General features: G+C 42.0%; 1 protein-coding gene across 1 annotated transcript; it reads left to right on the forward strand.

Moving 5' to 3' along the window:
- Positions 1-5,702: 5,702 nt before the first annotated feature.
- On the forward strand, positions 5,703-107,010 carry LOC148442166 (uncharacterized; the record flags this gene model as incomplete). Its single annotated transcript, XM_088464130.1, has 9 exons — positions 5,703-5,831; positions 20,661-20,753; positions 36,066-36,161; positions 38,988-39,083; positions 41,236-41,331; positions 95,424-95,525; positions 100,746-100,851; positions 105,246-105,362; positions 105,585-107,010. Coding segments are annotated over 9 exons (902 nt in total), but the record flags the coding sequence as incomplete, so codon positions are not given.
- Positions 107,011-108,107: the final 1,097 nt, after the last annotated feature.

The following is a 108,107-nucleotide window of genomic DNA, read 5'->3' on the forward strand; positions in this document are numbered from 1 at the left end:
CTTCTCTGTTCCCAGACTAATGCTACATGAATATGGCAGTATATATAGTACATCCGCACCACCGGCTGCAGTGTAATAATTCTGCCCTCTCTGTTCCCAGGCTAATGCTACATGTACATGGCATTATATAGTACATCTGCACCACCGGCTGCAGTGTAATAATTTTTCCATCTCTGTTCCCAGACTAATGCTACATGTACATGGCAGTATATATAGTACATCCGCACCACCGGCTGCAGTGTAATAATTCTGCCCTCTCTGTTCCCAGACTAATGCTACATGTACATGGCAGTATATATAGTACATCCGCACCACCGGCTGCAGTGTAATAATTCTGCCTCTCTGTTCCCAGACTAATGCTACATGTACAGTACATGGCAGTATATATAGTACATCCGCACCACCGGGTGCAGTGTAATAATTCTGCCCTCTCTGTTCCCAGACTAATGCTACATGTACATGGCAGTATATATAGTACATCCGCACCACCGGCTGCAGTGTAATAATTCTGCCCTCTCTGTTCCCAGACTAATGCTACATGTACTTGGCAGTATATATAGTACATCCGCACCACCGGCTGCAGTGTAATAATTCTGCCCTCTCTGTTCCCAGACTAATGCTACATGTACATGGCAGTATATATAGTACATCCGCACCACCGGCTGCAGTGTAATAATTCTGCCCTCTCTGTTCCCAGACTAATGCTACATGTACATGGCAGTATATATAGTACATCCGCACCACCGGCTGCAGTGTAATAATTTTTCCATCTCTGTTCCCAGACTAATGCTACATGTACATGGCAGTATATATAGTACATCCGCACCACCGGCTGCAGTGTAATAATTCTGCCCTCTCTGTTCCCAGACTAATGCTACATGTACATGGCAGTATATAGTACATCCGCACCACCGGCTGCAGTGTAATAATTCTGCCTTCTCTGTTCCCAGACTAATGCTACATGAATATGGCAGTATATATAGTACATCCGCACCACCGGCTGCAGTGTAATAATTCTGCCCTCTCTGTTCCCAGACTAATGCTACATGTACATGGCAGTATATATAGTACATCCGCACCACCGGCTGCAGTGTAATAATTTTTCCATCTCTGTTCCCAGACTAATGCTACATGTACATGGCAGTATATATAGTACATCCGCACCACCGGCTGCAGTGTAATAATTCTGCCCTCTCTGTTCCCAGACTAATGCTACATGTACATGGCAGTATATAGTACATCCGCACCACCGGCTGCAGTGTAATAATTCTGCCTTCTCTGTTCCCAGACTAATGCTACATGAATATGGCAGTATATATAGTACATCCGCACCACCGGCTGCAGTGTAATAATTCTGCCCTCTCTGTTCCCAGGCTAATGCTACATGTACATGGCATTATATAGTACATCTGCACCACCGGCTGCAGTGTAATAATTTTTCCATCTCTGTTCCCAGACTAATGCTACATGTACATGGCAGTATATATAGTACATCCGCACCACCGGCTGCAGTGTAATAATTCTGCCCTCTCTGTTCCCAGACTAATGCTACATGTACATGGCAGTATATATAGTACATCCGCACCACCGGCTGCAGTGTAATAATTCTGCCTCTCTGTTCCCAGACTAATGCTACATGTACAGTACATGGCAGTATATATAGTACATCCGCACCACCGGGTGCAGTGTAATAATTCTGCCCTCTCTGTTCCCAGACTAATGCTACATGTACATGGCAGTATATATAGTACATCCGCACCACCGGCTGCAGTGTAATAATTCTGCCCTCTCTGTTCCCAGACTAATGCTACATGTACTTGGCAGTATATATAGTACATCCGCACCACCGGCTGCAGTGTAATAATTCTGCCCTCTCTGTTCCCAGACTAATGCTACATGTACATGGCAGTATATATAGTACATCCGCACCACCGGCTGCAGTGTAATAATTCTGCCCTCTCTGTTCCCAGACTAATGCTACATGTACATGGCAGTATATATAGTACATCCGCACCACCGGCTGCAGTGTAATAATTTTTCCATCTCTGTTCCCAGACTAATGCTACATGTACATGGCAGTATATATAGTACATCCGCACCACCGGCTGCAGTGTAATAATTCTGCCCTCTCTGTTCCCAGACTAATGCTACATGTACATGGCAGTATATAGTACATCCGCACCACCGGCTGCAGTGTAATAATTCTGCCTTCTCTGTTCCCAGACTAATGCTACATGAATATGGCAGTATATATAGTACATCCGCACCACCGGCTGCAGTGTAATAATTCTGCCCTCTCTGTTCCCAGACTAATGCTACATGTACATGGCAGTATATATAGTACATCCGCACCACCGGCTGCAGTGTAATAATTTTTCCATCTCTGTTCCCAGACTAATGCTACATGTACATGGCAGTATATATAGTACATCCGCACCACCGGCTGCAGTGTAATAATTCTGCCCTCTCTGTTCCCAGACTAATGCTACATGTACATGGCAGTATATAGTACATCCGCACCACCGGCTGCAGTGTAATAATTCTGCCTTCTCTGTTCCCAGACTAATGCTACATGAATATGGCAGTATATATAGTACATCCGCACCACCGGCTGCAGTGTAATAATTCTGCCCTCTCTGTTCCCAGGCTAATGCTACATGTACATGGCATTATATAGTACATCTGCACCACCGGCTGCAGTGTAATAATTTTTCCATCTCTGTTCCCAGACTAATGCTACATGTACATGGCAGTATATATAGTACATCCGCACCACCGGCTGCAGTGTAATAATTCTGCCCTCTCTGTTCCCAGACTAATGCTACATGTACATGGCAGTATATATAGTACATCCGCACCACCGGCTGCAGTGTAATAATTCTGCCTCTCTGTTCCCAGACTAATGCTACATGTACAGTACATGGCAGTATATATAGTACATCCGCACCACCGGGTGCAGTGTAATAATTCTGCCCTCTCTGTTCCCAGACTAATGCTACATGTACATGGCAGTATATATAGTACATCCGCACCACCGGCTGCAGTGTAATAATTCTGCCCTCTCTGTTCCCAGACTAATGCTACATGTACTTGGCAGTATATATAGTACATCCGCACCACCGGCTGCAGTGTAATAATTCTGCCCTCTCTGTTCCCAGACTAATGCTACATGTACATGGCAGTATATATAGTACATCCGCACCACCGGCTGCAGTGTAATAATTCTGCCCTCTCTGTTCCCAGACTAATGCTACATGTACATGGCAGTATATATAGTACATCCGCACCACCGGCTGCAGTGTAATAATTTTTCCATCTCTGTTCCCAGACTAATGCTACATGTACATGGCAGTATATATAGTACATCCGCACCACCGGCTGCAGTGTAATAATTCTGCCCTCTCTGTTCCCAGACTAATGCTACATGTACATGGCAGTATATAGTACATCCGCACCACCGGCTGCAGTGTAATAATTCTGCCTTCTCTGTTCCCAGACTAATGCTACATGAATATGGCAGTATATATAGTACATCCGCACCACCGGCTGCAGTGTAATAATTCTGCCCTCTCTGTTCCCAGACTAATGCTACATGTACATGGCAGTATATATAGTACATCCGCACCACCGGCTGCAGTGTAATAATTTTTCCATCTCTGTTCCCAGACTAATGCTACATGTACATGGCAGTATATATAGTACATCCGCACCACCGGCTGCAGTGTAATAATTCTGCCCTCTCTGTTCCCAGACTAATGCTACATGTACATGGCAGTATATAGTACATCCGCACCACCGGCTGCAGTGTAATAATTCTGCCTTCTCTGTTCCCAGACTAATGCTACATGAATATGGCAGTATATATAGTACATCCGCACCACCGGCTGCAGTGTAATAATTCTGCCCTCTCTGTTCCCAGGCTAATGCTACATGTACATGGCATTATATAGTACATCTGCACCACCGGCTGCAGTGTAATAATTTTTCCATCTCTGTTCCCAGACTAATGCTACATGTACATGGCAGTATATATAGTACATCCGCACCACCGGCTGCAGTGTAATAATTCTGCCCTCTCTGTTCCCAGACTAATGCTACATGTACATGGCAGTATATATAGTACATCCGCACCACCGGCTGCAGTGTAATAATTCTGCCTCTCTGTTCCCAGACTAATGCTACATGTACAGTACATGGCAGTATATATAGTACATCCGCACCACCGGGTGCTGTGTAAAAATTCTGCCTTCTCTGTTCCCAGACTAATGCTACATGTACATGGCAGTATATATAGTACATCCGCACCACCGGCTGCAGTGTAATAATTCTGCCCTCTCTGTTCCCAGGCTAATGCTACATGTACTTGGCAGTATATATAGTACATCCGCACCACCGGCTGCAGTGTAATAATTCTGCCCTCTCTGTTCCCAGACTAATGCTACATGTACATGGCAGTATATATAGTACATCCGCACCACCGGCTGCAGTGTAATAATTCTGCCCTCTCTGTTCCCAGACTAATGCTACATGTACATGGCAGTATATATAGTACATCCGCACCACCGGCTGCAGTGTAATAATTTTTCCATCTCTGTTCCCAGACTAATGCTACATGTACATGGCAGTATATATAGTACATCCGCACCACCGGCTGCAGTGTAATAATTCTGCCCTCTCTGTTCCCAGACTAATGCTACATGTACATGGCAGTATATAGTACATCCGCACCACCGGCTGCAGTGTAATAATTCTGCCTTCTCTGTTCCCAGACTAATGCTACATGAATATGGCAGTATATATAGTACATCCGCACCACCGGCTGCAGTGTAATAATTCTGCCCTCTCTGTTCCCAGACTAATGCTACATGTACATGGCAGTATATATAGTACATCCGCACCACCGGCTGCAGTGTAATAATTTTTCCATCTCTGTTCCCAGACTAATGCTACATGTACATGGCAGTATATATAGTACATCCGCACCACCGGCTGCAGTGTAATAATTCTGCCCTCTCTGTTCCCAGACTAATGCTACATGTACATGGCAGTATATAGTACATCCGCACCACCGGCTGCAGTGTAATAATTCTGCCTTCTCTGTTCCCAGACTAATGCTACATGAATATGGCAGTATATATAGTACATCCGCACCACCGGCTGCAGTGTAATAATTCTGCCCTCTCTGTTCCCAGGCTAATGCTACATGTACATGGCATTATATAGTACATCTGCACCACCGGCTGCAGTGTAATAATTTTTCCATCTCTGTTCCCAGACTAATGCTACATGTACATGGCAGTATATATAGTACATCCGCACCACCGGCTGCAGTGTAATAATTCTGCCCTCTCTGTTCCCAGACTAATGCTACATGTACATGGCAGTATATATAGTACATCCGCACCACCGGCTGCAGTGTAATAATTCTGCCCTCTATGTTCCCAGACTAATGCTACATGTACATGGCAGTATATATAGTACATCCGCACCACCGGGTGCTGTGTAAAAATTCTGCCTTCTCTGTTCCCAGACTAATGATACATGTACATGGCAGTATATATAGTACATCCGCACCACCGGCTGCAGTGTAATAATTCTGCCCTCTATGTTCCCAGACTAATGCTACATGTACATGGCAGTATATATAGTACATCCGCACCACCGGCTGCAGTGTAATAATTCTGCCCTCTCTCTGCTCTTAGATCTGGATGAATGTGCAGACTTCACCCGCGGAGGATGTGAGCAGCTCTGTGATAATTATTCGGGGATTTATAACTGCAGCTGCCATAAAGGCTTCATCGTCTGCTCCGATGACCCCACCAGGTGCCAAGGTGAGCAGGAGAGACTATGCAGTCGCCAGGCCCTGGGTGGGATTGTCCCATGGGCAGCTGTAGACTAAGGAAAAAACTAATCGATATATCCAACCAATTCGAAAAAAATCTTTGAGAGAGATAAAGTAAAGAAGTTGCTCATAGCAACCATTAGCTGCTGACTGTCATTTTTCTTGCAGAGCCTGTAATATTATATTTAACTTCTCCATATACCGGAGCAACACTGAATAATAACTGCATCCGTGTTTCCTGTACAAAGCCGTCATTGGTTCCTTAGTGCGTCAGATAAGCGAATCCGTTTTCTTCTTGTTGTTTTTTCTAACCATGAGACAGTAAAATCTGATTGGAGTTATTATTGCTCAACGTCATTATCAGTCAACAAATGTATTTATTTATTTATTAACAGTTTCTTATATAGCGCAGCATATTCCGTTGCGCTTTACAATTGGAAACATTTATAGAACAAAACAGGGTAATAACAGACAGATATATAGGTAGGAGGGCCCTGCTCGTAAGCTTACAATCTATAGGGAAATAGGCATTGATACACAAGGATAGGTGCTATATATGATACACAGGGATAGGTGCTATATATATTGCAATTTGGTCCGGCCAGACTGGAGAGTTTCTTGGTTGGCTGCATGATCCAGTCACACAGGAATGTCCGACAAATGTCAGGAGGATGTGAGAGAAAGACGATGTGTGAGGTTATGTGTGGACTGTGAGAGGGGATGTAATAAGACGTGGAAGCTATGAAGGTTATGTGTGGACTGTGAGAGGGGATGTAATAAGACATGGAAGCTATAAGGGTTATGTGTGGACTGTGAGAGGGGATGTAATAAGACGTGGAAGCTATGAGGGTTATGTGTGGAGTGTGAGAGGGGATGTAATAAGACATGGAATCTATGAGGGTTATGTGTGGAGTGTGAGAGGGGATGTAATAAGACATGGAATCTATGAGGGTTATGTGTGGAGTGTGAGAGGGGATGTAATAAGACATGGAAGCTATGAGGGTTATGTGTGGAGTGTGAGAGGGGATGTAATAAGACATGGAAGCTATGAGGGTTATGTGTGGACTGTGAGAGGGGATGTAATAAGACATGGAAGCTATGAAGGTTATGTGTGGACTGTGAGAGGGGATGTAATTAGACATGGAAGCTATGAGGGTTATGTGTGGACTGTGAGAGGGGATGTAATAAGACGTGGAAGCTATGAAGGTTATGTGTGGACTGTGAGAGGGGATGTAATAAGACGTGGAAGCTATGAAGGTTATGTGTGGACTGTGAGAGGGGGATGTAATAAGACATGGAAGCTATAAGGGTTATGTGTGGACTGTGAGAGGGGATGTAATAAGACGTGGAAGCTATGAAGGTTATGTGTGGACTGTGAGAGGGGATGTAATAAGACATGGAAGCTATGAGGGTTATGTGTGGACTGTGAGAGGGGATGTAATAAGACGTGGAAGCTATGAAGGTTATGTGTGGACTGTGAGAGGGGATGTAATAAGACATGGAAGCTATGAGGGTTATGTGTGGACTGTGAGAGGGGATGTAATAAGACATGGAAGCTATGAAGGTTATGTGTGGACTGTGAGAGGGGATGTAATTAGACATGGAAGCTATGAGGGTTATGTGTGGACTGTGAGAGGGGATGTAATAAGACGTGGAAGCTATGAAGGTTATGTGTGGACTGTGAGAGGGGATGTAATAAGACGTGGAAGCTATGAAGGTTATGTGTGGACTGTGAGAGGGGGATGTAATAAGACATGGAAGCTATAAGGGTTATGTGTGGACTGTGAGAGGGGATGTAATAAGACGTGGAAGCTATGAAGGTTATGTGTGGACTGTGAGAGGGGATGTAATAAGACATGGAAGCTATGAGGGTTATGTGTGGACTGTGAGAGGGGATGTAATAAGACGTGGAAGCTATGAAGGTTATGTGTGGACTGTGAGAGGGGATGTAATAAGACATGGAAGCTATGAGGGTTATGTGTGGACTGTGAGAGGGGATGTAATAAGACATGGAAGCTATGAGGGTTATGTGTGGAGTGTGAGAGGGGATGTAATAAGACATGGAAGCTATGAAGGTTATGTGTGGACTGTGAGAGGGGATGTAATAAGACATGGAAGCTATGAAGGTTATGTGTGGACTGTGAGAGGGGATGTAATAAGACATGGAAGCTATGAGGGTTATGTGTGGACCGTGAGAGGGGATGTAATAAGACATGGAAGCTATGAGGGTTATGTGTGGACTGTGAGAGGGGATGTAATAAGACATGGAAGCTATGAGGGTTATGTGTGGACTGTGAGAGGGGATGTAATAAGACATGGAAGCTATGAGGGTTATGTGTGGAGTGTGAGAGGGGATGTAATAAGACATGGAAGCTATGAAGGTTATGTGTGGACTGTGAGAGGGGATGTAATAAGACATGGAAGCTATGAAGGTTATGTGTGGACTGTGAGAGGGGATGTAATAAGACATGGAAGCTATGAAGGTTATGTGTGGACTGTGAGAGGGGATGTAATTAGACATGGAAGCTATGAGGGTTATGTGTGGACTGTGAGAGGGGATGTAATAAGACGTGGAAGCTATGAAGGTTATGTGTGGACTGTGAGAGGGGGATGTAATAAGACATGGAAGCTATGAAGGTTATGTGTGGACTGTGAGAGGGGATGTAATTAGACATGGAAGCTATGAGGGTTATGTGTGGACTGTGAGAGGGGATGTAATAAGACGTGGAAGCTATGAAGGTTATGTGTGGACTGTGAGAGGGGATGTAATAAGACGTGGAAGCTATGAAGGTTATGTGTGGACTGTGAGAGGGGGATGTAATAAGACATGGAAGCTATAAGGGTTATGTGTGGACTGTGAGAGGGGATGTAATAAGACGTGGAAGCTATGAAGGTTATGTGTGGACTGTGAGAGGGGATGTAATAAGACATGGAAGCTATGAGGGTTATGTGTGGACTGTGAGAGGGGATGTAATAAGACGTGGAAGCTATGAAGGTTATGTGTGGACTGTGAGAGGGGATGTAATAAGACATGGAAGCTATGAAGGTTATGTGTGGACTGTGAGAGGGGATGTAATTAGACATGGAAGCTATGAAGGTTATGTGTGGACTGTGAGAGGGGATGTAATAAGACGTGGAAGCTATGAGGGTTATGTGTGGACTGTGAGAGGGGATGTAATAAGACGTGGAAGCTATGAAGGTTATGTGTGGACTGTGAGAGGGGATGTAATAAGACATGGAAGCTATGAAGGTTATGTGTGGACTGTGAGAGGGGATGTAATTAGACATGGAAGCTATGAGGGTTATGTGTGGACTGTGAGAGGGGATGTAATAAGACGTGGAAGCTATGAAGGTTATGTGTGGACTGTGAGAGGGGGATGTAATAAGACATGGAAGCTATAAGGGTTATGTGTGGACTGTGAGAGGGGATGTAATAAGACGTGGAAGCTATGAGGGTTATGTGTGGACTGTGAGAGGGGATGTAATAAGACGTGGAAGCTATGAGGGTTATGTGTGGACTGTGAGAGGGGATGTAATTAGACATGGAAGCTATGAGGGTTATGTGTGGACTGTGAGAGGGGATGTAATAAGACGTGGAAGCTATGAAGGTTATGTGTGGACTGTGAGAGGGGATGTAATAAGACGTGGAAGCTATGAGGGTTATGTGTGGACTGTGAGAGGGGATGTAATAAGACGTGGAAGCTATGAAGGTTATGTGTGGACTGTGAGAGGGGGATGTAATAAGACATGGAAGCTATAAGGGTTATGTGTGGACTGTGAGAGGGGATGTAATTAGACATGGAAGCTATGAGGGTTATGTGTGGACTGTGAGAGGGGATGTAATAAGACGTGGAAGCTATGAAGGTTATGTGTGGACTGTGAGAGGGGATGTAATAAGACGTGGAAGCTATGAGGGTTATGTGTGGACTGTGAGAGGGGATGTAATAAGACGTGGAAGCTATGAAGGTTATGTGTGGACTGTGAGAGGGGATGTAATAAGACATGGAAGCTATGAGGGTTATGTGTGGACTGTGAGAGGGGATGTAATAAGACGTGGAAGCTATGAAGGTTATGTGTGGACTGTGAGAGGGGATGTAATAAGACATGGAAGCTATGAAGGTTATGTGTGGACTGTGAGAGGGGATGTAATTAGACATGGAAGCTATGAGGGTTATGTGTGGACTGTGAGAGGGGATGTAATAAGACGTGGAAGCTATGAAGGTTATGTGTGGACTGTGAGAGGGGATGTAATAAGACGTGGAAGCTATGAGGGTTATGTGTGGACTGTGAGAGGGGATGTAATAAGACGTGGAAGCTATGAAGGTTATGTGTGGACTGTGAGAGGGGGATGTAATAAGACATGGAAGCTATAAGGGTTATGTGTGGACTGTGAGAGGGGATGTAATAAGACGTGGAAGCTATGAGGGTTATGTGTGGACTGTGAGAGGGGATGTAATAAGACGTGGAAGCTATGAGGGTTATGTGTGGACTGTGAGAGGGGATGTAATAAGACGTGGAAGCTATGAGGGTTATGTGTGGACTGTGAGAGGGGATGTAATAAGACGTGGAAGCTATGAGGGTTATGTGTGGACTGTGAGAGGGGATGTAATAAGACGTGGAAGCTATGAAGGTTATGTGTGGACTGTGAGAGGGGATGTAATAAGACATGGAAGCTATGAAGGTTATGTGTGGACTGTGAGAGGGGATGTAATTAGACATGGAAGCTATGAGGGTTATGTGTGGACTGTGAGAGGGGATGTAATAAGACGTGGAAGCTATGAAGGTTATGTGTGGACTGTGAGAGGGGATGTAATAAGACGTGGAAGCTATGAGGGTTATGTGTGGACTGTGAGAGGGGATGTAATAAGACGTGGAAGCTATGAAGGTTATGTGTGGACTGTGAGAGGGGGATGTAATAAGACATGGAAGCTATAAGGGTTATGTGTGGACTGTGAGAGGGGATGTAATAAGACGTGGAAGCTATGAGGGTTATGTGTGGACTGTGAGAGGGGATGTAATAAGACGTGGAAGCTATGAGGGTTATGTGTGGACTGTGAGAGGGGATGTAATAAGACGTGGAAGCTATGAGGGTTATGTGTGGACTGTGAGAGGGGATGTAATAAGACGTGGAAGCTATGAGGGTTATGTGTGGACTGTGAGAGGGGATGTAATAAGACGTGGAAGCTATGAGGGTTATGTGTGGACCGTGAGAGGGGATGTAATAAGACGTGGAAGCTATGAGGGTTATGTGTGGACTGTGAGAGGGGATGTAATAAGACGTGGAAGCTATGAAGGTTATGTGTGGACTGTGAGAGGGGATGTAATAAGACGTGGAAGCTATGAGGGTTATGTGTGGACTGTGAGAGGGGATGTAATAAGACGTGGAAGCTATGAAGGTTATGTGTGGACTGTGAGAGGGGGATGTAATAAGACATGGAAGCTATAAGGGTTATGTGTGGACTGTGAGAGGGGATGTAATAAGACGTGGAAGCTATGAAGGTTATGTGTGGACTGTGAGAGGGGATGTAATAAGACATGGAAGCTATGAGGGTTATGTGTGGACTGTGAGAGGGGATGTAATAAGACGTGGAAGCTATGAAGGTTATGTGTGGACTGTGAGAGGGGATGTAATAAGACATGGAAGCTATGAAGGTTATGTGTGGACTGTGAGAGGGGATGTAATTAGACATGGAAGCTATGAAGGTTATGTGTGGACTGTGAGAGGGGATGTAATAAGACGTGGAAGCTATGAGGGTTATGTGTGGACTGTGAGAGGGGATGTAATAAGACGTGGAAGCTATGAAGGTTATGTGTGGACTGTGAGAGGGGATGTAATAAGACATGGAAGCTATGAAGGTTATGTGTGGACTGTGAGAGGGGATGTAATTAGACATGGAAGCTATGAGGGTTATGTGTGGACTGTGAGAGGGGATGTAATAAGACGTGGAAGCTATGAAGGTTATGTGTGGACTGTGAGAGGGGGATGTAATAAGACATGGAAGCTATAAGGGTTATGTGTGGACTGTGAGAGGGGATGTAATAAGACGTGGAAGCTATGAGGGTTATGTGTGGACTGAGAGAGGGGATGTAATAAGACGTGGAAGCTATGAGGGTTATGTGTGGACTGTGAGAGGGGATGTAATTAGACATGGAAGCTATGAGGGTTATGTGTGGACTGTGAGAGGGGATGTAATAAGACGTGGAAGCTATGAAGGTTATGTGTGGACTGTGAGAGGGGATGTAATAAGACGTGGAAGCTATGAGGGTTATGTGTGGACTGTGAGAGGGGATGTAATAAGACGTGGAAGCTATGAAGGTTATGTGTGGACTGTGAGAGGGGGATGTAATAAGACATGGAAGCTATAAGGGTTATGTGTGGACTGTGAGAGGGGATGTAATTAGACATGGAAGCTATGAGGGTTATGTGTGGACTGTGAGAGGGGATGTAATAAGACGTGGAAGCTATGAAGGTTATGTGTGGACTGTGAGAGGGGATGTAATAAGACGTGGAAGCTATGAGGGTTATGTGTGGACTGTGAGAGGGGATGTAATAAGACGTGGAAGCTATGAAGGTTATGTGTGGACTGTGAGAGGGGATGTAATAAGACATGGAAGCTATGAGGGTTATGTGTGGACTGTGAGAGGGGATGTAATAAGACGTGGAAGCTATGAAGGTTATGTGTGGACTGTGAGAGGGGATGTAATAAGACATGGAAGCTATGAAGGTTATGTGTGGACTGTGAGAGGGGATGTAATTAGACATGGAAGCTATGAGGGTTATGTGTGGACTGTGAGAGGGGATGTAATAAGACGTGGAAGCTATGAAGGTTATGTGTGGACTGTGAGAGGGGGATGTAATAAGACATGGAAGCTATGAAGGTTATGTGTGGACTGTGAGAGGGGATGTAATCAGACACGGAAGCTATGAGGGTTATGTGTGGACTGTGAGAGGGGATGTAATAAGACATGGAAGCTATGAAGGTTATGTGTGGACTGTGAGAGGGGATGTAATCAGACACGGAAGCTATGAGGGTTATGTGTGGACTGTGAGAGGGGATGTAATAAGACATGGAAGCTATGAAGGTTATGTGTGGACCGTGAGAGGGGATGTAATAAGACATGGAAGCTATGAGGGTTATGTGTGGACCGTGAGAGGGGATGTAATAAGACATGGAAGCTATGAGGGTTATGTGTGGACCGTGAGAGGGGATGTAATAAGACATGGAAGCTATGAGGGTTATGTGTGGACTGTGAGAGGGGATGTAATAAGACGTGGAAGCTATGAGGGTTATGTGTGGACTGTGAGAGGGGATGTAATAAGACGTGGAAGCTATGAGGGTTATGTGTGGACCGTGAGAGGGGATGTAATAATACATGGAAGCTATGAGGGTTATGTGTGGACCGTGAGAGGGGATGTAATAAGACATGGAAGCTATGAGGGTTATGTGTGGACCGTGAGAGGGGATGTAATAAGACATGGAAGCTATGAGGGTTATGTGTGGACCGTGAGAGGGGATGTAATAAGACATGGAAGCTATGAGGGTTATGTGTGGACTGTGAGAGGGGATGTAATAAGACATGGAAGCTATGAGGGTTATGTGTGGACCGTGAGAGGGGATGTAATAAGACATGGAAGCTATGAGGGTTATGTGTGGACCGTGAGAGGGGATGTAATAAGACGTGGAAGCTATGAAGGTTATGTGTGGACTGTGAGAGGGGATGTAATAAGACATGGAAGCTATGAGGGTTATGTGTGGACCGTGAGAGGGGATGTAATAAGACATGGAAGCTATGAGGGTTATGTGTGGACGGTGAGAGGGGATGTAATAAGACATGGAAGCTATAAGAGTTATGTGTGGACCGTGAGAGGGGATGTAATAAGACATGGAAGCTATAAGGGTTATGTGAGGACCGTGAGAGGGGATGTAATAAGACATGGAAGCTATAAGGGTTATGTGTGGACTGTGAGAGGGGATGTAATAAGACGTGGAAGCTATGAGGGTTATGTGTGGACCGTGAGAGGGGATGTAATTAGACATGGAAGCTATGAGGGTTATGTGTGGACCGTGAGAGGGGATGTAATAAGACATGGAAGCTATGAGGGTTATGTGTGGACCGTGAGAGGGGATGTAATAAGACATGGAAGCTATGAGGGTTATGTGTGGACCGTGAGAGGGGATGTAATAAGACATGGAAGCTATGAGGGTTATGTGTGGACTGTGAGAGGGGATGTAATAAGACGTGGAAGCTATGAGGGTTATGTGTGGACTGTGAGAGGGGATGTAATAAGACGTGGAAGCTATGAGGGTTATGTGTGGACCGTGAGAGGGGATGTAATAATACATGGAAGCTATGAGGGTTATGTGTGGACCGTGAGAGGGGATGTAATAAGACATGGAAGCTATGAGGGTTATGTGTGGACCGTGAGAGGGGATGTAATAAGACATGGAAGCTATGAGGGTTATGTGTGGACCGTGAGAGGGGATGTAATAAGACATGGAAGCTATGAGGGTTATGTGTGGACTGTGAGAGGGGATGTAATAAGACATGGAAGCTATGAGGGTTATGTGTGGACCGTGAGAGGGGATGTAATAAGACATGGAAGCTATGAGGGTTATGTGTGGACCGTGAGAGGGGATGTAATAAGACGTGGAAGCTATGAAGGTTATGTGTGGACTGTGAGAGGGGATGTAATAAGACATGGAAGCTATGAGGGTTATGTGTGGACCGTGAGAGGGGATGTAATAAGACATGGAAGCTATGAGGGTTATGTGTGGACGGTGAGAGGGGATGTAATAAGACATGGAAGCTATAAGAGTTATGTGTGGACCGTGAGAGGGGATGTAATAAGACATGGAAGCTATAAGGGTTATGTGAGGACCGTGAGAGGGGATGTAATAAGACATGGAAGCTATAAGGGTTATGTGTGGACTGTGAGAGGGGATGTAATAAGACGTGGAAGCTATGAGGGTTATGTGTGGACCGTGAGAGGGGATGTAATAATACATGGAAGCTATGAGGGTTATGTGTGGACCGTGAGAGGGGATGTAATAAGACATGGAAGCTATGAGGGTTATGTGTGGACCGTGAGAGGGGATGTAATAAGACATGGAAGCTATGAGGGTTATGTGTGGACCGTGAGAGGGGATGTAATAAGACATGGAAGCTATGAGGGTTATGTGTGGACTGTGAGAGGGGATGTAATAAGACATGGAAGCTATGAGGGTTATGTGTGGACCGTGAGAGGGGATGTAATAAGACATGGAAGCTATGAGGGTTATGTGTGGACCGTGAGAGGGGATGTAATAAGACATGGAAGCTATGAGGGTTATGTGTGGACGGTGAGAGGGGATGTAATAAGACATGGAAGCTATAAGAGTTATGTGTGGACCGTGAGAGGGGATGTAATAAGACATGGAAGCTATAAGGGTTATGTGAGGACCGTGAGAGGGGATGTAATAAGACATGGAAGCTATAAGGGTTATGTGTGGACTGTGAGAGGGGATGTAATAAGACGTGGAAGCTATGAGGGTTATGTGTGGACCGTGAGAGGGGATGTAATAATACATGGAAGCTATGAGGGTTATGTGTGGACCGTGAGAGGGGATGTAATAAGACATGGAAGCTATAAGAGTTATGTGTGGACCGTGAGAGGGGATGTAATAAGACGTGGAAGCTATGAGGGTTATGTGTGGACTGTGAGAGGGGATGTAATAAGACGTGGAAGCTATGAGGGTTATGTGTGGACTGTGAGAGGGGATGTAATAAGACATGGAAGCTATGAGGGTTATGTGTGGACTGTGAGAGGGGATGTAATAAGACATGGAAGCTATGAGGGTTATGTGTGGAGTGTGAGAGGGGATGTAATTAGACATGGAAGTTATGAGGGTTATGTGTGGACTGTGAGAGGGGATGTAATAAGACGTGGAAGCTATGAGGGTTATGTGTGGACTGTGAGAGGGGATGTAATAAGACGTGGAAGCTATGAAGGTTATGTGTGGACTGTGAGAGGGGATGTAATAAGACATGGAAGCTATGAAGGTTATGTGTGGACTGTGAGAGGGGATGTAATTAGACATGGAAGCTATGAGGGTTATGTGTGGACTGTGAGAGGGGATGTAATAAGACGTGGAAGCTATGAGGGTTATGTGTGGACTGTGAGAGGGGATGTAATAAGACGTGGAAGCTATGAAGGTTATGTGTGGACTGTGAGAGGGGATGTAATAAGACATGGAAGCTATGAAGGTTATGTGTGGACTGTGAGAGGGGATGTAATTAGACATGGAAGCTATGAGGGTTATGTGTGGACTGTGAGAGGGGATGTAATAAGACGTGGAAGCTATGAAGGTTATGTGTGGACTGTGAGAGGGGGATGTAATAAGACATGGAAGCTATAAGGGTTATGTGTGGACTGTGAGAGGGGATGTAATAAGACGTGGAAGCTATGAGGGTTATGTGTGGACTGAGAGAGGGGATGTAATAAGACGTGGAAGCTATGAGGGTTATGTGTGGACTGTGAGAGGGGATGTAATTAGACATGGAAGCTATGAGGGTTATGTGTGGACTGTGAGAGGGGATGTAATAAGACGTGGAAGCTATGAAGGTTATGTGTGGACTGTGAGAGGGGATGTAATAAGACGTGGAAGCTATGAGGGTTATGTGTGGACTGTGAGAGGGGATGTAATAAGACGTGGAAGCTATGAAGGTTATGTGTGGACTGTGAGAGGGGGATGTAATAAGACATGGAAGCTATAAGGGTTATGTGTGGACTGTGAGAGGGGATGTAATTAGACATGGAAGCTATGAGGGTTATGTGTGGACTGTGAGAGGGGATGTAATAAGACGTGGAAGCTATGAAGGTTATGTGTGGACTGTGAGAGGGGATGTAATAAGACGTGGAAGCTATGAGGGTTATGTGTGGACTGTGAGAGGGGATGTAATAAGACGTGGAAGCTATGAAGGTTATGTGTGGACTGTGAGAGGGGATGTAATAAGACATGGAAGCTATGAGGGTTATGTGTGGACTGTGAGAGGGGATGTAATAAGACGTGGAAGCTATGAAGGTTATGTGTGGACTGTGAGAGGGGATGTAATAAGACATGGAAGCTATGAAGGTTATGTGTGGACTGTGAGAGGGGATGTAATTAGACATGGAAGCTATGAGGGTTATGTGTGGACTGTGAGAGGGGATGTAATAAGACGTGGAAGCTATGAAGGTTATGTGTGGACTGTGAGAGGGGGATGTAATAAGACATGGAAGCTATGAAGGTTATGTGTGGACTGTGAGAGGGGATGTAATCAGACACGGAAGCTATGAGGGTTATGTGTGGACTGTGAGAGGGGATGTAATAAGACATGGAAGCTATGAAGGTTATGTGTGGACTGTGAGAGGGGATGTAATCAGACACGGAAGCTATGAGGGTTATGTGTGGACTGTGAGAGGGGATGTAATAAGACATGGAAGCTATGAAGGTTATGTGTGGACCGTGAGAGGGGATGTAATAAGACATGGAAGCTATGAGGGTTATGTGTGGACCGTGAGAGGGGATGTAATAAGACATGGAAGCTATGAGGGTTATGTGTGGACCGTGAGAGGGGATGTAATAAGACATGGAAGCTATGAGGGTTATGTGTGGACTGTGAGAGGGGATGTAATAAGACGTGGAAGCTATGAGGGTTATGTGTGGACTGTGAGAGGGGATGTAATAAGACGTGGAAGCTATGAGGGTTATGTGTGGACCGTGAGAGGGGATGTAATAATACATGGAAGCTATGAGGGTTATGTGTGGACCGTGAGAGGGGATGTAATAAGACATGGAAGCTATGAGGGTTATGTGTGGACCGTGAGAGGGGATGTAATAAGACATGGAAGCTATGAGGGTTATGTGTGGACCGTGAGAGGGGATGTAATAAGACATGGAAGCTATGAGGGTTATGTGTGGACTGTGAGAGGGGATGTAATAAGACATGGAAGCTATGAGGGTTATGTGTGGACCGTGAGAGGGGATGTAATAAGACATGGAAGCTATGAGGGTTATGTGTGGACCGTGAGAGGGGATGTAATAAGACGTGGAAGCTATGAAGGTTATGTGTGGACTGTGAGAGGGGATGTAATAAGACATGGAAGCTATGAGGGTTATGTGTGGACCGTGAGAGGGGATGTAATAAGACATGGAAGCTATGAGGGTTATGTGTGGACGGTGAGAGGGGATGTAATAAGACATGGAAGCTATAAGAGTTATGTGTGGACCGTGAGAGGGGATGTAATAAGACATGGAAGCTATAAGGGTTATGTGAGGACCGTGAGAGGGGATGTAATAAGACATGGAAGCTATAAGGGTTATGTGTGGACTGTGAGAGGGGATGTAATAAGACGTGGAAGCTATGAGGGTTATGTGTGGACCGTGAGAGGGGATGTAATTAGACATGGAAGCTATGAGGGTTATGTGTGGACCGTGAGAGGGGATGTAATAAGACATGGAAGCTATGAGGGTTATGTGTGGACCGTGAGAGGGGATGTAATAAGACATGGAAGCTATGAGGGTTATGTGTGGACCGTGAGAGGGGATGTAATAAGACATGGAAGCTATGAGGGTTATGTGTGGACTGTGAGAGGGGATGTAATAAGACGTGGAAGCTATGAGGGTTATGTGTGGACTGTGAGAGGGGATGTAATAAGACGTGGAAGCTATGAGGGTTATGTGTGGACCGTGAGAGGGGATGTAATAATACATGGAAGCTATGAGGGTTATGTGTGGACCGTGAGAGGGGATGTAATAAGACATGGAAGCTATGAGGGTTATGTGTGGACCGTGAGAGGGGATGTAATAAGACATGGAAGCTATGAGGGTTATGTGTGGACCGTGAGAGGGGATGTAATAAGACATGGAAGCTATGAGGGTTATGTGTGGACTGTGAGAGGGGATGTAATAAGACATGGAAGCTATGAGGGTTATGTGTGGACCGTGAGAGGGGATGTAATAAGACATGGAAGCTATGAGGGTTATGTGTGGACCGTGAGAGGGGATGTAATAAGACGTGGAAGCTATGAAGGTTATGTGTGGACTGTGAGAGGGGATGTAATAAGACATGGAAGCTATGAGGGTTATGTGTGGACCGTGAGAGGGGATGTAATAAGACATGGAAGCTATGAGGGTTATGTGTGGACGGTGAGAGGGGATGTAATAAGACATGGAAGCTATAAGAGTTATGTGTGGACCGTGAGAGGGGATGTAATAAGACATGGAAGCTATAAGGGTTATGTGAGGACCGTGAGAGGGGATGTAATAAGACATGGAAGCTATAAGGGTTATGTGTGGACTGTGAGAGGGGATGTAATAAGACGTGGAAGCTATGAGGGTTATGTGTGGACCGTGAGAGGGGATGTAATAATACATGGAAGCTATGAGGGTTATGTGTGGACCGTGAGAGGGGATGTAATAAGACATGGAAGCTATGAGGGTTATGTGTGGACCGTGAGAGGGGATGTAATAAGACATGGAAGCTATGAGGGTTATGTGTGGACCGTGAGAGGGGATGTAATAAGACATGGAAGCTATGAGGGTTATGTGTGGACTGTGAGAGGGGATGTAATAAGACATGGAAGCTATGAGGGTTATGTGTGGACCGTGAGAGGGGATGTAATAAGACATGGAAGCTATGAGGGTTATGTGTGGACCGTGAGAGGGGATGTAATAAGACATGGAAGCTATGAGGGTTATGTGTGGACGGTGAGAGGGGATGTAATAAGACATGGAAGCTATAAGAGTTATGTGTGGACCGTGAGAGGGGATGTAATAAGACATGGAAGCTATAAGGGTTATGTGAGGACCGTGAGAGGGGATGTAATAAGACATGGAAGCTATAAGGGTTATGTGTGGACTGTGAGAGGGGATGTAATAAGACGTGGAAGCTATGAGGGTTATGTGTGGACCGTGAGAGGGGATGTAATAATACATGGAAGCTATGAGGGTTATGTGTGGACCGTGAGAGGGGATGTAATAAGACATGGAAGCTATAAGAGTTATGTGTGGACCGTGAGAGGGGATGTAATAAGACGTGGAAGCTATGAGGGTTATGTGTGGACTGTGAGAGGGGATGTAATAAGACGTGGAAGCTATGAGGGTTATGTGTGGACTGTGAGAGGGGATGTAATAAGACATGGAAGCTATGAGGGTTATGTGTGGACTGTGAGAGGGGATGTAATAAGACATGGAAGCTATGAGGGTTATGTGTGGAGTGTGAGAGGGGATGTAATTAGACATGGAAGTTATGAGGGTTATGTGTGGACTGTGAGAGGGGATGTAATAAGACGTGGAAGCTATGAGGGTTATGTGTGGACTGTGAGAGGGGATGTGATATGACACGGAAGCTATGAGGGTTATGTGTGGAGTGTGAGAGGGGATGTAATAAGACATGGAATCTATGAGGGTTATGTGTGGACTGTGAGAGGGGATGTAATTAGACATGGAAGTTATGAGGGTTATGTGTGGACTGTGAGAGGGGATGTAATAAGACATGGAAGCTATGAGGGTTATGTGTGGACTGTGAGAGGGGATGTGATATGACACGGAAGCTATGAGGGTTATGTGTGGAGTGTGAGAGGGGATGTAATAAGACATGGAATCTATGAGGGTTATGTGTGGACTGTGAGAGGGGATGTAATAAGACATGGAATTTATAAGGGTTATGTGTGGAGTGTGAGAGGGGATGTAATAAGACATGAGGGTTATATTTTCAAATCTGTTTCTGTTCTTCCCAATATTTTCAATGCGTTTCAGTCTTTACAGGTACAGTATTTATCCTTCTTATTTTTTAGCGGTGTGTAACCCCCCTTGCCAAAACTATGGAGTCTGTGTGGCCCCTGACACATGTAGCTGCCCTGCAGGTTATCCGGGGCCCGGCTGCTCAGGTAAGGGCTGGTGTTATCACGTTTGCTATATCTATAGGTACAAACAGATAAAGACCAGTAAGGGTTATGCACAAAGCAGAAAATGTTACTTTGTCTCGTTGGCGAGGAATGTGGGGGTGTAACATTTGGACCTCTCTTATTACAAAGTACATTGGGAAGTTCCTTTCTGAATGTGGGTTAATCACAATAAAATGACTGAATGAAAAATGTAATTTCCTGTTGTGCCAGATATTGGAATGAACTTCTATGGGGAGGGAGGATGCTCGCGTAGTGGAATGTCGGTGTCCCTAGTGTAACAGGTGGTCCCTGCACAGGTATAACATGGGGCTTACTGTCTCCATGGAGCGCTGGCTGGTATTACTGTGTGTTATTCTTTGGTTAGATTTCTACTTAAAACACATCCCCCACTGCCACACGGTACTGGCTGATATAATACACAAATACACATCCCCCACATGGCACGGTACTGGCTGATATAATACACATCCCCCCCATGGTACGGTACTGGCTGATATAATACACATCCACCCCACGGTACAGTACTGGCTGATATAATACACATCCCCACATGGTACGGTACTGGCTGATATAATACACATCCCCCCCATGGTACGGTACTGGCTGATATAATACACATCCACCACATGGTACGGTACTGGCTGATATAATACACATCCCCCACACGTTACGGTACTTGCTGATATAATACACATCCCCCACAAGTTACAGTACGGGCTGATATAATACACATCCCCCACATGGTACGGTACTGGCTGATATAATACACATCCCCCACATGGTACGGTCCTGGCTGATATAATACACATCCCCCACATGGTACAGTACTGGCTGATATAATACACATCCCTCACACGGTACGGTACTTGCTGTTATAATACACATCCCCCACATGGTACAGTACGGGCTGATATAATACACATCCCCCACATGGTACGGTACTGGCTGATATAATACACATCCCCCACATGGTACAGTACGGGCTGATATAATACACATCCCCCACATGGTACGGTACTGGCTGATATAATACACATCCCCCACATGGTACGGTACTGGCTGATATAATACACATCCCCCACATGGTACGGTACTGGCTGATATAATACACATCCCCCACACGGTACGGTACTGGCTGATATAATACACATCCCCCACACGGTACGGTACTTGCTGATATAATACACATCCCCCACACGGTACGGTACTTGCTGATATAATAGACATCCCCCACATGGTACGGTACTGGCTGATATAATACACATCCCCCACACGGTACGGTACGGGCTGATATAATACACATCCCCCACATGGTACGGTACGGGCTGATATAATACACATCCCCCACATGGTACGGTACTGGCTGATATAATACACATCCCCCACATGGTACGGTACTGGCTGATATAATACACATCCCCCACATGGTACGGTACTGGCTGATATAATACACATCCCCCACACGGTACGGTACTGGCTGATATAATTCACATCCCTCACACGGTACGGTACTGGCTGATATAATACACATCCCCCCCATGGTACGGTACTGGCTGATATAATACACATCCCCCACACGGTACGGTACTTGCTGATATAATAGACATCCCCCACATGGTACGGTACTGGCTGATATAATACACATCCCCCACACGTTACGGTACTTGCTGATATAATACACATCCCCCACATGGTACGGTACTGGCTGATATAATACACATCCCCCACATGGTACGGTCCTGGCTGATATAATACACATCCCCCACATGGTACGGTACTGGCTAATATAATTCACATCCCCCACACGGTACGGTACTTGCTGATATAATACACATCCCCCACATGGTACGGTACTGGCTGATATAATACACATCCCCCACACATTACGGTACTTGCTGATATAATACACATCCCCCACAAGTTACAGTACGGGCTGATATAATACACATCCCCCACATGGTACGGTACTGGCTGATATAATACACATCCCCCACATGGTATGGTCCTGGCTGATATAATACACATCCCCCACATGGTACAGTACTGGCTGATATAATACACATCCCTCACACGGTACGGTACTTGCTGTTATAATACACATCCCCCACATGGTACAGTACGGGCTGATATAATACACATCCCCCACATGGTACGGTACTGGCTGATATAATACACATCCCCCACATGGTACAGTACGGGCTGATATAATACACATCCCCCACATGGTACGGTACTGGCTGATATAATACACATCCCCCACATGGTACGGTACTGGCTGATATAATACACATCCCCCACATGGTACGGTACTGGCTGATATAATACACATCCCCCACACGGTACGGTACTGGCTGATATAATTCACATCCCCCACACGGTACGGTACTGGCTGATATAATACACATCCCCCCCATGGTACGGTACTGGCTGATATAATACACATCCCCCACACGGTACGGTACTTGCTGATATAATAGACATCCCCCACATGGTACGGTACTGGCTGATATAATACACATCCCCCACACGTTACGGTACTTGCTGATATAATACACATCCCCCACATGGTACGGTACTGGCTGATATAATACACATCCCCCACATGGTACGGTCCTGGCTGATATAATACACATCCCCCACATGGTACGGTACTGGCTGATATAATTCACATCCCCCACACGGTACGGTACTTGCTGATATAATACACATCCCCCACATGGTACGGTACTGGCTGATATAATACACATCCCCCACACGTTACGGTACTTGCTGATATAATACACATCCCCCACAAGTTACAGTACGGGCTGATATAATACACATCCCCCACACGGTACGGTACTTGCTGATATAATAGACATCCCCCACATGGTACGGTACTGGCTGATATAATACTCATCAACTGAATAGTATCAGGACTCAGAACCAATTAGCAATTAGTGAGATCCGTGTCTCACCGCAGTGAGGAAACTAACCAAAATTCTGCGCTGTCAGCCCCTGCATATCCGTGACATTAGGAGAGGGACGGGCGGTGACATTTCTGCTTTACTCACTTACTGCATATTGTATTCACTGAGATATTATCACCATTTTCATTATAAATGTTATAGTTGTTGCAGTTTTATTAGATTATGGACAGGGAGGGTCTATAATCTAATAATTAACTTTTTCTTAAATGTTCTATTGGTGAGAAGGTGTCTGGCGTGGTTGGGTCTGATATCTGGTCCATGGAACCGCGATGGGAACTAGTCTGGGTTCCGGTCATAGTGACTGAATAGAGGGTGCAGAAAGGTTAATGGCCAATGTAGGTAAAACTTCAGCGTGATTACTAAGTAAGAAACCGCATGAAACGCAGAGAGAGGATAGCAAAAGCGTAATGGGGTTACTGGAATGGGATCATGTTATGTAGAGATGCAGGAGGTAGATAGATGATAGATAGATAGATAGATAGATGATAGATAGATAGATATGAGCTAGATAGATTAGATAGATATGAGATAGATATGAGATAGATAGATAGATAGATAGATATGAGGTAGATAGATAGATAGATAGATAGAGAGATAGATATGAGATAGATAGAAAGATAGAGAGATAGATATGAGATAGATAGATAGATAGAAGATAGATAGATTAAATAGATAGATATGAGATAGATAGATAGAGAGATAGATAGATATGAGATAGATAGATAGATAGATAGATATGAGATAGATAGATAGATATGAGATAGATAGATAGAGAGATAGATATGAGATAGATAGATAGATAGATAGAAGATAGATAGATTAAATAGATAGATATGAGATAGATAGATAGATAGAGAGATAGATAGATATGAGATAGATAGATAGAGAGATAGATAGATATGAGATAGATAGATAGAAGATAGATAGATAGATAGATATTAGATAGATAGATATGAGATAAACAAAAAAAAACAACACACAGGACTTGCGCTGCTAGGAATGATTGAGTTGATTACTATTTAATATGCATCATAGTCTATAAGTGCACTTAATAGTACAATATATAAAACAATAAAAATATATAAAAGACAGAAAAATTGTTAAGATGAAATATAATGTGCTAAACCAAAGATATATCTTCAATCTTCAAATAAAAAACCCTTTTGGGACATATATTAAGCAAAGTGTCATGATACAGTCGATATGGATTTGTGAACCAACGTGTTTATAGGATAGTCCGTGGTTATATAACAATGTATCTCTTTGGAGAATAGTATCAGCCCACAGCCGAAAACAATCAGTCTCTCTGTATCAAACCAGCCGTGTATCTCCTTTAGGGGGCGATTCAATTGTTTTTTTTGGGCGTGATAATTAATGAGCACTCATTAATTATCGCTCTCTTCGCCGCCTAAAAGACGAGGTTTAGCCATCTAAACCTATCTTAATTCCGGGTTAGGGCGCACTATCTGCAGTTAGCGCGCCCTAACCAGAGTGTTTTAGACACATTTCTGCTCACGCACTCCTGAGTACGTGCAGAAATGCCAGCGCCGATGGCTATTGCGCCCCAACAGAGCAACAATTGAATTGCTCTGTCGGGCATCTAAAACAACAAGCCGCCGGCTAAACATTTTAATTCCTCCCAGTTCCTCCCAGTGATGTAAGAATGTCTGTTTGTAGCTTAGGTGAGTTCCCTATGTAGGCAGGAGACTCAATTTACACACTGAGCAAGTTGCATCAACCGGTATGTAAAAAACTCAGTTTTGTGGTCAAGTCCCGGAGTCCTGGTATTGGCCGTTAATCACCACTGTTCACTACGGCCAAGGTTGGTCCACGCTGAATATAACACGTGTGTAGCCAATGGGACATCCAAATAAACATGCACAGGTGGAAATCTGATCCGTCCGAGCGTCCTCGCAACTGTGTGGAATCCGGGGCTACACTTGCGGCTGTGTTAGATTCTATAATAGCTATCCGGAGTAACCAGATTCTCAGCCTGAGAAAAGAGCAGATGGATGTGAGCCCTTTGTGTAGAACCAGAGGCTCCGCTGATATCTGTAGTCAATGTGAAATACAGCGGGAGTTAGCGGGAGCATCCGGGTTCTCCAGGAGAGATAGAGGTCAAATTGTGGAAAGCCCTTAACGCGTTTTGTCACGCACACGTGACTTTCTCAAAAGGTGTGGCTTCAGACCTCGGATGTGCCTTATATGTGACTTCCAGTCAGTGCCGACAAGTGTAAAATTAATCAAGCAACAAAAGTTGTTTCTTTAAAGAGACATAGACCATAGTTATTGATGTCAAACAATAATTCCACGGTTCACATTCAAAACACAATATTACAATAAAAAAAATCAAATATCTAACTATTATAGTAAGAAATAAAAAATAATAAAATATGGAAATAATAATATGATAAAATAAAATAAAAACTTTACAATTGTTACAAAGACCACTAATATGATCATAACTATAAAGGTTCTATTAGAGTCAGATTAAAGCTTCTAATAAAAGATTGACCATTGAGATAATATTCAATTAATACTTTAAGGTATCAACACAATATCTCCAACAATGCTTAGAGCAATTAAATACACATAGCCTAGTCCCACTAAGAGATTGGAATTATGTGCCAATTTAGGGATAAGAATATGAGAACCTTATAATATACAGGACATATATGGAAAGATAATAGTGAAGTATCAAATATTTAATATATTCAGAGAAACTAATCTGTATTCTTAAATAAAGGCAAATCTACAAAGAGACCCCTCATAAAGCCAAATATCATAGATATATAAGGATCTAGTATAATCGATACATAACTCCAAGCATAGGGAGAAGAGAGGCAATCATAGAACTATTTAATGAGTCCAATGAATTCCATAAAATGATCTCATAGAAGGAGACATAAGAACAAATCCACAATTAATTCAGGGATCAAATTCTATACATTCATTCAGTCCCTGGGGAACGAGGGTCCTAAGTTTATGTATCCAGAAATTTTCCCTAATACATCATTTTTAAATCTATCACCTCCCCGGAGAGTGGGGTTAATCCGTTCTATTCCTACCAGAGATAGTCCATGTGGATTTTCCCATGTGATTCCACAAAGTGTCTAGAGAGACCGTGTGTACAGAAACCCCTTATAATGTTCATTCTGTGTTCAAGGAATCTTACTTTTAAAGAACATGAGGTTCTACCTACATACATTAATGTACACTTGCAAATCAACACCTATATAACATATGTGGACTTATAGTTGATATGTGACTGTATCTCAAACGATTCATCACTTTCAGATGTATTGAAGAAATGTATATTATTCATGATAAAGGAGCAAGTAATACAACTTGTGGACCCGGATTTATAACATCCCTTTACTTTACTTGGTAACCAGGATATATGCGAGGTTAAGGGAGGTATTGTAGGCTTCCTTTTGTCTGTAAACAGGCTCTGTGTCAGTCAGTCTTTAAGATTATCTGATTTTTTAAACACAACTAACGGTTTATCTGAAATACAAGTACTCAGTGTTTTATCGGTTTGGAGGATACTATGATTCCTCGTTATGATGTTCTTAATTTTGCTGGACGCGACGTTGTATTTAGAAATAAAAATGGGCTGATCTAAACTAAAAGTAGTCTTCTTATTCTTATAAGTTAATAGATCATCTCTATTTAGATTCCTAGTTTATTTTATTGCTGTTTCTAAAAGATGTTCAGGATAACCTTTGGATCTAAAGCTATCAGCCAACTCTCTTCCCTGCTCTTCAAAGGAATCATTATTGGTGCAATTTCTACGGATACGTCTTAATTGACCCTGAGGTATGTTGTTAATACATGGCTTATAATGTGAACTATCAAAATGTAGAACATTTAAATTATCTTCTTCTTTCCTGAAGGTTTTAGAGATGATGGTGTCATTTTCTATAAGCAAAAAAAATCTAAAAAAGAAATGCTTTCCTGATGCACACAGGTAGTGAATTTCAAATTAAAATCATTACTATTTAGTGTGTTGGTGAATGATGAACAAAAATCAGGTGTATCTCCATCAAAAATAAAAAAACAAACCATCTATATATCGGCCGTATAGGACGAGATCTGCACCCAAGTTCCTGCCCCAAATGTGCGCGTCCTCGAACGTGCCCATATATATGTTGGCGAAACTTGGCGCGAACCTTGTCCCCATCGCCGTTCCAAGTGTCTGTAAATAATAAACGTGCTCAAAAATGAAATAATTGTGTGTTAATATAAACGTGATAGAATCCAAAATAAATTTACGCAGTCCCTCCGTCATCCCATCAGAACTCACCAGGCGGTTGCTCACTGCCTCAATACCTTTACAATGTGGAATATTTGAACAGAGTGCTTGTACGTCACTTGTGATAAAGAAGTATGATTTTTTTCCACTTAATCTTAGAAATTAGATTAAAAAAAGTGATGGTGTCCTTGATATGTGACCGTTGGGAGGCTGCGTAAGGTTGTGAAAAATAATCTACAAAATGTGATAAATTTGCGTGAAGGACCCAACACCAGAAATAATAGGATGTCCAGAAGATGTACTGAGTGATTTATGAATTTTAGGGAGCTGGTAATAAGTGGGAGTGATTGGGTGTTTAGGAACTAAATAGTGAAATTCATCAAAAGTGATTACACCATCGTCTGTAACCTTCTCTACTAAACTTTTGAATTTTAAAGCATACTCCCTTATTGGATAGTGGGATCATTCAATTGTCTCATAGCTTCTGCGACATACTCATCAGTATCCTGTATCACAATACCCCCTCCCTTGTCAGCAGGTTTAATGACAAGGGAGGGGTGAAGTGCCGGCCTCTTGAGTGCCTGTCTTTCACTCTGGGAAAAAATTGTTTCTTATATTTAAAACATTTTTGTTCCTGTTTGCAAAGGGAATTGAACTCGACTAAAGTTTTCTTGTAGAAAATATTAATCTGGTTACTTCTATAGTTTGATAGAAAAAAATTAGATTTCATCTTAAACTTATTTCTGTCATCCCCAGACCTGTCCACATCATAAAGTCTGACATCACTTTCTGTGAGAGGTCCTTCTAGCTGTAGGGACTCTAGAATGTCCAGAGTTTCTATGTCTGTATCATCCAAAATTATACTATTTCCTACTAGACCTTTGTTCTTCATTTTCTTTGTAGCAAAATATATTTTCCTTGTAAAGGCTTCTTATATACCTATTGAGTTCTACAAATAGATGGAATAAATCAGGAGGTTGTGTAGGGGCAAATTTAAGGCCTTTCTCTAGTAGACTAATATCATGTTGGCTAAGTTGTTTGGAAGATAAGTTATATATATTCTTCCCTTTTATGTCCTGATATCTTTTCTTTATCTGTACCCCAATGCCTCCTCTACAACCTCTGGGCTTTGTTCTCTTCTTTGTTTTGGGGTTTCTACTCTCAGAATGTCCTAGTGGTTCCTTTGCGGTAGATGTGGATGGTTGGTTCTCAGCGATCTTTCCTCTAAAAAAAAGAGGTCTGTCTGTGTGTATTCAAATAATTAGGCTGACCTCCCTGAATGGGTATTTTTGGTCTAATATCCTGTTGTAACATTGATCTTTTATTTGGGTCCTCATTATATCTTATATGTGTTGTTTCTGTCTTTCTCGGCGATAATCTATCAGTTGACGTTCTAGATCTACTCATATCATCCCTATTGTATAAATCTTTTCTATATTTAGGGGGAGACCTATCACTTCTAACTAACCATTACATCACCTCGCATATATCCTGGTTACCAAGTAAAGTAAAGGGGTGTTATAAATCCGGGTCCACAAGTTGTATTACTTGCTCCTTTATCAAGAATAATATACATTTGTTCAATACATCTGGAAGTGATGAATCGTTTGAGATACAGTCACATATCAACTATAAGTCCACATATGTTATATAGGTGTTGATTTGCAAGTGTAAATTAATGTATGTAGGTAGAACCTCATGTTCTTTAAAAGTAAGATTCCTTGAACACAGAATGAACATTATAAGGGGTTTCTGTACACACGGTCTCTCTAGACACTTTGTGGAATCACATGGGAAAATCCACATGGACTATCTCTGGTAGGAATAGAACGGATTAACCCCACTCTCCGGGGAGGTGATAGATTTAAAAGTTATGTATTAGGGAAAATTTCTGGATACATAAACTTAGGACCCTCGTTCCCGAGGGACTGAATGAATGTATAGAATTTGATCCCTGAATTAATTGTGGATTTGTTCTTATGTCTCCTTCTATGAGATCATTTTATGGAATTCATTGGACTCATTAAATAGTTCTATGATTGCCTCTCTTCTCCCTATGCTTTGAGTTATGTATCGATTATACTATATCCTTATATATCTATGATATTTGGCTTTATGAGGGGTCTCTTTGTAGATTTGCCTTTATTTAAGAATACAGATTAGTTTCTCTGAATATATCAAATATTTGATACTTCACTATTATCTTTCCATATATGTCCTGTATATTATAAGGTTCTCATATTCTTATCCCTAAATTGGCACATAATTCCAATCTCTTAGTGGGACTAGGCTATGTGTATTTAATTGCTCTAAGCATTGTTGGAGATATTGTGTTGATACCTTAAAGTATTACTTGAATATTATCTCAATGGTCAATCTTTTATTAGAAGCTTTAATCTGACTCTAATAGAACCTTTATAGTTATGATCATATTAGTGGTCTTTGTAACAATTGTAAAGTTTTTATTTTATTTTATCATATTATTATTTCCATATTTTATTATTTTTTATTTCTTACTATAATAGTTAGATATTTGATTTTTTTTATTGTAATATTGTGTTTTGAATGTGAACCGTGGAATTATTGTTTGACATCAATAACTATGGTCTATGTCTCTTTAAAGAAACAACTTTTGTTGCTTGATTAATTTTACACTTGTCGGCACTGACTGGAAGTCACATATAAGGCACATCCGAGGTCTGAAGCCACACCTTTTGAGAAAGTCACGTGTGCGTGACAAAACGCGTTAAGGGCTTTCCACAATTTGACCTCTATCTCTCCTGGAGAACCCGGATGCTCCTGCTAACTCCCGCTGTATTTCACATTGACTACAGATATCAGCGGAGCCTCTGGTTCTACACAAAGGGCTCACATCCATCTGCTCTTTTCTCAGGCTGAGAATCTGGTTACTCCGGATAGCTATTATAGAATCTAACACAGCCGCAAGTGTAGCCCCGGATTCCACACAGTTGCGAGGACGCTCGGACGGATCAGATTTCCACCTGTGCATGTTTATTTGGATGTCCCATTGGCTACACACGTGTTATATTCAGCGTGGACCAACCTTGGCCGTAGTGAACAGTGGTGATTAACGGCCAATACCAGGACTCCGGGACTTGACCACAAAACTGAGTTTTTTACATACCGGTTGATGCAACTTGCTAACGGGACTGCTCAGTGTGTAAATTGAGTCTCCTGCCTACATAGGGAACTCACCTAAGCTACAAACAGACATTCTTACATCACTGGGGGGAATTAAAATGTTTAGCCGGCGGCTTGTTTTTTTAGATGCCCGACAGAGCAATTCAATTGTTGCTCTGTTGGGGCGCAATAGCCATCGGCGCTGGCATTTCTGCACGGACTCAGGAGTGCGTGAGCAGAAATGTGTCTAAAACACTCTGGTTAGGGCGCGCTAACTGCAGATAGTGCGCCCTAACCCGGAATTAAGATAGGTTTAGATGGCTAAACCTCGTCTTTTAAGCGGCGAAGAGAGCGATAATTAATGAGCGCTCATTAATTATCACGCCCAAAAAAAACAATTGAATCGCCCCCTAAAGGAGATACACGGCTGGTTTGATACAGAGAGACTGATTGTTTTCAGCTGTGGGCTGATACTATTCTCCAAAGAGATACATTGTTATATAACCACGGACTATCCTATAAACACGTTGGTTCACATATCCATATCGACTGTATCATGACACTTCGCTTAATATATGTCCCAAAAGGGTTTTTTATTTGAAGATTGAAGATATATCTTTGGTTTAGCACATTATATTTCATCTTAACAATTTTTCTGTCTTTTATATATTTTTATTGTATTATATATTGTACTATTAAGTGCACTTATAGACTATGATGCATATTAAATAGTGATCAACTCAATCATTCCTAGCAGCGCAAGTCCTGTGTGTTGTTTTTTTCCGGTTTATTTCTTTATGGAACCCCCACAGTAGGTTCTTTTTGGGCTTGCAGCACAAGGAATATACTGTATAGTCTGTGTAAATCCATTGCAATCTATTTGGAATTTTTGAAAGCGCCTTAAGTTTTAGTGTTAATTTAGATATGAGATAGATAGACAGACAGACAGACAGACAGATAGACAGACAGATAGATAGATATGAGATTGATAGATATGAGATAGATAGATAGATAGATATGAGATTGATAGATATGAGATAGATATGAGATAGAAAAATGTCAGATAGACAGACAGATAGATAGATAGATAGATATGAGATTGATAGATATGAGATAGATATGAGATAGAAAAATGTCAGATAGATAGATAGATACATATTTATATGAGATAGATAGATAGATGGATATTAGATATATATGAGATAGATAGATATGAGACAGATATGAGATAGATAGATAGATATGAGATAGATATGAGATAGATTTGAGATAGCTATATATGAGATAGATAGATATATAGATATGAAATAGATATTAGATAGATAGATATGAGATAGATATATAGATATGAGATAGATAGATATGGGATAGATAGATAGATAGATAGATATGAGATAGATAGATATATATGGGATAGATAGATATATAGATATGAGATAGATAGATATGGGATAGATAGATAGATATGGGATAGATATATATATATGGGATAGATAGATATGAGATAGATATGAGATAGATAGAAACATATGGGATAGATATGGGATAGATAGATATGAGATAGATAGATTGATAGATATGGGATAGATATGAGATGATAGATAGATATCTGATTATGTTATGTAGAGATGCAGGAGATAGATATGAGAGATAGATAGATAGATATCTGATTATGTTATGTAGAGATGCAGGAGATAGATAGATAGATATGAGATAGATAGATATAGATATGGGATAGATAGATATGAGATAGATAGATTTGAGAAAGATAGATATCTGATCATGTTATGTAGAGAAGCAGGAGATAGATAGATATAAGATAGATAGATATGAGATAGATAGAGAGATAGATAGATATGAAATAGATAGATATGAGATAGATAGATATAAGATAGATAGATATGAGATAGATAGATAGATAGATAGATATGGGATAGATAGATAGATAGATAGATAGATATGAGATGATAGATAGATAGATAGATAGATAGATATCTGATTATGTTATGTAGAGATGCAGGAGATAGATAGATAGATATGAGATAGAAAGATAGATTTGAGATAGATAGATATTAGATAGATAGATAGATATGATATAGATAGATATCTGATCATGTTATATAGAGAAGCAGGAGATAGATAGATATGAGATAGATAGATAGATATCTGATTATGTTATGTAAAGATGCAGGAGATAGATAGATAGATAAATAGATATGAGATAGATAGATATCTGATCATGTTATATAGAGAAGCAGGAGATAAATATATGATAGATAGATATGAGATAGATAGATAGATATCTGATCATATTAAAGATTATTATGACAGAGAAGCAGGAGACAGATAAGATAGATAGATAGATAGATACAGTAGATAGATAGATAATGTTATGTAGAGAAGCAGGAGATAGATACGAGATACATAGATACAGAAGATAGATAGATAATGTTATGTAGAGAAGCAGTAGATAGATAGATAGATAGATAGATAATGTTATGTAGAGAATCAGGAGATAGATACTGTAGATAGATAGATAGATACAGAAGATAGATAATGTTATGTAGAGAAGCAGGATATAGATACTGTAGATAGATAGATAATGTTATGTAGAGAATCAGGAGATAGATACTGTAGATAGATAGATAGATAGATAGATACAGAAGATAGATAATGTTATGTAGAGAAGCAGGAGATAGATACTGTAGATAGATATCTGATCATATTATATAGAGAAGCAGGAGACAGATACGATAGATACAGTAGATAGATAGATAATGTTATGTAGAGAATCAGGAGATAGATAGATAGATAGATAGATAGATAGATAGATACAGTAGATGGATAGATAATGTTATGTAGAGAATCAGGAGATAGATACTGTAGATAGATAGATACAGTAGATAGATACAGTAGATGGATAGATAATGTTATGTAGAGAATCAGGAGATAGATACTGTAGATAGATAGATACAGTAGATAGATAGATAGTGTTATGTAGAGAAGCAGGAGATAGATAGATAGATAGATATCTGATCATATTATATAGAGAAGCAGGAGACAGATACGATAGATAGATAGATACAGTAGATGGATAGATAATGTTATGTAGAGAAGCAGGAGATAGATACTGTAGATAGATAGATATCTGATCATATTATATAGAGAAGCAGGAGACAGATACGATAGATAGATAGATAGATAGATAGATACAGTAGATGGATAGATAATGTTATGTAGAGAAGCAGGAGATAGATACTGTAGATAGGTAGATATCTGATCATATTATATAGAGAAGCAGGAGACAGATACGATAGATAGATAGATAGATAGATAGATAGATAGATAGATAGATAGATACAGTAGATAGATAGATAATGTTATGTAGAGAATCAGGAGATAGATACTGTAGATAGATATCTGATCATATTATATAGAGAAGCAGGAGACAGATACGATAGATAGATAGATAGATAGATAGATAGATAGATAGATAGATACAGTAGATGGATAGATAATGTTATGTAGAGAAGCAGGAGATAGATACTGTAGATAGATAGATAGATATCTGATCATATTATATAGAGAAGCAGGAGACAGATACGATAGATAGATAGATAGATAGATAGATAGATAGATAGATAGATAGATACAGTAGATAGATAGATAATGTTATGTAGAGAATCAGGAGATAGATACTGTAGATAGATACAGTAGATAGATAATGTTATGTAGAGAAGCAGGAGATAGATACTGTAGATAGATAGATACAGTAGATAGATAATGTTATGTAGAGAATCAGGAGATAGATACTGTAGATAGATAGATACAGTAGATAGATAGATAATGTTATGTAGAGAATCAGGAGATAGATACTGTAGATAGATACAGTAGATGGATAGATAATGTTATGTAGAGAAGCAGGAGATAGATACGATAGATAGATAGATAGATAGATAGATAGATAGATAGATAGATAGATAGATACAGTAGATGGATAGATAATGTTATGTAGAGAAGCAGGAGATAGATACTGTAGATAGATATCTGATCATATTATATAGAGAAGCAGGAGACAGATACGATAGATAGATAGATAGATAGATAGATAGATAGATACAGTAGATGGATAGATAATGTTATGTAGAGAAGCAGGAGATAGATACTGTAGATAGATACAGTAGATGGATAGATAATGTTATGTAGAGAAGCAGGAGATAGATACTGTAGATAGATAGATATCTGATCATATTATATAGAGAAGCAGGAGATAGATAGATAGATAGATAGATAGATAGATATCTGATCATATTATATAGAGAAGCAGGAGACAGATACGATAGATAGATAGATAGATACAGTAGATAGATAGATAATGTTATGTAGAGAAGCAGGAGATAGATACGATAGATAGATAGATAGATAGATACAGTAGATAGATAATGTTATGTAGAGAAGCAGGAGATAGATAGATAGATAGATACAGTAGATAGATAGATAATGTTATATAGAGAAGCAGGAGATAGATAGATAGATACAGTAGATAGATAATGTTATGTAGAGAAGCAGGAGATAGATAGATAGATAGATAGATAGATAGATAGATAGATAGATAGATAGATAGATAGATACAGTAGATGGATAGATAATGTTATGTAGAGAAGCAGGAGATAGATACTGTGTAATCAGAAAGGGGGATATGTATGAAGCAGCGTGAGTGGAGAGTTGGACCATAGCAACCAATCAGCTTCTACCTGTCATTTTATAGATTGTACCTGATAAATACTAGATCAAAGCTGATCGGTTGCTATGGGCAATTTCTCCCCTCTTTTCACTGCTTGATATATTAACCCTAAAGTCTTCTAGTATTGATTATATGTCATAGAGTCCAAGGTGGTTACTCCCAGCTAACACTGTTTCCCTTCTCAGCCATGTGCTCCCCGCCTTGTGCTCATGGAGGGAGCTGCATACGATACAACCTCTGTGCGTGCCTCACCGGCTGGACGGGACCTGGCTGCCAGACAGGTACTGAGGGCTGTTCATCCATCTACAGCAGAGAATCTATCATAGGTGCCCAGGGCCAGCCTCCTTCCCTGTACCCATCTACCAGTGATATATTCTGATAGATGGCTGCACACTGTACCAGAGTCATTGCCCTCTCCTGTACATGCACCAAGCTTCACACTATAAGATGCCTCTTACGAGAACTAGTATAGAGGGACCTGCTGCACGGTGAGGATGAGGGGACTGGTATAGAGGATCCTGCTGCACAGTGAGGATAAGGGGACTGGTATAGAGGGTCATGCTGCACGGTGAGGATGAGGGGACTGGTATAGAGGGGCATGCTGCACAATGAGAATGAGGGGACTGGTATAGAGGGTCATGCTGCACGGTGAGGATGAGTGGACTGGTATAGAGGGTCCTGCTGCACGGTGAGGATGAGGGGACTGGTATAGAGGGGCCTGCTGCACGGTGAGGATGAGGGGACTGGTATAGAGGGTCATGCTGCACGGTGAGGATGAGTGGACTGGTATAGAGGGTCTTGCTGCACGGTGAGGATGAGGGGACTGGTATAGAGGGTCATGCTGCACGGTGAGGATGAGGGGACTGGTATAGAGGGGCCTGCTGCACGGTGAGGATGAGTGGACATGTATAGAGGGTCCTGCTGCACGGGGAGGATGAGGGGACTGGTATAGAGGGGCCTGCTGCACGGTGAGGATGAGGGGACTGGTATAGAGGGTCCTGCTGCACGGTGAGGATGAGGGGACTGGTATAGAGGGGCATGCTGCACGGTGAGGATGAGGGGACTGGTATAGAGTGTCCTGCTGCACGGTGAGGATGAGGGGACTGGTATGGAGGGTCCTGCTGCACGGGGAGGATGAGGGGACTGGTATAGAGGGGCATGCTGCACGGTGAGGATGAGGGGACTGGTATAGAGGGTCCTGCTGCACGGTGAGGATGAGGGGACTGGTATAGAGGGGCCTGCTGCACGGTGAGGATGAGGGGACTGGTATAGAGGGGCCTGCTGCACGGTGAGGATGAGGGGACTGGTATAGAGGGGCATGCTGCACAGTGAGGATGAGTGGACTGGCATAGAGGGTCCTGCTGCACGGTGAGTATGAGGGGACTGGTATAGAGGGTCCTGCTGCACGGTGAGGATGAGGGGACTGGTATAGAGGGGCCTGCTGCACGGTGAGGATGAGGGGACTGGTATAGAGGGGCCTGCTGCACGGTGAGTATGAGGGGACTGGTATAGAGGGTCCTGCTGCACGGTGAGGATGAGGGGACTGGTATAGAGGAGCCTGCTGCACGGTTAGGATGAGGGGACTGGTATAGAGGGTCATGCTGCACGGTGAGGATGAGGGGACTGGTATAGAGGGTTATGCTGCACGGTGAGGATGAGGGGACTGGTATAGAGGGTCCTGCTGCACGGTGAGGATGAGGGGACTGGTATAGAGGGTCCTGCTGCACGGTGAGGATGAGGGGACTGGTATAGAGGGTCCTGCTGCACGGTGAGGATGAGGGGACTGGTATAGAGGGGCCTGCTGCACGGTGAGGATGAGGGGACTGGTATAGAGGGGCCTGCTGCACGGTGAGGATGAGGGGACTGGTATAGAGGGGCATGCTGCACAGTGAGGATGAGTGGACTGGCATAGAGGGTCCTGCTGCACGGTGAGTATGAGGGGACTGGTATAGAGGGACCTGCTGCACGGTGAGGATGAGGGGACTGGTATAGAGGGCCCTGCTGCACAGTGAGTATGAGGGGACTGGTATAGAGGGGCATGCTGCACGGTGAGGATGAGGGGACTGGTATAGAGGGTCCTGCTGCACGGTGAGTATGAGGGGACTGGTATAGAAGGGCCTGCAGCACGGTGAGGATGAGGGGACTGGTATAGAGGGTCCTGCTGCACGGTGAGGATGAGGGGACTGGTATAGAGGGTCCTGCTGCACGGTGAGGATGAGGGGACTGGTATAGTGGGGCTTGCTGCACAGTGAGGATGAGGGGACTGGCATAGAGGAGCATGCTGCACGGTGAGGATGAGGGGACTGGTATAGAGGGACCTGCTGCACGGTGAGGATGAGGGGACTGGTATAGAGGGACCTGCTGCACGGTGAGGATGAGGGGACTGGTATAGAGGGGCCTGCTGCACGGTGAGGATGAGGGGACTGGTATAGAGGGTCCTGCTGCACGGTTAGGATGAGGGGACTGGTATAGAGGGTCCTTCTGCACGTTGAGGATGAGGGGACTGGCATAGAGGGTCCTGCTGCACAGTGAGGATGAGGGGACTGGCATAGAGGGTCCTGCTGCACGGTGAGGATGAGGGGACTGGTATAGAGGGTCATGCTGCACGGTGCGGATGAGGGGACTGGTATAGAGGGTCCTGCTGCACGGTGAGGATGAGGGGCCTGGTGTAGAGGGTCCTGCTGCGCGATGAGGATGAGGGGACTGGTATCGAGGGTCCTGCTGCACGGTGAGGATGAGGGGACTGTTATAGAGGGTCCTGCTGCACGGTGAGGATGAGGGGACTGGTCTAGAGGGTCCTGCTGCACGGTGAGGATGAGGGGACTGGTATAGAGGGTCTTGCTGCCCGGTGAGGATGAGGGGACTGGTATAGAGGGGCCTGCTGCACGGTGAGGATGAGGGGGTGCTACACGAGCCGCCGTCCTTTAAAATGCCCACACGTGGTCTAAAACCTTTTTTATTTACTGTTCTTTATTAAAGGGAAATGATCAATAAGAAACCTGTATTACAGCATGTTGTGTGATCAGTAACAGTGACGGTGCCTGGTGGGATGTCACTGTGTAAGCAATACAGAATACTGTGTAATAAATGCTAATTTTTCCCTGCAGCGGTGTGTGAGTTACTGTGCGCTAATGGCGGTCGCTGTGTAGCGCCTAACACCTGTCAGTGCCCATTCGGATACAGCGAAGAGCAGTGCCTGACACGTAAGATCACGTGGGTCTGGGGGTAAATGAATATCAGGTTACGTAACCCCCTTAGTGCATATTATAAGCCCCTCTGAGGATGAAATGTAGGTAATAAATGGGTAAAGGGGATGATGGGAAAAGGGTAACGCAGCACAAGTAAATACGGACAATGTGTTCTCCAAATTGTAGAAAATGTAGTCACATGATGCGATTGTTATATCTAACAAAGGTACTCCCAGGGAGTTAAAAACTGAGGCCCTGCTTCAGAGAAGGACGCTCTGAATCAGGGCTGGGTTTTTTTTTCTTTTGTTTGGCCTCCTGGTCGCTCGCATAGCTGTGTGTGACCACCCACAGCTATTGCGAGCGGCCAGGTTTATGGTCGCGATGGTCAAGACCATCGCGACCATCGGGCTTGCGACGAGACCCTTGTGGTAGGGTCTCGTGGCCGCAAGCCCCAGAGAGCTTCTGGCTCTAATAGATGTCAGTGGGGCTGCCCCCACATGGAAGGTGTTCCTTTGGGAACACCTCCGTTTGGCCAGCCACCCCCCCCTGCCTGCCTACCAAATGGGGCGAGCTATCAATCACCATCGACAGCTCGCCCCCTTTGGTGCGAGACCCGGAGCGACGGTGCACCCGTTGCTAGTTGGGTCTCGTGCATGCGCACGACAGAGCCGGCTCCGTCGTGCGTATGCCCAGTGGGCAAACATCGACCTGGTTGCGAGTGCTCAGCGCTTGCGACCGGGTCTGAATCAGGCCCTGAGTACAGAGGAAAAGGTAACTCCTTTATTTGAGGCAGTGTGTCAAATATATATTCAAAATTAACTTTTAATTGAATAAATTAAAAAATCATTGAACAAGAATACATCATATGGTCATCATGTTTGAATCAAACAAAGTAGAATGTAATCACACCTAATATGAAAAATAGGAAGGTGTATATACATATATCATTCATGTATGTGAGAGATACCATTCCCATTTAAATTAGCAGCAAACAAATCAAAGTGCTAGTGAAATCCAAAAGTCCTAGAATTAGCAGCAAAAAATACCAAAGTGTTGATACGCATGAGAGTAACATTGGGAAGATGTAAGATTAATCTCAGACAATGAATCAAATCAATGTCTTCATTGTGTATATGATCGCTGGTTATTCCCATGCCATAACATAGTGGTACCATTGTGGTTGATATACTGTAAAGTGCAAACCTACTCAATTCACACAAATGTTGTAAAAAATGTATACAAAACAAGACAATACCATTCAAATTGGTATAAATATGAAAAAAATGTCAAACAATTATAAAGTCAAAATATTAATTGGATGCATGAACAATAACCATTTATCATGTCACACACTAAACGTTCCACTAGTGCATCAATACTAAGTGCAAAGTGCATACATATGTGGGTTACAAGGGAGTATGGAAGGCGAAAATAAAAATAAATATGTACAAAAATGTCAACAATTAATACATAAATCACTGTCTATATCCATGAATGCAGTGATAACACGGACCTGACAGTGTGGTAATTAACGTAAATCTGAGGCGTCCCTCATTGTTCAAAAACGTAGGGGACAGCAGGCAGACAGCTGTTATAATGGACCTGGATCTCTTGGGTTATGGCGGGGTCTCATCAATGAGCCGAGCATAGAGAGTGGGGGCACAATTCACAACTGCGCGTGGTCATCTCACACATTTGGCCACACGACCCCTCAAGTATCAGAATTCAAAATCCCTAATGGCGGCTAATGCTGGTTACACACTGTACACTATAAAGCTGTGCAGATACTGTATGCGCGCCCACACTTCCATGGCAATACCGTAAGATACGCGCAACGTTACATCTAGTGTAGAGATGAAGACCTGATGTGTGACTGTAACCATCAAGCGCACCGATATTTCCCCGGTGTTATGTACATGCAGAATCTGTGCTTTGTACAGGACGTATTTCAGACTTATGGTAAATCTACAATAAGGGATCCCCACAGGCCCATTTTAGGTCTACTTGCCCTTACAGCACTGTGTATACCCCTAACCCACCTCGCTGAGGGCATGAAGCAACAGATGTGAGAGATGTGCGCACATCTACCCAGCGCTAATGCCTCCAACTATAAATCGCCTCCCAAGTGATTATTTACTTTACTAATACCCCTATCTTCTGCCACCAGCGCTCTGTTACCCCCCCTGCCAGAACGGAGGGAAATGTATTGATGTCAACAAGTGTGTGTGTCCCAGTGGGTGGCTCGGTGCACGCTGCCAGATAGGTAAGGAAACATGGCCCGGTAATAGATAAGTAATAATAACTCATAGCTGATAGATCAAAGCAGGCTGCCTTCTATTAGGATAACTGTGCACATCCAATCTAGTTATAGCACAGTGTCAGGCGAGGAGTCATGTGATATAGATATGGCACAGTGTCAGGCGAGGAGTCATGTGATATAGATATAGCACAGTGTCAGGTGAGGAGTCATGTGATATAGATATAGCACAGTGTCAGGTGAGGAGTCATGTGATATAGATATGGCACAGTGTCAGATAGGTGAGGAGTCATGTGATATAGATACGGCACAGTGTCAGATAGGTGAGGAGTCATGTGATATAGATATGGCACAGTGTCAGATAGGTGAGGAGTCATGTGATATAGATACGGCACAGTGTCAGGCGAGGAGTCATGTGATATAGATATGACACAGTGTCAGATAGGTGAGGAGTCATGTGATATAGATATGGCACAGTGTCAGATAGGTGAGGAGTCATGTGATATAGATACGGCACAGTGTCAGGCGAGGAGTCATGTGATATAGATATGACACAGTGTCAGATAGGTGAGGAGTCATGTGATATAGATATGGCACAGTGTCAGATAGGTGAGGAGTCATGTGATATAGATATGGCGCAGTGTCAGGTGAGGAGTCATGTGATATAGATATGGCACAGTGTCAGATAGGTGAGGAGTCATGTGATATAGATACGGCACAGTGTCAGATAGGTGAGGATCATGTGATATAGATATGGCACAGTGTCAGATAGGTGAGGAGTCATGTGATATAGATATGGCACAGTGTCTGATAGGTGAGGATCATGTGATATAGATATGGCACAGTGTCAGATAGGTGAGGATCATGTGATATAGATATGGCACAGTGTCAGATAGGTGAGGAGTCATGTGATATAGATATGATGCAGTGTCAGATAGGTGAGGAGTCATGTGATATAGATATGGCACAGTGTCAGATAGTTGAGGAGCCATGTGATATAGATATGGCACAGTGTCAGGTGAGGAGTCATGTGATATAGATATGGCACAGTGTCAGGTGAGGAGTCATGTGATATAGATATGGCACAGTGTCAGATAGGTGAAGAGCCATGTGATATAGATATGGCACAGTGTCAGGTGAGGAGTCATGTGATATAGATATGGCACAGTGTCAGATAGGTGAGGAGTCATGTGATATAGTTATGGCACAGTGTCAGATAGGTGAGGAGTCATGTGATATAGATATGGCACAGTGTCAGGTGAGGAGTCATGTGATATAGATATGGCACAGTGTCAGATAGGTGAGGAGTCATGTGATATAGATATGGCACAGTGTCAGATAGGTGAGGAGTCATGTGATATAGTTATGGCACAGTGTCAGATAGGTGAGGAGTCATGTGATATAGATATGGCACAGTGTCAGATAGTTGAGGAGCCATGTGATATAGATATGGCACAGTGTCAGGTGAGGAGTCATGTGATATAGATATGGCACAGTGTCAGATAGGTGAGGAGCCATGTGATATAGATATGGCACAGTGTCAGGTGAGGAGTCATGTGATATAGTTATGGCACAGTGTCAGATAGGTGAGGAGTCATGTGATATAGATATGGCACAGTGTCAGGTGAGGAGTCATGTGATATAGATATGGCACAGTGTCAGATAGGTGAGGAGTCATGTGATATAGATATGGCACAGTGTCAGATAGTTGAGGAGCCATGTGATATAGATATGGCACAGTGTCAGGTGAGGAGTCATGTGATATAGATATGGCACAGTGTCAGGTGAGGAGTCATGTGATATAGATATGGCACAGTGTCAGATAGGTGAGGAGCCATGTAATATAGATATGGCATAGTGTCAGGTGAGGAGTCATGTGATATAGATATGGCACAGTGTCAGATAGGTGAGGAGTCATGTGATATAGATATGGCACAGTGTCAGATAGGTGAGGAGTCATGTGATATATATATGGCACAGTGTCAGATAGGTGAGGAGTCATGTGATATAGTTATGGCACAGTGTCAGGTGAGGAGTCATGTGATATAGATATGGCACAGTGTCAGGTGAGGAGTCATGTGATACAGATATGGCACAGTGTCAGATAGGTGAGGAGTCATGTGATATAGTTATGGCACAGTGTCAGATAGGTGAGGATCATGTGATATAGATATGGCACAGTGTCAGATAGGTGACGAGTCATGTGATATAGATATGTCACAGTGTCAGATAGGTGAGGAGTCATGTGATATGGATATGGCACAGTGTCAGATAGGTGAGGAGTCATGTGATATAGATATGGCAAAGTGTCAGATAGGTGAGGAGTCATGTGATATAGATATGGCACAGTGTCAGATAGGTGAGGAGTCATGTGATATAGATATGGCACAGTGTCAGATAGGTGAGGAGTCATGTGATATAGATATGGCACAGTGTCAGATAGGTGAGGAGTCATGTGATATAGATACGGCACAGTGTCAGGTGAGGAGTCATGTGATATAGATACGGCACAGTGTCAGGTGAGGAGTCATGTGATATAGATACGGCACAGTGACAGATAGGTGAGGAGTCATGTGATATAGTTATGGCACAGTGTCAGGTGAGGAGTCATGTGATACAGATATGGCACTGTGCAGGGTTGCCTACCCTCCCGATTTTAGCGGGAGTCTCCCGTTTTCTAACTAACCCTCCCGCTCCCCCGCAAACACTACCTAAACTCCCGATATCTTTAACCCCCTTGGACTGCGCATGTGCAATCCGGACCGTTGGGGGGCGGAGTCTGCGGGGGGGACGTCATGACGCGTGACGCCATGATACTTAAAAGCCGGCCACCGCGGGGTTGTGGGTAGCGGTGGCCGGCTAGTCAGGAACGTGTGAGCACACGGAGTGTGATTGGGGCTTGGTGCGACAGCGGAAATAGGCGGAGCGGAGCCAGCAGCGCTGCACTGTGTGTGCAGACTACAGACAGGTGTGTGGCCTACAATATAATCATAAACGGCCAATCAGACCTCTGTCATATATATACACTGATGTGGGCTGGGTGCTGAGACTGAGTGTCACAGGCATTAACTGCACATTGAAAGGGCACTCACTGACAGCCAATAAATGGATAGCTGTCAGTGAGTAGCCAATAAATGGATAGCTGTCACTGACAGCCAATAAATGGATAGCTGTCAGTGAGTTGACAATAAATGGACAGCTGTCAGTGATAGGCAATAAATGGATAGCTGTCAGTGAGTAGCCAATAAATGGACAGCTGTCAGTGAGTAGCCAATAAATGGATAGCTGTCAGTGAGTAGTAATAAATGGATAGCTGTCAGTGAGTAGCTAATAAATGGATAGCTGTCAGTGAGTAGTAATAAATGGATAGCTGTCAGTGAGTAGTAATAAATGGATGGCTGTCAGTGAGTAGCTAATAAATGGATGGCTGTCAGTGAGTAGTAATAAATGGATGGCTGTCAGTGAGTAGCTAATAAATGGATGGCTGTCAGTGAGTAGTAATAAATGGATGGCTGTCAGTGAGTAGCTAATAAATGGATGGCTGTCTGTGAGTAGTAATAAATGGATGGCTGTCAGTGAGTAGCTAATAAATGGATGGCTGTCAGTGAGTAGTAATAAATGGATGGCTGTCAGTGAGTAGACAATAAATGGATAGCTGTCAGTGAGTAGACAATAAATGGATAGCTGTCAGTGAGTAGTAATAAATGGATAGCTGTCAGTGAGTAGTAATAAATGGATAGCTGTCAGTGAGTAGTAATAAATGGATGGCTGTCAGTGAGTAGACAATAAATGGATGGCTGTCAGTGAGTAGCTAATAAATGGATGGCTGTCAGTGAGTAGTAATAAATGGATGGCTGTCAGTGAGTAGACAATAAATGGATAGACAATAAATGGATAGCTGTCAGTGAGTAGTAATAAATGGATAGCTGTCAGTGAGTAGTAATAAATGGATAGCTGTCAGTGAGTAGTAATAAATGGATAGCTGTCAGTGAGTAGTAATAAATGGATAGCTGTCAGTGAGTAGTAATAAATGGATGGCTGTCAGTGAGTAGACAATAAATGGATAGCTGTCAGTGAGTAGTAATAAATGGATAGCTGTCAGTGAGTAGTAATAAATGGATAGCTGTCAGTGAGTAGTAATAAATGGATAGCTGTCAGTGAGTAGACAATAAATGGATAGCTGTCAGTGAGTAGTAATAAATGGATAGCTGTCAGTGAGTAGTAATAAATGGATGGCTGTCAGTGAGTAGTAATAAATGGATGGCTGTCAGTGAGTAGATAATAAATGGATGGCTGTCAGTGAGTAGTAATAAATGGATAGCTGTCAGTGAGTAGACAATAAATGGATAGCTGTCAGTGAGTAGACAATAAATGGATGGCTGTCAGTGAGTAGATAATAAATGGATAGCTGTCAGTGAGTAGATAATAAATGGATAGCTGTCAGTGAGTAGTAATAAATGGATAGCTGTCAGTGAGTAGACAATAAATGGATAGCTGTCAGTGAGTAGACAATAAATGGATGGCTGTCAGTGAGTAGTAATAAATGGATGGCTGTCAGTGAGTAGTAATAAATGGATGGCTGTCAGTGAGTAGATAATAAATGGATAGCTGTCAGTGAGTAGTAATAAATGGATAGCTGTCAGTGAGTAGACAAATGGATAGCTGTCAGTGAGTAGACAATAAATGGATTGCTGTCAGTGAGTAGACAATAAATGGATTGCTGTCAGTGAGTAGTAATAAATGGATGGCTGTCAGTGAGTAGACAATAAATGGATAGCTGTCAGTGAGTAGTAATAAATGGATAGCTGTCAGTGAGTAGTAATAAATGAATAGCTGTCAGTGAGTAGTAATAAATGGATGGCTGTCTGTGAGTAGTAATAAATGGATGGCTGTCAGTGAGTAGATAATAAATGGATGGCTGTCAGTGAGTAGTAATAAATGGATGGCTGTCAGTGAGTAGACAATAAATGGATAGCTGTCAGTGATAGACAATAAATGGATGGCTGTCAGTGAGTTGCCAATAAATGGATGGCTGTCAGTGATAGGCAATAAATGGATAGCTGTCAGTGAGTAGCCAATAAATGGACAGCTGTCAGTGAGTAGCCAATAAATGGACAGCTGTCAGTGAGTAGCCAATAAATGGATAGCTGTCACTGACAGCCAATAAATGGATAGCTGTCAGTGAGTTGCAAATAAATGGACAGCTGTCAGTGATAGGCAAAAAATGGATAGCTGTCAGTGAGTAGCCAATAAATGGATAGCTGTCGGTGAGTAGCCAATAAATGGATAGCTGTCACTGACAGCCAATAAATGGATAGCTGTCAGTGAGTTGCCAATAAATGGACAGCTGTCAGTGATAGGCAATAAATGGATAGCTGTCAGTGAGTTGCCAATAAATGGACAGCTGTCAGTGAGTAGCCAATAAATGGACAGCTGTCAGTGAGTAGCCAATAAATGGATAGCTGTCACTGACAGCCAATAAATGGATAGCTGTCAGTGAGTTGCAAATGAATGGACAGCTGTCAGTGATAGGCAATAAATGGATAGCTGTCAGTGAGTAGCCAATAAATGGACAGCTGTCAGTGAGTAGCCAATAAATGGACGGCTGTCAGTGAGTAGTATTAAATGGATAGCTGTCAGTGAGTAGCTAATAAATGGATAGCTGTCAGTGAGTAGCTAATAAATGGATAGCTGTCAGTGAGTAGCTAATAAATGGATAGCTGTCAGTGAGTAGTAATAAAAGGATAGCTGTCAGTGAGTAGCTAATAAATGGATAGCTGTCAGTGATAGACAATAAATGGATAGCTGTCAGTGAGTAGAAAATAAATGGATGGCTGTCAGTGAGTAGACAATAAATGGATGGCTGTCAGTGAGTAGACAATAAATGGACGGCTGTCAGTGAGTAGACAATAAATGGATAGCTGTCAGTGAGTAGTAATAAATGGACGGCTGTCAGTGAGTAGCTAATAAATGGATAGCTGTCAGTGAGTAGCCAATAAATGGATAGCTGTCAGTGAGTAGTAATAAATGGATGGCTGTCAGTGAGTAGTAATAAATGGATGGCTGTCAGTGAGTAGATAATAAATGGATGGCTGTCAGTGAGTAGTAATAAATGGATGGCTGTCAGTGAGTAGTAATAAATGGATGGCTGTCAGTGAGTAGATAATAAATGGATAGCTGTCAGTGAGTAGCCAATAAATGGATAGCTGTCAATGAGTAGATAATAAATGGATAGCTGTCAGTGATAGACAATAAATGGATAGCTGTCAGTGATAGACAATAAATGGATAGCTGTCAGTGATAGACAATAAATGGATGGCTGTCAGTGAGTAGATAATAAATGGATGGCTGTCAATGAGTAGATAATAAATGGATAGCTGTCAGTGATAGACAATAAATGGATAGCTGTCAGTGATAGACAATAAATGGATAGCTGTCAGTGATAGACAATAAATGGATAGCTGTCAGTGAGTAGATAATAAATGGATAGCTGTCAGTGAGTAGATAATAAATGGATGTCTGTCAGTGAGTAGATAATAAATGGATAGCTGTCAGTGAGTAGATAATAAATGGATAGCTGTCAGTGAGTAGTAATAAATGGATGGCTGTCAGTGAGTAGATAATAAATGGATGGCTGTCAGTGAGTAGATAATAAATGGATAGCTGTCAGTGATAGACAATAAATGGATAGCTGTCAGTGATAGACAATAAATGGATGGCTGTCAGTGAGTAGTAATAAATGGATGGCTGTCAGTGAGTAGTAATAAATGGATGGCTGTCAGTGAGTAGATAATAAATGGATGGCTGTCAGTGATAGACAATAAATGGATAGCTGTCAGTGATAGACAATAAATGGATAGCTGTCAGTGAGTAGTAATAAATGGATAGCTGTCAGTGATAGACAATAAATGGATAGCTGTCAGTGAGTAGATAATAAATGGATAGCTGTCAGTGAGTAGTAATAAATGGATAGCTGTCAGTGATAGACAATAAATGGATAGCTGTCAGTGAGTAGTAATAAACGGACGGCTGTCAGTGAGTAGTAATAAATGGATAGCTGTCAGTGATAGACAATAAATGGATAGCTGTCAGTGATAGACAATAAATGGATAGCTGTCAGTGAGTAGTAATAAATGGATGGCTGTCAGTGAGTAGTAATAAATGGATAGCTGTCAGTGAGTAGCCAATAAATGGATAGCTGTCAGTGATAGACAATAAATGGATAGCTGTCAGTGAGTAGTAATAAATGGATAGCTGTCAGTGAGTAGTAATAAATGGATAGCTGTCAGTGAGTAGATAATAAATGGACGGCTGTCAGTGAGTAGCCAATAAATGGATAGCTGTCAGTGATAGACAATAAATGGATAGCTGTCAGTGATAGACAATAAATGGATAGCTGTCAGTGAGTAGTAATAAATGGACGGCTGTCAGTGAGTAGTAATAAATGGATGTCTGTCAGTGAGTAGATAATAAATGGATGTCTGTCAGTGAGTAGTAATAAATGGACGGCTTTCAGTGAGTAGTAATAAATGGATGGCTGTCAGTGAGTAGATAATAAATGGATGGCTGTCAGTGAGTAGTAATAAATGGATGGCTGTCAGTGAGTAGATAATAAATGGATAGCTGTCAGTGAGTAGTAATAAATGGATGGCTGCCAGTGAGTAGCCAATAAATGGATAGCTGTCAGTGATATACAATAAATGGATAGCTGTCAGTGAGTAGTAATAAATGGATAGCTGTCAGTGAGTAGTAATAAATGGATAGCTGTCAGTGAGTAGCCAATAAATGGATAGCTGTCAGTGAGTAGACAATAAATGGATGGCTGTCAGTGAGTAGCCAATAAATGGATGGCTGTCAGTGAGTAGATAATAAATGGATAGCTGTCAGTGAGTAGACAATAAATGGATAGCTGTCAGTGATATACAATAAATGGATAGCTGTCAGTGATAGACAATAAATGGATAGCTGTCAGTAATATACAATAAATGGATAGCTGTCAGTGAGTAGATAATAAATGGATGGCTGTCAGTGAGTAGATAATAAATGGATAGCTGTCAGTGAGTAGACAATAAATGGATGGCTGTCAGTGAGTAGATAATAAATGGATAGCTGTCACTGATAGACAATAAATGGATAGCTGTCAGTGAGTAGTAATAAATGGATGGCTGTCAGTGAGTAGCCAATAAATGGATAGCTGTCAGTGAGTAGATAATAAATGGACGGCTGTCAGTGAGTAGCCAATAAATGGATAGCTGTCAGTGAGTAGATAATAAATGGATAGCTATCAGTGATAGACAATAAATGGATAGCTGTCACTGATAGACAATAAATGGATAGCTGTCAGTGAGTAGATAATAAATGGATGGCTGTCAGTGAGTAGACAATAAATGGATGGCTGTCAGTGAGTAGATAATAAATGGATAGCTGTCAGTGAGTAGCCAATAAATGGATAGCTGTCAGTGATATACAATAAATGGATAGCTGTCAGTGAGTAGTAATAAATGGATAGCTGTCAGTGAGTAGCCAATAAATGGATAGCTGTCAGTGAGTAGACAATAAATGGATAGCTGTCAGTGAGTAGATAATAAATGGATGGCTGTCAGTGAGTAGATAATAAATGGATAGCTATCAGTGAGTAGATAATAAATGGATGGCTGTCAGTGAGTAGATAATAAATGGATAGCTGTCAATGAGTAGACAATAAATGGATGGCTGTCAGTGAGTAGATAATAAATGGATAGCTGTCAGTGAGTAGACAATAAATGGATGGCTGTCAGTGAGTAGTCAATAAATGGACGGCTGTCAGTGAGTAGTAATAAATGGACGGCTGTCAGTGAGTAGCCAATAAATGGATAGCTGTCAGTGAGTAGCCAATAAATGGACAGCTGTCAGTGAGTAGATAATAAATGGACGGCTGTCAGTGAGTAGATAATAAATGGATAGCTGTCAGTGAGTAGTAATAAATGGACAGCTGTCAGTGATAGACAATAAATGAATAGCTGTCAGTGAGTAGCCAATAAATGGACGGCTGTCAGTGATAGACAATAAATGGATAGCTGTCAGTGAGTAGTAATAAATGGATAGCTGTCAGTGAGTAGATAATAAATGGATAGCTGTCAGTGAGTAGTAATAAATGGATGGCTGCCAGTGAGTAGCCAATAAATGGATAGCTGTCAGTGATATACAATAAATGGATAGCTGTCAGTGAGTAGTAATAAATGGATAGCTGTCAGTGAGTAGTAATAAATGGATAGCTGTCAGTGAGTAGCCAATAAATGGATAGCTGTCAGTGAGTAGACAATAAATGGATGGCTGTCAGTGAGTAGCCAATAAATGGATGGCTGTCAGTGAGTAGATAATAAATGGATAGCTATCAGTGAGGAGACAATAAATGGATAGCTGTCAGTGAGTAGCCAATAAATGGATGTCTGTCAGTGAGTAGTAATAAATGGATAGCTGTCAGTGAGTACACAATAAATGGATAGCTGTCAGTGAGTAGACAATAAATGGATAGCTGTCAGTGAGTAGACAATAAATGGATAGCTGTCAGTGAGTAGCCAATAAATGGATAGCTGTCAGTGAGTAGCCAATAAATGGATAGCTGTCAGTGAGTAGACAATAAATGGATAGCTGTCAGTGAGTAGACAAAAAATGGATAGCTGTCAGTGATATACAATAAATGGATAGCTGTCAGTGATAGACAATAAATGGTAGCTGTCAGTGATATGCAATAAATGGATGGCTGTCAGTGAGTAATAATAAATGGATAGCTGTCAGTGAGTAGCCAATAAATGGATGGCTGTCAGTGAGTAGCCAATAAATGGATAGCTGTCAGTGAGTAGTAATAAATGGATGGCTGTCAGTGATAGACAATAAATGGATAGCTGTCAGTGATATACAATAAATGGATAGCTGTCAGTGAGTAGACAATAAATGGATGGCTGTCAGTGAGTAGTAATAAAAGGATGGCTGTCAGTGAGTAGTAATAAATGGATGGCTGTCAGTGAGTAGTAATAAATGGATAGCTGTCAGTGATATACAATAAATGGATGGCTTTCAGTGAGTAGTAATAAATGGATAGCTGTCAGTGAGTAGCCAATAAATGGATGGCTGTCAGTGAGTAGCCAATAAATGGATAGCTGTCAGTGAGTAGTAATAAATTGATGGCTGTCAGTGAGTAGATAATAAATGGACGGCTGTCAGTGAGTAGCCAATAAATGGATAGCTGTCAGTGAGTAGTAATAAATGGATAGCTGTCAGTGAGTTGCCAATAAATGGATAGCTGTCAGTGAGTAGCCAATAAATGGATAGCTGTCAGTGAGTAGCCAATAAATGGATAGCTGTCAGTGAGTAGCCAATAAATGGATGGCTGTCAGTGAGTAGATAATAAATGGATAGCTGTCAGTGATAGACAATAAATGGATAGCTGTCAGTGAGTAGTAATAAATGGATAGCTGTCAGTGATAGACAATAAATGGATAGCTGTCAGTGAGTAGTAATAAATGGATAGCTGTCAGTGAGTAGATAATAAATGGATAGCTGTCAGTGATAGACAATAAATGGATGGCTGTCAGTGATAGACAATAAATGGATAGCTGTCAGTGATATACAATAAATGGATGGCTGTCAGTGAGTAGTAATAAATGGATGGCTGTCAGTGAGTAGCCCAATAAATGGATGGCTGTCAGTGAGTAGCCAATAAATGGATGGCTGTCAGTGAGTAGCCAATAAATGGATAGCTGTCAGTGAGTAGCCAATAAATGGATGGCTGTCAGTGATAGACAATAAATGGATAGCTGTCAGTGATATACAATAAATGGATAGCTGTCAGTGAGTAGCCAATAAATGGATGGCTGTCAGTGATAGACAATAAATGGATAGCTGTCAGTGATATACAATAAATGGATAGCTGTCAGTGAGTAGCCAATAAATGGAAGCTGTCAGTGAGTAGCCAATAAATGGATGGCTGTCAGTGATAGACAATAAATGGATAGCTGTCAGTGATATACAATAAATGGATAGCTGTCAGTGAGTAGCCAATAAATGGATGGCTGTCAGTGATAGACAATAAATGGATAGCTGTCAGTGATATACAATAAATGGATAGCTGTCAGTGAGTAGCCAATAAATGGATAGCTGTCAGTGAGTAGCCAATAAATGGATAGCTGTCAGTGAGTAGCCAATAAATGGATGGCTGTCAGTGAGTAGATAATAAATGGATAGCTGTCAGTGAGTAGTAATAAATGGATAGCTGTCAGTGATATACAATAAATGGATGGCTGTCAGTGAGTAGTAATAAATGGATGGCTGTCAGTGAGTAGATAATAAATGGACGGCTGTCAGTGAGTAGCCAATAAATGGATAGCTGTCAGTGAGTAGATAATATATGGATAGCTGTCAGTGATAGACAATAAATGGATAGCTGTCAGTGATAGACAATAAATGGATAGCTGTCAGTGAGTAGACAATAAATGGATAGCTGTCAGTGAGTAGATAATAAATGGATAGCTGTCAGTGAGTAGATAATAAATGGATGGCTGTCAGTGAGTAGACAATAAATGGACAGCTGTCAGTGAGTAGTAATAAATGGACAGCTGTCAGTGAGTAGCCAATAAATGGATGGCTGTCAGTGAGTAGTCAATAAATGGACGGCTGTCAGTGAGTAGTAATAAATGGACAGCTGTCAGTGAGTAGCCAATAAATGGACAGCTGTCAGTGAGTAGATAATAAATGGACGGCTGTCAGTGATATACAATAAATGGATGGCTGTCAGTGAGTAGATAATAAATGGATAGCTGTCAGTGAGTAGATAATAAATGGATGGCTGTCAGTGATATATAATAAATGGACGGCTGTCAGTGAGTAGTAATAAATGGATGGCTGTCAGTGATATACAATAAAGGGATAGCTGTCAGTGAGTAGTAATAAATGGATAGCTGTCAGTGATAGACAATAAATGGATGGCTGTCAGTGAGTAGTAATAAATGGATAGCTGTCAGTGATTAGTAATAAATGGATGGCTGTCAGTGAGTAGTAATAAATGGATAGCTGTCATTGATAGACAATAAATGGACGGCTGTCTGTGAGTAGTAATAAATGGATAGCTGTCAGTGATAGACAATAAATGGATGGCTGTCAGTGAGTAGTAATAAATGGATAGCTGTCAGTGAGTAGTAATAAATGGATGGCTGTCAGTGAGTAGCCAATAAATGGATAGCTGTCATTGATAGACAATAAATGGACGGCTGTCTGTGAGTAGTAATAAATGGATAGCTGTCAGTGAGTAGTAATAAATGGATAGCTGTCAGTGAGTAGCCAATAAATGGATGGCTGTCAGTGAGTAGTAATAAATGGATGGCTGTCAGTGAGTAGCCAATAAATGGATAGCTGTCAGTGAGTAGTAATAAATGGATAGCTGTCAGTGAGTAGTAATAAATGGATAGCTGTCAGTGATAGACAATAAATGGATGTCTGTCAGTGAGTAGATAATAAATGGATGGCTGTCAGTGAGTAGCCAATAAATTGATGTCTGTCAGTGAGTAGATAATAAATGGATAGCTGTCAGTGAGTAGATAATAAATGGACGGCTGTCAGTGAGTAGCCAATAAATGGATGGCTGTCAGTGAGTAGTAATAAATGGATGGCTGTCAGTGAGTAGCCAATAAATGGATAGCTGTCAGTGATAGACAATAAATGGATGGCTGTCAGTGAGTAGATAATAAATGGATAGCTGTCAGTGAGTAGCCAATAAATGGATGGCTGTCAGTGAGTAGTAATAAATGGATAGCTGTCAGTGAGTAGTAATAAATGGATAGCTGTCAGTGAGTAGCCAATAAATGGATAGCTGTCAGTGAGTAGACAATAAATGGATGGCTGTCAGTGAGTAGCCAATAAATGGATAGCTGTCAGTGAGTAGATAATAAATGGATAGCTGACAGTGAGTAGACAATAAATGGATAGCTGTCAGTGAGTAGACAATAAATGGATAGCTGTCAGTGATATACAATAAATGGATAGCTGTCAGTGATAGACAATAAATGGATAGCTGTCAGTGATATACAATAAATGGATGGCTGTCAGTGAGTAGTAATAAATGGATAGCTGTCAGTGAGTAGCCAATAAATGGATGGCTGTCAGTGAGTAGCCAATAAATGGATAGCTGTCAGTGAGTAGTAATAAATGGATGGCTGTCAGTGATAGACAATAAATGGATAGCTGTCAGTGATATACAATAAATGGATAGCTGTCAGTGATAGACAATAAATGGATAGCTGTCAGTGAGTAGTAATAAATGGATAGCTGTCAGTGAGTAGTAATAAATGGATAGCTGTCAGTGAGTACACAATAAATGGATAGCTGTCAGTGAGTACACAATAAATGGATAGCTGTCAGTGAGTACACAATAAATGGATGGCTGTCAGTGAGTAGTAATAAATGGATGGCTGCCAGTGAGTTGCCAATAAATGGATAGCTGTCAGTGAGTAGACAATAAATGGATAGCTGTCAGTGATAGACAATAAATGGATGGCTGTCAGTGAGTAGACAATAAATGGATAGCTGTCAGTGATAGACAATAAATGGATAGCTGTCAGTGAGTAGTAATAAATGGATAGCTGTCAGTGAGTAGATAATAAATGGATAGCTGTCAGTGATAGACAATAAATGGATGGCTGTCAGTGAGTAGTAATAAATGGATAGCTGTCAGTGATATACAATAAATGGATGGCTGTCAGTGAGTAGTAACAAATGGATAGCTGTCAGTGAGTAGCCAATAAATGGATGGCTGTCAGTGAGTAGCCAATAAATGGATAGCTGTCAGTGAGTAGTAATAAATGGATGGCTGTCAGTGAGTAGATAATAAATGGACGGCTGTCAGTGAGTAGCCAATAAATGGATAGCTGTCAGTGAGTAGTAATAAATGGATAGCTGTCAGTGAGTTGCCAATAAATGGATAGCTGTCAGTGAGTAGCCAATAAATGGATAGCTGTCAGTGAGTAGCCAATAAATGGATGGCTGTCAGTGAGTAGTAATAAATGGATGGCTGTCAGTGAGTAGCCAATAAATGGATAGCTGTCAGTGAGTAGTAATAAATGGATAGCTGTCAGTGAGTAGTAATAAATGGATAGCTGTCAGTGATAGACAATAAATGGATGTCTGTCAGTGAGTAGATAATAAATGGATGGCTGTCAGTGAGTAGCCAATAAATTGATGTCTGTCAGTGAGTAGATAATAAATGGATAGCTGTCAGTGAGTAGATAATAAATGGACGGCTGTCAGTGAGTAGCCAATAAATGGATGGCTGTCAGTGAGTAGTAATAAATGGATGGCTGTCAGTGAGTAGCCAATAAATGGATAGCTGTCAGTGATAGACAATAAATGGATGGCTGTCAGTGAGTAGATAATAAATGGATAGCTGTCAGTGAGTAGCCAATAAATGGATGGCTGTCAGTGAGTAGTAATAAATGGATAGCTGTCAGTGAGTAGTAATAAATGGATAGCTGTCAGTGAGTAGCCAATAAATGGATAGCTGTCAGTGAGTAGACAATAAATGGATGGCTGTCAGTGAGTAGCCAATAAATGGATAGCTGTCAGTGAGTAGATAATAAATGGATAGCTGACAGTGAGTAGACAATAAATGGATAGCTGTCAGTGAGTAGACAATAAATGGATAGCTGTCAGTGATATACAATAAATGGATAGCTGTCAGTGATAGACAATAAATGGATAGCTGTCAGTGATATACAATAAATGGATGGCTGTCATGAGTAGTAATAAATGGATAGCTGTCAGTGAGTAGCCAATAAATGGATGGCTGTCAGTGAGTAGCCAATAAATGGATAGCTGTCAGTGAGTAGTAATAAATGGATGGCTGTCAGTGATAGACAATAAATGGATAGCTGTCAGTGATATACAATAAATGGATAGCTGTCAGTGATAGACAATAAATGGATAGCTGTCAGTGAGTAGTAATAAATGGATAGCTGTCAGTGAGTAGTAATAAATGGATAGCTGTCAGTGAGTACACAATAAATGGATAGCTGTCAGTGAGTACACAATAAATGGATAGCTGTCAGTGAGTACACAATAAATGGATGGCTGTCAGTGAGTAGTAATAAATGGATGGCTGCCAGTGAGTTGCCAATAAATGGATAGCTGTCAGTGAGTAGACAATAAATGGATAGCTGTCAGTGATAGACAATAAATGGATGGCTGTCAGTGAGTAGACAATAAATGGATAGCTGTCAGTGATAGACAATAAATGGATAGCTGTCAGTGAGTAGTAATAAATGGATAGCTGTCAGTGAGTAGATAATAAATGGATAGCTGTCAGTGATAGACAATAAATGGATGGCTGTCAGTGAGTAGTAATAAATGGATAGCTGTCAGTGATATACAATAAATGGATGGCTGTCAGTGAGTAGTAACAAATGGATAGCTGTCAGTGAGTAGCCAATAAATGGATGGCTGTCAGTGAGTAGCCAATAAATGGATAGCTGTCAGTGAGTAGTAATAAATGGATGGCTGTCAGTGAGTAGATAATAAATGGACGGCTGTCAGTGAGTAGCCAATAAATGGATAGCTGTCAGTGAGTAGTAATAAATGGATAGCTGTCAGTGAGTTGCCAATAAATGGATAGCTGTCAGTGAGTAGCCAATAAATGGATAGCTGTCAGTGAGTAGCCAATAAATGGATGGCTGTCAGTGAGTAGCCAATAAATGGATGGCTGTCAGTGAGTAGATAATAAATGGATAGCTGTCAGTGATAGACAATAAATGGATAGCTGTCAGTGAGTAGTAATAAATGGATAGCTGTCAGTGATAGACAATAAATGGATAGCTGTCAGTGAGTAGTAATAAATGGATAGCTGTCAGTGAGTAGATAATAAATGGATAGCTGTCAGTGATAGACAATAAATGGATGGCTGTCAGTGATAGACAATAAATGGATAGCTGTCAGTGATAGACAATAAATGGATGGCTGTCAGTGAGTAGTAATAAATGGATGGCTGTCAGTGAGTAGCCAATAAATGGATGGCTGTCAGTGAGTAGCCAATAAATGGATAGCTGTCAGTGAGTAGCCAATAAATGGACGGCTGTCAGTGATAGACAATAAATGGATAGCTGTCAGTGAGTAGTCAATAAATGGACGGCTGTCAGTGAGTAGTAATAAATGGACAGCTGTCAGTGAGTAGCCAATAAATGGACAGCTGTCAGTGAGTAGATAATAAATGGACGGCTGTCAGTGATATACAATAAATGGATGGCTGTCAGTGAGTAGATAATAAATGGATAGCTGTCAGTGTGTAGATAATAAATGGATTGCTGTTAGTGATATATAATAAATGGACGGCTGTCAGTGAGTAGTAATAAATGGATGGCTGTCAGTGATATACAATAAAGGGATAGCTGTCAGTGAGTAGTAATAAATGGATAGCTGTCAGTGATAGACAATAAATGGATGGCTGTCAGTGAGTAGTAATAAATGGATAGCTGTCAGTGAGTAGTAATAAATGGATGGCTGTCAGTGAGTAGCCAATAAATGGATAGCTGTCATTGATAGACAATAAATGGACGGCTGTCAGTGAGTAGTAATAAATGGATAGCTGTCAGTGAGTAGCCAATAAATGGATTGCTGTCAGTGAGTAGTAATAAATGGATGGCTGTCAGTGAGTAGCCAATAAATGGATAGCTGTCAGTGAGTAGTAATAAATGGATAGCTGTCAGTGAGTAGTAATAAATGGATAGCTGTCAGTGATAGACAATAAATGGATGTCTGTCAGTGAGTAGATAATAAATGGATGGCTGTCAGTGAGTAGCCAATAAATTGATGTCTGTCAGTGAGTAGATAATAAATGGATAGCTGTCAGTGAGTAGATAATAAATGGATAGCTGTCAGTGAGTAGATAATAAATGGACGGCTGTCAGTGAGTAGCCAATAAATGGATGGCTGTCAGTGAGTAGTAATAAATGGATGGCTGTCAGTGAGTAGCCAATAAATGGATAGCTGTCAGTGATAGACAATAAATGGATGGCTGTCAGTGAGTAGATAATAAATGGATAGCTGTCAGTGAGTAGCCAATAAATGGATGGCTGTCAGTGAGTAGTAATAAATGGATAGCTGTCACTGATAGACAATAAATGGATGGCTGTCAGTGAGTAGATAATAAATGGATGGCTGTCAGTGAGTAGTAATAAATGGATAGCTGTCAGTGAGTAGCCAATAAATGGACGGCTGTCAGTGAGTAGCCAATAAATGGATAGCTGTCAGTGAGTAGCTAATAAATGGACGGCTGTCAGTGAGTAGCCAATAAATGGATGGCTGTCAGTGAGTAGCCAATAAATGGATGGCTGTCAGTGAGTAGCCAATAAATGGATGGCTGTCAGTGAGTAGTAATAAATGGATAGCTGTCACTGATAGACAATAAATGGATGGCTGTCAGTGAGTAGATAATAAATGGATAGCTGTCAGTGAGTAGTAATAAATGGACGGCTGTCAGTGAGTAGATAATAAATGGACGGCTGTCAGTGAGTAGCCAATAAATGGACGGCTGTCAGTGAGTAGATAATAAATGGATAGCTGTCAGTGAGTAGTAATAAATGGACGGCTGTCAGTGAGTAGCCAATAAATGGATAGCTGTCAGTGATAGACAATAAATGGATAGCTGTCACTGATAGACAATAAATGGAAGGCTGTCAGTGAGTAGTAATAAATGGATGTCTGTCAGTGATAGACAATAAATGGATAGCTGTCACTGATAGACAATAAATGGATAGCTGTCAGTGAGTAGTAATAAATGGATGGCTGTCAGTGAGTAGCCAATAAATGGAGAGCTGTCAGTGAGTAGATAATAAATGGACGGCTGTCAGTGAGTAGCCAATAAATGGATAGCTGTCAGTGAGTAGATAATAAATGGATAGCTGTCAGTGATAGACAATAAATGGATAGCTGTCACTGATAGACAATAAATGGATAGCTGTCAGTGAGTAGATAATAAATGGATAGCTGTCAGTGAGTAGATAATAAATGGACAGCTGTCAGTGAGTAGACAATAAATGGACGGCTGTCAGTGAGTAGCCAATAAATGGACGGCTGTCAGTGAGTAGCCAATAAATGGATGGCTGTCAGTGAGTAGTAATAAATGGATAGCTGTCACTGATAGACAATAAATGGATGGCTGTCAGTGAGTAGATAATAAATGGATAGCTGTCAGTGAGTAGTATTAAATGGACGGCTGTCAGTGAGTAGATAATAAATGGACGGCTGTCAGTGAGTAGCCAATAAATGGACGGCTGTCAGTGAGTAGATAATAAATGGATAGCTGTCAGTGAGTAGTAATAAATGGACGGCTGTCAGTGAGTAGCCAATAAATGGATAGCTGTCAGTGATAGACAATAAATGGATAGCTGTCACTGATAGACAATAAATGGATGGCTGTCAGTGAGTAGTAATAAATGGATGTCTGTCAGTGATAGACAATAAATGGATAGCTGTCACTGATAGACAATAAATGGATAGCTGTCAGTGAGTAGTAATAAATGGATGGCTGTCAGTGAGTAGCCAATAAATGGAGAGCTGTCAGTGAGTAGATAATAAATGGACGGCTGTCAGTGAGTAGCCAATAAATGGATAGCTGTCAGTGAGTAGATAGTAAATGGATAGCTGTCAGTGATAGACAATAAATGGATAGCTGTCACTGATAGACAATAAATGGATAGCTGTCAGTGAGTAGATAATAAATGGATAGCTGTCAGTGAGTAGATAATAAATGGACAGCTGTCAGTGAGTAGACAATAAATGGACGGCTGTCAGTGAGTAGTCAATAAATGGACGGCTGTCAGTGAGTAGTAATAAATGGACGGCTGTCAGTGAGTAGCCAATAAATGGATAGCTGTCAGTGAGTAGCCAATAAATGGACAGCTGTCAGTGAGTAGCCAATAAATGGACAGCTGTCAGTGAGTTGATAATAAATGGACGGCTGTCAGTGAGTAGCCAATAAATGGACAGCTGTCAGTGATAGACAATAAATGGATGGCTGTCACTGATAGACAATAAATGGATAGCTGTCAGTGAGTAGTAATAAATGGATGGCTGTCAGTGAGTAGATAATAAATGGATAGCTGTCAGTGAGTAGCCAATAAATGGATGGCTGTCAGTGATAGACAATAAATGGATAGCTGTCAGTGAGTAGATAATAAATGGATGGCTGTCAGTGAGTAGCCAATAAATGGATGGCTGTCAGTGATAGACAATAAATGGATGGCTGTCAGTGATAGACAATAAATGGATAGCTGTCAGTGAGTAGTAATAAATGGACGGCTGTCAGTGAGTAGATAATAAATGGACGGCTGTCAGTGAGTAGCCAATAAATGGACAGCTGTCAGTGAGTAGATAATAAATGGACGGCTGTCAGTGAGTAGATAATAAATGGACAGCTGTCAGTGAATATCCAATAAATGGACAGCTGTCAGTGAGTAGATAATAAATGGACGGCTGTCAGTGGTAGACAATAAATGGATGGCTGTCAGTGAGTAGTAATAAATGGACGGCTGTCAGTGAGTAGTAATAAATGGATGGCTGTCAGTGAGTAGATAATAAATGGATAGCTGTCAGTGAGTAGCCAATAAATGGACAGCTGTCAGTGAGTAGATAATAAATGGATAGCTGTCAGTGAGTAGCCAATAAATGGATAGCTGTCAGTGAGTAGCCAATAAATGGATAGCTGTCAGTGAGTAGCCAATAAATGGATAGCTGTCAGTGAGTAGCCAATAAATGGATAGCTGTCAGTGAGTAGCCAATAAATGGATGGCTGTCAGTGATAGACAATAAATGGATAGCTGTCAGTGAGTAGCCAATAAATGGATGGCTGTCAGTGAGTAGCCAATAAATGGATGGCTGTCAGTGAGTAGCCAATAAATGGATGGCTGTCACTGATAGACAATAAATGGATGGCTGTCAGTGAGTAGCCAATAAATGAATGGCTGTCAGTGAGTAGACAATAAATGGATAGCTGTCAGTGAGTAGACAGAAAATGGATAGCTGTCAGTGAGTAGCCAATAAATGGATAGCTGTCAGTGAGTAGCCAATAAATGGACGGCTGTCAGTGAGTAGCCAATAAATGGATAGCTGTCAGTGATATACAATAAATGGATGGCTGTCAGTGAGTAGTAATAAATGGATAGCTGTCAGTGAGTAGTAATAAATGGATAGCTGTCAGTGAGTAGTAATAAATGGATAGCTGTCAGTGAGTAGCCAATAAATGGACGGCTGTCAGTGATAGACAATAAATGGATAGCTGTCAGTGAGTAGCCAATAAATGGACGGCTGTCAGTGAGTAGCCAATAAATGGATGGCTGTCAGTGAGTAGCCAATAAATGGATGGCTGTCAGTGAGTAGCCAATAAATGGATGGCTGTCAGTGATAGACAATAAATGGATGGCTGTCAGTGAGTAGACAATAAATGGATGGCTGTCAGTGAGTAGCCAATAAATGGATGTCTGTCAGTGAGTAGCCAATAAATGGATAGCTGTAAGTGAGTAGCCAATAAATGGACGGCTGTCAGTGAGTAGCCAATAAATGGACGGCTGTCAGTGAGTAGTAATAAATGGATAGCTGTCAGTGAGTAGTAATAAATGGATAGCTGTCAGTGAGTAGTAATAAATGGATAGCTGTCAGTGATAGACAATAAATGGATAGCTGTCAGTGATAGACAATAAATGGATGGCTGTCAGTGAGTAGTAATAAATGGACGGCTGTCAGTGAGTAGCGAATAAATGGACGGCTGTCATTGATAGACAATAAATGGACAGCTGTCAGTGAGTAGCCAATAAATGGACGGCTGTCAGTGATAGACAATAAATGGATAGCTGTCAGTGAGTAGTAATAAATGGATGGCTGTCAGTGAGTAAATAATAAATGGATAGCTGTCAGTGAGTAGTAATAAATGGATGGCTGCCAGTGAGTAGCCAATAAATGGTTAGCTGTCAGTGATATACAATAAATGGATAGCTGTCAGTGATAGACAATAAATGGATGGCTGTCAGTGAGTAGTAATAAATGGATGGCTGTCAGTGAGTAGCCAATAAATGGATAGCTGTCAGTGAGTAGACAATAAATGGATGGCTGTCAGTGAGTAGCCAATAAATGGATAGCTGTCAGTGAGTAGACAATAAATGGATAGCTGTCAGTGAGTAGATAATAAATGGATAGCTGTCAGTGAGGAGACAATAAATGGATAGCTGTAAGTGAGTAGCCAATAAATGAACGGCTGTCAGTGAGTAGCCAATAAATGGATAGCTGTCAGTGAGTAGACAATAAATGGATAGCTGTCAGTGATAGACAATAAATGGATAGCTGTCAGTGAGTAGTAATAAATGGATAGCTGTCAGTGAGTAGATAATAAATGGATAGCTGTCAGTGATATACAATAAATGGATGGCTGTCAGTGAGTAGTAATAAATGGATAGCTGTCAGTGAGTAGACAATAAATGGATGGCTGTCAGTGAGTAGTAATAAATGGATGGCTGTCAGTGAGTAGACAATAAATGGATAGCTGTCAGTGATAGACAATAAATGGATGGCTGTAAGTGAGTAGCCAATAAATGGATAGCTGTCAGTGAGTAGTAATAAATGGATGGCTGTCAGTGAGTAAATAATAAATGGATAGCTGTCAGTGAGTAGTAATAAATGGATGGCTGCCAGTGAGTAGCCAATAAATGGTTAGCTGTCAGTGATATACAATAAATGGATAGCTGTCAGTGATAGACAATAAATGGATGGCTGTCAGTGAGTAGTAATAAATGGATGGCTGTCAGTGAGTAGCCAATAAATGGATAGCTGTCAGTGAGTAGACAATAAATGGATGGCTGTCAGTGAGTAGCCAATAAATGGATAGCTGTCAGTGAGTAGACAATAAATGGATAGCTGTCAGTGAGTAGATAATAAATGGATAGCTGTCAGTGAGGAGACAATAAATGGATAGCTGTAAGTGAGTAGCCAATAAATGGATAGCTGTCAGTGAGTAGACAATAAATGGATAGCTGTCAGTGATAGACAATAAATGGATGGCTGTCAGTGAGTAGTAATAAATGGATAGCTGTCAGTGAGTAGCCAATAAATGGACGGCTGTCAGTGAGTAGTAATAAATGGATGGCTGTCAGTGAGTAGCCAATAAATGGATGGCTGTCAGTGAGTAGCCAATAAATGGATAGCTGTCAGTGAGTAGCCAATAAATGGATGGCTGTCAGTGATAGACAATAAATGGATAGCTGTCAGTGATATACAATAAATGGATAGCTGTCAGTGAGTAGCCAATAAATGGATAGCTGTCAGTGAGTAGCCAATAAATGGATAGCTGTCAGTGAGCAGTAATAAATGGATAGCTGTCAGTGTGTAGTAATAAATGGATGGCTGTCAGTGAGTAGACAATAAATGGATAGCTGTCAGTGAGTAGACAATAAATGGATAGCTGTCAGTGAGTAGCCAATAAATGGATAGCTGTCAGTGAGTAGACAATAAATGGATGGCTGTCAGTGAGTAGACAATAAATGGATGGCTGTCAGTGAGTAGCCAATAAATGGATAGCTGTCAGTGATATACAATAAATGGATGGCTGTCAGTGAGTAGATAATAAATGGATAGCTGTCAGTGATATACAATAAATGGATAGCTGTCAGTGAGTAGTAATAAATGGATAGCTGTCAGTGATATACAATAAATGGATAGCTGTCACTGATAGACAATAAATGGAAGGCTGTCAGTGAGTAGATAATAAATGGATGGCTGTCAGTGAGTAGTAATAAATGGATGGCTGTCAGTGAGTAGCCAATAAATGGATGGCTGTCAGTGAGTAGCCAATAAATGGATGGCTGTCAGTGAGTAGCCAATAAATGGATAGCTGTCAGTGAGTAGCCAATAAATGGATAGCTGTCAGTGAGCAGTAATAAATGGATGGCTGTCAGTGAGCAGTAATAAATGGATAGCTGTCAGTGAGTAGTAATAAATGGATAGCTGTCAGTGAGTAGCCAATAAATGGATAGCTGTCAGTGAGTAGCCAATAAATGGATAGCTGTCAGTGAGTAGACAATAAATGGATGGCTGTCAGTGAGTAGACAATAAATGGCTGGCTGTCAGTGAGTAGCCAATAAATGGATAGCTGTCAGTGATATACAATAAATGGATGGCTGTCAGTGAGTAGATAATAAATGGATAGCTGTCAGTGATATACAATAAATGGATAGCTGTCAGTGAGTAGTAATAAATGGATAGCTGTCAGTGATATACAATAAATGGATAGCTGTCAGTGAGTAGTAATAAATGGATAGCTGTCAGTGAGTAGTAATAAATGGATAGCTGTCAGTGATAGACAATAAATGGATGTCTGTCAGTGAGTAGATAATAAATGGATGGCTGTCAGTGAGTAGCCAATAAATTGATGTCTGTCAGTGAGTAGATAATAAATGGATAGCTGTCAGTGAGTAGATAATAAATGGATAGCTGTCAGTGAGTAGATAATAAATGGACGGCTGTCAGTGAGTAGCCAATAAATGGATGGCTGTCAGTGAGTAGTAATAAATGGATGGCTGTCAGTGAGTAGCCAATAAATGGATAGCTGTCAGTGATAGACAATAAATGGATGGCTGTCAGTGAGTAGATAATAAATGGATAGCTGTCAGTGAGTAGCCAATAAATGGATGGCTGTCAGTGAGTAGTAATAAATGGATAGCTGTCACTGATAGACAATAAATGGATGGCTGTCAGTGAGTAGATAATAAATGGATGGCTGTCAGTGAGTAGTAATAAATGGATAGCTGTCAGTGAGTAGCCAATAAATGGACGGCTGTCAGTGAGTAGCCAATAAATGGATAGCTGTCAGTGAGTAGCTAATAAATGGACGGCTGTCAGTGAGTAGCCAATAAATGGATGGCTGTCAGTGAGTAGCCAATAAATGGATGGCTGTCAGTGAGTAGCCAATAAATGGATGGCTGTCAGTGAGTAGTAATAAATGGATAGCTGTCACTGATAGACAATAAATGGATGGCTGTCAGTGAGTAGATAATAAATGGATAGCTGTCAGTGAGTAGTAATAAATGGACGGCTGTCAGTGAGTAGATAATAAATGGACGGCTGTCAGTGAGTAGCCAATAAATGGACGGCTGTCAGTGAGTAGATAATAAATGGATAGCTGTCAGTGAGTAGTAATAAATGGACGGCTGTCAGTGAGTAGCCAATAAATGGATAGCTGTCAGTGATAGACAATAAATGGATAGCTGTCACTGATAGACAATAAATGGAAGGCTGTCAGTGAGTAGTAATAAATGGATGTCTGTCAGTGATAGACAATAAATGGATAGCTGTCACTGATAGACAATAAATGGATAGCTGTCAGTGAGTAGTAATAAATGGATGGCTGTCAGTGAGTAGCCAATAAATGGAGAGCTGTCAGTGAGTAGATAATAAATGGACGGCTGTCAGTGAGTAGCCAATAAATGGATAGCTGTCAGTGAGTAGATAATAAATGGATAGCTGTCAGTGATAGACAATAAATGGATAGCTGTCACTGATAGACAATAAATGGATAGCTGTCAGTGAGTAGATAATAAATGGATAGCTGTCAGTGAGTAGATAATAAATGGACAGCTGTCAGTGAGTAGACAATAAATGGACGGCTGTCAGTGAGTAGCCAATAAATGGACGGCTGTCAGTGAGTAGCCAATAAATGGATGGCTGTCAGTGAGTAGTAATAAATGGATAGCTGTCACTGATAGACAATAAATGGATGGCTGTCAGTGAGTAGATAATAAATGGATAGCTGTCAGTGAGTAGTATTAAATGGACGGCTGTCAGTGAGTAGATAATAAATGGACGGCTGTCAGTGAGTAGCCAATAAATGGACGGCTGTCAGTGAGTAGATAATAAATGGATAGCTGTCAGTGAGTAGTAATAAATGGACGGCTGTCAGTGAGTAGCCAATAAATGGATAGCTGTCAGTGATAGACAATAAATGGATAGCTGTCACTGATAGACAATAAATGGATGGCTGTCAGTGAGTAGTAATAAATGGATGTCTGTCAGTGATAGACAATAAATGGATAGCTGTCACTGATAGACAATAAATGGATAGCTGTCAGTGAGTAGTAATAAATGGATGGCTGTCAGTGAGTAGCCAATAAATGGAGAGCTGTCAGTGAGTAGATAATAAATGGACGGCTGTCAGTGAGTAGCCAATAAATGGATAGCTGTCAGTGAGTAGATAGTAAATGGATAGCTGTCAGTGATAGACAATAAATGGATAGCTGTCACTGATAGACAATAAATGGATAGCTGTCAGTGAGTAGATAATAAATGGATAGCTGTCAGTGAGTAGATAATAAATGGACAGCTGTCAGTGAGTAGACAATAAATGGACGGCTGTCAGTGAGTAGTCAATAAATGGACGGCTGTCAGTGAGTAGTAATAAATGGACGGCTGTCAGTGAGTAGCCAATAAATGGATAGCTGTCAGTGAGTAGCCAATAAATGGACAGCTGTCAGTGAGTAGCCAATAAATGGACAGCTGTCAGTGAGTTGATAATAAATGGACGGCTGTCAGTGAGTAGCCAATAAATGGACAGCTGTCAGTGATAGACAATAAATGGATGGCTGTCACTGATAGACAATAAATGGATAGCTGTCAGTGAGTAGTAATAAATGGATGGCTGTCAGTGAGTAGATAATAAATGGATAGCTGTCAGTGAGTAGCCAATAAATGGATGGCTGTCAGTGATAGACAATAAATGGATAGCTGTCAGTGAGTAGATAATAAATGGATGGCTGTCAGTGAGTAGCCAATAAATGGATGGCTGTCAGTGATAGACAATAAATGGATGGCTGTCAGTGATAGACAATAAATGGATAGCTGTCAGTGAGTAGTAATAAATGGACGGCTGTCAGTGAGTAGATAATAAATGGACGGCTGTCAGTGAGTAGCCAATAAATGGACAGCTGTCAGTGAGTAGATAATAAATGGACGGCTGTCAGTGAGTAGATAATAAATGGACAGCTGTCAGTGAATATCCAATAAATGGACAGCTGTCAGTGAGTAGATAATAAATGGACGGCTGTCAGTGGTAGACAATAAATGGATGGCTGTCAGTGAGTAGTAATAAATGGACGGCTGTCAGTGAGTAGTAATAAATGGATGGCTGTCAGTGAGTAGATAATAAATGGATAGCTGTCAGTGAGTAGCCAATAAATGGACAGCTGTCAGTGAGTAGATAATAAATGGATAGCTGTCAGTGAGTAGCCAATAAATGGATAGCTGTCAGTGAGTAGCCAATAAATGGATAGCTGTCAGTGAGTAGCCAATAAATGGATAGCTGTCAGTGAGTAGCCAATAAATGGATAGCTGTCAGTGAGTAGCCAATAAATGGATGGCTGTCAGTGATAGACAATAAATGGATAGCTGTCAGTGAGTAGCCAATAAATGGATGGCTGTCAGTGAGTAGCCAATAAATGGATGGCTGTCAGTGAGTAGCCAATAAATGGATGGCTGTCACTGATAGACAATAAATGGATGGCTGTCAGTGAGTAGCCAATAAATGAATGGCTGTCAGTGAGTAGACAATAAATGGATAGCTGTCAGTGAGTAGACAGAAAATGGATAGCTGTCAGTGAGTAGCCAATAAATGGATAGCTGTCAGTGAGTAGCCAATAAATGGACGGCTGTCAGTGAGTAGCCAATAAATGGATAGCTGTCAGTGATATACAATAAATGGATGGCTGTCAGTGAGTAGTAATAAATGGATAGCTGTCAGTGAGTAGTAATAAATGGATAGCTGTCAGTGAGTAGTAATAAATGGATAGCTGTCAGTGAGTAGCCAATAAATGGACGGCTGTCAGTGATAGACAATAAATGGATAGCTGTCAGTGAGTAGCCAATAAATGGACGGCTGTCAGTGAGTAGCCAATAAATGGATGGCTGTCAGTGAGTAGCCAATAAATGGATGGCTGTCAGTGAGTAGCCAATAAATGGATGGCTGTCAGTGATAGACAATAAATGGATGGCTGTCAGTGAGTAGACAATAAATGGATGGCTGTCAGTGAGTAGCCAATAAATGGATGTCTGTCAGTGAGTAGCCAATAAATGGATAGCTGTAAGTGAGTAGCCAATAAATGGACGGCTGTCAGTGAGTAGCCAATAAATGGACGGCTGTCAGTGAGTAGTAATAAATGGATAGCTGTCAGTGAGTAGTAATAAATGGATAGCTGTCAGTGAGTAGTAATAAATGGATAGCTGTCAGTGATAGACAATAAATGGATAGCTGTCAGTGATAGACAATAAATGGATGGCTGTCAGTGAGTAGTAATAAATGGACGGCTGTCAGTGAGTAGCGAATAAATGGACGGCTGTCATTGATAGACAATAAATGGACAGCTGTCAGTGAGTAGCCAATAAATGGACGGCTGTCAGTGATAGACAATAAATGGATAGCTGTCAGTGAGTAGTAATAAATGGATGGCTGTCAGTGAGTAAATAATAAATGGATAGCTGTCAGTGAGTAGTAATAAATGGATGGCTGCCAGTGAGTAGCCAATAAATGGTTAGCTGTCAGTGATATACAATAAATGGATAGCTGTCAGTGATAGACAATAAATGGATGGCTGTCAGTGAGTAGTAATAAATGGATGGCTGTCAGTGAGTAGCCAATAAATGGATAGCTGTCAGTGAGTAGACAATAAATGGATGGCTGTCAGTGAGTAGCCAATAAATGGATAGCTGTCAGTGAGTAGACAATAAATGGATAGCTGTCAGTGAGTAGATAATAAATGGATAGCTGTCAGTGAGGAGACAATAAATGGATAGCTGTAAGTGAGTAGCCAATAAATGAACGGCTGTCAGTGAGTAGCCAATAAATGGATAGCTGTCAGTGAGTAGACAATAAATGGATAGCTGTCAGTGATAGACAATAAATGGATAGCTGTCAGTGAGTAGTAATAAATGGATAGCTGTCAGTGAGTAGATAATAAATGGATAGCTGTCAGTGATATACAATAAATGGATGGCTGTCAGTGAGTAGTAATAAATGGATAGCTGTCAGTGAGTAGACAATAAATGGATGGCTGTCAGTGAGTAGTAATAAATGGATGGCTGTCAGTGAGTAGACAATAAATGGATAGCTGTCAGTGATAGACAATAAATGGATGGCTGTAAGTGAGTAGCCAATAAATGGATAGCTGTCAGTGAGTAGTAATAAATGGATGGCTGTCAGTGAGTAAATAATAAATGGATAGCTGTCAGTGAGTAGTAATAAATGGATGGCTGCCAGTGAGTAGCCAATAAATGGTTAGCTGTCAGTGATATACAATAAATGGATAGCTGTCAGTGATAGACAATAAATGGATGGCTGTCAGTGAGTAGTAATAAATGGATGGCTGTCAGTGAGTAGCCAATAAATGGATAGCTGTCAGTGAGTAGACAATAAATGGATGGCTGTCAGTGAGTAGCCAATAAATGGATAGCTGTCAGTGAGTAGACAATAAATGGATAGCTGTCAGTGAGTAGATAATAAATGGATAGCTGTCAGTGAGGAGACAATAAATGGATAGCTGTAAGTGAGTAGCCAATAAATGGATAGCTGTCAGTGAGTAGACAATAAATGGATAGCTGTCAGTGATAGACAATAAATGGATGGCTGTCAGTGAGTAGTAATAAATGGATAGCTGTCAGTGAGTAGCCAATAAATGGACGGCTGTCAGTGAGTAGTAATAAATGGATGGCTGTCAGTGAGTAGCCAATAAATGGATGGCTGTCAGTGAGTAGCCAATAAATGGATAGCTGTCAGTGAGTAGCCAATAAATGGATGGCTGTCAGTGATAGACAATAAATGGATAGCTGTCAGTGATATACAATAAATGGATAGCTGTCAGTGAGTAGCCAATAAATGGATAGCTGTCAGTGAGTAGCCAATAAATGGATAGCTGTCAGTGAGCAGTAATAAATGGATAGCTGTCAGTGTGTAGTAATAAATGGATGGCTGTCAGTGAGTAGACAATAAATGGATAGCTGTCAGTGAGTAGACAATAAATGGATAGCTGTCAGTGAGTAGCCAATAAATGGATAGCTGTCAGTGAGTAGACAATAAATGGATGGCTGTCAGTGAGTAGACAATAAATGGATGGCTGTCAGTGAGTAGCCAATAAATGGATAGCTGTCAGTGATATACAATAAATGGATGGCTGTCAGTGAGTAGATAATAAATGGATAGCTGTCAGTGATATACAATAAATGGATAGCTGTCAGTGAGTAGTAATAAATGGATAGCTGTCAGTGATATACAATAAATGGATAGCTGTCACTGATAGACAATAAATGGAAGGCTGTCAGTGAGTAGATAATAAATGGATGGCTGTCAGTGAGTAGTAATAAATGGATGGCTGTCAGTGAGTAGCCAATAAATGGATGGCTGTCAGTGAGTAGCCAATAAATGGATGGCTGTCAGTGAGTAGCCAATAAATGGATAGCTGTCAGTGAGTAGCCAATAAATGGATAGCTGTCAGTGAGCAGTAATAAATGGATGGCTGTCAGTGAGCAGTAATAAATGGATAGCTGTCAGTGAGTAGTAATAAATGGATAGCTGTCAGTGAGTAGCCAATAAATGGATAGCTGTCAGTGAGTAGCCAATAAATGGATAGCTGTCAGTGAGTAGACAATAAATGGATGGCTGTCAGTGAGTAGACAATAAATGGCTGGCTGTCAGTGAGTAGCCAATAAATGGATAGCTGTCAGTGATATACAATAAATGGATGGCTGTCAGTGAGTAGATAATAAATGGATAGCTGTCAGTGATATACAATAAATGGATAGCTGTCAGTGAGTAGTAATAAATGGATAGCTGTCAGTGATATACAATAAATGGATAGCTGTCAGTGAGTAGCCAATAAATGGATGGCTGTCAGTGAGTAGCCAATAAATGGATAACTGTCAGTGAGTAGCCAATAAATGGATGGTTGTCAGTGAGTAGCCAATAAATGGACGGCAGTCAGTGAGTAGCCAATAAATGGGTGGCTGTCAGTGAGTAGCCAATAAATGGATAGCTGTCAGTGAGTAGTAATAATTGGATAGCTGTCAGTGAGTAGCCAATAAATGGATGGCTGTCAGTGAGTAGTAATAAATGGATGGCTGTCAGTGAGTAGACAATAAATGGATAGCTGTCAGTGATAGAAAATAAATGGATAGCTGTCAGTGAGTAGCAATAAATGGATGGCTGTCAGTGATGGACAATAAATGGATGGCTGTAAGTGAGTAGCCAATAAATGGATAGCTGTCAGTGAGTAGCCAATAAATGGATAGCTGCCAGTGAGTAGCCAATAAATGGATAGCTGTCAGTGAGTAGCCAATAAATGGATGTCTGTCAGTGAGTAGCCAATAAATGGATAGCTGTCAGTGATAGACAATAAATGGATAGCTGTCAGTGAGTAGTAATAAATGGACGGCTGTCAGTGAGTAGTAATAAATGGACGGCTGTCAGTGAGTAGACAATAAATGGATAGCTGTCAGTGAGTAGACAATAAATGGATGGCTGTCAGTGAGTAGCCAATAAATGGATAGCTGTCAGTGATAGACAATAAATGGATAGCTGTCAGTGAGTAGTAATAAATGGACGGCTGTCAGTGAGTAGTAATAAATGGACGGCTGTCAGTGAGTAGACAATAAATGGATAGCTGTGAGTGAGTAGTAATAATTGGATAGCTGTCAGTGAGTAGCCAATAAATGGATGGCTGTCAGTGATAGACAATAAATGGATAGCTGTCAGTGATAGACAATAAATGGATAGCTGTCAGTGATAGACAATAAATGGACAGCTGTCAGTGAGTAGCCAATAAATGGATAGCTGTCAGTGAGTAGCCAATAAATGGATAGCTGTCAGTGAGTAGCCAATAAATGGATAGCTGTCAGTGAGTAGCCAATAAATGGATGGCTGTCAGTGATAGACAATAAATGGATAGCTGTCAGTGAGTAGCCAATAAATGGATGGCTGTCAGTGAGTAGCCAATAAATGGATGGCTGTCAGTGATAGACAATAAATGGATGGCTGTCACTGATAGACAATAAATGGATGGCTGTCAGTGAGTAGCCAATAAATGAATGGCTGTCAGTGAGTAGACAATAAATGGATAGCTGTCAGTGAGTAGACAGAAAATGGATAGCTGTCAGTGAGTAGCCAATAAATGGATAGCTGTCAGTGAGTAGCCAATAAATGGACGGCTGTCAGTGAGTAGCCAATAAATGGATAGCTGTCAGTGATATACAATAAATGGATGGCTGTCAGTGAGTAGTAATAAATGGATAGCTGTCAGTGAGTAGTAATAAATGGATAGCTGTCAGTGAGTAGTAATAAATGGATAGCTGTCAGTGAGTAGCCAATAAATGGACGGCTGTCAGTGATAGACAATAAATGGATAGCTGTCAGTGAGTAGCCAATAAATGGACGGCTGTCAGTGAGTAGCCAATAAATGGATGGCTGTCAGTGAGTAGCCAATAAATGGATGGCTGTCAGTGAGTAGCCAATAAATGGATGGCTGTCAGTGATAGACAATAAATGGATGGCTGTCAGTGAGTAGACAATAAATGGATGGCTGTCAGTGAGTAGCCAATAAATGGATGTCTGTCAGTGAGTAGCCAATAAATGGATAGCTGTAAGTGAGTAGCCAATAAATGGACGGCTGTCAGTGAGTAGCCAATAAATGGACGGCTGTCAGTGAGTAGTAATAAATGGATAGCTGTCAGTGAGTAGTAATAAATGGATAGCTGTCAGTGAGTAGTAATAAATGGATAGCTGTCAGTGATAGACAATAAATGGATAGCAGTCAGTGATAGACAATAAATGGATGGCTGTCAGTGAGTAGTAATAAATGGACGGCTGTCAGTGAGTAGCGAATAAATGGACGGCTGTCAGTGATAGACAATAAATGGACAGCTGTCAGTGAGTAGCCAATAAATGGACGGCTGTCAGTGATAGACAATAAATGGATAGCTGTCAGTGAGTAGTAATAAATGGATGGCTGTCAGTGAGTAAATAATAAATGGATAGCTGTCAGTGAGTAGTAATAAATGGATGGCTGCCAGTGAGTAGCCAATAAATGGTTAGCTGTCAGTGATATACAATAAATGGATAGCTGTCAGTGATAGACAATAAATGGATGGCTGTCAGTGAGTAGTAATAAATGGATGGCTGTCAGTGAGTAGCCAATAAATGGATAGCTGTCAGTGAGTAGACAATAAATGGATGGCTGTCAGTGAGTAGCCAATAAATGGATAGCTGTCAGTGAGTAGACAATAAATGGATAGCTGTCAGTGAGTAGATAATAAATGTATAGCTGTCAGTGAGGAGACAATAAATGGATAGCTGTAAGTGAGTAGCCAATAAATGAACGGCTGTCAGTGAGTAGCCAATAAATGGATAGCTGTCAGTGAGTAGACAATAAATGGATAGCTGTCAGTGATAGACAATAAATGGATAGCTGTCAGTGAGTAGTAATAAATGGATAGCTGTCAGTGAGTAGATAATAAATGGATAGCTGTCAGTGATATACAATAAATGGATGGCTGTCAGTGAGTAGTAATAAATGGATAGCTGTCAGTGAGTAGACAATAAATGGATGGCTGTCAGTGAGTAGTAATAAATGGATGGCTGTCAGTGAGTAGACAATAAATGGATAGCTGTCAGTGATAGACAATAAATGGATGGCTGTAAGTGAGTAGCCAATAAATGGATAGCTGTCAGTGAGTAGTAATAAATGGATGGCTGTCAGTGAGTAAATAATAAATGGATAGCTGTCAGTGAGTAGTAATAAATGGATGGCTGCCAGTGAGTAGCCAATAAATGGTTAGCTGTCAGTGATATACAATAAATGGATAGCTGTCAGTGATAGACAATAAATGGATGGCTGTCAGTGAGTAGTAATAAATGGATGGCTGTCAGTGAGTAGCCAATAAATGGATAGCTGTCAGTGAGTAGACAATAAATGGATGGCTGTCAGTGAGTAGCCAATAAATGGATAGCTGTCAGTGAGTAGACAATAAATGGATAGCTGTCAGTGAGTAGATAATAAATGGATAGCTGTCAGTGAGGAGACAATAAATGGATAGCTGTAAGTGAGTAGCCAATAAATGAACGGCTGTCAGTGAGTAGCCAATAAATGGATAGCTGTCAGTGAGTAGACAATAAATGGATAGCTGTCAGTGATAGACAATAAATGGATAGCTGTCAGTGAGTAGTAATAAATGGATAGCTGTCAGTGAGTAGATAATAAATGGATAGCTGTCAGTGATATACAATAAATGGATGGCTGTCAGTGAGTAGTAATAAATGGATAGCTGTCAGTGAGTAGACAATAAATGGATGGCTGTCAGTGAGTAGTAATAAATGGATGGCTGTCAGTGAGTAGACAATAAATGGATAGCTGTCAGTGATAGACAATAAATGGATGGCTGTAAGTGAGTAGCCAATAAATGGATAGCTGTCAGTGAGTAGCCAATAAATGGATAGCTGCCAGTGAGTAGCCAATAAATGGATAGCTGTCAGTGAGTAGCCAATAAATGGATGTCTGTCAGTGAGTAGCCAATAAATGGATAGCTGTCAGTGATAGACAATAAATGGATAGCTGTCAGTGAGTAGTAATAAATGGACGGCTGTCAGTGAGTAGACAATAAATGGATAGCTGTCAGTGAGTAGTAATAAATGGATAGCTGTCAGTGAGTAGATAATAAATGGATAGCTGTCAGTGATATACAATAAATGGATGGCTGTCAGTGAGTAGTAATAAATGGATAGCTGTCAGTGAGTAGCCAATAAATGGACGGCTGTCAGTGAGTAGTAATAAATGGATGGCTGTCAGTGAGTAGCCAATAAATGGATGGCTGTCAGTGAGTAGCCAATAAATGGATAGCTGTCAGTGAGTAGCCAATAAATGGATGGCTGTCAGTGATAGACAATAAATGGATAGCTGTCAGTGATATACAATAAATGGATAGCTGTCAGTGAGTAGCCAATAAATGGATAGCTGTCAGTGAGTAGCCAATAAATGGATAGCTGTCAGTGAGCAGTAATAAATGGATAGCTGTCAGTGTGTAGTAATAAATGGATGGCTGTCAGTGAGTAGACAATAAATGGATAGCTGTCAGTGAGTAGACAATAAATGGATAGCTGTCAGTGAGTAGCCAATAAATGGATAGCTGTCAGTGAGTAGACAATAAATGGATGGCTGTCAGTGAGTAGACAATAAATGGATGGCTGTCAGTGAGTAGCCAATAAATGGATAGCTGTCAGTGATATACAATAAATGGATGGCTGTCAGTGAGTAGATAATAAATGGATAGCTGTCAGTGATATACAATAAATTGATAGCTGTCAGTGAGTAGTAATAAATGGATAGCTGTCAGTGATATACAATAAATGGATAGCTGTCACTGATAGACAATAAATGGAAGGCTGTCAGTGAGTAGATAATAAATGGATGGCTGTCAGTGAGTAGTAATAAATGGATGGCTGTCAGTGAGTAGCCAATAAATGGATGGCTGTCAGTGAGTAGCCAATAAATGGATGGCTGTCAGTGAGTAGCCAATAAATGGATAGCTGTCAGTGAGTAGCCAATAAATGGATAGCTGTCAGTGAGCAGTAATAAATGGATGGCTGTCAGTGAGCAGTAATAAATGGATAGCTGTCAGTGAGTAGTAATAAATGGATAGCTGTCAGTGAGTAGCCAATAAATGGATAGCTGTCAGTGAGTAGACAATAAATGGATGGCTGTCAGTGAGTAGACAATAAATGGCTGGCTGTCAGTGAGTAGCCAATAAATGGATAGCTGTCAGTGATATACAATAAATGGATGGCTGTCAGTGAGTAGATAATAAATGGATAGCTGTCAGTGATATACAATAAATGGATAGCTGTCAGTGAGTAGTAATAAATGGATAGCTGTCAGTGATATACAATAAATGGATAGCTGTCAGTGAGTAGCCAATAAATGGATGGCTGTCAGTGAGTAGCCAATAAATGGATAACTGTCAGTGAGTAGCCAATAAATGGATGGTTGTCAGTGAGTAGCCAATAAATGGACGGCAGTCAGTGAGTAGCCAATAAATGGGTGGCTGTCAGTGAGTAGCCAATAAATGGATAGCTGTCAGTGAGTAGTAATAATTGGATAGCTGTCAGTGAGTAGCCAATAAATGGATGGCTGTCAGTGAGTAGTAATAAATGGATGGCTGTCAGTGAGTAGACAATAAATGGATAGCTGTCAGTGATAGAAAATAAATGGATAGCTGTCAGTGAGTAGCAATAAATGGATGGCTGTCAGTGATGGACAATAAATGGATGGCTGTAAGTGAGTAGCCAATAAATGGATAGCTGTCAGTGAGTAGCCAATAAATGGATAGCTGCCAGTGAGTAGCCAATAAATGGATAGCTGTCAGTGAGTAGCCAATAAATGGATGTCTGTCAGTGAGTAGCCAATAAATGGATAGCTGTCAGTGATAGACAATAAATGGATAGCTGTCAGTGAGTAGTAATAAATGGACGGCTGTCAGTGAGTAGTAATAAATGGACGGCTGTCAGTGAGTAGACAATAAATGGATAGCTGTCAGTGAGTAGACAATAAATGGATGGCTGTCAGTGAGTAGCCAATAAATGGATAGCTGTCAGTGATAGACAATAAATGGATAGCTGTCAGTGAGTAGTAATAAATGGACGGCTGTCAGTGAGTAGTAATAAATGGACGGCTGTCAGTGAGTAGACAATAAATGGATAGCTGTGAGTGAGTAGTAATAATTGGATAGCTGTCAGTGAGTAGCCAATAAATGGATGGCTGTCAGTGATAGACAATAAATGGATAGCTGTCAGTGATAGACAATAAATGGATAGCTGTCAGTGATAGACAATAAATGGACAGCTGTCAGTGAGTAGTAATAAATGGACGGCTGTCAGTGAGTAGTAATAAATGGACGGCTGTCAGTGAGTAGACAATAAATGGATAGCTGTCAGTGAGTAGTAATAATTGGATAGCTGTCAGTGAGTAGCCAATAAATGGATGGCTGTCAGTGATAGACAATAAATGGATAGCTGTCAGTGATAGACAATAAATGGATAGCTGTCAGTGAGTAGTAATAAATGGATGGCTGTCAGTGATAGACAATAAATGGATGGCTGTAAGTGAGTAGCCAATAAATGGATAGCTGTCAGTGAGTAGCCAATAAATGGATGTCTGTCAGTGAGTAGCCAATAAATGGATAGCTGTCAGTGAGTAGCCAATAAATGGGTGGCTGTCAGTGAGTAGCCAATAAATGGATGGCTGTCAGTGAGTAGTAATAAATGGATGGCTGTCAGTGAGTAGTAATAAATGGATGTCTGTCAGTGAGTAGCCAATAAATGGGTGGCTGTCAGTGAGTAGCCAATAAATGGGTGGCTGTCAGTGAGTAGCCAATAAATGGATAGCTGTCAGTGAGTAGTAATAAATGGATGGCTGTCAGTGAGTAGAAAATAAATGGATGGCTGTCAGTGAGTAGCCAATAAATGGATGTCTGTCAGTGAGTAGCCAATAAATGGATAGCTGTCAGTGAGTAGCCAATAAATGGATAGCTGTCAGTGAGTAGTAATAAATGGATAGCTGTCAGTGAGTAGTAATAAATGGATGGCTGTCAGTGAGTAGCCAATAAATGGATGGCTGTCAGTGCGTAGCCAATAAATGGATGGCTGTCAGTGAGTAGTAATAAATGGATAGCTGTCAGTGAGTAGATAATAAATGGATGTCTGTCAGTGAGTAGTAATAAATGGACGGCTGTCAGTGAGTAGACAATAAATGGATGGCTGTCAGTGAGTAGACAATAAATGGATAGCTGTCAGTGAGTAGTAATAAATGGATGTCTGTCAGTGATAGACAATAAATGGATAGCTGTCAGTGATAGACAATAAATGGATGGCTGCCAGTGAGTAGACAATAAATGGATAGCTGTCAGTGAGTAGACAATAAATGGATGGCTTTCAGTGAGTAGTAATAAATGGATGGCTGTCAGTGAGTAGTAATAAATGGATAGCTGTCAGTGAGTAGTAATAAATGGATAGCTGTCAGTGAGTAGTAATAAATGGATGTCTGTCAGTGAGTAGTAATAAATGGACAGCTGTCAGTGAGTAGTAATAAATGGACGGCTGTCAGTGAGTAGACAATAAATGGATGGCTGTCAGTGAGTAGACAATAAATGGATAGCTGTCAGTGAGTAGTAATAAATGGATGTCTGTCAGTGATAGACAATAAATGGATAGCTGTCAGTGAGTAGACAATAAATGGATGGCTGTCAGTGAGTAGATAATAAATGGATAGCTGTCAGTGAGTAGTAATAAATGGATGGCTGTCAGTGAGTAGTAATAAATGGATAGCTGTCAGTGAGTAGTAATAAATGGATAGCTGTCAGTGAGTAGTAATAAATGGATAGCTGTCAGTGAGTAGTAATATATGGACGGCTGTCAGTGAGTAGACAATAAATGGATGGCTGTCAGTGAGTAGACAATAAATGGATGGCTGTCAGTGTGTAGTAATAAATGGACAGCTGTCAGTGAGTAGCCAATAAATGGATGGCTGTCAGTGAGTAGCCAATAAATGGATAGCTGTCAGTGAGTAGTAATAAATGGATAGCTGTCAGTGATAGACAATAAATGGATAGCTGTCAGTGAGTAGATAATAAATGGATGGCTGTCAGTGATAGACAATAAATGGATAGCTGTCAGTGAGTAGTAATAAATGGATGGCTGTCACTGATATACAATAAATGGATAGTTGTCAGTGAGTAGCCAATAAATGGATGGCTGTCAGTGAGTAGCCAATAAATGGATAGCTGTCAGTGAGTAGCCTATAAATGGACGGCTGTCAGTGATAGACAATAAATGGATGGCTGTCAGTGGGTAGTAATAAATGGATAGTTGTCAGTGAGTAGCCAATAAATGGATAGTTGTCAGTGAGTAGCCAATAAATGGATGGCTGTCAGTGAGTAGCCAATAAATGGATGTCTGTCAGTGAGTAGCCAATAAATGGATAGCTGTCAGTGATAGACAATAAATGGATAGCTGTCAGTGAGTAGACAATAAATGGATAGCTGTCAGTGAGTAGTAATAAATGGATGGCTGTCAGTGAGTAGTAATAAATGGATGGCTGTCAGTGAGTAGTAATAAATGGATGGCTGTCAGTGAGTAGTAATAAATGGATGGCTGTCAGTGAGTAGTAATAAATGGATAGATGTCAGTGAGTAGTAATAAATGGATAGATGTCAGTGAGTAGTAATAAATGGATAGCTGTCAGTGAGTAGACAATAAATGGATAGCTGTCAGTGATATACAATAAATGGATAGCTGTCAGTGAGTAGTAATAAATGGATAGCTGTCAGTGAGTAGTAATAAATGGATGGCTGTCAGTGAGTAGTAATAAATGGATAGATGTCAGTGAGTAGTAATAAATGGATAGATGTCAGTGAGTAGTAATAAATGGATAGCTGTCAGTGAGTAGACAATAAATGGATGGCTGTCAGTGATATACAATAAATGGATAGCTGTCAGTGAGTAGTAATAAATGGATAGCTGTCAGTGAGTAGTAATAAATGGACGGCTGTCAGTGAGTAGTAATAAATGGATAGCTGTCAGTGAGTAGTAATAAATGGATAGCTGTCAGTGAGTAGACAATAAATGGATGGCTGTCAGTGAGTAGTAATAAATGGATGGCTGTCAGTGAGTAGTAATAAATGGATGTCTGTCAGTGAGTAGTAATAAATGGATGTCTGTCAGTGAGTAGATAATAAATGGATGTCTGTCAGTGAGTAGCCAATAAATGGATGGCTGTCAGTGAGTAGCCAATAAATGGATAGCTGTCAGTGAGTAGTAATAAATGGACAGCTGTCAGTGAGTAGATAATAAATGGATGGCTTTCAGTGATAGACAATAAATGGATAGCTGTCAGTGATAGACAATAAATGGACGGCTGTCAGTGAGTAGATAATAAATGGACGGCTGTCAGTGAGTAGATAATAAATGGACGGCTGTCAGTGAGTAGTAATAAATGGATGGCTGTCAGTGAGTAGACAATAAATGGATAGCTGTCAGTGATAGACAATAAATGGATAGCTGTCAGTGAGTAGACAATAAATGGATAGCTGTCAGTGAGTAGTAATAAATGGATAGCTGTCAGTGAGTAGTAATAAATGGATAGCTGTCAGTGAGTAGTAATAAATGGATGTCTGTCAGTGATATACAATAAATGGATAGCTGTCAGTGAGTAGTAATAAATGGATGTCTGTCAGTGAGTAGTAATAAATGGACGGCTGTCAGTGATATACAATAAATGGATAGCTGTCAGTGAGTAGTAATAAATGGATAGCTGTCAGTGAGTAGTAATAAATGGATAGCTGTCAGTGAGTAGTAATAAATGGACGGCAGTCAGTGAGTAGCCAATAAATGGATGTCTGTCAGTGAGTAGTAATAAATGGATAGCTGTCAGTGAGTAGTAATAAATGGATAGCTGTCAGTGAGTAGATAATAAATGGACAGCTGTCAGTGAGTAGTAATAAATGGACAGCTGTCAGTGAGTAGACAATAAATGGATGGCTGTCAGTGAGTAGACAATAAATGGATGGCTGTCAGTGAGTAGTAATAAATGGATGTCTGTCAGTGAGTAGATAATAAATGGATAGCTGTCAGTGAGTAGATAATAAATGGATGGCTGTCAGTGAGTAGTAATAAATGGATGGCTGTCAGTGAGTAGTAATAAATGGATAGCTGTCAGTGAGTAGATAATAAATGGATAGCTGTCAGTGAGTAGACAATAAATGGACGGCTGTCAGTGAGAAGTAATAAATGGATAGCTGTCAGTGATAGACAATAAATGGATGGCTGTCAGTGAGTAGTAATAAATGGATAGCTGTCAGTGAGTAGATAATAAATGGATAGCTGTCAGTGAGTAGATAATAAATGGATAGCTGTCAGTGAGTAGTAATAAATGGATAGCTGTCAGTGATAAGTAATAAATGGATAGCTGTCAGTGATAGACAATAAATGGATGGCTGTCAGTGAGTAGATAATAAATGGATAGCTGTCAGTGAGTAGATAATAAATGGATAGCTGTCAGTGAGTAGTAATAAATGGATAGCTGTCAGTGAGTAGCCAATAAATGGATAGCTGTCAGTGAGTAGTAATAAATGGATAGCTGTCAGTGAGTAGTAATAAATGGATAGCTGTCAGTGAGTAGATAATAAATGGATAGCTGTCAGTGAGTAGTAATAAATGGACAGCTGTCAGTGAGTAGATAATAAATGGATGGCTGTCAGTGAGTAGACAATAAATGGATAGCTGTCAGTGAGTAGTAATAAATGGACAGCTGTCAGTGAGTAGATAATAAATGGATAGCTGTCAGTGAGTAGTAATAAATGGACAGCTGTCAGTGAGTAGTAATAAATGGATGTCTGTCAGTGAGTAGTAATAAATGGATGTCTGTCAGTGAGTAGTAATAAATGGATAGCTTTCAGTGAGTAGTAATAAATGGATGTCTGTCAGTGAGTAGTAATAAATGGATAGCTGTCAGTGAGTAGTAATAAATGGATAGCTGTCAGTGAGTAGTAATAAATGGATAGCTGTCAGTGAGTAGTAATAAATGGATGTCTGTCAGTGAGTAGTAATAAATGGATGGCTGTCAGTGAGTAGTAATAAATGGATGGCTGTCAGTGAGTAGTAATAAATGGATAGCTGTCAATGAGTAGTAATAAATGGATAGCTGTCAGTGAGTAGTAATAAATGGATAGCTGTCAGTGAGTAGTAATAAATGGATGGCTGTCAGTGAGTAGACAATAAATGGATAGTTGTCAGTGAGTAGTAATAAATGGATAGCTGTCAGTGAGTAGTAATAAATGGATAGCTGTCAGTGAGTACACAATAAATGGATGGCTGTCAGTGAGTAGTAATAAATGGATAGCTGTCAGTGAGTAGTAATAAATGGATAGCTGTCAGTGAGTACACAATAAATGGATGGCTGTCAGTGAGTAGTAATAAATGGATAGCTGTCAGTGATAGACAATAAATGGATAGCTGTCAGTGAGTAGTAATAAATGGATGGCTGTCAGTGAGTAGTAATAAATGGATGGCTGTCAGTGATAGACAATAAATGGATGGCTGTCACTGAGTAGACAATAAATGGATGGCTGTCAGTGAGTAGACAATAAATGGATGGCTGCCAGTGAGTAGCCAATAAATGGATAGCTGTCAGTGATAGACAATAAATGGACAGCTGTCAGTGAGTAGCCAATAAATGGATAGCTGTCAGTGAGTAGTAATAAATGGATAGCTGTCAGTGAGTACACAATAAATGGATGGCTGTCAGTGAGTAGTAATAAATGGATAGCTGTCAGTGAGTACACAATAAATGGATAGCTGTCAGTGAGTAGTAATAAATGGATAGCTGTCAGTGAGTAGTAATAAATGGATGGCTGTCAGTGAGTAGTAATAAATGGATAGCTGTCAGTGAGTAGTAATAAATGGATGGCTGTCATTGATAGACAATAAATGGATAGCTGCCAGTGAGTAGCCAATAAATGGATAGCTGTCAGTGAGTAGTAATAAATGGATAGCTGTCAGTGATAGATAATAAATGGATGGCTGTCAGTGAGTAGTAATAAATGGATAGCTGTCAGTGAGTAGTAATAAATGGATAGCTGTCAATGAGTAGCCAATAAATGGATAGCTGTCAGTGAGTAGTAATAAATGGATGTCTGTCAGTGAGTAGTAATAAATGGATGTCTGTCAGTGAGTAGTAATAAATGGATGGCTGTCAGTGAGTAGTAATAAATGGATGTCTGTCAGTGAGTAGTAATAAATGGATGGCTGTCAGTGAGTAGTAATAAATGGATGGCTGTCAGTGAGTAGTAATAAATGGATAGCTGTCAGTGAGTAGTAATAAATGGATGGCTGTCAGTGAGTAGACAATAAATGGATGGCTGTCAGTGAGTAGTAATAAATGGACGGCTGTCAGTGAGTAGACAATAAATGGATAGCTGTCAGTGATAGACAATAAATGGATGGCTGTCAGTGAGTAGTAATAAATGGATGGCTGTCAGTGAGTAGTAATAAATGGATGGCTGTCAGTGAGTAGACAATAAATGGATGGCTGTCAGTGAGTAGACAATAAAAGGATAGCTGTCAGTGATATATAATAAATGGATAGCTGTCAGTGAGTAGTAATAAATGGATAGCTGTCAGTGAGTAGATAATAAATGGATAGCTGTCAGTGAGTACACAATAAATGGATAGCTGTCAGTGAGTACACAATAAATGGATAGCTGTCAGTGAGTAGTAACAAATGGATAGCTGTCAGTGAGTAGTAATAAATGGATGTCTGTCAGTGATAGACAATAAATGGATGGTTGTCAGTGAGTAGCCAATAAATGGATAGCTGTCAGTGAGTAGACAATAAATGGATGGCTGTCAGTGAGTAGACAATAAATGGATGGCTGTCAGTGAGTAGACAATAAATGGATGGCTGTCAGTGAGTAGTAATAAATGGACGGCTGTCAGTGAGTAGACAATAAATGGATAGCTGTCAGTGATAGACAATAAATGGATAGCTGTCAGTGATAGACAATAAATGGATAGCTGTCAGTGAGTAGTATTAAATGGATGGCTGTCAGTGAGTAGACAATAAATGGACGGCTGTCAGTGAGTAGATAATAAATGGATAGCTGTCAGTGAGTAGATAATAAATGGATAGCTGTCAGTGAGTAGTAATAAATGGATGGCTGTCAATGATAGACAATAAATGGATGGCTGCCAGTGAGTAGACAATAAATGGATGGCTGTCAGTGAGTAGACAATAAATGGATGACTGTCAGTGAGTAGCCAATAAATGGATAGCTGTCAGTGATAGACAATATATGGATGGCTGCCAGTGAGTAGACAATAAATGGATGGCTGCCAGTGAGTAGCCAATAAATGGATAGCTGTCAGTGATAGACAATAAATGGATGGCTGTCAGTGAGTAGACAATAAATGGATAGCTGTCTGTGAGTAGCCAATAAATGGACGGCTGTCAGTGAGTAGCCAATAAATGGATAGCTGTCAGTGAGTAGTAATAAATGGATAGCTGTCAGTGAGTAGATAATAAATGGATGGCTGTCAGTGAGTAGCCAATAAATGGATGGCTGCCAGTGAGTAGCCAATAAATGGATGGCTGTCAGTGATAGACAAAAAATGGACAGCTAGCTGTCAGTGATAGATAATAAATGGATGGCTGTCAGTGAGTAGTAATAAATGGATAGCTGTCAGTGAGTAGTAATAAATGGATAGCTGTCAGTGAGTAGCCAATAAATGGATAGCTGTCAGTGAGTAGTAATAAATGGATGTCTGTCAGTGAGTAGTAATAAATGGATGTCTGTCAGTGAGTAGTAATAAATGGATGGCTGTCAGTGAGTAGTAATAAATGGATGGCTGTCAGTGAGTAGTAATAAATGGATGGCTGTCAGTGAGTAGTAATAAATGGATGGCTGTCATGAGTAGTAATAAATGGATAGCTGTCAGTGATAGACAATAAATGGATAGCTGTCAGTGATAGACAATAAATGGACGGCTGTCAGTGAGTAGACAATAAATGGATAGCTGTCAGTGATAGACAATAAATGGATAGCTGTCAGTGATAGACAATAAATGGATAGCTGTCAGTGATATATAATAAATGGATAGCTGTCAGTGAGTAGTAATAAATGGATAGCTGTCAGTGAGTAGATAATAAATGGATAGCTGTCAGTGAGTAGATAATAAATGGATAGCTGTCAGTGAGTAGTAATAAATGGATGGCTGTCAATGATAGACAATAAATGGATGGCTGCCAGTGAGTAGACAATAAATGGATGGCTGTCAGTGAGTAGACAATAAATGGATGACTGTCAGTGAGTAGCCAATAAATGGATAGCTGTCAGTGATAGACAATATATGGATGGCTGCCAGTGAGTAGACAATAAATGGATGGCTGCCAGTGAGTAGCCAATAAATGGATAGCTGTCAGTGATAGACAATAAATGGATGGCTGTCAGTGAGTAGACAATAAATGGATAGCTGTCTGTGAGTAGCCAATAAATGGACGGCTGTCAGTGAGTAGCCAATAAATGGATAGCTGTCAGTGAGTAGTAATAAATGGATAGCTGTCAGTGAGTAGATAATAAATGGATGGCTGTCAGTGAGTAGCCAATAAATGGATGGCTGCCAGTGAGTAGCCAATAAATGGATGGCTGTCAGTGATAGACAAAAAATGGATGGCTGTCAGTGAGTAGTAATAAATGGATAGCTGTCAGTGAGTAGTAATAAATGGATAGCTGTCAGTGAGTAGCCAATAAATGGATAGCTGTCAGTGAGTAGTAATAAATGGATGTCTGTCAGTGAGTAGTAATAAATGGATGTCTGTCAGTGAGTAGATAATAAATGGATGTCTGTCAGTGAGTAGTAATAAATGGATGTCTGTCAGTGAGTAGTAATAAATGGATGGCTGTCAGTGAGTAGTAATAAATGGATGGCTGTCAGTGAGTAGTAATAAATGGATGGCTGTCAGTGAGTAGTAATAAATGGATGGCTGTCATTGAGTAGTAATAAATGGATAGCTGTCAGTGATAGACAATAAATGGATAGCTGTCAGTGATAGACAATAAATGGACGGCTGTCAGTGAGTAGACAATAAATGGATAGCTGTCAGTGATAGACAATAAATGGATAGCTGTCAGTGATAGACAATAAATGGATAGCTGTCAGTGATATATAATAAATGGATAGCTGTCAGTGAGTAGTAATAAATGGATAGCTGTCAGTGAGTAGATAATAAATGGATAGCTTTCAGTGAGTACACAATAAATGGATAGCTGTCAGTGAGTACACAATAAATGGATGGCTGTCAGTGAGTAGTAATAAATGGATGGCTGTCAGTGAGTAGTAATAAATGGATGGCTGTCAGTGAGTAGTAATAAATGGATGTCTGTCAGTGATAGACAATAAATGGATGGTTGTCAGTGAGTAGCCAATAAATGGATAGCTGTCAGTGAGTAGACAATAAATGGATGGCTGTCAGTGAGTAGACAATAAATGGATGGCTGTCAGTGAGTAGACAATAAATGGATGGCTGTCAGTGAGTAGTAATAAATGGACGGCTGTCAGTGAGTAGACAATAAATGGATAGCTGTCAGTGATAGACAATAAATGGATAGCTGTCAGTGATAGACAATAAATGGATAGCTGTCAGTGAGTAGTATTAAATGGATGGCTGTCAGTGAGTAGACAATAAATGGACGGCTGTCAGTGAGTAGATAATAAATGGATAGCTGTCAGTGAGTAGATAATAAATGGATAGCTGTCAGTGAGTAGTAATAAATGGATGGCTGTCAATGATAGACAATAAATGGATGGCTGCCAGTGAGTAGACAATAAATGGATGGCTGTCAGTGAGTAGACAATAAATGGATGACTGTCAGTGAGTAGCCAATAAATGGATAGCTGTCAGTGATAGACAATATATGGATGGCTGCCAGTGAGTAGACAATAAATGGATGGCTGCCAGTGAGTAGCCAATAAATGGATAGCTGTCAGTGATAGACAATAAATGGATGGCTGTCAGTGAGTAGACAATAAATGGATAGCTGTCTGTGAGTAGCCAATAAATGGACGGCTGTCAGTGAGTAGCTAATAAATGGATAGCTGTCAGTGAGTAGTAATAAATGGATAGCTGTCAGTGAGTAGATAATAAATGGATGGCTGTCAGTGAGTAGCCAATAAATGGATGGCTGCCAGTGAGTAGCCAATAAATGGATGGCTGTCAGTGATAGACAAAAAATGGACAGCTAGCTGTCAGTGATAGATAATAAATGGATGGCTGTCAGTGAGTAGTAATAAATGGATAGCTGTCAGTGAGTAGTAATAAATGGATAGCTGTCAGTGAGTAGCCAATAAATGGATAGCTGTCAGTGAGTAGTAATAAATGGATGTCTGTCAGTGAGTAGTAATAAATGGATGGCTGTCAGTGAGTAGTAATAAATGGATGGCTGTCAGTGAGTAGTAATAAATGGATGGCTGTCAGTGAGTAGTAATAAATGGATGGCTGTCATGAGTAGTAATAAATGGATAGCTGTCAATAATAGACAATAAATGGATGGCTGCCAGTGAGTAGACAATAAATGGATGGCTGTCAGTGAGTAGACAATAAATGGATGACTGTCAGTGAGTAGCCAATAAATGGATAGCTGTCAGTGATAGACAATATATGGATGGCTGCCAGTGAGTAGACAATAAATGGATGGCTGCCAGTGAGTAGCCAATAAATGGATAGCTGTCAGTGATAGACAATAAATGGATGGCTGTCAGTGAGTAGACAATAAATGGATAGCTGTCTGTGAGTAGCCAATAAATGGACGGCTGTCAGTGAGTAGCCAATAAATGGATAGCTGTCAGTGAGTAGTAATAAATGGATAGCTGTCAGTGAGTAGATAATAAATGGATGGCTGTCAGTGAGTAGCCAATAAATGGATGGCTGCCAGTGAGTAGCCAATAAATGGATGGCTGTCAGTGATAGACAAAAAATGGACAGCTAGCTGTCAGTGATAGATAATAAATGGATAGCTGTCAGTGAGTAGTAATAAATGGATAGCTGTCAGTGAGTAGTAATAAATGGATAGCTGTCAGTGAGTAGCCAATAAATGGATAGCTGTCAGTGAGTAGTAATAAATGGATGTCTGTCAGTGAGTAGTAATAAATGGATGTCTGTCAGTGAGTAGTAATAAATGGATGGCTGTCAGTGAGTAGTAATAAATGGATAGCTGTCAGTGAGTAGCCAATAAATGGATAGCTGTCAGTGAGTAGTAATAAATGGATGTCTGTCAGTGAGTAGTAATAAATGGATGTCTGTCAGTGAGTAGTAATAAATGGATGGCTGTCAGTGAGTAGTAATAAATGGATGGCTGTCAGTGAGTAGTAATAAATGGATGGCTGTCAGTGAGTAGTAATAAATGGATGGCTGTCATGAGTAGTAATAAATGGATAGCTGTCAGTGATAGACAATAAATGGATAGCTGTCAGTGATAGACAATAAATGGACGGCTGTCAGTGAGTAGACAATAAATGGATAGCTGTCAGTGATAGACAATAAATGGATAGCTGTCAGTGATAGACAATAAATGGATAGCTGTCAGTGATATATAATAAATGGATAGCTGTCAGTGAGTAGTAATAAATGGATAGCTGTCAGTGAGTAGATAATAAATGGATAGCTGTCAGTGAGTAGATAATAAATGGATAGCTGTCAGTGAGTAGTAATAAATGGATGGCTGTCAATGATAGACAATAAATGGATGGCTGCCAGTGAGTAGACAATAAATGGATGGCTGTCAGTGAGTAGACAATAAATGGATGACTGTCAGTGAGTAGCCAATAAATGGATAGCTGTCAGTGATAGACAATATATGGATGGCTGCCAGTGAGTAGACAATAAATGGATGGCTGCCAGTGAGTAGCCAATAAATGGATAGCTGTCAGTGATAGACAATAAATGGATGGCTGTCAGTGAGTAGACAATAAATGGATAGCTGTCTGTGAGTAGCCAATAAATGGACGGCTGTCAGTGAGTAGCCAATAAATGGATAGCTGTCAGTGAGTAGTAATAAATGGATAGCTGTCAGTGAGTAGATAATAAATGGATGGCTGTCAGTGAGTAGCCAATAAATGGATGGCTGCCAGTGAGTAGCCAATAAATGGATGGCTGTCAGTGATAGACAAAAAATGGATGGCTGTCAGTGAGTAGTAATAAATGGATAGCTGTCAGTGAGTAGTAATAAATGGATAGCTGTCAGTGAGTAGCCAATAAATGGATAGCTGTCAGTGAGTAGTAATAAATGGATGTCTGTCAGTGAGTAGTAATAAATGGATGTCTGTCAGTGAGTAGATAATAAATGGATGTCTGTCAGTGAGTAGTAATAAATGGATGTCTGTCAGTGAGTAGTAATAAATGGATGGCTGTCAGTGAGTAGTAATAAATGGATGGCTGTCAGTGAGTAGTAATAAATGGATGGCTGTCAGTGAGTAGTAATAAATGGATGGCTGTCATTGAGTAGTAATAAATGGATAGCTGTCAGTGATAGACAATAAATGGATAGCTGTCAGTGATAGACAATAAATGGACGGCTGTCAGTGAGTAGACAATAAATGGATAGCTGTCAGTGATAGACAATAAATGGATAGCTGTCAGTGATAGACAATAAATGGATAGCTGTCAGTGATATATAATAAATGGATAGCTGTCAGTGAGTAGTAATAAATGGATAGCTGTCAGTGAGTAGATAATAAATGGATAGCTTTCAGTGAGTACACAATAAATGGATAGCTGTCAGTGAGTACACAATAAATGGATGGCTGTCAGTGAGTAGTAATAAATGGATGGCTGTCAGTGAGTAGTAATAAATGGATGGCTGTCAGTGAGTAGCAATAAATGGATAGCTGTCAGTGATAGACAATAAATGGATGGCTGTCAGTGTGTAGACAATAAATGGATAGCTGTCTGTGAGTAGCCAATAAATGGACGGCTGTCAGTGAGTAGCCAATAAATGGATAGCTGTCAGTGAGTAGTAATAAATGGATAGCTGTCAGTGAGTAGATAATAAATGGATGGCTGTCAGTGAGTAGCCAATAAATGGATGGCTGCCAGTGAGTAGCCAATAAATGGATGGCTGTCAGTGATAGACAAAAAATGGACAGCTAGCTGTCAGTGATAGATAATAAATGGATAGCTGTCAGTGAGTAGTAATAAATGGATAGCTGTCAGTGAGTAGTAATAAATGGATAGCTGTCAGTGAGTAGCCAATAAATGGATAGCTGTCAGTGAGTAGTAATAAATGGATGTCTGTCAGTGAGTAGTAATAAATGGATGTCTGTCAGTGAGTAGTAATAAATGGATGGCTGTCAGTGAGTAGTAATAAATGGATAGCTGTCAGTGAGTAGCCAATAAATGGATAGCTGTCAGTGAGTAGTAATAAATGGATGTCTGTCAGTGAGTAGTAATAAATGGATGTCTGTCAGTGAGTAGTAATAAATGGATGGCTGTCAGTGAGTAGTAATAAATGGATGGCTGTCAGTGAGTAGTAATAAATGGATGGCTGTCAGTGAGTAGTAATAAATGGATGGCTGTCATGAGTAGTAATAAATGGATAGCTGTCAGTGATAGACAATAAATGGATAGCTGTCAGTGATAGACAATAAATGGACGGCTGTCAGTGAGTAGACAATAAATGGATAGCTGTCAGTGATAGACAATAAATGGATAGCTGTCAGTGATAGACAATAAATGGATAGCTGTCAGTGATATATAATAAATGGATAGCTGTCAGTGAGTAGTAATAAATGGATAGCTGTCAGTGAGTAGATAATAAATGGATAGCTGTCAGTGAGTAGATAATAAATGGATAGCTGTCAGTGAGTAGTAATAAATGGATGGCTGTCAATGATAGACAATAAATGGATGGCTGCCAGTGAGTAGACAATAAATGGATGGCTGTCAGTGAGTAGACAATAAATGGATGACTGTCAGTGAGTAGCCAATAAATGGATAGCTGTCAGTGATAGACAATATATGGATGGCTGCCAGTGAGTAGACAATAAATGGATGGCTGCTAGTGAGTAGCCAATAAATGGATAGCTGTCAGTGATAGACAATAAATGGATGGCTGTCAGTGAGTAGACAATAAATGGATAGCTGTCTGTGAGTAGCCAATAAATGGACGGCTGTCAGTGAGTAGCCAATAAATGGATAGCTGTCAGTGAGTAGTAATAAATGGATAGCTGTCAGTGAGTAGATAATAAATGGATGGCTGTCAGTGAGTAGCCAATAAATGGATGGCTGCCAGTGAGTAGCCAATAAATGGATGGCTGTCAGTGATAGACAAAAAATGGATGGCTGTCAGTGAGTAGTAATAAATGGATAGCTGTCAGTGAGTAGTAATAAATGGATAGCTGTCAGTGAGTAGCCAATAAATGGATAGCTGTCAGTGAGTAGTAATAAATGGATGTCTGTCAGTGAGTAGTAATAAATGGATGGCTGTCAGTGAGTAGTAATAAATGGATAGCTGTCAGTGAGTAGCCAATAAATGGATAGCTGTCAGTGAGTAGTAATAAATGGATGTCTGTCAGTGAGTAGATAATAAATGGATGTCTGTCAGTGAGTAGTAATAAATGGATGTCTGTCAGTGAGTAGTAATAAATGGATGGCTGTCAGTGAGTAGTAATAAATGGATGGCTGTCAGTGAGTAGTAATAAATGGATGGCTGTCAGTGAGTAGTAATAAATGGATGGCTGTCATTGAGTAGTAATAAATGGATAGCTGTCAGTGATAGACAATAAATGGATAGCTGTCAGTGATAGACAATAAATGGACGGCTGTCAGTGAGTAGACAATAAATGGATAGCTGTCAGTGATAGACAATAAATGGATAGCTGTCAGTGATAGACAATAAATGGATAGCTGTCAGTGATATATAATAAATGGATAGCTGTCAGTGAGTAGTAATAAATGGATAGCTGTCAGTGAGTAGATAATAAATGGATAGCTTTCAGTGAGTACACAATAAATGGATAGCTGTCAGTGAGTACACAATAAATGGATGGCTGTCAGTGAGTAGTAATAAATGGATGGCTGTCAGTGAGTAGTAATAAATGGATGGCTGTCAGTGAGTAGTAATAAATGGATGGCTGTCAGTGAGTAGTAATAAATGGATGGCTGTCAGTGATAGACAATAAATGGATGGTTGTCAGTGAGTAGCCAATAAATGGATAGTTGTCAGTGAGTGCCCTTTCAGAGTGCAGTTAATGCCTGTGACTGGAATCTGGATGTATCACAGTAGTCCATTGAAGTATGTTCCATGATAGATGCATTACAGTCAAAAATGTTTTTACTGAGGCAGATACAGGACTATGAAAAGTTCTTGGTAAACATGACCTCAGACTTGGGTGGGGTTTGATTTTCTCTCTGCTGTCAACTGCTTCTTAAACAATAGCTTACACCATAGATGCCTACACTACCGATTCCTGCGGGAGACTCACGGTTTAATAAAGAGTCTCTCGCTACCCCAGAAAATTGAGTAAAACTCCCGGATTCCCCACTTGCCCTGTCGGGAATCTGGACTGCACTTGCGCAAGGTGAAGGGGACAGGGTCTGGATGACAGAAAGTGGCCACGGGACGACATCTCCCACCATCACCCCCTAAGGCTGCGTCTGTCAATCTCACTCTGCAGGCAGACGCAGCCCTGACAGCTCCTCCCCATCAGTTCTGCTCGGGCGCCTCCTCCAGTCACACAGCAGCGGCAGCCGGAGAATGGGGGCAGGCAGCCGGGGACTCCCAGCAAGGCATGCGCACCATTTCAAACCCCTCTCTTCCTCCACCCACGGCGGATGACTCCGCTTGGTTGGGATGGCTGCACTTCCTGCAGGTGAGTGATGCCGCTTGGTTGGGATGGCTGCACTTCCAGCAGGTGAATGATGCCGCTTGGTTGGGATGGCTGCACTTCCAGCAGGTGGGTGATGCCACTTGGTTGGGATGGCTGCACTTCCAGCAGGTGGGTGATGCCGCTTGGTTGGGATGGCTGCACTTCCAGCAGGTGGGTGATGCCGCTTGGTTGGGATGGCTGCACTTCCAGCAGGTGGGTGATGCCGCTTGGTTGGGATGGCTGCACTTCCAGCAGGTGGGTGATGCCGCTTGGTTGGGATGGCTGCACTTCCAGCAGGTGGGTGATGCCGCTTGGTTGGGATGGCTGCACTTCCAGCAGGTGGGTGATGCCGCTTGGTTGGGATGGCTGCACCTCCAGCAGGTGGGTGATGCCGCTTGGTTGGGATGGCTGCACTTCCAGCAGGTGGGTGATGCCGCTTGGTTGGGATGGCTGCACTTCCAGCAGGTGGGTGATGCCGCTTGTTTGGGATGGCTGCACTTCCAGCAGGTGGGTGATGCTTGCTCAGCAGTCTGCAGGATCTATGAAATTAGGGTGCGTTATGTGACAGCTGGCCCTGCTCTCATTGGCTGCCAGTATATGGGTGTGTAGTCGGGGGACAGCTGCTAGCTGGATTGGTGAGGGCGTGTTCAGTGGGAAGTGGGTGTGTTTCACACCATAGTGGAAAATTAAAGAAAAATGTACTGTGACTGTCATTGTCATATAGTCAAGTCTGTGCTGTGCTATAGCAAAGTAATGCCTGTAATGTGCTATAGTCATGTCCCCAGTCATGTATGTAGTGTCCTATAGTCATGTAGGTCTCAGCTAATAGGAATATATATGCCCATAGGTTGAGCTAGACATGCCCTTTGGGTGGAGTGGACCACGCCCCCTTAATGCCGCGCCTCCCTGCGCACGGCGCATTCTACTGCCATCTGCAATCTCCCTGAAACTGTTCTGCAAAAGTAGGCAAGTATATCACAGTGTCAGATAGGTGAGGAGTCATGTGATATAGATATGGCACAGTGTCAGATAGGTGAGGAGTCATGTGATATAGATATGGCACAGTGTCAGATAGGTGAGGAGTCATGTGATATAGATATGGCACAGTGTCAGATAGGTGAGGAGTCATGTGATATAGATATGTCACAGTGTCAGATAGGTGAGGATCATGTGATATAGATATGGCACAGTGTCAGATAGGTGAGGAGTCATGTGATATAGATATGTCACAGTGTCAGATAGGTGAGGAGTCATGTGATATAGATATGACGCAGTGTCAGATAGGTGAGGAGTCATGTGATATAGATATGGCGCAGTGTCAGATAGGTGAGGAGTCATGTGATATAGATATGATGCAGTGTCAGATAGGTGAGGAGTCATGTGATATAGATATGGCACAGTGTCAGATAGGTGAGGAGTCATGTGATATAGATATGACGCAGTGTCAGATAGGTGAGGAGTCATGTGATACAGATATGGCACAGTGTCAGATAGGTGAGGAGTCATGTGATATAGATATGGCACAGTGTCAGATAGGTGAGGATCATTTGATATAGATATGGCACAGTGTTAGGTGAGGAATCATGTGATATAGATATGATGCAGTGTCAGATAGGTGAGGAGTCATGTGATATAGATATGGCACAGTGTCAGATAGGTGAGGATCATTTGATATAGATATGGCACAGTGTTAGGTGAGGAATCATGTGATATAGATATGATGCAGTGTCAGATAGGTGAGGAGTCATGTGATATAGATATGGCACAGTGTCAGATAGGTGAGGAGTCATGTGATATAGATATGACGCAGTGTCAGATAGGTGAGGAGTCATGTGATATAGATATGGCACAGTGTCAGATAGGTGAGGAGTCATGTGATATAGATATGGCACAGTGTCAGATAGGTGAGGAGCCATGTGATATAGATATGGTGCAGTGTCAGATAGGTGAGGAGTCATGTGATATAGATATGACGCAGTGTCAGATAGGTGAGGAGTCATGTGATATAGATATGACGCAGTGTCAGATAGGTGAGGAGTCATGTGATATAGATATGGCACAGTGTCAGATAGGTGAGGAGTCATGTGATATAGATATGGCACAGTGTCAGATAGGTGAGGAGTCATGTGATATAGATATGGCATAGTGTCAGATAGGTGAGGAGTCATGTGACATAGTTATGTCTCAGTGTCAGATAGGTGAGGAGTCATGTGATATAGATATGTCACAGTGTCAGATAGGTGAGGAGTCATGTGATATAGATATGACGCAGTGTCAGATAGGTGAGGAGTCATGTGATATAGATATGACGCAGTGTCAGATAGGTGAGGATCATGTGATATAGATATGGCACAGTGTCAGATAGGTGAGGAGTCATGTGATATAGATATGGCACAGTGTCAGATAGGTGAGGAGTCATGTGATATAGATATGACGCAGTGTCAGATAGGGTTCGTGTGATACCATTATGGTGCAGTGGAAGATAGGTATGGAATAATGTTATTGCTGTGCAGTATATTGTCATCATGTAATATTAATCACATTGGCTATAGGTTACACATCATTAAGTGACAAACTGGTTGTCTTATTGCACCTTCTCCTTCAGAGCCTATTCGCTGTGAGAAGCCCTGTCAGAGCGGGGGCAGATGTGTAGGGTACAACCTCTGCCACTGCCCTGCCGGATTCCTGGGGCCCCAATGTGAATCAGGTGAGTGTGAGACGTGAGGAGCGTCTGTCATTGTACCTGCTGATGTCATGTATGGGGTATATGGTGATTAGCCTGCCTCAGGGGCATGTACGGTGTATATGGTGATTAGCTTGCCTCAGGGGCATGTACGGGGTATACGGTGATTAGCCGGCCTCGGGGCATGTACGGGGTATATGGTGATTAGCCGGCCTCGGGGCATGTACAGGGTATATGGTGATTAGCCGGCCTCGGGGCATGTACGGGGTATATGGTGATTAGCCGGCCTCGGGGCATGTACGGGGTATATGGTGATTAGCCCCCCTCTGGGGCATGTACGGGGTATATGGTGATTAGCCTGCCTCAGGGCATGTACTGGGTACATGGTGATTAGCCGGCCTCAGGGGCATGTACGGGGTATATGGTGATTAGCCGGCCTCAGGGGCATGTCGAGGTATATGGTGATTAGCCTGCCTCAGGGGCATGTACGGGGTACACGGTGATTAGCCTGCCTCTGAGGCATGTACGGGGTACTTGGTGATTAGCCGGCCTCAGGGGCATGTATGGGGTATATGGTGATTAGCCTGCCTCAGGGGCATGTACGGGGTATATTTTGATTAGTCGGCCTCGGGAGCATGTACGGGGTATATGGTGATTAGCCGGCCTCGGGGGCATGTACGGGGTATATGGTGATTAGCCGGCCTCGGGGGCATGTACGGGGTACATGGTGATTATCCGGCCTCGGGGGCATGTATGGGGTACATGGTGATTAGTCAGGCTCGGGGGCATGTACAGGGTATATGGTGGTTTGCCGGCCTCGGGGGCATGTACGGGGTACATGGTGATTAGCCGGCCTCGGGGGCATGTACAGTGTATATGGTGATTAGCCGGCCTCGGGGGCATGTACGGGCTATATGATGATTAGCCGGCCTCAGGGGCATGTACAGGGTATATGGTGATTAGCCAGCCTCAGGGGCTTGTATGGGGTATATGGTGATTAGCCTGCCTCGGGGGCATGTATGGGGTACATGGTGATTAGCCTGTCTCGGGGGCATGTATGGGGTACATGGTGATTAGCCTGCCTCGGGGGCATGTATGGGGTACATGGTGATTAGCCTGCCTCGGGGGCATGTACGGGCAGGGCCGGTTTTCCCATTACGCATGGTACGCAGCTGAGTAGGGTGCCACATAGTGAAGGGCGCCTCAGCTGCGTACCATGTGGGCTGCGGGCAGACTGTGGGCTTCATTCAGAGTTGGTCGAAGCGGCCGCACGGTCGTACGCAGCCGATGTTCGCTAAACTGCGCATGCGTACAGGTCGCAATGCGCGTGCGCAAACTAGCCGCTACGATCAGAAATTTCTCTCTCCTTGAACACCACCAGGTCGGTAGTTTGAGTGACAGGATGAGGCGTTTGTGGGTGGTAACAGGGGAAGGTGCTTGAAAACGGGGGAGTGGTGATCCGAACGCAGGCGTGCCTCATTATGCGAACAACGTTTTCAGGGAGTGCATAATTAACAAAGTAGTGTCATGGCACACGTGACAGGGGAATTTTCACACTGACATGATCGTAGAGCTTAAGAGAGGGTATGGTCAACCTTTAGCTCTACGACCAGTTCCGATGGCTTTCGATGCTCGCGATTAATCCTTATGTAGCCGGAGATGACGTGCTATGCGTACGAGATGTGGGCGTATTTTTAGCGATCCAACCGCATCCACCCCTTTGTCGGCCAGCTAACGATCCGACCTTAGGGACACAACATGCGTGTGCATCATTTGCGTATCCGGCCCCTTTTTCTGTACAACCGTGCGGCTGCTTCGACCGACTCTGAATGAGGTCCTGTGTCTCTGTGACACAGACTGCACCGCATGTGTAGCGCTGACCAGACGGAGTTCGGTCAGCACTACACAGCACAAACACACAGCCGCCGGCGCCGGCAGCTGTGTGTTTGCTTTAGCAGCTGATGAGAGTCAGAAAGACTCTCATCGGCTGCTGCTCCCACTACCGAAGCCGGGCATCTTCTGGCATCCGCAGTGGGTAATGGGAGTGACGTCATGACGTCTCTCCCATTATGCAAAGCGGCCCGGAGGACGGAGGAGCTGATAACGGTGGCGGGAGCAGGAGCAGGGTTTCAGGTAAGTGTTTTTTTTTTTTTTTTTTAGGACGTCTCTACTGCGGGGGGGATTACTACTGGGAGCACTACAAAGGGGGGGCTACTACTGGGGGCACTACAAGGGGGGGCTACTACTGGGGGCACTACAAGGGGGGGATTACTACTGCGAGCACTACAAGGGGGGGACTACTATTGGGGGCACTGCATAGGGGGGAAACTCCACTGGGGGACTACTACAAGGGGGGAACTACTACTGGGGGCACTATATAAAAGGCAATACTGGGGGTATTGCATAGGGGGGAACTACAACTTTGGCCACTGTTCAAAAGGGCACTGCATAAAGGGTACCACTAGTGCAGTGCATGTACCACAACATCACACTGCATGTGATGACTACTACTGGGGGCACTGTACAGGGGTGACCACTACTGGGGGCACTGTAAAAGGGGCACTGCATAGGGGGGGCGCCAAAAAATATACTCGCTTACCAAAAAATTTGAGCTAGGGCCGCCCCTATGTACGGGGTATATGGTGATTAGCCTCAGGTGCACTTGCTCTATAACATTTCTTCCATCTGTGATTGTGTTGGACCTTCTGAATATTTGGAGGACTAAATAATACACAAAGCTCATTATCATATTATCGTCAGACTCCTGAGTGTGTGAAAGGCTTGTGTACTATGGGCCTAGTTATCATTAAATATTTGTGGCATATTGCCTGAAACCACTAATTTTTGGGGGATACCTGCAAATATTAATTATCACCTGTGATATCTTGGGGGTAATTAGCTCGGCAGAGGGTGGATTGGTGCAGTGTTTAGGTGCTTAATGAGGGTCCACACACAGCTTTCAAGTAAATAAATGATGTTTTACTTCCCAGCATGGAAAGTCAGGAAACAAACAGAAAATAATAAATAACCTAGCCCCTATTTAGGGCGTCTAACTCACTTCTTGAACCCTCTCTATAAGGGTGCAGCTAATCTGCCAACAAAGTCTCAGCCTGCTTCTATGCAGGTCTATCGCCGGCTCCAGCCTGGCTTGGCTGCCACAGCTATACAAACACAGTCAGTTTCTATGCCTTCCCTGTATCCTCCAGGTATACAGTAAGCCCTGGCTTCCTCAGCCTGCAGCCAAGCTGCTTCAATGTCACACAGTCTGAGAATTTTGTGGTTCCCCCCTTGCCTCCTGCAAGGTCCAGACACAGGCCTCCTGGCCCCCAATGGCTCGCTTAGCTTCACTGGGCTCTCTGGCAGCCACAGTCCCACATACTGCAGACTGTCTCCAACAGCAAGCTGACTGGTCTGCCTTCTCATCAGCCCACACCTGAGCTCTCTCCACAAGGCAGCAATTAGGCATCTTCCCACAATGCTTTTCTACTCTGTGTGGGCGGCTTTGTCCTGCCCCACACAGAATCTACTGCTCACCTGCACCACCTCTCGTGATACTGCCACACACCCCAATGTATGAAGGAGCGTCTGAAGCAGATAACTCATGCGGTCTCTTCATTTCCGCAAGCTGCTGATGACCCCATAGGTTTCTAGGGGGATTGCAATGCTGTTGGATTTACCACGTTTGGTCCCTGCAGCTAACGCCACCTGAAATTTACCAAGAGATGGTTCCTCCCCAGCATTGGCTGCCACACATGCGTTGTCTATAGTCCTGACAGAGGAGTAAGAGATCACTGATGCAGTCACCTTACTCTGCATGTGGTATTTCATATTTCGGCTCTAATGTCACATACTGCAATGTGATTTTGGGAGCTAATATTGCACACAGCAAGTTCACCCTCCTGAAGCCCACGCACTGCTTGGGGAGGAACCAGTGGATGCAAAGTGGGGGTCCCGGGATAGTGGACCTCATTCAGAGGTGGTCGTTAGATGCAAGTGGTCGCTCTGAATGAGGGCGGCCGCTTGCATCTTGTAGTGCCGCCTCTTGGTCGATCGCTAAGCTGTGGGTTACCACCCACAGCTCTAGCAACCAACCAGGGTGATGGTTGCGATGGCCTAGACTATCACGACCATCGGGGCTTGCGACGAGACCCTAAGGTTGGGTCTCGGCACTCGCAAGCCCCAGGGAGCTTCCTGCTCTGATCGAGCAGGAAGCTCCCCACTGACATCACTGCCCCCAAACGGCAAGCGTTCCTTTGGGAACGCCTCCGTTTGGCCAGCCACGCCCCCTGCCCGCCTCCCAAACGGGATGAGCTGTCATTCACCATCGACAGCTCGCCCCCTTTGGTGCAAGACCCCTAGCGGCGGAGCACCCGTCGCTAGCCGGGTCTCGCATATGCGCACGTCGGAGCCGGCTCCGACGTGCGCATGCCCAGTGGGGGAAAATCGACCCGGTTGCGAGCACTCAGCGCTTGCGACCGGTTCTGAATGACCCCCAGTGTCCCGGCATTTACTGCTCACTGGAGTATGAAATCTAAAGTGGAGAAAAGTCAAGAAGAGAGATATAATGTGTGGGGAGAGAGGCTGAGACTGCGTAGAGAGAGGCCCAGACTGTGGGGTGAGAGTTCGAGACTGTGGGCAGAGGGGCCAAGACTTTGGGCAGAGGGAATGAGACTGCGGGGAGAGGGAATGAGGCTGCGGGGAGAGGGAATGAGACTGTTGGCAGAGGGAATGCGACTGTAGGCAGAGGGACTGAGACTGTGGCGAAAGAGGCCGAGACTGTGGGCATCATGAATGAGACTGTGGGCAGCGGGAATAAGACTCTGGGCAGAGGGACTGAGACTGCATAGAGAGAGACTGAGACTTCATAGAGAGAGACCGAGACTGTGGGCAGAGGGGCAGAGACTGTGGGCAGAGGGGCGAAGACTGTGGGTAGAGGGGCCGAGACTGTGGACAGAGAGAATGAGATTATAGGCAGAGGGAATGACACTGTGGGCAGAGGGAATGAGACTATGGGGAGAGGGGCTGAGACTGTGGGCAGAGGGGCTGAGACTGTAGGGAAAGAGGCCAAGACTGTGAGGAGAAGAGAAGACATCAGTGAGTGTGGAGAAGTTCGGGGCAGGCTACTTGGTGGATGGAGGGTGGTCCGGAGAAGATAAGCTGCCATAGAATAGATGTGGATTATACTAATATCAGTTGCTCCTTAATTCTCATGTATATAACCCATGCCCTCTGTGTCTGTTCCAGCTGTGACTGAGCCCTGTGTGCCCCCCTGCCAGCATGGTGCCACCTGTAAACCATACAATAAGTGTGAGTGTGTGACTGGCACCGCAGGACATCGCTGTGAGAAGCTGTAAGTGGGCATTGGTATGTGGGGTACAGGGAAATAAGGTACCTGGCAGGAAGGGGTACAATGGGAGGAATGAGGCATCACAGACAAGATGGAGGAATAGAATAAACATGTTCAGCAAACATTATGAGTAGTGTACCATGTAACCTATGAGTACTATGTAACCTATGAGAACCATGTAACCTATGAAATACTATGTAACCTATGAGTACCATGTAACCTATGAGTACTATGTAAGGTATAAGTACCATGTAACCTATGAAATACTATGTAACCTATGAGTACTATGTAACCTATGAGTACCATGTAACCTATGAGTACTATGTAACCTATGAGTACCATGTAACCTATGAAATACTATGTAACCTATGAGTACTATGTAACCTATGAGAACTATGTAACCTATGAAATACTATGTAACCTATGAGTACTATGTAACCTATGAGTACTATGTAAGCTATAAGTACCATGTAACCTATGAAATACTATGTAACCTATGAGTACTATGTAACCTATGAGTACCATGTAACCTATGAGTACTATGTAACCTATGAGTACCATGTAACCTATGAAATACTATGTAACCTATGAGTACTATGTAACCTATGAGTACTATGTAACCTATGAAATACCATGTAACCTATGAGTACTATGTAACCTATGAGTACCATGTAACCTATGAGTACTATGTAACCTATGAGAACTATGTAACCTATGAAATACTATGTAACCTATGAGTACTATGTAACCTATGAGTACTATGTAAGCTATAAGTATCATGTAACCTATGAGTACCATGTAACAAATGAGTACTATGTAACCTATGAGTACCATGTAACCCAGGGGTTCCCAACCACGGTCCTCAAGGCACACTAACAGTCCAAGTTTTGAGGACAGCCATACTGGAGCACAGTTGACTTAATTAGTACCTCAGTTATTTTGATTTAACCATCTGTGCTCAAACCTGGATGTCACCAAAACCAGGACTGTTAGTGTGCCTTGAGGACCGAGGTTGGGAATCACTGATGTAACCTATGAGAACCATGTAACCTATGAGTAAGTACCATATAACCTATGAGAACCATGTAACCTATGAGTAAGTACCATATAACCTGAGAACCATGTAACCTATGAGTAAGTACCATATAACCTATGAGTACCATGTAACCTATGAGTACTATGTAACCTATGAGTACCATGTAACCTATGAGTACTATGTAAGCTATAAGTACCATGTAACCTATGAGTACCATGTAACAAATGAGTAATATGTAACCTATGAGTACCATGTAACCTATGAGTACTATGTAAGCTAAAAGTACCATGTAACCTATGAAATACTATGTAACCTATGAGTACTATGTAACCTATGAGTACCATGTAACCTATGAGTACTATGTAAGCTATAAGTACCATGTAACCTATGAGTACCATGTAACCTATGAGTACTATGTAAGCTATAAGTATCATGTAACCTATGAGTACCATGTAACAAATGAGTACTATGTAACCTATGAGTACTATGTAACCTATGAGAACCATGTAACCTATGAGTAACATGTAACCTATGAGTACTATGTAAGCTATAAGTACCATGTAACCTATGAGTACTATGTAAGCTATAAGTACCATGTAACCTATGAGTACCATGTAACCTATGAGTACCATGTAACCTATGAGTACTATGTAACCTATGAGTACCATGTAACCTATGAGTACCATGTAACCTATGAGTACTATGTAACCTATGAGTACCATGTAACCTATGAGTACTATGTAAGCTATAAGTACCATGTAACCTATGAGTACCATGTAACAAATGAGTAATATGTAACCTATGAGTACCATGTAACCTATGAGTACCATGTAACCCAGGGGTTCCCAACCATGGTCCTCAAGGCACACTAACAGTCCAAGTTTTGAGGACAGCCATACTGGAGCACAGTTGACTTAATTAGTACCTTGGTTATTTTGATTTAACCATCTGTGCTCAAGCCTGGACGTCACCAAAACCAGGACTGTTAGTGTGCCTTGAGGACCGAGGTTGGGAATCACTGATGTAACCTATGAGAACCATGTAACCTATGAGTAAGTACCATATAACCTATGAGAACCATGTAACTTATGAGTACTATGTAACCTATGAGTACCACATAACCTATGAGAACCATGTAACCTATGAGAACCATGTAATCTATGAGAACCATGTAACCTATAAGTACCATGTAACCTATGAGTACTATGTAACCTATGAGTACCCTGTAACCTATGAGTAAGTACCATGTAACCTATGAGTACTATGTAACCTATGAGTACCATGTAACCTATGAGTACTATGTAACCTATGAGTACCACGTAACCTATGAGAACCATGTAACCTATGAGAACCATGTAACCTATAAGTACCATGTAACCTATGAGTACTATGTAACCTATGAGTAAGTACCATGTAACCTATGAGTACCATGTAACCTATGAGTACTATGTAACCTATGAGTACCATGTAACCTGTGAGAACTATGTAACCTATGAGTACCATGTAACCTATGAGAACTATGTAACCTATGACAACTATGTAACCTATGAGTACCATGTAACCTATGAGAACTATGTAACCTATGAGTAACATGTAACCTTTGAGAACCATGTAACCTATGAGTACCATGTAACCTATGAGAACCATGTAACCTATGAGTACCATGTAACCTATGAGAACCATGTAACCTATGAGTACCATGTAACCTATGAGAACCATGTAACCTATGAGTACTATGTAAGCTATAAGTACCATGTAACCTATGAAATACTATGTAACCTATGAGTACCATGTAACCTATGAGAACCATGTAACCTATGAGTACCATGTAACCTATGAGAACCATGTAACCTATGAGAACCATGTAACCTATGAGTACCATGTAACCTATGAGAACTATGTAACCTATGAGTACCATGTAACCTATGAGTACTATGTAACCTATGAATACCATGTAACCTATGAGAACATGGTGTCACCTTTATAGTCTTGTATTTATGAAGTGCCAAACTATTATACAGCACTGTACATTATTGAGGGCATTATGTACAAAACAATTACTTACAAGACAATGGTGACCCTGCCTATAGGAGCTGTGATGCACATTTATTACAGAGAGTGGCAGAAAAATAATTGTAGCAGTTGGTGGAGACACATATGGGGGTTACAGACTCTGTACATTGATACACGTATAGGGGGTTACAGACTCTGTACATTGATACACGTATGGGGGTTACAGACTCTGTACATTGATACACGTATGGGGGTTACAGACTCTGTACATTGATACACGTATGGGGGTTACAGACTCTGTACATTGATACATGTATGGGGTTACAGACTCAATGTTGCTCTAGGTTCTGGCAGTTGGTGGATACTGTCACTTTGGGCCTGATATAGAGGCGCAGACTATTGCAGCTGTCACTATGGGCCTGATGCAGAGGTGCAGACTATTGCAGCTGTGACTATGTCTTTATGCTAATACTGCAGCCATGAGCAGGGCATATATCTAAAATGGGTGCAAGGTGTGGGGTGCACACAACCCCCTGGGTGCAGGGGTACCCACACCGCACACTCTGCACCTATGTTTAATACCCTATAGAGTTCCATGTCGGCGGTGATGTCTCTGCACAAATCACTGGGAACATGATGTGGACACCATGTCTTGGAGACCTGCTCATTTGCAGTAGACTCTTGAACAGTGACAGATTGTACTCACCTGTGCCGGCCATTAGAGAGGAGGGGTCCCGGGCGGAGGCTGCACACCAGCCCACTCTGCTTTTAGAGCCTGATTCAGAGGTGGACGCTATTGCAATTCACATGCAGACTGAGCGATTGTTTGCCATTGTGCTTGCATATGCATCGCAGTGCGCAAAGGCAGCTGTGCGATCCGGTAGCATTCGCCGTATGAGCCCGCAGACCACGGAGGCCCATTGCGGATTGATTGACAGGAAGTGACCATTTGGGGGTGTTGATGGGGTGTTGTTAAGAAAACGCAGGCGCTCCTGGGTGTTTAAACGCCATTTCATGGGCGTGCATAAATTAGCCACAGCAAGTGCATACGCAGCCCTGCGTGGCAGAAGAGCTCCCTAGGCTGTGGCAGGTCAAAATGGCCACCGATGTCCTTCAATGTTACCGATATTTATGCGTGTTTGCGTTCGCGCATGCAAGTACTAAGGCAGCAGTGGGTGTCTTTATGTTCGGGTGATCTTTGCTAACATTTGCATATTGTCACAGCTGCGAGCATGGGAATGCGCATCTACGTATTACCATTCCCCCTCTGAATCAGGCCCTTAATGCGACGCTGCTTATGAGAGTCCGTGAATACTGTAACTGCTGATGTAGTGTCGTCTTTTTGTAGAACCTGCCCAATTGTTACAATGAAGCTGAGCACAGCCCGAGCGGTGCGCCAGGGCGTGAGAGAGAGTTACGTGGAGCGCTGTGGTCCTCTGGGCGTCCAGCTCTGCACCAAATACCGGTATGTACTGTATGGGTAAAACATGGAGTCTGTCTACAGCTACATGGATTTAACTTATTTTTTAAATAATGTTCTAATAAAAAATTATATATACATTTTTCTTATTACATTACAATATATTATTTATAAATTACATTTGAGCAATGGGCATCGGAACGTGTGACCCTTCCAGCAGTAACTTTACAGCTCAGATTCTACTAATATTATGTTTTCTCCTGGCAGAATCAATCAAGTCCGAGTCTATGTCCAGGCGTACAAAGTGGGCTACAGAATCCAGTGTCCCACCTAGACCTGATTACCAGTGAACAGCGAAGACCCCTGCAGAGCATCACATCCAGGACTGAGTGACTAGCGCTGAGTGTCGGCGAGGAATGATGGACGTTACTCAGATCTTCTTTCTTGTCCTTCTTTAATGACGTTTCCAGACTTCACAGACGCAGAATCCTAGAATTATCCCCACTGTACATTTACCTCTTCTGGCTGTATACATGTATTAGTACTGAGGTCACACATTGCAAACACAGATAAGGGAACACCTCAATATGACAGAGATGAATACAACATACACATACCATGGTGTATAGGATATCTGAAAGTGAATGGCCAGGGCCTGGGGTCTGCTTAGGCCCCCAGAAGCTTTAGGGACTATGGACCTCATTCAGACCCGGTCGCAAGCGCTGAGCGCTCGCAACCGGGGCAATGTTTTGGTCCTGCGCAAGCGCAGTGGCCGCACTGCGCGTGCGCAAGCCCCGGAGCGAGAGGGAAACTCTCTCGCTCCGGAGCTCACTAGAAAAGGGCCGGCTGTCGATGTTGATCGACAACTCGGCCCGTTTTGTAGGCGGGCAGGGGGGGTAGCTACACAAACGGAGGCGTTCCTAACGGAATGCTTGCCGTTTTGTGGGCGGCCGCACTGACGTCAGCAGTGATGTCAGTGGGGATCTTCCTGCTCGATCAGAGCAGGAAGCTCCCTGGGGCTTGCGGCTGCCGAGACCCAACCTTAGGGTATCGTCACAAGCCCCGATGGTCGCGATAGTCTTGACCATCGTGACCATCACCCTGGTCGGTCGCTAAGCTGTGGGTGGTAACCCACAGCTTAGCTAGTGACCAGGAGGCCACACTAAAAAATAGAAGCGACCGCCCTCATTAAGAAAGAGCGAACGCTTCTAGCAACCGCCTCTGAATGTGGGCCTATGATAGTGTGAAATACACTCCTGGCACCAGCTATGACTACAGTGTTCTTCACTTATAAAGTGTCATCAGTGTCACTCTTAGTTATTTTTCTGCTACCCCCCTCATGTAAGACTATCCCTTATCATGGGGCTCGCCCAAAGAGGTCTTTACCATTTGGATGCCCCATGTTTTTGCCACCCCTATGTGTCCCCTGTGCTTGAGAGTATTTTCCTATCTCTATGGTTTCTCTGCAATGGGGGAACCTCTGAAGGAACTGGTCCTCCCTGGGCAGATGGTAACTTCAATCATCAGTCACAATTCAGGAAGGAGATCGCATGGTCCGGAAGCTGCCTGTTTGCATCGGAATATAACCAATGTCGTCATCATGTAGCAGAGTAACAGGAATGATGGTGAAGAGCAAAATGTGAACTTCCCTGATCAAACAATTGTATATTATTAAACTGTATTTGCTAATCTAGTACCATTTGTATAAGTAACATGGTTTCTTTAGATTTAGGGCCATATTCAATTAGAAGCGAAAAGTCCGTTTCGGCGATACTTTTTCACCGATGACGTAATTTTCGCCAATTCCACTTTTCCACGTATTCAATTAGTCGGACTTTTCGCCAGTGCAAAAAGTTTGCGCCTTGTAACCAGCGTGAAAGTTTCGCCTATAAAGACCTGGCGGAAAAAAGTGCAGAATTGGGGTTTTGGGGTGCAATGTTGCGGGAACCACCCTGCACCCTTTGGACACCCCCCCTGATGCTAACTGCGTCAAAAAATACAAAAAAAACCCCACAAAGGACACCCCAAAATAGCACTTTAAAAAAGTGTGCAAAAAAATTCCAAGTCTCTGGGGGGGGTCCCCAAGTATGCCCCAGGTTTTTTTGGTTTTTGCTGAAGGTGCGTTATTTGCGCTCTTTAACACTTCACTTTAGCCAATTAAAAACATGCTTGCACCCATTTCCATGTACCCCAAATGTGATGGGGGGAGTTATTTTCACCAAAAAAATCCTCAAAATGCTATTCTCCACCACTTATGCAACGACGCTATTTAGCACCTATTGAGCCCGTTTAAAAACCCCAAATACCTTCAGCAGGGCAATTCGGGGGTACCCATAGTGATCCCCCTGTCAGAGCATCTTTTGGGGGGCACTTTTTGCTCATTTATTTTTCGCCGGGTCCCATTTTCGCCGATTTGGAATTGAATGCGGGGATAGGTAGGGACGAGCGCAATACTTTTTCGCGTAGAAAAGCGGCGAGGACGGCGAAAAGTCCGGCAATCGACTTTTCACTTCTAATAGAATAGGGCCCTTAGGGCTCTATTTATTAACATTATTTTTACTAAAATAAAGTGATAAAGGCTATTTTGTGTTTTCACACCCTTTTCACATTATTTTAGTTTCACCTGTAGTTATTACAGGGCAATTGGAGTAGAATTAGTAAAATTCTACTCCAACCCCCAGTATCACTTATTTTTAGTAAAGCAGATCGCATTTCCCATAATTGTAATGGGAAATGTGATCTGTGTGCAAGTTACTAAAAATAAATTGTAAAAAAATACCGGGGGAAGCC

This window comes from Taudactylus pleione, unplaced genomic scaffold, assembly GCF_031769625.1.
Source record: "Taudactylus pleione unplaced genomic scaffold, aTauple2 ptg001597l, whole genome shotgun sequence".
Classification (NCBI taxonomy): domain Eukaryota; kingdom Metazoa; phylum Chordata; class Amphibia; order Anura; family Myobatrachidae; genus Taudactylus; species Taudactylus pleione.